The sequence below is a fragment of the Pinus tabuliformis genome, chromosome 9 (assembly GCF_031772625.1).
Source record: "Pinus tabuliformis cultivar Carrire ecotype Pingquan chromosome 9, CPIR1, whole genome shotgun sequence".
Lineage (NCBI taxonomy): Eukaryota > Viridiplantae > Streptophyta > Pinopsida > Pinales > Pinaceae > Pinus > Pinus tabuliformis.
This window is the reverse complement of record NC_142307.1, coordinates 1,510,552,324-1,510,696,502: the sequence shown is the minus strand read 5'-3', so window position 1 is coordinate 1,510,696,502 and position 144,179 is coordinate 1,510,552,324. Positions and strand designations below refer to the sequence as shown.

General features: G+C 38.3%; 2 protein-coding genes across 3 annotated transcripts; one reads left to right on the top strand and one right to left on the bottom strand.

Moving 5' to 3' along the window:
* Positions 1-49,072: 49,072 nt before the first annotated feature.
* On the bottom strand, positions 49,073-137,227 carry LOC149154335 (5'-adenylylsulfate reductase-like 7). Of its 2 annotated transcripts, none has more exons than XM_089438579.1 (4): positions 136,720-137,227; positions 50,865-51,049; positions 50,523-50,635; positions 49,073-50,040 (listed from the first exon to the last, which is right to left on the bottom strand). In XM_089438579.1, exons 1-4 carry the CDS (start codon positions 136,906-136,908, stop codon positions 49,577-49,579), a joined length of 951 nt encoding a protein of 316 aa, XP_089294705.1. In that variant the 5' UTR covers positions 136,909-137,227; the 3' UTR covers positions 49,073-49,576. The 2 variants fall into 2 exon arrangements, with proteins under 2 accessions (XP_089294705.1, XP_089294704.1); XM_089438578.1 differs by having other exon boundaries at positions 50,523-50,647; positions 136,720-137,219.
* Positions 56,643-57,393, top strand: LOC149154336 (uncharacterized). Its single transcript, XM_089446130.1, has 2 exons — positions 56,643-56,783; positions 56,907-57,393. Exons 1-2 carry the CDS (start codon positions 56,656-56,658, stop codon positions 57,391-57,393), a joined length of 615 nt encoding a protein of 204 aa, XP_089302256.1. The 5' UTR covers positions 56,643-56,655.
* Positions 137,228-144,179: the final 6,952 nt, after the last annotated feature.

Below are 144,179 nucleotides of genomic sequence, written 5' to 3'. Positions count from 1 at the left end.
CTTTCGTTCCTTTTCAGACTCCTTAACGGAAAAGGTCCATTTGAGCACTTGTCACTTCAAGCTCATTAAAAATCGAAGGCGACTAGAGTCATCTTTTGCTTTTTCTCGACTCTTAAAAATTAAAAAAACAAGTTGTGTCAAAGCGTCTAAAATTTATTTTAAACGGAATAATCATCACCTTTCCTACATTGATCTTAAGTTGAGAAAAATGGAGTCCACCAACCAAGGAGTTCCCCTTGGAGGAAATCCTAGTCCCTTCTCCTCTTGGGGAGATGTTGGTGCACCCCATATGGCCACATTGTCTCTTCCAGGATTGACAATCGGCTTGCCCATATGGCTCTTCTCGACTTCTGTCGTTCAGAACACCGTAATTCCTGAACAATCAAGTCAGCAACTAAACGATATTAGAGTTACCCCCCAACCCTCTACTTCGTCCAATTCTTCCTCTCCTCCTTCCTCTTCGCTTGATGAAGCTGGTAAAGCCCAAAATCAAGTAACTGAGAAGAAGAAGGAGAAGAAGAAGAAAGAGAAGAAGAAGAAGGAGCCAAAGGCGAAAAGGGGCAACCAAGCATCGTCTAGCGAAAATCCACACACTGCACCGACCAAGCCTAAATCGCCATGTGTCATTTGCAAAGGAGACCACTACCATCGAGATTGTCCTTGCATCCCTCGGATCTTAAGGGACTGGTCTCCTCATTTGCACAATCCGGTGTCATCAACCTCTAACGATCATGTTGAGCATACACCGTCAACTAGTGAAAGTGAAGCCCCTAGACAAAAAGGAAAGTATAAATTTCCTTGTAAATTGTGTGAAGGTGATCACGTCGTCCACCGTTGTCCCTTCTTAGACGAAGCTAAAAGAGTCTTGGACGACCGTCCGGTTTCACCGTTACGGCTTCCTCCTGGATACAAGAAACTCTTGCCGAGTCCGTCACTAGTTGAAAATCCGGCTGACACACCCTTGTGGTCGGCCGAAGCATCTATCATTGAAGATAAACCATCTGAATCCATACCAGACGAAAGTCAAAAGGTCAAGGCGGCAGTTGACCCAGTCGTGCCTTTAGACGATCAATCTTCGGATGATACAATCACCGAAGAGAACAAGAATGACACCGTTCAAATTCTCTTCGTAAACACAGACTCCGATGAACATGGGGGCAGTCTACCCGTTCCTTTACCGCAAGAAGGAAGTTCGTCAGAGTCATACCCGGCCGTCTATTCGGTCCCACCTCCAAGCAACCTGGTTGTTTCCTTTGACTGGAATCTACTAGGCAGACCCCGTTTACTAGCTAGTGTACCATTCTGAATCATCGCTCAAGTATATAGAATGGTTATGGCCGGTACCATCATAGATGAAGGGGCTTCTGTGAGTATCCTTTCCTCAACTGCTTGGAAAGCGCTTGGTTCGCCATCGCTTTTTCCTGAGATGAGAAATCTAACAGGCTTTGACAAAGGAACCAGTCGACCGTTAGGGATCCTTCCCGATGTGCCGATAACATTGAGAAGGAAAACTGTTCACATGAACGTAATGGTAGTCCAAGGACCCTGGATTATAATCTACTCCTTGGACGAGACTATATTTATTGCATGGGAGCCATTGTCTCCTCACTCTTTAGAGTAATGTGTTTTCCGCACGAAGGAAGAGTGGTCAAGCTCATAGACCAACTTTCATTCCCCGGTTCACACATAGCAAATAGTCATATACCAACCCTGAATGGTCTTTTCACGCAAGGAATGTCTCATCAATCCCCAGTCTATCCTCCTGATGAGCGTGAGTGATTCAGAGGGCATGACTGAAACCCAAGGGGCATGCACCATGGCCTGTTTCGACAGGAAAACTTCAGGTATAGGGTAGGTTTCCGCGAAGGATATCTGACTAGTCTGACACACCCGTCCGTTTAGGAAAAGGGGATTAGACTAGAATAAGATTCCCTCGTCAAAGTTATGTGAGTGGAGGCGTCTGCGCCACTCACCTTTGTCTATTTCGGTAGACATCGCCGAAGAAGTGTTTTGTTTGTGGCACAAATAGAACAATCTTTGGTAACCTGAAAAAGGTAGGCCTTTCTCGATAAAACAAATGTTTTGTCTGCAAATTGAGGGGTAACCTGAAAAGGTAGGCCTTTCCCGATAAAACAAATGTTTTGTCTGCAAATTGAGGGGTAACCTTGAAACTCTATTTCACTATACCTGGGGGCATGCAAACCTTTTGGCATGCAAGTGAAGAGCGACCATTTATTTTTTAAATTTATAGGCCCTCTAACCCTTTAAACTCGTAGGATTGGTCGTTTCCTAACTTGCATAAAGAAAGGATGTGGGCAAAGCTTTGAAATAATGTCGTTTTTATATGAGACATCCTTATTATGCGACTGGATTAATCGAGCAGTTTTAACGCGGAATTCAAGCTCGTTAAAAAATAAACATAAGCAATGAGCAAGTGTTTCCCCCAGCGTTTAAGCTCATTAAAAAATGAACCAATTTTCAGTAAATAACCATCGTGCATGTATTACTTCAGCCTTTGACACCTTGGTCGTGTTCTCATCATCACCTCCACTCTGTATTGGCCGATCATTCACCTCCACTTGATTGTTTACCCCTTTTGAGGAACAGCTGCGAAGAGTGATCTTGTTAGCCATCCTTGTGACACTGCCGTGATTGGAAAATTCCAAACCTTACCTGGAATCAGCTGCTACCCGAATCTATCACTCGTTCCTCAAAAAACGAGTCTCCTTTAAGCTCTTTTCAACTGACTCGTAAAATATGAAAAGATTGCCGAGCCATTGGCCTCTCCAACTCGTTAAAGTGACCGGAAGTGCTATCCCTCCTTTAGATTTTAATCTTTTTGGACCTGAGGGATTATTACACAAAAAGATCGAGCGCTTGTCTTGTTCGGCTCGTTAAAATTACCAAAAATTCATCCCTTTCGTATTATTTTATACTTTTTCGGACTTAAGGGATTAGATGACGAAAAAGAATTTTTGGAGTTTCCTTTACGTTCCTTTTCAAACTCTCTAAAATTGAAAAGGACCAAGTTATCTTTGTCGTTAAACTCGTTAAAACCTAATAGCGACAAACTTGTCCATAACAGACAAGAACGAGTTTCACTATCACTAGGCTCGTTAAAACATAGCGATGGGTTTGCCCGAAGGGAAAATTATAGAACAAGCATATGTTATCCTCCTCAAGCTTGACAAAAATAAAGAGGTACTGGTCAGCAATGACTGGGGAAAATTTGGGAAGAAAACTTGAAGAAACTTTGTTGGTAGCAAGTCGCTCTTGAACATGACACTTTCACTCCGCATCCGAGTCGGGTTGGGTTGTTCCATTCACTGGTCACATCACCATGGTTCCATCACACCATCCACATTTGGGGTTAATGCTACCAATCCATCATGTCAGTGTCACCGATATGTTCAAGAGAAGTCACTCAGAGAATTCACCTGTGTCTCACCCACTACAATACATTTTCGCTCCATTCTTTCATGGCTGCCACCCTGAACCGTATATCACTAGATTGTTTTCACCTCCATTAAAATCATTTGCTTCGTTCCGTGTCATTTATGTGGGATTCACTAAGGCCCTCCTATGACAGATCGCTTCTTGTCGACATCAGCTCATTATCCAAGAAGTCGATCTAGGAACAACCCTTTCAGTACTTTGAAGCTTGCATGCCTCAATGGCAAGTTTGTCACTTCCAGCAATAGGTTTACATCAATGGCCTTCGACCGAAATATTTTGCGTGGTGTTCGACGCCAAGTCCCTTATTCACACCACATGAATTGTACTGCAGTACCTTGAGGATCATTATCATTATCGGTGATTCCTCTCGCGCCTGTTAACAGCTTACATCATTGGCTGGTAATAAGGCGATGTCTTTCCATGTTCGACTCCAGAACATCTCTCACATGGATCGACTTGTACTTTGAGTGAAGATCGAACGAGATTGAAGACCCCGGATCTAGTTTCATCCATCCGGGCTACAATATATATTCAGGAAAATAAAGACATCAAATGTACATCATTGATGCATAGACAATCATCCAATCTAAGGGATGATGGCTCTACCAGAATCATCAGTCTACACTCAGACGATTGTCTGTCCTATGTACATGAAAATGAATTTATAAAGCTGAGCATGGGAATGCCTGCCTCAGCTAGATCATGAAAATAAAATGAAGATAATGTATTGTATTGTATCTTATTACAGGTCGCCTCCCAGCTCGAAAAAACTTCGGATCCTCATGATAAAGCATTTCACCCAACATCAAAAGATTAACGACCTCATGCTTTAGGGGGCAACTGTTATAGACATTTTTGGGCACTGCAACCCCAAGCATAAATTTCCATAAACCAAGGGCTCCTAAGTCCCTAAAGGTGTTGTTCCAACCCCTAGAAGAACAAGGTCAACTAATTACAGCATCTCCTAGAAGTTCTCCATGAAAAACTACTCAGAACTGGTCAAAACTGGACCATTTCACCTGCTCCATAGGCAAAGTGCGTTGCATCCCACCTAAATACACACAGTAGGTGCGATGCATGTCAAAAATCCCTTCTATGGGGTGCGATGGGCGAGAAGGGACAAATGGCAGGGTCAATCCACAAGGTGGAGAAGCATGGAATCTTCCAGAAACTTCTCCTGTGACACTTGCCTCTCTGAATTCGACCAGGGATGAGTAAGAGATCATCAATCTCCAATTGGAATCAAGAACTATCAAAGGGAAGACACTAATCAAATCTCAAAAGCTGAATCACCTCCCTTGCAGACATATATATATGGATCCCTCATCCCAGAGATCCAGAGGCTGGAATTTTATATCTTGTAAGGAAGTGTTGTTGGTTTCTTGGTGCAATATCATAGTGTTGGGTGATCTAAGCTTTTCATGAGGTGAAGAAGGGCTTACTTGCTAAGAGGATGATGTTGGGTCAGAACAATCGGTTGTAATTCTCTTTGCTCTTTCTTGATTATCAATAAAGCTATTCAAGTTTTCCTCCATATTCTTGTATGATTGATTATTTATGCATTTGTATGGTCAGTGTACATCTGATCCTATATTGTTTATGATAATAGATCTATGTTCTTGGATAGTGTTATGTTGCTTTGATTCTACAGGTACTCTTTGAAGCTGGGTAAACAAGGAAGCGAGTGGCAAAGACCTACCAGAAGAGAGAGGAATCGAGCAAGGAACCAAGCGCAAGACAGAGGTTGGTCTCCTTATTCTTCTCTTATATATTTCTCATAAAGGAAAACGAAAGTAGTTTTTAGTGTGTTTGTTTCTAAGGTAGCTACTAGCCTTAGTGGGATTAGCAGCTCTGCATAGACACTATTCCCAATAACAAGGGATGATATTGCAAGTGTAGGGGCGGTGACTGCTGATGATGATATGGTGAGTCTAGTACTCCTTAGCCTTCCAAAGAGCTATCATAGCTACTAGGACTCAGTGAATGGAAGGGACAAACTACCGGATTGGGAATGACTATGGTCGGATTTGATGTAGGAGGAGATCAGACAGAGCACCAGGGATGGAGATTCTTCATCAAAACATGATGATGAAGAGAACTTGGCTTTAGCATCCAAAGCTAAGAAAGGGAAAGGGAAGGCATCCCAATCCAAGTCTTCTCAAGGAGAGAAGAAGTTTGATAAGTCAAAGGTGAGATGCTTTCATTGTCATGAGTTGGGCCATTATGCTACTAATTTCCCAAAGAAGAAGTCCAAGAAAGGTTCCTCCAAGGAATCTGATGGTGATGCACTAGCTTCACAGTTTGAGATGGATTTCTCACTTATTGCATGCATGGTTTCATCCAGCATGGGATGTGTTTGGTACTTGGACAGTGGAGCCTCTTTCCACATGTCAGGTGACAAGAATATTTTCAGCACTTTGGAGGAGAAGGATCTCCAGATACGGATCGAGATGGGCGATGACGGAAAGTATCGTGTCTCAGGTGAAGGTATGGTTGTGTTTCAGAGGGAGCATGGTTCTCCCCTCACTCTTTCTAATGTTATGTATGTACTAGGGCTGAAAAAGAATCTTGTGTCTATTTTTATGCTTGAGGATAAAGGCTATGATGTAGTCTTTAGTTTGGGAAAGGTTTTCCTAAGGCATATCGGCACTAGACAGACCAAACAGATAGGGATTCGAATTAAGAATCTCTATAAGTTACAGGTAGAAGACTATGCTGCATTGAGTTCCAAAGTAGAGGTGGTGCATGGCCAAGATATTGGCGAGTTATGGCATAGGAGACTAGGCCACTTGCATCATGGGGCCTTGAAGATCATGCAGCAAATTTATACCGGACTACCCAAGTGCAAGCTGGAGCAAATGAGCACATGCAAAGGTTGCACTTTGGGTAAGTATGCAAAAGTTTCCTTTCATGATCAGGATAGTAGAGCAAGAGCAGTTCTGGAGTGAGTTCATTCAGATGTATGCGGGCCCTTCTCTATAGCCTCCACGGAAAAGCATAGGTACTATGTTATTTTTGTTGATGATTTTTCTCGTAGATGTTGGATCTACTTCATGCAAAAGAAGGATCAAACCTTCTTGAAGTTTTGTGAGTTCAAAGCTTTGGCAGAGAAAGAATCAGGGATGAAAATAAAGGCCTTGCAAACTGATAATGGTAGAGAGTATCTTTCCCAGCAGTTTAAGGACTTCTGTGCTTCAGAAGGAATTAAACAGGAACCCATGGCACCTCATAACCCACAACAGAATGGGGTAGCCAAAAGGAAAAACAGGTCTATTGTGGGAGCAGCTTGAGTGATGTTGCATGACCAAGGCCTACCACTTCATCTATGGGCTAAGGCATGCAATACAGCAGTATATCTTCAAAACATAAGTCCTCATCGCATGTTTGGGATGAAGACACCTATAGAGGATTTTTCGGGGAAGTGACCAGATGTGAGTCACTTCCGCATCTTTGGATCACCAGTATTCTATCATGTGACCAAATATGCGCGGAAGAAGCTAGACCCAACAGTTGAGTTGGGAATACTTGTGAGGTACACGAATACACCTCACAACTATCGTGTGTTTCTGCCTGCCAGTCAGAGGATTGTAGTGCGCAGGGATCTAAAGTTTGATGAGCAGCGAGCCATGTGAGTGTCACTTGAGAGGGAGCTCAAGTTGCATGGTGATGATGAGGAACTATTAGTTCCTAAGGAGGAGGAGCCTCCTAATGATGTGAATCAGCCGCATGCAGAGATTCTAGTAGTGGAGATCACCACTGCTGGAGAGTCTTCCAGAGATGGGTGGAAACGCTCACGGGAAGCTGACAGATTGATGTAGGATGCGAGAGAGAATGTGGGGTAGTCATCCTCTCAGCAAGACAGAGGATATCTCCCGATAGACTTATTGGCTACATGGCCCTGGTTGGGGAGTGTGTAGCGATCGAGCCTTCTTCTTTTGAGGAGGCAGTGCAGCAGCCAGTTTGGGTGGATGCAATGGTAGAGGAGTATGATTCTATCATGCAAAACAGTGTGTGGGATGTTGTCCCTAGATAGAGGGACACGTTAGTGGTTACTTCCCGATGGCTTTACAAGGTAAAGCATGCAGCTGATGGCAGTATTGAGAAACACAAGGCAAGGTTTGTTGCCTGTGGTTTCTCACAGGTGGAGGGGATTGACTATGATGAGACCTTTGCTCCTGTTGCAAGGTACTCATTGATCAGATCGATTCTAGCACTATCAACATAGATGGTTTGGAAGATCCATCAAATGGATGTGAAGACAGCTTTCCTCAATGGGGAGATTTAGGAAGAGGTATACATAGAGCAGCTTGAGGGATTTGAGACCTTTGATTGTGAGTCGCATGTGTGTCGGCTCAAGTGAGCATTGTATGGGCTGAAGCAAGCACCCCGTGCTTGGTATACCAGGATCGACAGCTATTTCACTGGGTTGGGCTTCACCAAGAGTGAAGCGGATGTGAACCTCTATCACATCATGGTAGAAGGTAAGCTATTGATTATTGTACTTTATGTCGATGATCTGATTTTGACAGGTGATGATTAGTTGATCAAGTCTTGCAAGGAGGACCTTGCAAGAGAGTTTGAGATGAAGGACATGGGCCTCATGCACTACTTTCTAGGCATGGAGGTGTGGCAGAGAGATGGGGAAGTATTTGTGTCTCAAGGCAAGTATGCCAATGAGATACTCAGGCACTTCCACATGGAGATGTGCAAGCCCATGGAGACTCCTCTAGCAGGGAACTGGAGGAAGGAGGATGCTACTTCAGGTGAGGTAGTAGCTGCTACTATTTATCAATAGCTTGTGGGTTCACTTATGCATCTAGTGAACACACAACCAGATTTGTGCTTTGTGGTGAACTCGCTGAGTCAGGCTATGGTTCAGCCAACCAAGTTATTTCGGAAGGCGGCAAAGCAAGTGCTGAGATATCTCAAAGGCACTACACAGTATGGATTATGGTACAGGCGGACAGAGGGAGTGAAGCTCCAAGGCTTCATGGATGTAGATTGGGCAGGTAGTCCATCAGACAGGAAGAGAACTTCTTGAGGAATCTTCAACCTTGGGTCAGCTACGGTTTCTTGGTATAGCAGGAAACAGAGATCAGTTTCACTTAGCTCAGCGGAGGCTGAATACATGGCTGCTAGTCAGGCTACATGTGAGGCCATCTGGATGCGGAAGATTCTAGTGGGATTGTTTGGTCAGATGATGGATCCTACTGTGATATATTGTGATAATCAGAGTTGCATTAAACTCTCTGAGAATCCAGTGTTTCATGACAGGTCCAAGCATATAGATATCCACTATCATCATCTATGGGATTGTGTGGTCAAGAGGATCATGATGTTGCTATACATTTCGACCGAGGAACAGGATGTAGATATTTTGACAAAGGCATTGTCAAAGGGCAAGTTTGAGTTCCATAGAGATAGGATCGGGGTTGCTGATAATCCCTTTCTTGTTGAGAGGGAGTGTTGAAAAGTGTGCAACAAGAAATGCTAAATTTAGAATGTGCTAAAAATAGAACTCCTAAAAATAGCACTTCTAAAAATAGCAGTTTGGCCAATGAGAATTTTGGCCACCTTGGGTGAGAGGTGAAACTGCTAAAAATATAATCTTCTAAGAATAGCATTATTGGGTCCCTTCCTATTTTTAGCAGTCCCTAGTCTAACTATAGGAAGTAAAAACGAATTTGGTCTTAACAGTAGTTTAAAATATTAATTAATTAATCTCCATGAGTTAATTAATTATGGAAAATTAAACTTGAAGTCTTTTTGAGAACATGCAATTAGTTGTCCCGCTGATTGAGGAATTTATCCTTGATTTTCTCCACTGATTGAGGAATCAAGTATGAGTTCTATAATGAGAGGATCAGTTGACTTAGTTTTACTTAGTCAAGTCCAGTTAGATTAATTTAACAAGTTGTTAAATTAATGAGTTATAGTTTGTTAATGCTTGCATGCATGTGACAACTATTATTTCAGATAACTGAGCATTCCCATATGGATAACTGATGCATGTCAGTTCAGACAAAGACCCAGTCGAGATCAGATGAGGGACAATGTACTATCAGATGCTTGGATATTTCTAGCAAGTATTCCTTGCATGGAGAAGGATTTATTTCCAAGAGAAATACGTGATATAGGAGCTTGGAGGACTTGTGGCCTATATATTGAGACCTAGGGAGTCTGTGATCTTCAACTTTTGATTGCAGAGAGTACAGGATAACTCTTGAGCTGATTCTTTTTGTAAACAGAAGAGGATTTCCACTTGATTGATAATACAGATATGGGTTTTATGTTGGTGCTTTCCCCAGTGATATATCTTGTGTTATGGTTGATTATTTCTCTTGATCAGTTATATGTGTTTATGCTTGATCTTGCTCATGAAATCAATTATGCTTCCGCTTAATGTTTTGTAGAACTAGATCAAGTATTATGCTTTAGTACATTGCATATATCAATTTGATCTACAAGTGTGAAATTTCTACATCTGATAACTAGCATACAAGTGGACTTGGCTCCCAGCCCCAAGATGGCAATAAAATTGTTGGAATGGTTGGGTTTGGATTTGTTGGCCTGGAAAAGGAACTTGATGTGATCCATATTTTTGCCTGATTGGGGTTTTCATTTCCCCCTAATATGGGTTTGATTGAGACTGTGTCAAATTTTGAAGAATTTGACCTACCGAAACTTCAGGAGTACCTTGTGAAAGTGATTGAGAAGGTAAGGAGCCTTGTATAGGTTGATGAACTAGGATCCAGGGGGAACCAGACACCATTAGGATGGGTTGTAAAGGTTGGATCACATGTATTTGAGCTTGTTGATGCATTGATAGATATCTAGGAATTTTCGAGGAAGATGGTACAGTTTGAGGATTCAACAATCGATCCCAATATGAACCAGGCTATACGGGTAAAGTAGGTTTGCAAACGCTAGAAGCCATTCCAGGATAAGGGGGACTATAATTAGGAAGATTACAATATTGAGGTATACCAACAACAAGTTGACCCCCTATCATGTTAGGAGGTGATGATGGAGGCAACTATGATCTATATGGAGGGTACCCAACATACAGAGGGTTGGGTTGTTGAGGGTATCTTTTCCCACTGATATAAGTGCCAGCCTGCTACTCTATTGTAGGTGTATATGGAGGAAGAGGAGAAAATTTTGTGGGATTTATAGGAGAAGTACCAAACATTATTCCTGCATTAGATATCATGGGAGAGGTGCAAGGATTAGAAGCCACACCAGAAAAGGTACCAGTTAACAACTGATAGCCAAGCGAGATAGACAAGCCACCATACAAATGATCATTTGGTGATGTTCAAAACATATATGAGGATGTGATGCTTGATGTCTCAACCATAGTGGTGGAAATAGACTGGGAGTTTGAATTAGTTCCAGTCATGGTTAACAATCCTAACAAAGATTTCCACGAAAGATATGAGGGTAGGCCCAAAGAATCAGGTAAAGGAGATTTTGTCTAAGGTTGAGGAGATGGAAGAGGATCAGTTTGATAAAAATGAAGTCCTTCCCAATGAACAAGAGTAGAAGGACTAGGCTCTTCCTAAGGGATCTCTTCAATACATATAAGTTTGTATGGAAAAGGCTCATCGTTAGGCCCAAGATATATTGGTTATGTCTGAGACAAAGGAAGAGAGGGGGAAGGTCCCAAAGACTCAGGTAAAGATGGTTGAGGCTCCTCAGGTTCAATAACCTCAAGAAACAAATTTTCTGACTCAGGGAGATTAGATCCAATGACCTCAGGTAACAAAGTTTCAGGGACTTTTGTTTCAATTATGTCAGTGTCACCAACAAGAATATATGTAATCTTGGGTTCAAAACTCAAATGGATAGATGATTCTGGTTGATCAATATCAGGTGGAGGGCCATAATTAGTTCTTGATGTTTTAGATTCGATTGTTTTTGTTTTCCTATGTCTAGGGCTATGGTTAGGAGTAGCCTCTAGAGGAAATGGAGGCTTATTTTTCATTATACATGAACGACGAGAAGGAGGATTTTGTTCTTCCATGTTGGGCAATAAATTTTACTAACAAAAAAAGAAATGAATCAAAAATAAGGTAATCTAGGCATAAAGGATTACCAAGAAACCATGAACTGCAATATACACCTTGGTGAACCAAGGAATTAACGTATGGAATCCAATCTCCCCGACTCTTGTCTTCGGTGTATCGGTATACAAGGTGGAAGACTCGGTTACCTATGTATGGATATCAACATATTGGGGACTCCCAAAATATATGCGGCAGTATGTGAGAGTACAGTCTGTAGTAGTTTTATCTAATGCATAATCGTTCAATGAGATTGTTCCCATATACTTTATGTGCGTGGAGTGCCACCAATATACCTGAAGGTACATGGAGTATGGTCATATACACTTACATACATGGAACGAGATTTCACCCACGGATGCAACACTGGAAAACAACAATAACTCCTACATTTAACAATGTTGGAACACGTCTCTAGCCTAGACCTCTAAATTTTTGCGTTAATGTTACAAATGCTCCTTAGGTTGATTCAATAAATTTTATTGTTTATCTTTGATTATGTTTCAGTTTTAGGGCTCACCACGAATGTCACCTAAATATCCTAAAATGAAAATCTAACATGAGAAAATAGAAAATCTTTCTCTTTCAATGAAAAACTAGCTAAGGAAGGGAAGAAACAATCAAGATGCAACACACAATATGCGGCAAACAAGAGGCAAGATGCAATTTCCTTTCCTCTGAAACTGTTCCTATGCTAATGCACATGCAAAACCCTAAATGTCGATGAATTTTTTTCCTTTTCACCACACTTAATTTTTGAAATTGATAAAACTAAGATGTAAATTTTCAATTATTTATTCAATTACACTTTTTAGAATGAGGACTAAAACAACAATTCATCCAAGCGACCAACAACCAAATGAAAATAGTTTTCAAGCAACCAAGTGATAATAACAAAGAAAAATCAAAACCAATTCTTACCAAAGGAAAATAACACAAATGCAAACCACATGGAAGCTTTAGAGAGACCACAAGACATTAAATACTCAGGGAATTTCAATTGGAAGTAAGCTTACCAAAGATAGGCCCAAGAACCAAGGAAAATTCATGCAAAAATAGGGTCCAACATTGGTGAAAAATAAGAACCAGTGCATTGCAACAATGGTGTAAAGTGGGCCAGTGATCCAGGTGGATGTTGGTGGCCACCCACCTATCCCACTCGGACCCCCACAAGTCTCTTTCATTTTTCAGTTTCCTTAATTGTAGCACAGTTTACTATTTTTAGCAGTTTTTCGAGTCTTAAACTTCCGGAGCCATTTTGAGGCCCAAAACGATGTTTCTTTGGAAATCTACCGCCAGCGATTTTATGACTAAAATTTTGTTTTTTCCGTAGTCCTTGGAGAGATCTTTCCAACGGGTTATCATGCATGTCAAACGGAGATAATATGACCAAGTCACGACCCCAGGAAGTTGGTTGTCCAACTCACCCCAACAGGGCCCATAAACTCTTGGTGTTACATCTCCTCGAGTTAGGGTTTTTGTTGTTTAGGGTTTGCTCTTATTGTTCAATAATAAAAAGGCCCTTGAGTCTCATTGTAAGGTAGTTCAGAGGCATGTAGCTGCCACATCTCTTCTCAGAGATAAGCTACCATCGCCCTAGCTGGTGTATTTCCATTTCTGTTTGTAAGCAGATTTCAGTATTTTACATTAATGAAATGAACTATTATTTCCACTGCATCTCTTTGTTTATGTGTATCTCTGTAATTTGTTGCGTTCTTGTTTAAATCCGGATCAGCCAGGGTGAGTTGCAACGCTCTGTCAAAGACACAAGGGGTGTGTTGGGCCTGGGAAAGAGGTTTCGGGCACAAAAATTGCAAAAAAAAGGCTCAATGAAATCACTTCCTAGGTCCTTTCCCAGTTGGATGATACAATGACGGTTTTTCAAGGAGGTAATAAAACACAATGGACAAAGATACCACCGAGGGAATGCTTTGTTCCCTAGTGGAGTCACCAATTTGTTATACGTGGTTTACGATTGCCAACAAAAGTATCTCCCCTAGGTCAATGCCTAACCTAGAACAACAGAGAGACAAGGAACACAATGCTTTTCCTTAAAGTAAATAGATGACAGAGTGAGGCCTACATAGAATCCTTCACACACTTCACTCCTTTAGCTTGGAAGCTCCAATTCTAGCTCCGAATGCCAAAATTAGAACTTGTACAGTCAGATAACACAAGCCAAGAAACTACAAGATCTATGTAGTATCATCTAAGTACTTCATTCAATAGATCAATATGGTATTGAAATAAATGAAATAACAACATCACATATAGGAAAACAATGAATTAGTTTCCTTAATATAAATGGAAGGAGATTACAAACATAGATAATAGATGATCTTGTAGAAGATCTCCTCAAAGTTGTTGACTTGTCCTTTCCTTATCACAATATGCACCTCCAATCACCCTAAATGCATGAGATGATGACCACTCGCTACAGCATTATAAGGAAAAAATCACTCTCCAAAATCCAACCCCCAACCACATAGAAGGTTGGGAGTATATAAAGAAGTAAGGTAAGTTTGGAGTTCTTATCCAATTACCAATCTAGGGTAAGAGATCCAGCTCTGATGGATGGATAGGATCAAAGGATAAGCGTTGAAAAATCCAATGTAGGGAAGGATGGGATCCGAATGTTTTATCCTGGGTAAGTAGTCGAAACAACTTATGCAATATCCTAGAAGGGGAAGCTTTCGGAATCCCGATCATTCTCCCATATTTCTAGAACCAACGAAGGTGCAAAGGGGAGCAACCTGTTGGTGATCAACTCAGGCTATAATGGAGCAACCTGTTGGTGAATGCACCCTAGTAGGCTTACAGGGAGTATTGGTCCCCAAACTAGCTCAAATGATGCAGTTTAGAGCGAAAACTCTAGGAAATGAAAGGTACATTCTTAGGGATTTGTTAAAGATTCTTAGCACTTTGTGAAAGATGGTGACAAGGGAGAATAGGATGTTAATTGATCCCATTAGGAGGGTAATTGATCAGATGTGAAAAAATGGCATGTAACACTTATTGATGCACCTTCGACATTTCAAGGTTTGATGAATTCCATTTTCAAACCCTTCCTTAGAAAATTTGTGTTAGTATTTTTTGATGATATACTAATCTATAGCAAGTCTTGGAAGGATGATGTTAAACATGTTGACACGGTGCTCAAACTATTGGAGGAGAAACAATTATATGCAAAAACCTCCAAATGTTTCTTTGGAGTACAGGAGGTGGAATATTTGGGTCATATTATATCTCATGAGGGTGTTAAGCTAGACCCTAACAAAATTAAATCCATTAAGGAATGGAAAATTCACACAACCATAAAGTATTTTTGAGGATTTCTTGAGTTAATAGGCTATTATCGCAATTTTGTTAAGAATTATGGGAAAATAACAACATTACTGGAGAAAGATGCATTTTATTGGACTCCAAAAGCAACTAAGGCCTTTGGACATCTTAAAGAGGCAATGTGCCAAGAACCGGTCTTAGCTACGCCTGAATTCACAAAAACCTTTATTGTGGAATATGATGCCTCACGAAATGAAATTGGTGTTGTTTTAATCCAAGAAGGAAGACCCGTTTCTTTTTAAAGTCATCCAACCAAAGGAAAGTATTTACACAAACCTATTTATGAGAAAGAAATGTTGGCAATACTACATACACTAAAGCAATGGAGACCTTAACTAGTGGGAAGACACTTCAAGGTAAAAACAAATCATGAAAGTCTTAAATACTTTTTGGAACAAAGATTATCTTCAGAAGAGCAAAAAAAATGAGTCACAAAGATGTTGGGTTATGACATTGAAATCATCTACAAAAAAAGGAGGCAAAATGTTGTTGTAGATGCACTCTTAAGAAAGGATGAGGATGTGGAAGCATTGCTTTGTGCCATTTCTATTATCCAACCTGATTGGATAACCGAAGCAAGGGATGAATGGAAGAATGACGAAGAGGTGTGGACACTCATTCAAAAGTTGCTACAAGATCCTAGTACATTTGTTACATAGCATTTTGTCACTGTCCATGTACTCCATGTTCCTTGATCCTGGAGGACCTCTACAGTGAACTCTTCATGCTTTCCCATCATGTAGAAACTCCCAATGTGTCCCTCTTCATGAGCAAAACAATTCCCCTTTTCATTTTTCCCGAAATCTTCTATTTTTCCCAGTTTACAAGAGCGACGCTAATGACCTGTGTCCTCTTTGCGTCGATATGCAGGGATTACAACTGTCCCTAGCGTCGATCAGATCGATTAAGCCTTTTCCCAGTCGCGTCGATCCTCTTTTGGAAAAAAATTTAAATATGGAGCCGAAGTTTCCAGCTCTAGAAGCTTCGTAATGGAAGTCTGGTAAGTGGTTAGGCCGGATGAAGCTAAGGAGGTCAGATTTGGCTCCTTTCCCCTATAAGGATGGAACTACCTCAAGAGATAAGACCTTCTCCCATGAGAAGAGGAACCATCTCCCATCCATTCAAGCTATATAAACCTCCACTTTTCCTAAGCACAAGCTAGTGTTGGTGTGTGTGTTCTAGTGCTAATTAAGTTTCGTTTGGAGTAACCAACAAGTTATCCATACTCTGTAGCTCTCTAGTTTGTGTTTAAGGGAGAATTGTGAGCTGGTTTGGTGTGAATCCTAAAGGGAAGACCTTTGAGACTATCATTGTTGGGGGCATCCATGGAATTCTAGAAGAAGTGTGTGGGAACCTGGATTTGTCAGAGGAGAACAAAAACGTCAAGACATCGGTTGTAATCTCTTCTTGATTTAATAAAGATGCAACCATCGATTGATTTCCTACATAAGATGTCATTTCACATGTTTATTGCTTAGTGTTTCTTGACTTGTTAAGTAGGTTGAATACAATTTGTATATTATCACGGTTTTTGTATGTTGTTGTCTACTTGTTTCAGGTGTTCGCAAAAAGAAACAGAAGATAGTTGGAGCAAGGAAGCAAGGTTATCATTAAATGGATAGCATATTGAAGTAGGCCCTCTTAATTGGTTCTAACCTAAGGAAATCTTCCATAGAATGTCTTGTTTGTGGCTAGACCCGCTCTCGGGCTAGAGGAATTGTTTGCATCTGCACTTAGAATTTTACTTCACCACAAATTGGAAACTCCGCTGGGGAACTAATCTTTCTTTTTCCATGGTTTTGTGTGAACTTTTCTAGTATCACCCTCTACCTTTAGTTCTAGTGAACTTTTCTAGTATCACCCTCTACCTTTAGTTCTATCTTCTATGCCTTGTTTAATACTCTGGGTTTGAAATTTACAGTAGCAAGTTTGGTCTCAGCCTTAGAAAAATTTTTATTTTTTCCTCGGCCAACGCGCTTATTTCGCTGACAGTCACGTCGAACAGCGCGATATGCTCAGGAAAAGTCACGTCGACCCCCTTCTGGTGCTTTTTGTCAGTTAGGAAGTCGCGTCGATGCTTGTAGGTGAAGATTAGGGTTTACCCCAGATCTCAACCAATGTGTCTTGCCCTCTTAATTTTTGCCTCTTAGCTCATTTTGCATGTGTTCTCCCTGACTGGAAAGCTTCTTTAGCTTGGTTTGTGTACTTGCTTGGTTTAGCCCACCCTCTGATGTGTTAAGTCTGGCCCTGTGTGAAGTTCTTTTTTATTTTTTCTTTGAATCCCTCGATCACCGCTACTTGTCAGTTAGGAAATCGCACCAATCATCCCATCAGCACTAGTTGTAGTCTAGCCAATCGTGTCGGTCGTGCCGATCGGCGCTAGTTGTCAGTTAGGCAGTAGTGTCGATCTCTGAGTTAAGAAAAAATCAGAATTTCTCCCATTCCAGTGCCAGTGTGTCTTGACCTTCAAACTCCCATCTTCATTGCTTCATTTTCAATTGAATGAGTCAAAGAGTGTCATTTGCTCTCTTATTTCGAGTGTCTCTTTTCTCTTTCAAAGCATAGATTACATTCCTTGGTTTGCCAATTGAAGAATTTATATGTTTGGTTTGTTTGATTCGGGGAAGAAGTTGCTTTTAGTTTCATTTATCATGCTTTGGATTTGATCGATGCTTTTTTTTTAGAATTGTGAAAATTTTCATTAATATGATTTATGTGAAAGATTCATTTTGCATTTTATGAAAATAAGAAAATCATTCTATTAAAAAAAGTCTTTCGGTAGAAATCACAAGAGAGAATTTTTTAGCCAAAAAATTCTCTCATGTGATTTCTACCAAAAGATTTTGTTTAATTCATTATGGATCACAGAAGCTTGAATACATAAACATCATTCTAGTTTACTTAAATGAAAATATTGCATTAGTAGTGTTATTGAGAAGCTAGAATTGCATCATCATAGGCATGGAAATGAAATGGAACTTATTTTGTTGTTAAGGGAAGATTAAGTGCATTTAGGACATATATTAGTGAAAGATTTCATTCTTTTATTGTTGCATTGATTTTGTGTTCCCTATCTCTCAATCAGTGTTAACTTTCATCGAAGACAAAGATCTCTTTTCTCATATAGCTGCATGTAGGAGTTTTTTCAGATGACAGCACTTGGGCCTTGTAATTGAAACCTAATTCAAGATCAACCGTTAAAATTTATCGAATTAACCTAAGGTAGCATTGAAACTTAACGCTTACATCTAGAGGGCTAGGCTAGAGACGTGTTCCGGCATCTTAAAACCTAGCAATTATCGTTCGCTCCAGCACAAGATAACGCTAGTACGGACTTGTGCTCCCTGTACCATCATGTATATAAAGGGATACCCCACTAGGTTGCAATAATTTATCTATAGGAAGCCAAGTCTGTCGCCTTGTAAACATGATACACCGAACTCAGCATTTGTGGAGATTGCCTGCCCGTACTTCTCGGTTCGCTGGGAGGTATTTTGCAGTTCACGGTTACCTGGTAATCATTTTTCCTAGATTATCCTGAGCAATCATTTTGGTCTTTTTGACTCTTTAAATTTAAAATATCACCGAGCACTTGTCCTTTCAAGCTCGTTAACTCCAAAAGTGACTAGAGTCACCTTTTTTCCTTTTATCGACTCTTAAAATATGAAAAGGGAAAGTTTTGTTTCAGTGTCTAAAAATTAACTACCCATGAAATATTCCTGGTTAAAGTTATCTTCCTCAATGATCCTTTAGGGTCGATTCCAATGGAAACATTCCCAGATTCTACCAGTCAAGGATTCCCCTCGGATGGGAATCCTGGTCCTTTTCCTTCTTTTGGAAATGCTGGTGCTTCTTATATGGTGATGTTGTCCCTCCCTGGGTTAACCATTGGTTTACCTATCTAGTTATTTTTGACCTCGGTGGTCCTGAGTGTCCCGACCCTTACTCAGCCATCTCCTTCATTTGAACCACATCATGTTGATTCTAAGGTTGACCTCTCACCTTCTTCCCCTATTTCTTCACGCTTCTCTTCTACATCACCTAGTGAAAGTTTGAAATCCAGTAACCATGAGGCTAAGAAGAAGAACAAGAAGATGAAGAAGAAAAACTCAGATAAGCAAGAGGCCAACCATGCAGCTATTACTCTAAATGCACTTCTTGTCGACAAACCTTCTGATCCTCCACGAAAGGTAAAATTCCCTTGCAGGCTATGTAAGGGTGACCATCTCCTTTGAGATTGTCCTGGTATTCCCAAAGTCTTAGAGGTATGGTCTCAAAATATGGATCGACCATCCCCATCGACCTCTAGAGATCATGTCGATGCTACGCCCTCAGCTAGTGATGGTAAGAAGAAAGGGAAGGTTAGGTTTCCCTGTAAGTTATGTGAAGGAGAGCATCTTCTTCACGTTTTTCCTCTTATGGATAAGGCTTCCAAAGTTATGGGGAACCTTACAGCTCCTCAACCCCAACTTCCTGTTGGTTATCAGAGGCTTTCTTCTGACCCTCTCCCAGTTGGTGAAGAGATTGACTTGGATTCATCTCTTGCCCATCCTGCTCTTCCTGAGTGAGACTCTCTTGTGTCTATTCCCGACCAACCATTGTTCAAAAGAGTGTCGACTTGGCTCCGTATTCAGTTGTTTGCTCTGTTCCCGAAGAGAGTAGTGATGATCACACTGCTCATGTTCTTCTCATCTCCTCATATTCTCAGGAATCGAAGAGTGATCCTCCCATCCCAGTTGTTGAGGAGAGTCCTTCTCCTTTTCCTATACAACATGGGGGAAATCATATGATACCCCCACCAAGAAGTTTTGTCGTCTCTTTCAATTAGAGTCCATTCACTTCTTTCCGCCTTCCATCTTATGTGCCTTTCCATATCATAGTACATAATATGGTAGTACATGGCACTATATTAAATGAAGGCGCGTCTGTTAGCATCATTTCTTCTACTACTTGGAAAGCTTTGGGTTCCCCACAGCTTGTGCCTGTCACCTAGAATCTGTTGGCTTTCAACGAAGGAACTAGTCAACCCTTAGGGATCCTTCGGAAGTTCCCTATTATTTTGGGAGGAAAGAACATCTATATAGGCATGATGGTAGTCCAAGGTCCCTTATATTTCAATCTTCTCCTTGGACACGACTATGTTTACGTCATGGGAGCTCTTGCCTCTTCCCTTTTCCGTGTGGTTTGTTTTCCGCACGAAGGGATAATTGTGACTATTGATCAACTATCATTCATTGGTCACCAGGTGCCTCCTATGCAACCATCATCCCCTATTGGTTCTTGTTTGCAAGAAGTACCCTTTGCGTCACAGGTCAATTATGTGGCTACCGGTTCTGTCTCCACGTCTGCTAATGATCACACATATGGTATTGTACATTATATACTGAGGGAATTAGAGCCCGATCTGTCATTGGTACCAATTGACATATATTCCTTCCAAAGCGTGGTTCTCCCATCTAGTGAGGACCTCTTGGGAGCCATGTTCTTGTATGGTCCATGAACATATTTTACGAGGATAATTCTTTTTTATGTCAACCTCGTTAAAAAATGAAACAGCAGATGAGGATAGCTCTTTCTCTTGTGTTAACCTCATTAAAAAATGAAACAAGGGGTCAGCATAGTTCCTTGTCTTGTGTCAAGCTTGTTAAAAATGAATCAAGGAATATGAGGATAGTTTATTCCTATATCTACCTCATTAAAAAATGAAATAGATGTCTAAGGATAGTTCTTTTACTGTGTCGACCTCATTAAAAAATGAAACAACTCCCTTTTCCAAATCAAGTCTTTGATTAAGATCTCGTAAAATCCCAGTCAAGTCTTTCCAAGATCTCGAAAGTGAACCTTCATTCCATCCACCTAGTTGACTAAAATGAAGCCTGAGCGGCATGTACCTCGAATTGAGTCATTACGTCAGGGGCATGCAAACTTATCTCAAGCATAGTTTTTCATTTCAAGCTTGTGTAAACATGAAACCAAATTCAAGCAGAGTTCCCCATGGTTCAAGCTTGTGTAAAATGAACCCATGCCAAATTTACATTTCGTGATTGTCATTTTAATTAGTTGATTTATGTTAGATGATCCTTGGTTGTTTTATTCCATCGCCACCATCTCTTTGGCCAATCATATGCTTTCACTTGGTTGTTTTTCCTTTCTTCAGGAACCGCAACAATAAGTGGTTCTATTAGCCAACCTCTTGACCATTACATGCTTTTAGTAGTTCCTCCATTGCTAGAATGAGTTGCTACCCTTTATGCCACTCGTTCCTCCAGGATGAGTCACCTTTAAGCTCTTTTCTGAATCGTAAAGGATGAAAATATTGCCGAGTATTTTTTTCCCTTTTTGACTCATAAAAGAGAATAAAAATGAGGGGTCCGCTTTCAAGCTCTTTTCTGACCCTTTAAACATGAAAATATTGTCGAGCTCTTGTTGTTTTGAACTCATTAAAGGCTGTGAAACATCGTGCACCCAGTATACATTTACCCCTTTTTCGGGCTGGGATTCACTATTTACGAAAAAGGTACTCCTTGACTAAAATGGTCAAGTGGTTCTCTCGAGTATGGTTTTCTACCTTTTTGGGCTCAAGAGACACAAATGTATGAAAAGGGACCATGTGGATTTTTCTTCTCCGTGTCTTTTTCAAACTCTCTAAACATGGAAAATATACTAAGTTAACCCTTTGTCAGATTCGTTAAAACATTAAACGACATTGGATTCATCGCCATGACAAACGTGAGCTTCTCCTTCCTAGGGCTCATCAAACTTACTATGTCAGATTCATCCGAAGGATGAACTTATAGTGCAAGCACATGTTATCCCCTTCAAGCTTGCAATCAAAAATAATTGGGGTACCTACTAGAAATGGTGGGGGAAAATTGGAAATTTTATCAGTTGTGTCAGCAGCTCACTCTTGAACATGACACTTTATGCTTCGTGTCTGGTTGGGATATCCTCCTTTTCATCATTGTCCTTCCTGGGTTGGGCCGCTCATTTTTTCCTTCCATTTGATCTCTTCCACATCATCATGACCACCAATCTTATGGATCCAACAGCTGCCAAATTCCGGAATAGTGTCGTCGATATGTTCAAGAGTTGTCCTTTTGTAGTTACCCTTACCTCTAATTCTTTGTATCATCCAAAATAATTTGCATCCCTTTGTCTTGATTCAATGATGTGGGATACATCATGGCCCTCCTTCAACATGGTCACTTCTTGTCAACTTCAACTCATTATCTAAGAAGTTGGTCGAGAGACTCCCTTCCAGTACCTTGGAGCTTGCATGCCCTAACGGCAAGTTCTTTGCACTCAATGATAAGTTCACATCACTGGCTTTCAATCGGGTGATTTCATGGGTGTTCGACTTCAGTTCCTTCATTCACATTCCGTGAATTATGCTTCTAGTACCTTGAGAACCATTGTCGTTATTGGTGGTTTCTCACGCACTTGTTAACAGTTTACAACATTGACTAGTAATCAAGAGATTTTCTAGCATGTTCAATGTCAACACGTCTATTCACATGTTAGAATCTGTACTTTGATCAAGTCGTGTTGGAGCGCAAGACCCTGGGCTTAGATTACAAAAGTCCAGGTTGCAAGGCAATGTGACATGATCATGTTGATATACATGTCTCTTTTAGATGGATGGTTGTGACCATACCATGAGTTGTCATATGTGATCATTCTCATTATTCGATGGTTGCGTCCATACCTTGGTTTCGATATGATCCCCTTTATCGGATGGTTGTGTCCATGCCTGGATCCATTTACATGATCATTCTCTGGATGGTTGCATCCATACCATGATTCATGTATCGTTTGATAGAGTTTTTAGTAATATGTATTTGTACTTGCTTGCAGGTTTTCTGGCGACAGACTCTGGTTCCTCGAACTGAGTTATAAATCATTTCACCCCTCACTCTAGTTCAGCCTTCACGCTTTAGGGGGCATCTGTTACACAGCATTTTGTCACTATCCTTGTACTCCCTGTTCCTTGATCCTAGAGGACCTCTACAGTGAACCCTTCATGCTTTCCCATCATGAAGAAACTCCTATTGTGTCCCTCTTCATGAGCAGAACAATTCCCCTTTGCATCATTTTCCCAAAATCTTATGTTTTCCCAGTTTACAAAACCAACGCTAATGACCTATGTCCTCCTCACGCCGATATGTAGGGATTACAACTTTCCCTAGCGTCAATCAGGTCGACTGAGCCTTTTCACAGTCACACCGATCCTCTTTTGGAAAGTTTTTTAAATATTGAGCTGAAGCTTCCAGCTCTGGAAGCGTCATAACAAAATTCTGGTAAATGGTTAGGCCGAATGGAGCTGAGGAGGTCAGATTGGGCTCCTTTCCCCTATTAGGATGGAACTACCTCAAGAGATAATACCTTCTCCCATGAGAATAGGAACCATCTCCCATCCATTCAAGCTATATAAACCTCCACTTTTCCCAAGCACAAGCTAGTGTTGGTGTGTGTGTGCTAGTGCTAATTAAGTTTCATTTGGAGTAACCAGCAAGTTATCCATACTTTGTAGCTCTCTAGTTTGTGTTTAAGGGAGAATTGTGAGTTGGTTTGGTGTGAAGCCTAAAGGGAAGAGCCTTGAGACTATCATTGTTGGGGTCATCCATGGAATGCTAGCAGAAGTGTGTGGGAACCCGGATTTGTTAGAGGAGAACAGCAACGTCAAGACGTCGTTTGTAATCTCTTCTTGATTTAATAAAGATGCAACTATCGATTGATTTCCTACATAAGATGTAATTTCGCATGTTTATCGATTAATGTTTCTTGACTTTTTAAGTAAGTTGAATACAATTTGTATATTATCACGGTTGTTGTTTGTTGTTGTCTACTTGTTTCAGGTGTTCGCAAGAAGAAACAGAAGATAGTTGGAGCAAGGAAGCAAGGTTGTCATCAAACAAATAGCGTACTAAGAGGTAGGCCCTCTTAATTGGCTCTAACCTAAGTAAATCTTCCATAAAATGTATTGTTTGTGGCTAGACCCGCTCTTGGGCTAGAGGAATTGTTTGTGTCCGCACTTAAAATTTTATTTCACCACAACATCTGATACATTTAATTGGAAAAAATATTCATTATGGTATAAATATCACTTATATATTTGTAATAATTCCCAACTCAAGCAAAAATACTATTTTGGAATTGCACACCTGCCCCTTAGGATGGCACTTAGGATTTTTAAAAATTGACCATAGGGTCAAGAAGGATTTTTTTTTTGGATGGTCTTAAATCTGATATTCATAAGATTATTGTTGAATGTTTGGTTTTCCAACAAAATAAAGTTGAGACAATTAAGACCCTGGGTCTATTACAACCTTTAGCCATTCCAAGTCAGTGTTGGGAGGAGGTATCAATGGATTTTATCACAAGTTTATCCAAGTCTTAATGAAAGAGTGTCATCATGGTGGTAGTTGATAGACTTACCAAGTATGCACACTTTTATGCATTATCTCATCCTTTTAAAGCCAGTGCAGTTGCTACTGCATTTATGGAAACTATTCAAAGGCCACATGGAAACCCAAAGACTTGTAAGTGACAGAGATCCCATTTTCACTAGAAAGTTTTTGACGGAATTATTTTCTTCTCTTGGTACTAAATTAGCTCATAGCTCATCTTATCATCCTCAATCTCATAGGAAAACTAAGATGGTGAACAAATGTCTGTAAGGATATCTTTGTTGCTTTATATTTGATAAATAAACACAATGGGTCAAGTGGTTACCTCTAGTTGAATGGTAGCATAACACTTCCTTCTATACTGCAAAAAAATGACCCCATTTATGGCACTTTATGGATATCATCCACCATCCATCATGTTAGGGTCCTATAATTATAGGAAATATGATGATTCAGATATTATTTGTTGCTCTCATGATGAATCTCTTGGCTTGCTAACTCGCCCCGCTTCCTCTCCATTTCACATCATCCTTTACTCAGCTTCCCGCTTTATCACCCACTTTCCTTGTAATTCATCTGAATAGTACCCCAACATAAGCCTAATACCTGCTTTCAAATCATTAAGAATAGGTTTGTGTGACAAAAAAGGTTATATATTGCAGAGCTTTTTGTTTTAATGCCTTGGATTTTATTGAAATTTGCATAAAAAATAAGCTCGAAAGCTTAGCTCCCACTCCATCTCCATGTGACCTGCATTCACAATACCTAAGGCTAGCCTTGGGATTATTTTTGTAACTATGGGCTTATATAAACCATCATGAAGAATGTTCCCTTGTGAATGTGGGATAAATCCCATAAAGTAATATATATATATATATATATATATATATATATAATTCCTCTTTTTACCCCTTACTTCACAAAACCCTATTAATATAAAGTTTTAAACTTAATATTAATTTCTCCCCGTAAGCCTATACTACATCTTCCCCTGCAAAGTCAACCAATGGCCCACCCCGCACTAAGAATTAAACCCCCTTCATTTTTATGTGTCTCGAGATTCATAAAAATAAATGAACGGGTAAAATTTTGTATCGCGACCTCAGCTCACCCAACACTTAACATTTCAAATTCACGCGATATGGGTGGCCCATTTTGCTACGTGGCAGCCACCAGATGGTATCGCGTTCTTTCACAATAAAACCATGTAAACCACTTTCCACTCAAGTTCACCCACCCTAAATTTCCTTGTGATTTTCACCTATCCTAAAGTTTCTCCATTATATATTTTATATCCTAAGGTATGCTAGACAGGAAAATTATCAAATATATGTTATAGGAATTAGGGTTAATTAGTGAAATACCTGAGTTATGAGAAAGCTGTAAATTACATTGCTACAGGAAAAGCCATACTTGAGGGAAAATAATACAGTGATATAAGGCTAAGTTTGTGAAATGGAATTCAAATGTAAATTTCTTTTACATTTACAGGGAGGTGTAAAATCATGTTGCAGGTGAAAGGGAAAAAAGAAACTATAGGGGCGGGTAAAATGAATTTACAGAGGAAGGTAAAGAACAAACAAGACATGGTTTTGTAAAACCATCCAGGTATTTTACAAGGGAAAAAGGAATTTACAGGTGCAGGTAAAATGAATTTACAGAGGAAGGTAAAGAACAAAGAAGCCATGGTTTTGTAAACAACACATGGTTTTTTGTTAATTAAATTATGGATTTCATTTTAAAATATTATTTATATATATATATATATATATATATATATATATATATATAGATATATATTATTTTCCAAAATATTTTGTGACACTAATGGACATAAAACAAAGGAAGCGCAGTCACAGGATCAGCCAGCAGTGAGGGAAATCTCAGAGTTTTAGTCAGAGGATCAGCAAACAATTTTGAGTCAGTTATTAGAAAAAGAGAGATACATCTGCATCTGTTAGTTTATTTGACAGCACGGCCATAATTTTGGGTCCACGTCCTAAATGTTCCCACTTCTACAACAACAGCATTTGCACAGCACTTCACCAAGTCTATAATTTTGCAGCAGTTAGATTTTTTTAGTTTAGCTATAGTCTAAAAATGTCATGTCTGTTAGAGACAGCATTTATGTAAACAGTTTATAATTTTTTATATAAATACTTCACATTTTGAAGTATTCAAGGAGATTATTTTCTAAACAGTTTGATATTTATAATTTTCTAGAACCTAAGGGTTATTGTACTAGTTTCAAGCTAAAAGATTTGATTGAGCAATAAAGCATCATATTACACGATTCCTATGTTGAGCTACTCCAGTAAAATATTTTCCAATGTCCAGTTATTTTCTGAAGTTTTCACTATCACATGTTTTCTAAATCTTAATGGTATAACAAGAAGCATATTTCAGAACATGTCTAAAAGCACTCTGTCTTAAACTGTTTTCCATTTTTATGTTTTCCTCTAATATCCAGATTAGGGAATTCTTAATTGCTCCCTAGTTTCGATTGATTCATCCATAATATGGTTTAGAGGATTCTTAATTTCCCTCTGATCTCGATTGATCTCCCTTCCATTTCGCCCATGATCTTGATTGAGGAATTCTTAGTTTCTCCTTGATTTCGACTTTTCATCATTCAACCTAAAGATCTGAAATGGCTCAGTTATTTTCCTTGTAAACATTTCCTTTAGAAACTTGATTATGCTTTGTTGCTTGACTTTTGACTCCACAACCCAATGGTAAACAGATCTGCATCTGTCCATCTAAAGCAGTAATCTCCCCACCAAACCAAAATCAATCAAAACCAATCAGTCCCACATAGCTAGCCTAAAATTTTTCCAAACAAAGTTAAATCTGAAAGAGAGAACCCTCTCTAAAGCTGGCAGGGCTAGATCCCAGCTTCCAAAGTAGGTTTGTAGTTACCTCGGTGATTTCTTTCTTCAACCTTGAGAAATTTCTGAGTGGTAACACATCACATCATCTTTAAGAGAAAATTCTAAGGTTCAAGTAGTGGAAGATCACATCGAGCATCAAAAACAAGTTCTCCAACTCTTAAAGGATAACTGCACTATGGCACAAAATCGAATGAAACATTAAGAAGATTAGAATCACAGTAAAGGAAGTTTTTATGTAGATGACTAGGTATTTTTATGGCTACAACCATACAAAGAAATGTCCCTCAAGCAAGCTAAGAAGGATAATAAATTATTACCCAAGTACTATGGTCCTTACAAGGTGTTGCAAAATATTTGTACTATGGCATATAAATTAGAGTTTCTTGCATCTTCCCAAGTACACCCATTTTTCCGTGTTTCATGCTTAAAGAAGGTTATCAGTGACAAACTCCTAGTTCAAGCAGTTTTTCCAGAACTTGACAAAGAATGAAAAATCATATTTGAGCCTAAATCAATCACAGAAACAAGAACCCGACATCTACAAAATTGATTAATTTTAGAGTATCTCATTAAATGGAAGAACTTACCCGTTGAAGATTCCACATGGGAGGATGAGAAGTTTATACAGAATCCTTAGAAACTACTCAAGCGTTGATGACGAAACTTTTTTGGGCAGGGGCATGTTAGTTCCCTATAATACTAGGGCATTCGCCTTATTGTTATTTTTACTGTAGCCCCCTATTTTTATTGTTATGCCCATGTATCCCTCGTGTTATTATTGTCGTGCCCCATAGAATCCCACTATTGTTATTGTTGTGCCCTTAAATTATTATTGTTATGTAGGCTCTAATTAGATTGTGACCCCTTAGACTCCTATATATACCAAGGAGGTCTTATCATTTGCATCATTCAAGAATTTTTCATTTATGTAATGTAAATAAGGTTTCCCCCTCAAAGATGACAATTTTTAAGTCATTGATCTATCTTTTCTTTTTTTCTTTGAGTTGGTTGCATAACACATTATGGCTAATGTGTTGTCTTTGATGGAAACCTACTACATAAATATGTCAACGTTGTCATAACTTGATGATTATCCAGATTAATATAGATGTTGTAGATGGTATGAACACAGAAATGACAGTTCAGAGATAGATGGATGTTTAAGGTGAATTTTCAAGAAATTATACGCAGATCATATGAAGAAGGGATGCGTACATCCGTAGATATTGTTAATGAAATTCGCGTACATAATCTGAACCATGATAATCTAGATATTGGGGTTCTTTACCAGGGTATTGTCCCATATTAAAAGGAGCAACAACAGTTATTTTATCATGTCAAAGAATACTAATGACGTTACCAAGGGATTTGCCTAAGGTATTGGCTAAGGCTAATTCTATACAAGGATATGGGGATCAAGGTGTTAGGTGTGCAACAAATGGATTGCTTATGAATTATTTGATTTGAAAAAAGGCGTGCACTAGGGATTAAGGAGAAGAATCGGATCTAAAATATCTGTAATGAAATTTGTGGAGAGTGAAGTTGTGTTTGCAGCAAAAGTTTTCATATGTATAACTAGGTTTTTCTTTGGATAGTCGTGTACATATGCGAATCTGGTTTGGTATAGTCGCGTATAAATTCTACGAATTTATTCTATATGTTGAGATATGTACACGGGTGTTATGCATGGTAGTCATGTACATACAATCATATGATTCATGGAAGTTGTGTATATATTCTAGGGTTTTGCAATATGTCTTGAAGATGACATTTGATGAGTTATGTTATGTTTGTTGTTGTTTGTCAATGATGTCTCTATCTTGATGATCTATGTCTAACAGTATTGATTGGGTTGAATATGGAATGGTATATTGATTGGTAATGATATTGTAGTGTGGTGATTTGTGATTGGTTTAGTAATATGTGATTGGTTCAGTGATCTATGGTTGCTGCAATGATCTATGTATGGTCCAGTGATTGATGATTTAGTGTCCAGTATTCTAAGATCTATACACAGGTGTAATACAGAGGAAGTACATACATACGCGGGTCTACTTTATAGAAGTAGTGTATACATTCTAAAGTATATTTGATCATGGTTTGCAAGAACAACACAATGTTTTTGTGATGATTAATAGTATATGGTTTGGTATATTGATGAATGGTTGTGCATTGGTATGATTTGATGGTTTATATTTGATATGCATTGGTTTGATCTAATTACAATGGTTGATTGAGATTCAGTTCAATGATTGATGTTATAGTGATTCAATTGGTTTAGTGATTGTCTTTCAAATTTAGTATTCAGTTTGATATTGAGCTTAATGATGGGTGTGGGTCTAGTGTGAAAATATGATGAAAGGTGGCCTACAGGTTTTGATTTTTTCATTTAGGTGGATCCAGTATGAAATATTATGAAAAGTAGTCCACAAGAGGTGTTGAGGCTTAGAGCCTTCAGTGAGGGAGTTGGAGCTTCCTTCCAAAGGTAGCTGATAAAAATTTACATGGGGTAGGTGCTCCCTTCCGGTAGGATCCGTAAATGATATCAGGGGGTTGGAACTCCCTTCTAATGGGTGTTGGAAAATGGGAGGAGTTTGTATCCTTCTGCAGGTGGATGCCTGCGTACTGGTAAGAGACCGCACCATTACAAGATGTAATGAAGTTTTCTTAATAATAAAATAATAAGACAGAGACGATGACAGTGGTGGTTTTCTCCCACATTGGGTTTCCACCTAAAAAATCCTAGTATTTTTATGTGTTGTTGTGTTTCTTATGTGTGATGGTTTATTTTTCTCTTATTGCTCATGGTCACTATTTAATTAATGAATATTGAAATAATAAAGTACTAATTGAAGATGAATATCTGATGAAACATATAAAAAATATTTTTCTGGATATACATGGTTTGCATTTACCATAGTCTCGTACATACGCATGTTTCATGAATGAAAGTAGCATACATAAATTAGAATATGAAATGAAAAGTTAAAGTGAGTTTAAAATGTTGATGTCCCCCCAGTGTTTTTCCAACAATTGGAATCAAAGTAGATCACTCCAGCAGAATCTTAACCATTTGAGAGTGGATCAGAGACAATGGGAAAGAAGAAAAAGAAGGCAACTCAAAGGAAGAAGGAAGTCCAAGAAAATCGTGAAAGTGAGACGTCAGATGCAGTTATGATTATAGATGTCAACAAATATTCAGCTACAAGAGCACCCCACTTTCCATTGATCAAGAATGAAGAAGAAAATAACAAAGAATTATCAAGTACTAGTTTTTGTTCTACTTGTGATCCATTTCCCTTTTCATGTAATATTGATGATAGTGAAGATGACAATGAATCAACTGAAATTGCTCTCATGGGTAGAAGTGAAAGGGATAATCTGCATGCAATCCATGAAGGATAAACAAAGGAAGATTGCTCATCAAGTAACCTTGTCTCTAAAGGAACTAATGATATGTCAAAAGATGAGTATTATAATCAAATAACCTCTATTATGTTAGATGGAGTTACTAACTCAAAAGGAAATAGGTTAGAAAGAGCTCTTAATCTTAGAAGAAAACTTGTTTTTTCTTTGAAAAGGATTAATTATCTTAAGAACAAGTTGTAGGCATATGAAAATAGGGATCACGATAAATCGGTAAATATTGTAGCAAAATCTAATTAGTATTGTGAAAGACTTGAAGCTGATATCACCTCTCTATATTCAAATCTTGAAAATTCAAACAAACGTAATGAAGATATAATCCAAGTATTTAAAGAATAATAGAATGGGTTGAAGGAAGAGATTATCAAATTAAAATAACAAGTGGAAAAAGGAAGAAAGGTTGAAGAAGGAATGAGGAAGCAGTATCTAGAAAAGAAAAATAGTGTCAAAAACTCGAGGTTGAGGTAAACATTCTAAAAGGTAAATTAGAAGAAAAAGATAAGCAATTGATATTTCAAGATAGCTCAAATATATTGGACAATATTCTTAGCAATCAAAGGTCTCCCTCCATTAAATATAGTCTTGGCTTTCATGAAAATGTAAAAGGAGAATCTAGCTCACAAGCTTGTGCAAGCAATCATAAGGTTATCAAAGCAAATTCTAAAAAACTAGATAAAGAAGTGAGAAGTCAACCAATCCAACAACCAAAGAAAGAAAATATTCAAAGGAAATCATTTTCTCCTAATTATAAAAGTAACAATCGATTCTCTCCTCTACACAATAATGTTGAATGTTTTATCTATTGTAAATTTTAACACTTTGCAGCTAATTGTAGAAGCAGATTCATAGGAAGATCATCATCCCCCTGGTACTCAAGTTTCTTTAAAGGATATTGTTTTTATTGCAACATCTTTGGTCACAAATCTATTGATTGCAATAAGAGGAATATGAAACCGAAATATTATGATTCCTTTGCTCCCTTTTCTGGTCATATAAGATGTTATACTTGTAATAATTTTGGGCATGTAGCAAAAGAATGTAGTAACAAGTCAATGAATCCACACAGATGACAAGTTGGTTTCCTCCAAGGTAAACAACCAGACAATAATATTTTTACCAAAAGACCTGAGAAAGATGAATCCTCTAGAAATTCTCATATTAAGAAAAGGAAGAATAACAAATAAGGTTTGGCCTTTCTCTTTGCTCATTTGAATACAAAGATGAATGGTGTGACTGTAGAAGTGAATTTGAGGTACATAACCTCATGGAGAACAGGTGATGATTATTAGGTCCACGGAATCAGTAGTGTATGATCTCAGGGGGGGAGCATTGTATGCATATCTTATGAAGGACAGCCACATGTATATGTTGTTTTGGTTGAGACAGTTACGTGAAAATTTCTCAGTGATGAATAAGCAGTGGCACAGATTCAAGGAGAGCCTCTCATATGTTTTTATCAGTTGGTTATTGGCATTCTAGCCCTAACCTTGGTTTACTTCATACTGTTAATAATGCCCATATGATGCTTAGGAATGATGTTGTTTCATGATGAGTTTATGATTAGTTACAAAATCCTATATTGATGTTGTTAAAAATCTTCTTGATGCATTTGTTGATTAATGAGATGGATATAATATCATATTTGATGATGAAGAGTTGGAACAAGTTCAGTGGGAGCATCTACTATGCTTCTAATAGTGCATTGTTGGCATTATGGTTTCTTGAGAATTTCTTGTTGCATGTGTCTTATGATGACTACATATCATTGTTGGCGTTTAGTTGTTGTTGTTGTTATTGATGAAGATACATATGATGTTTACATTCTATCATTAGTGATGATGAAGTTATGGGTGATTCTTATATATTGATCAAGTTTCACTTAGTGAAGTTGATCCTATTTGATTCACTTGATGAAGAGGATGTGTATGGTATGGTCATTGTTGACATTGGTTGTTGATGATGAGTTCATGATTTACTCCCCATTGTTGGCATATATGTTGTTTTCATTATGGCATGGGTTATCAATGATGCATGGATTGCATGTTGTGAATATATAGATGTTGTTTGAGGAAAAGTTGTTGTTGTCAAACACTGATAAGGAAGATACATATGTTATATTCATTGAATATGTTGGTTGATGATGTTGTTGATCAGTTCTATGTCTTGTGATGCTAAAGGTATTATTGGTTCTCACATATGTTGTTGGTGCATGGAAAGAATATGCATATGTTTCCAATGGTGTTGTGATACAATAGATTGATATGTCTTTGGTACTTGAGGATTGTGGCTCTTCCTACAAATGGAAAGAGCATGTTGACCTTGATGATATGAGGTCAAGGGGATGAGTTGATGATAGATCTCTACGGAACAATCTTATGCTTCTGCTACAGTTGGTTGGTAATGCTTGGAAGCATTACATATTTGGACACATGTTCATGATTGATGCTACATTTCCTTATCTTATATTACTTCTTGATGAAGAGGATGTTCATGTTGCTATCATTATGACATATATATTGCTTATATCATATGTTTTATGTTGCATATTCCTATATAGTGCATGGTGGTTGCTGATGGCGATCATGGTCTTTCTAGCTCACTTGAGGTCTATGGTTTTGGTTATAAATGTCATATATGTCTCTTGATGTAAAGGTCATGAAAATATCCAAGTTATAAATAATTGTAAAATTCAGTCATGTCTGGACTATTAGGATCAAGTCATGTCATGTATGTAATCCCATTATGTTGGGACATTGATGGAAAATTTTGGTCCAATATGTAAACCCCACAAGTTGGGTAATTGATGTAATCATGGGAGCATAGATTCATTGGTCATAGGAAAGGTCATATTTGGTTAAGTCATAAAGTCTTGTACTCTATTGAATACTTATAATATGCTCAGGGGGAGCATGGTCAGTATGCGGTCTTCATACTTAGTAGATCAAACCTATAGTGATCCTCTCTACAAAGGGGGAGAGAAGCCTTCATTCAACATTGTTCAATTATTTTCCCTTGGTTTCAAAGGGAGAGAGAATCTTGGTGTTTGCATAAGAATGCTTGGAGAGAAGCTTGGTGTGTTTGAGAGAAGACTTGGTGTTTGCAAGTGGCGTCCAAACACCAAAGTGGTTGCCATCAAGTCCAAAGGGGGATATTGTTGGCATTATGGCTAATGTATTGTCCTTGATGGAAACCTACTTGATAAAGATGTCAACATTGTGATAACAGGATGATTATGCAGATTGATACAGATTCTACAAATGGTATGAATAAAGAAATGACAGTTCAAAGACAGATGGATGTTAAAGGTGAAGTTTGAGAAAGTATATTTGGATCCTATGAATAAGGGTCATGTATATATGCGGGTCTTGTTAATAAAAGACGCGTACAGAATCCAATCCATGGTATTCTAAATACCAGGGGTCTTTACCATGGTATTGGACCATAGTAATGGGAGTGACAATGGTTATTTGATCTTGTACAATAATACTAACGACATTACCAAGGAATTTTCCTAAGGTATGGGCTAAGGATAAATCTATATAAGGAGATGGAGATCAAGGTGTTATGTGTGCAAGTAATGGATTGTTTATGAATGATTTGATCTGAGACAGGTGTGCACCAAGAAGTAAGGAAAAGACTTAGATCTAAAATATCTTAAATGAAAGTTGTGGAGAGTGAAGTTGTGTTTGCAGCGAAAGTTCTCAGATCTGCACGCAAGTTTGTTTTTGGATATCCGCGTACATACGTGAATCTGGTTCTATATAGTCACGTATAAATTATGCATCTTTATTCTGTATGTTGAGATATGTATGTGGGTTTTATGCATAGTAGTTGTGTACATATGTTGATATGCTTCATGGAAGTTGCATATATATTCTAGGGTTTTGCATTGTAACTTTATGATGACATTTGATGAGTTTTGTTCTATTTGTTGTTTTTTCAATGATGTCTCTATCTTGATGATATGTGTCTAACAATATTGATTGAGTTAAATATGGAATGGTATATTGATTGGTAATGATATTTTAGTGTGGTGATCTGTGATTGGTTCAGTAATATGTGATTAGTTCAGAGATATGTGATTAATGCAATGATCTATGTATGGTCCAGTGGTTAATCATTCAATGTTGAGTATTCTGATATTTGTATGCATGTGTAATACAGAGGAAGTGCATACATATGCAGGTCTACTTCAAAGAAGTAGCATAGACATTCTAAAGTATATCTGATCAGGCTTTGTAGGAACATCACTATGTTTATGTGATGATTAACAGTATATGGTTTGGTATATTTATGAATGGTTGTGCATTGGTGTGATCTGATGATTTATATCTGATATGGTTTGGTTTGATCTAATTGCAATGGTTTATTGAGATTTAGTTCAGTGATTGATGTTACAGTGATTCAATTGGTTCAGAAATTGTCTTTCAGATTCAATATTCAGTTTGGTATTGAGCTTAATGATGGGTGTAGGTCTAGTATGAAAATATGATGAAAGGTGGCGTAAAGGTTTTGATTTTTTGAGTCAGGTGGATCTAGTATGAAATATTATGAAATGTGGTCCATAAGAGGTGTTGAGGGTTGTAGCCTTTAGTGAGGGATTCAGAGATTCCTTCCAGTGGTAGTTGGTAAATTTGTTCAGGGGGTTGGAGCTCCCTTCTAGTGGGTGCTATAAAACGAGAGGTTGTAACCTTCTTCTGGTGGGTGCTTGCGTACTCATAAGATTTTGTGCCAGTACAAGATGTAATGAAGTTTTCTTAATAATAAAAGAAGAAGACAAAGACAACAACAGCGATGGTTTTCTCCCACATTGGATTTCCACCTAAAACATCATGGTATTCTCATGTGTTGTTGTGTTGCTTATGTGTGATGTTTTATTCTTCTCTTACTGCTCATGGTTATTGTTTAATTAATGAATACTGAAATAATAAAGTACTGGTTGAACGTTAATATCTTATGAAACATATAAAAAGTAGTTATTTGGATATACACGGTTTGCATTTACCACATTCGCATACATATCCAGGTTTCATGAATGACAGTGGAGTACAGAAATCGGAATATGAAATGACGAGTTCTCAGTATTTTTACCAACAGTTATTAAATATTAAATAGTTAAAAATAAAAAAATAAAAATAGTTAAATAGTTTAAAAAATGTATTTGGGAAAGGACAAATTATTACTGGATTCTGACAAAAAAATATAAAATTATAGTTAAATATTAAATAGTTAAATAAAAAATAGTTAAAAAATGTATTCCAAAAAGGACAAATTACTGGATTTTGCCCAAAAATATAGAATAGATAGTTAAAAATAAAATAGTTTTAAAAATGTATTCCAAAAAGGACAAATTATTTGATAATAAAATATAGAATATTTAGTTGAATATAAAATAGTTAAATAGTTAAAAAATGTATTCCATAAAGGACAAATAACTGGATTTTGGCCAAAATATATATTTCGGGCGAAATTGTGGCTTTAGTAGACAATGGCATCAAAAAACTCCAAGAAAACAATTAAATATAAAGTATATATACACAATTAAATATATATATATAAATATAGGCAATATATATATATATATATATATATATATATATATATATCGACAATTTTTTAATAAAAGTCTCATATATTGAGGGAATAAAAGTCTCATATATTGAGGGATTTCAATAAACGTAAAGTAAAAAATTAGAAATAATATATTTAAAAAAATTTACTAAATCTCGTGCTAATAAATATTGTGGAACATAGATAAAAGTAAAACAATATTAAAAAATTTTCCACATGGCATTTTTTATGAATTTCTTGATTTTTCCTTAGGAGGCCACTTTAACACTGAAATTTCGTCTAATATGTGAAGAATCATTGAAGGCTTTCTCATTGCCTTGGTTGAAGATATTCTTGGAGATATGTGAAGATGATGTTCAGGACTTATTGAAGATATTTTTGAAGCCTTGAGGAATCACTAAATTATCTTGAAGTTGTGGGTTGGAGCCCTAGAGGTTAGATCCTTGGAAAGATCAGGTTGGTACTTGTATTGTAGAGAGGATTGGAATCCTCAAGAAGACCATGTTGGAGCTTGATGGAGCACAAGGTTAGAGCCTTGGTAAAGTACAAGTTGGAGCCTGGTTTGATTGAAAATTGGAGTCTTCATCTAGAATTGGACCTCTGAAGAAATCATAGGTGTTATTGTACTAATTTGAACTTGAAATATTGTAAAAGAGGATTCAATAAATTATTTATTTGTTGTACATTTTTTGTGTTCTGATTTATTAAGTGATCTTAACAGGCATAAAATTAATAATTGTGAAAGAAATATCGATTCACTCTACCTCTTAGTATTTCCAACATGTCATGCTTCCAAAATCGAAGGAAGGATTACTTGGAGCCCCAAATGTAATCACACTTGCCTAGCCAACAAAATTGAGTCACTTATTCCTCTATTCCAATCCCAGTGGAGACTTCGAATATGTCACGACAACATTAGTAGTAAAAATCACCTAAATGAGTACAAGCACATTATGCTTACCTCACTATCATTTTGGGGTATCCATCAATAACAACCCAGTTGTAGATCTGTTATAGTCAATTTATTTTATTCAGAAAGAAAAATAGAATAATATATATAAAAGGAAAAAGAGAAAATATAGATAAAGGGACATTTGTATATATGTTTTGGAGTTTGAGATTTTTATCTAAGAAATGGTGCAGGCCCAACGGTTCAAATTATAAAAACATATATATTAAACATATTTTATTTAGAATTGGGCCAACCTCGCCAATGAAAATCGAAGGAAGATTTAAAGGGAGTGTGACTTTTGTGGCCTGGTGTCATTGGCCAAAGTTGGGTCGCGCGCATATTGAACTCGACATCACAATTAGCTTAGAGGTTATGCCATAGGGTGCCCCTGAGGGCAGTCTTGGAAATTCAATCATCGAGGTGATCGACGGTTATGATCAACCCCGATGGCACTCCCCAATGAAACGAATTACCGCCCAAGGTGCCACCAATGGCAATAAGCGATTTCCACTGATACAACTATGCTACGGAAAGTGAGAGTGATCAGGCGAACGCGCTTCTATATCAATAGTTCCATGCCATCTCCACGTCACCCCTCCACACTCCACTTCATCCACCCTTTTTCCACATCACCTGCCACGCTGGCCTACACATCATTCATATGTACTCCTTTGTCTTCATTGTCATAACTATGTTTCTTTCCCGCTCTTTCATTTATAAAAACCTTGTGTTTTCCCAATTCACCTATTTTATTTGTCATTTTCATACGGATCATTGTTTTCTTCAACAATTGTAACTTCGTCACCAATTTCCTCTAAAATTACCAAGTATTTAAACGACTTTAACTACTCTGTGTTTTTTAAACGAAAATCTAAATGACTAAAAAAGTTGCCTTATCTGGTTCTTTGACCCATATACCTCTCATGGACATGGAGCATGACATTTTTTACCCTATCTATCCAATAAACTTAATGGAAATCCATCATAATATACTTGTCGGTCAAGTTGAGTCAAAACCATCCCTAAGAATGGCTAAGTCGGGTTTAGTCTCTACAATTATCCCACAAATTTATTTTTTCCCAAAATTTGTTAGTTGGTTGACTTCATCTTTATACTAATATAAATGTTATTTAATTAATTCCCTAGGATAAAAAAAGTTTGCAATTCTCTTCATTTTTAATTCGAAAATCCCTAGATTTTCCTCAATCAGATAACTATACAACATTCTCTGATGAAACCCTACTATCTGTTTATCAGAATCTGTTAGCAGAGGATAGAAAAAAATTGCACAGCCTCGTCTTGCCTCCAAATGCAATTCTTCTTTCAAATTCAACTCAATTTCCTATAATTTGTTTTTCTGAGAGTGGCAGGCCAATTTTACAAGTAATTGTAAGAATTTTGGGAAAATATGAAACCTCAGTAGTCTATTGTCAAGCTTTAGGATTGTTTCATTTAATGATGCAACTTGATGTTGTACTGGACATTCCTACCTTTTCGGAACATTCAATTAACTCATAGCTCTTCAATTTTGTAAGTTTTAACCCCGTACAGAAATTACCTACATACAAATTCTAAAACACATAAAATAAACAATGCGAGAGCATAACACATATACACTGAGATTTTCCCCTCGATCCCAAAACCGGGACTACTAGATTGATTTTTCATTGTTTCTTTCAATGTTACAATACACATTTATACATGTCGAAACATCCAATACCATGGACCGAAAACCATCGCGTCTAAAACCATGTGCGAAAACCATGCACAAAACCATAGGTAAGTCCACCCAAACTAATATAGGGTCCAAAAAAAAATTCCCCGACGCGCTGCCCTGGATCCTGTAGAGGGGGCTACCCGCCTCCCATGTGACCCCCCCCCACTGCACAATCAGCGCAACGAAGAGGGGGCTCCGCCCCCCCTCTAACCCCCCGGTTGACTAGGGTAGATAGTCATGGAAAGAATATAACACAACCCAACATTCCCCCACTTCTTGTTTTCTTTCCACAGGAAAGCTTAGTCATTTATCCAGCCATGCAATGCCCATTCTTTCTTTACAACAAAAGAACTTCTTAGAGCTCACGAATTTTGTCAATGCATCTGGAGTATTCTTCAAAATGTCCACCTTTACCAGCAACACCTTTTTGTCTTCTATCATATTCCTCACAAAGTGATATTGAACATCAATGTGCTTTGTCTTTGAATGGTAAGCAGGGTTCTAGCCCATACTGGAACACAATCTCTGCAGCCAAACTGCTTCCTTGCTTGCATGAGTGGCTGTCATGTATTTTTCCTCTGTAGTTGATATTGCCACTACAAATTGTTTCTTGCTCATCTAACTAACTACACCTCCAAATAGGTTAAACACATACCCACTTGTAGATCTTCTCTGATCCAGATCTCCAGCCCAGTCTTCATCAACAAATCCATGAATATCTAAAACTCTGTCAAATCCTAGTCTTCCTTGGTAGCACAAACCATAATCACTAGTGCCACGGAAATACCTGAAAACCCGCTTCTCTGTTGTCCAATGCTCCTTCCCTAGTTTCGACATAAAGCTTCTCAATACTCCCACTGCATGTGAAATGTCTGGTCTAGTACAAACCATCGCATACATCAGGCTACCGACTTCACTTGCATATAAAACACGGGATATGTCCTCTTCCTCTTCTTGTGTCTTGGGACACTATTCAGCAGATAACTTTACACCTACAGGAATAGGAACCTTCACTGGTTTATTATCCTACATATTAAACCTCTGCAATATTGTCTCAACATACTTCCTCTGGTTTAACCAAAGCTTCCTCTTTACCCAATCTCTTTTAATTTCCATGCCCAAAATACAGTTTGCAGCACCAAGATCTTTCATGTCAAATTAGAAAGACAATTAGGTCTTCAAATCCTGAATAATTTCTTTGTCATTTCCAACTAACAACTTGTCATCCACAGCTGCAGGGGGAAGCCTCTTTACTTCTAGATATGCTCCAAGGAAAATCTCCTTCAAAGGCCACTGCCAAAGACAAAAGAGGCTGGGGGTTCATCTCTGGCCAATATACTGTTTCTGAAGGTTATAAAAGAATTACGGTTGTTCCTCATGTTCCTCCAAATCCGGCCCAATGGAAATTTATATGGGACTTTCCAGCTCTCCCAAAAATAGACTTCTTCTGTTGGACCGTGGCACACCAAAGCATCCTCACCAGAGATAACTTGAGAAGAAGAGGAATGGAAGGACCTTCCAGATGTCCCCTTTGTAGGTCTGATGAAGAAACTACCAATCACCTGTTGCTGCTATGCCCCTTTGCTCAAGAAGTCTGGAGGGGAGTGCTGCTGTTAGAGCCCTCTATCCTTGCTCTTCCAGACAACATCCCTGCCCTGTTCAGAACTTGGGCCAGCTTATCTCCCTTCTGCCTTAAAAATAAAAGTCTCCTTAAAACCAGCTGGATGTGGATCCCTAAGTTTATTTGCTGGAAATTATGGTTGGAAAGAAACAACAGAATTTTTCGAGAAGAAAGTTGCACTACAATAAGAGTTATCTCTAAAATAAAAGCATTGTTGGGCGAGGCACTGGAAGCCAACACTTCATCAAGGAACGAAACGAGACTGCTCATAGAAGAAGAGAATTGGTTCAAAGAATTAGTTCCAAAGTTGAAGGAAAGGCCCCCTCAATCTGTTCCCGTTCATTCCAGTTGGGAGATTAGGCTGGAAGAACAAGAGTTTATCAAGTGGAGATCGGCCTTGGAAGATCACTGTTTATTCTTCGATGGGGCTTCTAAAGGAAACCCTGGGGTTGCTGGCAGCGGGGGAGTTCTATTGAGCCCTGGAGGCTTTCCGGAACTGAGATTCCATTGGGGTCTAGGAACTGAAACTAACAATAGAGCGGAGGCTCTGGCATTGTGGCAAGGGCTGACACAGGCGATCAAAAGAAATATCCTTTCTCTCTCAGTCTTCGGGGACTCAAGACTCATCATCCAGGCCATGCTTCGTCCTAAGAACTCTCACCAGGTTCAGTTAGCCTCCATCATCAGGAAAATCAGACTTCTGCTGCCCAAATTTAACAAAATATCCTTCTTTCATATCTTAAGGAACCTCAACTCCCAAGCTGATACTGAGGCCAACCTTGGTGTCCTCTGTTCCCGAAGATCCCTGGTAATTAACTCAACAGAATCTTCTTGCTCCATTCCTTAAATCTCCAGCTCGATCCTCCTTTCCTATCTGAAATAAGGGCTCCCTGTTCAATCAATTTTGTAATCCGACAATCCAAGACTGATTCCAGATTCTAGGCTCAGCCCAAAGCCAAAGAACCCTTTCAGTCATCTCGGTTGATTCTCTCTGTTTCATCCCTCAATAGGCTTTCCTAGGAAATTGATATTTGATGTTTACGGGATCAGCTTCTGAGACAACAATCTTGGATTCCCATCAGGTTTTGCTGTTCTAGCTTCCAGGTTTCAACTATACCAAGCTCCAAGGGCAGGAATTCATGATAAGTTTGTTACTTTGGAATCTCTGTATCTAGCAGACTCTTATGCTCTGTTTCCAGCAGAATCCTGCTCTGTCTTGGACGTTGTGTGTCTGTTTGGTTGAATGCACGGTACAGGTGAGCTTCTGGAAGAACTAAAAGAGTCTTTTCTGGTTCCCCATCCACTTGTCGGAAGAAAGCCAAGAATGGCAGCAAAATTCGGATCCTTCCTCTGCCTGTCAACTCTCAAGCTTGTTGAGTCTGTTAGCAACGCATTCCTTTCCAGAACTTAGATTAACTCCAGAAAGAGGATCTTGTGACTGTTTGTTCCATCTCCATCGGCTCCACCGTCCGGTCTTCTGCAAAGGGAATTTTGATTCAAGTATTAGAGCAAGCTGATCTAAACATCGAGACTCATAAAGCATCGGATTAAATAGTCAGAGACCGCAAGTTGTTTGCCCAAGGAAATTGCATTACAATTCTTCAAAAATGTCCTGAGGAATACATGTGATTGATGATTAGAGAGGGAAATCGACATTTCATTTGCCAGATTGAAGAAACTCAGTTCCGAACTGTCTCACTGGCAGCCGAGTTAGAGGTCAGCATCTCAAATTTCTGCAATCTCCCAGGGGCAACAGGTAACAGCCATTGATTGTGTGGAAAATCGCTCCTTTATTGATGTCCAGAACTTTCAGGCAGAGACTCGGCGTTTTTTCCCTAAAAGACGTTTAAGAAACAAAGCAGGTCCATGGATTCACCAGGTAACAAGAATTCTGAGGGTCAAGAATTTTGAGGATCCTTTTCAATGTAACTAGCACGCGGTAGCTGTTTTGCCGCCATTCAATAAAAAACATAACCGTTAAAGTCAAAAAAAAAACAACTTGTCATCCACATACAAGACCAGATAAATAACACGGTCACCAATTAATTTAAAATACACAGTGATTTGCGTTGCTTCTGGTGAAGCCAAGTCCCCGTATAAATGTATCAAATTTCTGATACCACATCCTTGGTCATTGTTTTAGCCCATACAGAGACTTTTTTAACTTGCATACCAGTTCTTTCTTACCCTTCACCACAAAGCCTTCAGGTTGCTTTATGTAGATCTCTTCCTCTAGATCCCTTTGGAGAAATGTTGTCTTCACATCCATCTGTTCTACCTCAAAATCAAAAGTAGCAGCAACAAATAAAATTAATCTGATAGAAGCTACCTTGGCAACATGAGAAAAAATATCACCAAAATCAATTCTCGGCACCTAGGAATAACATTTTTCTACTAACTGAGATTTGTATTTCTCCACCTTTCCTTTTGCATTTGTCTTCTTCTTGAACACCCATTTGTTGCCAATGGGTTTCCTTCCAGTCGAAAACTCCACCAAATTCCAAGCCTCATTTTTGTGCAAAGATGCCATTTCATCAACCATGGCCTCTTTCCAGAGTTTTCCATCCTCTAAATCTATTGATTCCTTCACAGTTATGAGATCATCATCAGTAATAGATAAAGCAAAATTTGAACGGAAAGCAGATGGAGTATACCTTTCTGGTTGCCTTCTTTCTCGAACTGGTCTTCTCACAACCGGAGTTTGTGGCTCTTCATCTTCTGATTCCTCTTATGTTTTAGAGTCTGATTCTTCCTCCTTTAGCTCAAACTCTATCTACCCAGGTTCCTTTTATGGGACTTCATATTTAATAACATTTTTCACCTCTATGAACACCACATCTCCGTTGTACACAACCTTCTTTGTTACTGGGTTCCAAAGCTTATAACCCTTAAACCATCCTTATACCCAATAAAGATGCACTTTTCAGATTTACTATCCAACTTTGTTCTTTTCTCCTTTGGAACATGTACATATGCATCACATCCAAATACCCTCAGATGTGAAAGAGATGGTTTCTTACCAGTCCATACCTCTTGTGGAGTCTTATCCTCCAACACTGATGAAGGTGATCTATTGACCAGGTAACATGTTGTTTCCACCACCTCTGCCCATAATTCTTGTCCTAACCCGGCACCACTGAGCATGCTTCTTGCCCTTTCCATCAACGTCTTATTTATTCTTTTTGCAAGTCCATTTTGCTCAGGTGTGTATAGAGTAGTCTTCTTTAATGTTATACCACACTTCTTACAGAATTCTCCAAATTCCTTGCTGCAAAACTCTCCATTGTTATCTATCTTCAGCACCTTTATCTTCTTCTTTGTCTAGTTTTCCACCAGAGCCTTAAATTATTTAAACCTATCAAAGACTTCAGATTTATTCTTGAGGAAATATATCCATGTATTCCTTGAGAAGTCATCTATAAATGATACATAGTACACAGACTTACCCATTGATGGAACCTTCACAGGTCCAAACACATCATTGTGCACAAGTTCTAATATCTGTTTCGCCCTCTTATCACCAGAGGGAAAACTCATCCAATTTTGCTTCCCATATACACAATTTTCACAGAAATCAAAATCCAGAGAGTTATTAGTCATACATTCTACCATACCTTTACCATGAAGTATTCGAAGGCCCTTCTCTCCAATATGTCTAAGCCTTTGATGCCATAACATGGTCTTTTCTCCAGAGACCACTAGATTTTCTGCGCCACTTTCAGGAACCACAGAACTGTATAGACTTCCAATCCGAACTCCCCACATCAATATCAATGCTCCTCGAACCATCTTACAGGTATCTTTCTCGAACACTGCTTTTACACCTGCATCATTCAGCTTGGTTACAAAAATCAAATTTGTATCCAATGCAGGAATATGCAGAACACCCAGAAGTGTTCTAACCCTTACACCTTGCAACTTCAACTTTACTTTTCCGCGACCAACGATTCTGGCCTTCCTATCATCCCCTAAGAATACATCACCACCATCATATTTCTCATACTCGCAGAACCACTCTTTATCAGGAGTGAAGTGAAAGCATGCACTTGAGTCAATCAACCATGCCTCATGATCTACATTTGTACTTGAAGAAGCCAAGTATACATCCCCACCTTCATCTGAAGTGGCTTTTGCCTCTGCAAAAGGAGCATCATCAGATCCCTTTCCTTTGTGAGGAGCTTTAGATTTACAGTCTCTTTTATAGTTCCCTTCTTTTCCGCATTTCCAACACACCTTTAAAGGTTTTCCTAGAGATTTAGATCTCCCTCCAGATTTAGATCTCTCACTCAATGACTTATTTTTGTTTCTGTTCTTGGACCATCCTCGTACAGACAAAGCATCACCATTTTGTCTCTCCATATTTTTTCGTCTCATCTCCTTCGTCAACAAGGATGAGACTATCTCATCAAACTGCAAGGCAGTTGCATTGCTACCTATTGCAATACCCAGAATATCCCACAAATCTGGTAGATAACACAACAAACGGATGCACTTATCTTCATCTGAAATTTTAATATCAACAGATAATAACTGACTTACCACAATATTAAATGCGTTTAGATGCTCTGTCACCAAGTCTCCATCTTTCATCCTCATGTTATACAACTTTTTCAGTAGGAACAGTTTATTCACTAGAGACTTAGATTAGTACAAAGTCCCTAACTTGACCCACAAATCCCTAGTAGCTTTCTCTAATACATTCAGTAATACTGAATCTGAAACATACAATCGTATTGTGCTCTTTGCCTTCTGATCCAACTTCTCTCATTCTTCATAGGACACTCTCGTTGGTTTAATACCTGGATCTATTGCGATCCACTGATCTTTATCTACCAACAAATCCTCCATCTTGAGTTTCTATTACTCAAAACTCTGACCATTAAATTTATTGATAACTATCTTTCCACTGCTCGCCATCTTCTTTCACCACCAGAATTGGTCCCGCAAATCTCCCACTGAACAGGGTCTACCACAGGCCTGAGCGAAACCCCTCAGCAACAAAGGCGTCCCCTTGAAGCCAAAACAGCTCTGATACCAAATGTAGGTTTTAACCCCGTACAGAAATTATCTGCATACGAATTCTAAAACACAAAAAATAAACAATGCGAGAGCATAACACATAAAACACATATACACAGAGATTTTCCCCTGGATCTCAAAACCGGGACTACCAGATTGATTTTTCATTATGTTCCTTTCAATGTTATAATACATATTTATACATGTCGAAGCATCCAATACCATGGACCAAAAACCATCATGTCCAAAACCATGTGCCAAAACCATGCACAAACCATAGGTAGGTCCGCCCAACCTAATATAAAGTCCAAAAAAAGTTTCCCCGGGGCCTTAGAGGAGGGTTGTCCGCCCCCCTCAAACCCCCTATGACCCCCCCGCTACACAAGCGACGCAACGAAAGGGTGGCTCCGACCCCCCTCTAACCCCCCAGTGGACTAAGGTAGATAGTCGTGGAAAGAATATAACACAACCCAATAAATTTCAGTATTGTTGGGTGTTTTAGGTTTCCTTCCTTGTTAATATACCTTTTCATGTATGTTCATGTTGATCAATTTATGGACCTGGGTCTAAATGTTATAGATGTAAATAAGCAAAAAAAAAATAGTGGTTAATTGGACTGACTTAGTCAAGATCAAACAAAACAATGAGGGACTTTCTTATTATAATGCCTCCATGTCAATTGTGTATAGAATTATTAATAATTCTTCCCCTCCCATAATTTTACCAAAGGCTCAATCTCTTTTACAAATGGGGGGTAGTTCAGTGGGTGATCATTGTGCTATGCAGTTTTAAACCATGAGATTCAAGGTTCATATTCCCGATGAGTCAAACCAACAATAAATAAATATAATTAGAAATAACCTTGATTTTATGTTCCAAAAGGACTAAATTACTCTTCTTGTCAACCTATAACTCCTCACATTTCTTTTAAATTAATATTTATAAAAATATTTGCAATTTCCCATAATCCCAAAAATTATGTATCTAAAATTAAAACCATTAACAAATCTATATTTTGTTTCTTGTTTACACATTGATCCATATGCTATAGAACCATTTTGTTCCTAGTGTGTGTAACACAGATAAATATGCTTATAGCAAATCCAAGTGTATAAATATGCTTATAGCAAATCCAAGTGTTAAAAATTATGCATCTTTAAAAAATCACTAGTTGATTGGTTTTGAACCACATCTATGGTTGATTGGTTTTGAACCACACATTGTTGATTAGTTTTGAACCACATCTATCGCTTGATGAGTTACCCTTTATTAATTTTGAACCACACATTGCTGATTAGTTTTGAACCACATCAATCGCTTGATGATTTACCCTTTATTAATTTTGAACCACATATTGCTAACCACATCTATTGCTAAATAATTTAGCTTTATTAATTTTGAACCACATATTGCTAATTAGTTTTGAACCACGTCTATTGCTGGATGATTTACCCTCAACGATTGCCAAAGAGCTAAAAATGCCCATCAAGAAATGCTTTTATTTTAATTTATTCAAAAATTAATAATTTCAAATTTAGTTTCGATATGATAATGAAGAACCTTCCATTAATGATTGAAGCAAAATTCCTCACCACATAAAACTTATCAGCCAAGTAATGAAAATGTCGGATTTGTTACTGTCGTATTCTCCTTTTGAAATATCCCTGAAAAGTGTGAAATATCCCTGAAAAGTGTGGTCCAACTTTCAATACTTATTTGCATATATGGATTTATTTCTACTTTATTCGTTACATTCATAATATTTAATATCCTCATATTTTCCCGTCCGAATATCCCTTAGAAATTTGGTCCAACTTTCACTACTTAATTTGCATATATGTGTTTATTTCTCACTTTTCTCTATCCAGTGGACACACGTCCTTAATGACAAAGACCACTACATATTAATGAGGTCTGGTTTCTTGTTTTAAAATTTCACTCTGATTTGGACAGTTCTTTCAATTACCATGACACCTACAAAGACATTTCCATCTTGAGTCCTGACTAAAAGGTAATAATGCCAACAGAAACCTTGTGGAGCAGGTTTCGTTAAACCTAGGAAACATTACAAGTAATATTATCATAAGAATTACCAGGTCAAGTTCACCAATGAACCTAGCGAAATGTATTAGTGAAAATAATTAACAGACAAGACCTTCAAGGCAGAACCTAGAGAATCAACGAGAGGTCAGGCTGCTCCTTTGCATAGATGAATCAATTTAATTTGTTACTTTGTTGAGTTCATCATCCAGCACTGTGAAACCTACCAACACTCTGCCGCATAAGAGTAATATGACCGAGCAGTAATACTTCTTTGGTTACAAGTTAGACGAATTACTCTCCTACTTGGCCGTAGGTGAAACCTGAATCCAGGATTCATTAAAGGTCAATCTTAAAAACATCACCCATAATGAAACCACACCCCTTCCCCCACCCTGCCCAACAGCATTCTAAAATTGTGTATTTATTCTCTTCCGTAGTTTACCAATTTAGTGAATCATAACCCAAAACCCCCAGTTTAACACAATTTACATGAATAATGACGTAGAAAGGTCTTATCACAGTTTTGGAGTATTCTATTGGCAAACCTCCCAATGAAGTCTATATCTGTTGTTTGTTCTGTAAAACAATTCTAGGATGAGTATTATTTTCAGAAAAGACTTTAGGAGAATTTAACTACCTCAGTAAACTGCGTCTAGGTTGATGCTGGTCCATGATAGTCTATGAAAATGTTGAATTTAGGGCAGGATTGCACTAGTATCAAATATTTGTGTTTTTCATTCAATGTATTTCAGTTTTTTAAACACAGCACCTCAAAGTGATCATATAAACACAAAGTGATCATATAAACACAAACTAAAATTTTACATATTTCCTAGGACCAGGGACGTTAATTGAAATAAAACCAGCTCTAATCTTTTACTTCTGTTACTGTTACTGTTGTATAAACAACCCCCTCAATATATTAAATCCCTACTACATTATGGTATAAGGTTAATTGGATGCCAGGCATCTGCCTAACACACTGAGTCTAGTCGCTCCCAGAAACTTTGTGATCAACGCAAGCCTACATGCTAAGAGATAGAATAAACCGGTATATCTAGATTTTCTCAAATGCAAGCCAAACACCACCACCATCAAAATCACTGAAGGTCCATTTCAATACGAGGAACCTTGTAATACAACTGCATATTGATAGCTTTTGTTCTCCATGGGCTTAAGAACCTTCCAACTCTATGAAATATCAGCCCCCAATCCACGAGCTTTACTAGAGGAATTCACAAAGCAATGAGCATTCAACTTCAAAATGAGGATCATAAGCAGTTAGTTGTCACTAACAGAGAAGATTATGATATAGAGAAATAATAAGTGGAAAATCTGATAAACGTCCAAGTGAGCAAGACTTTATGTCAACACCAATTTTGCAAAGATAAAATAAACTGGAATTATAGCAAAACAATATTGACACGGATAAACCAGAGTACCCAGTAACCAGAAGAAATGTAATAATATTCTTGAGATACATGACAACCTCAACCCAAAGATGCCATGTGGATATCGTGTTGATACCCAATAAGATCAGAAGAACAGAGATACATAATAATTGAAATCATTCGAACTTGGACTGAAGTTGTGGCATTACTGTACTTTTCCGAGAATAGTTTACAAATCGTTTTAGAAAGAAAACTGGAAAATGCAAATAGGATTCTATGGTAAAAAATGTGCATGTATCCTGAGAAGGAAAAATATTTTTGAATGCAAGCACAGCATTCAAAAGTTTCTTGAAAACAATCCAACAATCTGCAATTAGAGAAGGAAAGCAATAGTAATTCTTGGCATAGGATCTTATTAAACATCCATGATGGAAGAAAAATCAAATCTTCAACGCCCATCTTTGACCTGCCAAATTCTACTTCAAAACAGGCAGCTAATCTACAGACACAGATGAGTCTTATACACTGTCCAAAAAGTACAAACTCTCATGCTAAGTGCAATAGCTATTTGATTCAATGAACATTGTTCTAGTGTTGAAATAAAGCTACCTCTTCTGTCCCTCTTGATTTTGTATATAAAATCTGTAACCTCTGACCGTTCACCTCCAGAGATCTTAGTGGTTTTCACAGCTGGACCCTGGTCTATGTACTGGGCCTTTACCAAGAGAAACAGAGGCCAGAGATGCCCATACTCTTGCATTCTTAGCACCTTCTTGAAAGTTTCTTGTCTTTGAAAACTTTAAACGACACCAAATTCTATTCAAGTTGAGCATGTGCAGTGCATGCTTCAAAATAAGTGGTGTATTTTCACTCAGGAGTGCCAAATTTACATGCCAAATACGCCTTAACCGACACCGTTTGACCTGTAATAAGACCTTTGGAAAAAGATAAACCAGCATTCTCAAAATGAGAAAAAAAATTGCAAATGCCAGGTATGGCTCCCGCTGCAGAACATTCTTCGGAAACATTTCCCATGGATATGGAGTGTCCTCCATGCTTTGAGGACCTTCATTACTGGAAGGTCTTCTGAAACCATTGAATTCCTTTACCAAAGGATCTAGAGAGATGGGCTCAATACCTGCACATCAAGAAACTGAGGGTCGGTAAACCAGCGAACATAAAAAAAGTGACACCATAATGTGAATCTGTTGGGCTGTGGCTTAGAAGGTTGGGACAGGGTGCCACCATGTAAACAGCCCAGGTTCAAACCCTGGCAAATGTAGAACACTGTGTATGTGAGAGAGAGAGAGAGAGAAGGAAGGTGTCTGACCTCCATGAGTTAGTTTCCCTCCATCAAAGAGACTTAACACATTTCCAATAAGCCAAATTGGTTTAAGTGGACATAATAGGATACTTTTTAAATCAAGAGGGATGGAGTGCCACCATGTAAACAGCCCAGATACAAACTCCGGTGGGTGTAAAGCCTTTTGTGTCTGTGAGGGAAGATGCTTGACCTCCCAAAGTTGGTCTCCCTCCATAATCAAAGGGACTTAACACAAGTCCAACAAGCCAAATTGGTTTAAGTGGGTGATAAAAGGATACTTTTTTATAGTGAGGTACCTGTAATCTCCTTATAGAAATGTACAAGTGAATCAAGGTCTCTTGATCCACGATAGCGCACCCTTGATGTCTGGTTCTGTAGAAAGAGAGATGGAAAACTATGAACTCCATTCCTTGAAAGAACACTACAAAAACCCAATAGTTAGTTAATGGAGATCTCAAGAATAATCGCCAAATGGAAAGCAATAAAGGCCTTGAATACTGCTTTTCCATCTTATGGATAACAGAACAAATGATTATTTGCAGCTTTAACAAGCACCACTAGCAATAGGAGAATAGTGAATACATAAAATGATTGAAAGGATTATATAACTAAAACCAGAACATAAAGCCAATCCTTACCTGGGCATTAGAACAGACTCCTCAACAGCTACATGGTAAATCTTTGGAAACATTGAAGATAGGTCATCAAATAAAGATCGACATAACTTTGAAAATGGACACCATGAAGCATGAAACAGCACTGCCATGTGGGCATCACGATAACGTAGCATATCCAAGGCTCTTTCAAATGATACATCATCAAGCTTCACAAAAGAAGGGAAAAACAATATTAGCTCATGACTAAACTATCTTGTTGTGAACCATATTGGTCAATAGCTGAATAGGCAGAGAATGAAGAAAATTTCCAAAAGCAAGAAATGGAGAAGATATGAAAAACAACTCAGATCACTTTAGCAGGGAATTTCACTAGAAATTTGTCCACATAAAATATTATTTATGTAGAAAATTAGGGTGCATGCATATGTGGATAACAATGGTGGACCAAAAAATAGGATTTCCCCAATTACTTATTGTTGATTTTTGAGTAGCTTGGGAGGTGCTCCAAGCCCTAGGTTTAGGGTTTGGAGGGTGAAGCTTCACAAAAGTCATCTGTGGACTTGGAAACCAAGGTTGGAGTTTTGCACCCATCGATGTTTGGGCCAAAACCATGGAGCATTTTGGACATGTGATGGATGGAGATGATAGAGGATGGCGAGGAGAATCCAACACTTCTAGAATCATCGAAATCTGAGATGTCCTTGATGAGTTATGAATTTTTGAAGGTTGATGATGGGTTTTTGGCACATAAGTCATGTAGGCTTGGTGTGAATGTGCCAAAAGACATGTCTATTTGTGGAGCCCTTGTATGGATATAAATACAATGTGAGAGGATTCATTCTAATATCATCCAAGAGTCTGAGTAACATCTCATAGAGAATCATGACCTGTGGTAGCCGGGTCCAAAGAAGGAAAAGGCCGAGTAGCCAAGGGCAATTTTTGAAGACTATTTTGTGGGTTAAAGAAGGCCGAGGTACAGCAGAGGCAGGGCGAATTATTTCTGGGCTGTTTGGTGCTAGTATAGGGGTGGTTTATCCCTGTGATAGTAGGCCGCAGGCCCTGTAGTCACAACAAAGGCACCACAGGCCTGTTCTGGACATATTAGGAAGGCCGTAAGGCTTATTTCCAAGGGCAGATGCAAGGGAACAGGCAGTGCGGAAAGCAGCTGAACAAGTAAGGGAAGCCACACTGTTTTTGATCTGTTGCAGTGATTTGAGAGGGCTGTTAGGGTATGCATTGATACCCTAACCAGATTGCAGGACTGCAACAGTGCACCAGCTCTCAAATACAAGTATGTGGATGATTTTGTGTTGATTTTGTTAATAGGAGGATCAGATTTATTGCAGCCTGTGGGAGCGAATTGTTGAGGTTGACTTGGGTGGTTAGAAACCTCAACTAGGAGCAGATTCTACAGTGGTTGGATTGGGTGCCATTGGACTGGAGGAGGGCAGCGTGTTGGTAGCCCAAAGTAACCCTTGACAAACTGTCCTAAAGGGAGCCTGACACCTGAAGTTTGGGTGAAGTTGATGAGCCTAATGTGCAGTACATTGATGGACTAGTGGACTGCTAAAAGGCAGATTGGAGCTCAGGTATTGGCGAGCCTAGAAGAGCAAGATTGGATCAGGCCATGTTCATTGAAGCAGAAGTGACTTGCAGCAATGATAGGAGGCAGCCCTCCTGGAGACTCTGTGTTGTCCTTTGATGGACTAAGGGGCAGCAAGAGAGCAGAACGGAAACGAAAGACCGGCAGGACGAGATACAACATAGAGACTGCAGAGAGATTGTCATTGTATCTTGTATTCTTGTACTTGTGCATAATTGAGGTCCATTATTCCTTGTACGGGAGCCCTAGACAGTTGTATCATATGTTGATAATTAGTTGGGTTGAAAAAATTGTAAAAAGTTGTCTATACTTGTGCATGTGTGATTTACTGCTATTTATATTCCGCTGTGCAAGGTAGCTTTGTTGAGATTCTTGGTTTGGTAGCGTCATGGAAATTCAACACTTATCACCAAGCTTCACAAACTCTCTTATTGTGCACGATACAGGTCAATTAACAGAATAAGCAGAATGAAGAATATTTCCAAATGCAAGAAGTCGAGTAGATATGAAAGACAACTGAATTTACCTTAGTAGGAAATTTCACTAAAAAATTGTCAACATAGAAGTTCACTTATGTAGGAAATTAGAGAGAGAACATTTATGGATGACAATGGTAGAGAGAAAATTAGGGAAGGTAGCTCGAGAGGAGGCAAGATCCTTTGTTTCTATCGGTTACCCAAACCTTTGTTAGCTTTGTTGAGATTCTTGGTTTGGTAGCGTCATGGAAATTCAACACTTATCACCAAGCTTCACAAAATCTCTTATTGTGCACGATACAGGTCAATTAACAGAATAAGCAGAACGAAGAATATTTCCAAATGCAAGAAGTGGAGTAGATATGAAAGACAACTGAATTTACCTTAGTAGGAAATTTCACTAAAAAATTGTCAACATAAAAGTTCAGTTATGTAGGAAATTAGAGAGAGTACATTTACGGATGACAATGGTAGAGAGAAAATTAGGGAAGGTAGCTCGAGGGGAGGCAAGATCCTTTGTTTCTATCAGTTACCCGAACCTTTGTTCCTTCGCGAACGGGCCGGACTTTTCACAGGAAACGTAAACCCTCCCTTTCTCTTTCTTATGCGCTGCTTGACTACTTCATTTTCATAGACAGAGGGAGGAAAATGAGAGAAAATTAAGCCTTTATTATTATTGTTGCAATGACACATCTCTTACACACCTCATAAATCATATGTCACATATTTATAACACCTCTAACTACTAGTAACATTATATCGGTCAAATATGTATTACCAGCTGATAACACCACTTTATTGAGTGCTGTCACACTTAACAGTCCCCTTAAAACGAAATAACACTTCTATTTTACCCTCCTTAATACAACAAAAACACCTAACCACTAACTATGACTTTCAAAAGTACATCGATTACATATTTAACATATTATGTGACATAAATATCAGTAACATATTTAACATATTGACATAACTATGATTGTGGATATAGCCTGACATCATCATTTTCTTGCATCTTGCATCAAGTTTGTTTTTCTTCAGATATCAATGCATAAACAACAGAATCAAAACCTTTTAGATGATTTACATTGGGTTGTCATACAAACCACGCTTCTTCTAAAGTTTTATTCTCTACACTTTTGTTGGACGTTGATAGAGAAGATACATTTATGTGTGTACTACATCCACCCAATATTTGTTGGGGTGGACTCTTTCTCCAAGTACTGTTTCATCCCTTTATCACTCCATTTTGTTGTGAGCCGATTTTTTCCCCAACCCGACCAAATCGCGATTTTTATCCATAAAAATCGCCACTTTTTTTTTATACCGATTTTTTCCAAAAAATCGCAATTTTTAACCAAAAAATCGTGAATGGCGCGGGCAGCGGCTTTTTATATGCAAAATCGATTTTTTTTTTAATTCATTGTGCTGTCCGCGCGGAGGAGGAGGAGAAGAGGTGAGGGAGAGGAGCTGAAGGGTTTCCGTCGGATTTGGGAGCGAATCCAAGCGTTTTTAGGACGAATCCAAGCCAAGATCACCAATTTGTCCATAAAAAAGGTATGTAGATTATTTTTTTTTTTGTTTTGCTTCTATAAAAACTTTGTTTTTCATTGTTTTTAAAGAATTTTTTGAAATTTTTCATTGATTTGGGATGGGTAATTTGTTATGACTATGAGAACCAATTTTTTATTTTTATTTTCTCATTTTTTTAAACATTGTTTATTTTTTTTGAATTTTCATTGTTTTTTGGCATTTGCCATTGGCATTTGGTTGGGTAACTTGGGTTTGGAAATTGGGATTTTGGAAATAATTAACTTGTAATTTTGTAAATGCTAAATTGTAATTTGTATTATGTAATCCTAAATTCCTATTTTCTAATCCTTATTTTTCCATAGGTTTGCAAATTCAAAATTCAAAAACAAACATGCCAAGGAAATTGGATCCTTTCTGGGAATATGGTGAACCTAAAACTCCGAATGATAGACAAAACTTGTATTGCAAGTTGTGTGGAAAGGAGATATTCGGGGGGGTGTACAGGTTGAAGTTCCACCTTGCACAAATCCCTGGGCGTGATGTGGTGCCCTATCAAAATACAAATGCTGAAATTATCCGAAAAGCCATGAGAGCATTGGGAGAATTAGAGCACACTAAAGAGGCCAAAGAAGAACTCAAAAGGCAACTAAAAAGGTCAGCTGAAGGAAGTGGGCCAAGTGGCACTGGTTCTACTGCAGCGTCAGTCAATCCGGTAGCTGCATCATCATTTTTTGTTCCTCGAACCACACCTGGTGCACAACCAACTATCGGTTCAATGCTAAAAAGAAATGAAAAACAACAAGCTGACAAGTTGATGACAAAATTTCTCCTCTGGAGTGATATTCCTTTCAGCATTGTAAGGAATAATCCATTTTTCCAACCTACTGTTGATGCTATTGCCAGTGTTGGCTCGGGGTACAAAATCCCTTCTCTTCATGATTTCAGAGGCCGGCTTCTTCAAGATGAAAAGCGTGACTGCACCCAAAGATTGGAGGATTTTAGGGAATCATGGGCACAAACAGGATGCACTGTTATGTCAGATGGTTGGACTGACCAAAAGGGAGAACCCTTATAAACTTCTTGGTTAGTTGTCCCAAGGGGACTATGTTTATCAAATCTATTGATGCAACTCATCAAATCAAAGATGCAAAAACTTTATGTGATTTGCTGGATGTGTTTATTTTGGAGGTGGGTGCAGAAAATGTTGTCCAAGTCATAACGGACAATGCTGCAAATTATGTTGCTACTGGTAGAATGCTTATGGACAGGCATCCTACTTTATTTTGGACACCTTGTGCTGCCCATTGTATTGATTTGATGTTAGAGGACATAGGGAAAATTCCCTTTGTCAAAGAGACTGTTGACTCATCAAAAAGCATCACAAAATTTATTTACAATCACACATCTGTGCTTAGCTTGATGAGAAAATGCACCAACAACAAAGAGTTGGTGCGCCCCGCATTACGGTTTGCGACGAGTTTCATATCTCTTCAATCCCTCTTGAAATCTATGTGGGATTTGAAGAGAATGTTTCTTTCAGAGGAGTGGCGTTCTTTGCCAATGAGCCGCAAACCAGAAAGAGTGGCCGTGTGCAGACTTGTTTCATACCAAGAAGACTTCTGGGCGGGAGTGCAGGAGGTGTGCGCTGTCACTTCACTGAACCTTTGGTAAAGGTTCTTCGGTTGGTAGATGGTGAGAAGCCTGCAATGGGCTATTTGTATGAAGCCATGGACAGGGCCAAAGAAGCCATTCGGTCCTACTATGATGACAAGGGAGATGATGGGTTCCAGAGACAACTCCTTCTATGGAACGTCATTGATGAGCGATGGAACAACACACTCCATCGTCCCATTCATGCTGCTGGGCTTTTCCTGAACCCTACATTTTCTTATGCATGTGGGTTTGATTTTGATGCTGAGATCATGGATGGATTATTAACCTGTGTCCAGAAGATGGTGAGATCTCCAGAACAACTTATAGAGATCTCTAAACAAATTGAGACGTATAAGATGTCAGGTGGCACATTTGGCTTTGAGATGGCTATCATTGATAGGACGATCAAAATGCCAGGTATTTTTTAATTTGTAACTTTGTACTTTGTAACTTTGTTTCAAATTTCATTGTCTCTTCAAATTCCATTTTTTTCTTATGTTTATTTAAAATTTTTATTTGTAATTTTGTTGTAGACGCATGGTGGAAGATGTATGGTGGCAGAGTACCCCTTTTGCAAAAGCTTGCCGTACGCATCCTCAGCCAAACATGCAGCTCCTCGGGATGTGAGCGCAATTGGAGTGTATTTGAAAAAATACACAACAAGAAGCGCAATAGGTTAACAACTTAACACTTAAACATTTAAAATATTGCAAATTTCCAAATAAATTTTTGAATTCATTAAACAATATTTTTTTTATAATATTAATTATTAATTATTATTTCATGAACTTTGTACAGGTTGGAGTCCCGTAGACTTAATGACATGGTCTATGTCTACTACAATCTTCGATTGTGGGTGAGGCAACTAGACAAGACACCTGATATGGATGCCATCTCATTGGATGGGATTGACACCACTGCTGAATGGAGGGTTGAGACCGAGAGGCCTCTCATGGATCCCACTGAGGATTGGTTAGTGCAGGATGAGGGGGAGGAGGAGGGGGAGGAGGAGGAGGAGCAGGAGCAGGAGCAGGAGCAGGAGGAGGAGGAGTTGGAGGAGCAGGAGGAGGAGGTGACACCGCCTACCCGGGCTACCACTACCACCAGTAGAGGACGTGGTCTCCGTCTACCTACAGTAGCTGCTACTTCTACAGCTACTCCTTCAGCTTCTAGAGCACGTCAGACTCCACTGCCATTTCCACCACCACAGGCACCAGCATCTTCATCTAGGGGGAAAGAGAAAGCAGTGACATTTTCTCGCAAGAGGGGCAGAGGAAATCAATAGGATTAGAGTCTTAGACTTTCATTTATTGTATATGACATTATGACATGATGAGATACATTATCATATTTTTTGTTGATATTTTGAGGCTGAGTTGGGACTCAGGACTTACTATTTAGTATTCAGGACATGATTCAATGTTATGTGTGATTTTAGCGCTAGAAATGATATTAAACATCTTATATATTAGTTTTTTTATCATATTTATGTGTCAATGTATTTATTTTATGTTGTAGATGGTTTAGATATTAAAAAAATTGAAAAAAAATGAAAAAAAATGAATATTTTTGTGCCAAACGATTTTTTCCCGATTTTTTCCGCTTTTTTCCCGATTTTTACGATTTTTTCCGCTTTTTTCCCGGCGCCGATTAAATCCCGATCGCGCTTTTAACAACATTGGTTGTGAGTGTAGGTTGTGATGTATTGCTTCTTAATTCCTTATTAAGTACAAAAATCAAGAAAACCCTTGCAACAAAATTCCCTACCAATATCTAATCTGAGAATCTTAATGCTCTTCTCAATTGGTTTTCTACCACAGCCTTGAACATTTTGAACTTTGAAGTCATCAAAAACATCTTATTTTAACTTTAGAAAGTACACCCACATTTCCCTTGAAAAGTCATTATTCTCTACACTTTTGTTGGACGTTGATAGAGAAGATACATTTATGTGTGTAGCACATCCACCCAATATTTGTTGGGGTGGACTCTTTCTCCAAGTACAGTTTCATCCCTTTATCACTCCATTTTGTTGTGAGTGTAGGTTGTGATGTATCGCTTCTTAATTCCTTACTAAGTACAAAAATCAAGAAAACCCTTGCAACAAAATTCCCTACCAATGTCTAATCTGAGAATCTTAATGCTCTTCTCAATTGGTTTTCTACCACAGCCTTGAACATTTTGAACTTTGAAGTCATCAAAAACATCTTATTTTAACTTCAGAATGTACACCCACATTTGCCTTGAAAAGTCATTGACAAATAGCAAAAATACTTGGCACCAAAGACACATGTCTTCTTCATAGGCCTTGTTGCCACAAAATCTAGCAGACCCAGTGCAAAGCCTCAATAGGCAGGGCCAGACCTTGTGGAAACAAGAGAAATGGTTGCCACTGTCACCTCAGCAACCTTTCTCCTACCCTTTAGTGGTATTTGACCACAAGGGAGGCTTCCTTAGATCACCTAAAGGATATTCTAATGCTATGGCTCAAGGTGATGGATAAGAGGTCTATCAAACGAGATAAAGTATCAGCAAAGCCTAGAAAGGCCTAGATATTCTATGCCAAGGTTCAAGTACTCTACACCTAGACCAAAGATATGGCTGTTATAAGTTAAGGTTTGATTGATTTGCAGTGATAGGGTGCACAATGTCATATAACAGCCAAAGAAAAAGCCTTTCAAGGATAATCAACAAAAAGGAACAAAAGTCTTCCAATAAACACCTAGGGTTAGGGTCACTTAATGGGAGATTATTGCTGAAAACCATGCAAAAACAGCAAACAAGGATGACATCAGCCTTGACAATGAAGGATAACTATGCACAATGCTAGATTTGCTTTAACGTCATTTATTGATGCAATTCCTAATTTATTAGCCACAAACATCCAACACAAATTCACTTTTATTCAGAAATTTACCCTAGAATCCCTAGCAGCTAACCCTAGACGTCTAGGAACAAGGAAAAAAAAAGAAAATTCAATAGATTTTATGGATGATCAACACAATAATGATTAGTAGCCTGTCCTAAATGCCCTTAATGGAGTCTTCTAAGGCTAAGATTTTATGAAAAGGTTTTGATGGAATAAGGGGGGATGACTAGGGCTTCATATTTTAAAACCTTAACTATTTTCCTTGTCAAGGGAGAAAATAAATGTAAGGAATGCACAATCTGAGTTTTTGTAATGACCCACTTCAAATTATCAAGAACATGGAAATATTAGCATGCATATGAAACATGCATATGATAGCTACATATGCATGTATCGCATACACGGCATTAGTATATGTACTAACTAATTATGGGAAATACCCAAGTATTAGGTAATGATTTAATTTTTTAAGTGGTAAGTAGATACCAATGTATGTATGAAACACTTTTACACCACCATATTAATATTGCTAGTATATTATTCAAAATATATATAATTACAAGGGATTTTAGTAACTAAAAGAAAAGTATATACATATATATATATTGTCTATTATATATCAAATAAAATGTTAAGGAAATAAGAAAAATGATAATGAGGAAGATGAATTATAAGGAGAATAGCAAGTAGAAAATGTAATGTATAACAAAATATATATGCATATAGAATAAGTAAAATAGGTTAGAAGAGAATAAAGATTAAATAAGAAAAGTATAAAGATAAAGCAATAAGACTAAAATAAAAAATTATATAAATCTATAAAGTTCTAAAAATTAGATTATTAATATAAAGGAACTAACTATGAAAGAACTACAAAGAAATTAATTTAATAAATTTTAAATTTAATATAAAAAGAAGAAAAGAAAATCATTCAAGCGTGAAGGAAGTATTAAATAAACAATCCTATCTACCTAACATTTGACCGCCTCTAACATAAAAGGTGGAGCACCCTGGACGCAAGAGTACGCTCCACCTGTGATCGACTCAAAACCCTTTTGTGAAAGGCAGTGAATGGGAAGTATTATAAGAGAAGAGAGAGGGACAGAAGGGGGCTAACCAGAAGGCAGAGAGAAGGGAACGGGAAGACAGAGAGAAGAGAATGGGAAGAATGGGATAGAGAGTAAGGAAAATTGAGTAGTTGTTGTTGGGACTTTTGGGCACAAGGGACAAATTACTTCAAATTGAAAGTAATTTGGAGTTGGGTACAAAGATTGTGCCCAATTTGGTTGGGAGGTTTTGGCCATTTGGTAACGGGAGCAGATTGGATCTACAGCAGTCTGTGTATCAAATTGATGAGTTCCTATCTACCTAACATTTGACCGCCTCTAACATAAAAGGTGGAGCAAGTATGCTCCACCTGTGACCAACTCAAAACCCTTTTGTGAAAGGCGGTGAATGGGAAATATTATAAGAAGGGAGGAGGACAAAAGGGGGCTAACCAAAAGATAGAGAGAAGGGAACGGGAAGACAGAGATAAGAGAATGGGAAGAACGAGATAGATAGTAAGGAAAATTGAGTAGTTATTGTTGGGACTTTTGGGCACAAGGGACAAATTACTTCAAATTGAAAGTAATTTGGAGTTGGGTACATAAATTGTGTCCAATTTGGTTGGGAGGTTTTGGCCATTTGGTAACAGGAGTAGATTGGATCTTGTAACAAATAAAATATATATAAATAATGTAAAATAATGTAAATAATAATAAGCATAAATAATTATTAGTTAATTAGTAATTAGGTTGAAGAGGCATGTCTAAATGAGACATGACTCTTCATGAAGAGACACTTGCCTGGTATATAAGCAAGCCTCTCGTTCTCATTGTAAATCATTCATCTTATTATCATTCTTATTCATATATTTAATATAATATTTGTATCCTCATGGATATCTTGGTATTCCAAGTCTTTTGGAGTAATTAATTTGTAGAAGGAACTTTGATTCGCTTCATTTGGTATCAGAGTAGTTCAGTCCTCTAGGTTGCTTAACCGGTGCACAAAGCTTGTTCTCCAATCCAAGTCTTTCGCTATCGACTCTTCGTCAAATTTATTGCTGTTGCGGTTCAAGCGTTTCGCTAAATATTTGGGAATTCTCTGTCTCGCTACCGGGCCTTTGGCTATATATATAACAAAAATAATCATAAAGATTATTAATTTTAAAAAAAGTCATATAAAAAAAGAGATTAAAAAAAATATAGAAAAAAATCAAATTCAAAAAAAAAAAATAAAAAAAAAAATAAAATAAGTGCATAATAAAGATAAGAGGGAATCTTTCCCAAGTATATTTAAAACTTTTTATGTGGAAGCTCGTGGTTTTAAAAGCAACCCATGGTAATTGCCCATGGTATTTTAAAAAGTTAAAAAAAAAAAAAACAAAAACCAAAGGAATACGTTTTACTTTTTACGTGGAGAACATTTTAACGAAGGTTTTAAAAACAACCCATGGTAATAGCCCATGGTATTTTAACATCATGACCTTTATATTTATTAAGTGGGGTGACATTAAAAATTTATCAAGGGAGTAATTAAGTATATAAAAAAGGGGACCAATCTATTATTAAAAAAAAAAAAGTGAAACTATTATTATTATAAGATAATAAAGTTATTTTGAAAAGGGGTCTTAATATAAAGAAATACATACATATATACAGGGCAACAATATAAAGGAGTATTTTTTTAATAAAATAGTATTCAAGTTTTTAACAATCCACATTAAAGGAGAATATTTGAAAAAGATATATAAAAAATAAAGGAATTACTTAATTATTAAAAAAAGAAAAAAAAACATTAAATATATTTAATATTCAAGAAGCAAAAATGGAGTCTAATACAAAAATGAAGGCCATAAGATTCCCAGAAACCTTACCCAGAAACGGTAAAGCTTACCTAGAACAGTAAAGCGTTATTTAACATTAAAGGACAGGAAAAGATGCTATTATTTCTATTTCTCCGGCAGAAGATGCAAATTATATAACACCTAAAATCGCAAACCAACTAGTGATTCCAGAGTCAAATATAACTGAAAAATTAGATTTTTTTCGCAATAAAATATATGACATAGCCAATTTACAGTTAAACATTGAAGATTATACATTTGTATCACAATTCTCAGTTCATACCCTATGGAACTATCAAGGTGACATTATTTTGGGTTTACCTTGGATGGAAACTCTAGGTTCCTTTATTCTAAATACAAAGAAGTTTTTAACATTTTCTTACAAGAAGAAGAAAATAACGCTCCAAGATTTTACACTAAAACCATATTCAATAACACCAAAAGATATCTCAGGTATTTCAAAAGTAATGTCTCAAGAAGGTAAAAAGGTATTACAAAATATGCAAAAAGAAATTGACAAAATCAATGTTGACAAAAATGAAGAAGTTTCTCGATTTAAAAACCATAGCAAAAAATTATTGTCGCAAATTAGGAATCTTAAGAAGGATAAGAAGTCATTAGAAAACAAGGTACAACAACTTATCGAGAAAGAAGCATCAAATGTAGGAATTCAAGTTGATGACAAAACAACAAATACCGATCAAGTGAATATGACAACTCAAGAAGACAAGTCAGTTAAAGAAACGACACACTTAGATGTTGCAGTTCAGACAATGGACATCCCAAGTGAATGTTCCATAACCAATTCAACATCTTCGCCAGAAGAAAATCTAAAAACTCCATATCGACATCTGAATCACGAGAGTAGACCAATCAACCATGCTACGTATCGGTACCATTCAACCAGAAACAACAAACTGGTGTTCCATATAATAGTGATGCAACCTCAATCCAGTCTTATGTTGACAAGTCGTTACAAAATTCCAGTGATCAGAATACTATACAGAAGATTAATCTAGGATGGTATGATCCCTTCTCAGTGTGACAATTATGTTTGTCACTAAGAAGATCATATCAGCTTGTATCGACGAAGATGACTGTTCCAAGACAGAAAGACGTTTGAAGCCGAAAAAGAGATCAAGCCTTTTGTCATCGACAAGCTTTGAGGACAAAGCTTTTTGAGGAAGGAGGCAATGTAACGAATAAAATATATATAAATAATGTAAAATAATGTAAATGTAATAAGCATAAATAATTATTAGTTAATTAGTAATTAGGTTGAAGAGGCATGTCTAAATGAGACATAACTCTTCATGAAGAGACACTTGCCTGGTATATAAGCAAGCCTCTCGTTCTCATTGTAAATCATTCATCTTATTATCATTCTTATTCATATATTTAATATAATATTTGTATCAGGAATTCAAGTTGATGACAAAACAACAAATACCGATCAAGTGAATATGACAACTCAAGAAGACAAGTCAGTTAAAGAAACGACACACTTAGATGTTGCAGTTCAGACAATGGACATCCCAAGTGAATGTTCCATAACCAATTCAACATCTTCGCCAGAAGAAAATCTAAAAACTCCATATCAACCTCTGAATCACGAGAGTAGACCAATCAACCATGCTACGTATCGGTACCATTCAAACCAGAAACAACAAACTGGTGTTCCATATAATAGTGATGTAACCTCAATCCAGTCTTACGCTGACAAGTCGTTACAAAATTCCAGTGATCAGAATACTATACAGAAGATTAATCTAGGATGGTATGATCCCTTCTCAGTGTGACAATTATGTTTGTCACTAAGAAGATCATATCAGCTTGTATCGACGAAGATGACTGTTCCAAGACAGAAAGACGTTTGAAGCCGAAAAAGAGATCAGGCCTTTTGTCATCGACAAGCTTTGAGGACAAAGCTTTTTGAGGAAGGAGGCAATGTAACGAATAAAATATATATAAATAATGTAAAATAATGTAAATGTAATAAGCATAAATAATTATTAGTTAATTAGTAATTAGGTTGAAGAGGCATGTCTAAATGAGACATAACTCTTCATGAAGAGACACTTGCCTGGTATATAAGCAAGCCTCTCATCCTCATTGTAAATCATTCATCTTATTATCATTCTTATTCATATATTTAATATAATATTTGTATCCTCATGGATATCTTGATATTCCAAGTCTTTTGAAGTAATTAATTTGTAGAAGGAACTTTGTTCGCTTCAGATCTACAACAGTCTGTGTATCAAATTGATGAGTTCCTATTTAAAATTACAGTTGGCAGATTTAAGTTGTGATTAGGGCAAAAAAATCATTTAAGTTGTAATGAGAGTGTTACAAGAGTTTTACAGTTTCCTTATAGGCTTGAAAGAGAACAATTTTGCATGCAATAATGGAGCAAGATTTCAATATAAATTTAACACTTAGTCATAACTCATGACATAAATAGAAACCAAGCTTCACAAATACAATATGCAAAACGTCAAAGATAAAGCATGAAACTTACACAGTTCTCCAAAGAAGCACTTCTTTCCATCCCAAAAAAAATATCTCCATGCAAATTACCATCTCCACAAGAATTCACACCATAGAAAAGTCACATTATGCCAAGTAGTGAAAAAGAGACAAATTCACTCCTTTTTAGAGATGAGTGATGAAACGTGTGATGATGAAATGAAATGAGGGGGAACCTCTATTTATATGAGACTTAACACCCTCATTTTTACAATAATACAAGTAAAATCCCTAATTACAAGTTTACTTTGAGTGTTCAACAAGAGTGAGGTTACAAGCCAACCTCATAGCTCAAAAACATAACAAATAATGCCAAAAAATGCACACGCATGTGGGAAAAAAGCCTCCTCCACTATGACATCATCCTCCAAAAGAACTCAAAATGCCATAAGTGTCAAATGGGCTAATGAGTGCTCCATACTCTAAAAGGTAGCTTTATGTCCATGGGCATGCCTCTAAAGTGCCTCCAAACCAAGATATTATCACCAAAGTGCCCTATGTCACCCTCTAAACGGCAAGAGGGGTGACATGGCACCAATATACTCAAGCGTTGGGATCAAATAGTGATGTGCAAGCCCTCCCCTATCATCTCAAAGATAACCATTATCATCCAAGCTCCAGAACAAGCAACACCCATCAAACAGTGTCAAGGCCAGCCTAGGCATTCTGGGTCGATCTAGTGCAATGTCCCTTTCCAATCCATAGCAGCAAGGAGTTTGACTTAATAATCCATCATGACCCCCATAGGTTATAGTCAGGAAAAAGGAGGTCAACCAACTAATTATTAGATATTAATTTAATAATTAAATAAAAGGTGGTAAGTTACTTTAGAAAATAAAGTGACCCATGGTATTGATAACCACCCATGATATTTTGAGAAAAAAAACGAAGCGGCTTGAGGAAAGGTGTGTATGAGATTTGGTTTACAAATTTACTTGGAGTTCAAGCAGCTTATTGAGCAAGGGGAAATCCTTGTGCAATGCCCAACTTCGATGTTGAAACTATACACCCTAGCTAGTGGCGATTAGCGTCGGTAATGAAATATCCACCCTAGCTAGTCTACAGAAATATCATCTTTAGAAGGTTGAATTGCTTGTTCAAAGAAGTTGAATTATCATCTTAAAGAGGATCTTGAATATATTTAGGGAGGTTGAATTATCATCTCCAAGAGGAGGTCGAATTGCATATTCAGGGAGGTTGAATTATCATCTTCAAGAGGAGGAAGAATGTTCTCTAGGTTAGGCCAAATTATCAAATCCGGGAGGCCAAATTGTTATCTTTCCATAAGAGGCCAAATTGACAAATCAAGGAGGTCGATAAAATTCATAATTTCAGGGGGGCAAATTGATATTTCCCAGAGGAGGCCAAATTGTTAGCTTATAATGTCCCTTTTTTAGATATGTGCCAAAATTCCCAAAATTCCCGCTTATACATTCAAACACTTTAAATGCAATCAAGAGAAACAGACATTTCATCAAACATGTGGTGTGAAAATTAAGTAGTAAACCCTCATACAATAAAATGCACAATGAAAATCCAAATGAGCACCAAATAATAACTCAACCAACTCTTCATTTCTATCAATTATGAAATTACATGCCAATGCTTAAGATTTAGAACCTGTAAATACTCTTGCAAAATGGCATTCTCGGCTAAATAATAATCTCCAATGTTGAGCACTAATGAGAAACTTGATGGCTCCTCCTCTAGACTACCTAGGGTGGTTGAATCTCCCCACCAAAACTAGCTTTGGTCGGCTAGGGTGGACATCACACAACCGAAACTATCTTCTTTAAATAGGTTCACACCCTCACACTCAAGCTCCAAGAGCTATTGAATCAATAAGAAGAAAAATAACCAATGCATGTTCATGAGAGAGCTCTAGTCTTACCTTTAAGGTCATGAGCTATCAAAAGACCATGGGTGAATACCATGGTTCATTCGAATACCATGGACGATTACCATGGATCATCCGAATACTATGGGTGATTACCATGTGTCCCCTTTTTTCCCCTTCGGTGATCTCTTGGAAAGGGATATGACAATCCTCCCTTCAAGAGATTGCTTGTCCTCAAGCAATTCCAGATTTTGCACATCAATACCAAGATCCCAAATGAATATGAAGAATTCGTGTTGCATCAATAAAATGAAATCCAAAAACTGTATGCCAAGACCAATCCCTGGATCCCAAACCTTGATATCATCATATATCCTAAAGGTGGTGGCATATTTGAGTAAGCCAACCAGGGAAGGATGTCAAATTCTTCCTCCCATGGGTGTACTCCACCTGGATCCCATTTCCAACTTGGGAGTCCATTATGCTTCCACTGCACTACTTTGATGACATCTGGAATACCAATATGTTGGAGCTCTATCTCTTTTCCATGCATCCCCACAAAATAGCCATCTTGTAGAAACAACCTGAGAAACCTGTAAGACTCTGCTCTTTTCTCCATAGAAGGAAACATCTTATAACCATCCATCCCATTCTTATGTGTCATCAATTCATCTATATGTGGGTTGGAAAACTGCTCATGTGGACTTATGGTAGTGCAAGGCCTGTCTATGTAACGTTGAAGAGGGTTGCTCCACAATTCTAAAGTGGATTTTTGTTGCTGCCTCCTTAGCACTTCTAATTGTCCCTCAACATTAGCAAGGATAACAGTTGTCCTTGCATTCTTAGCTCCTAAGGCCTCAAGCTCACGATCTTGTTGTAATATCAAGTCCTTAACCATCTTGATTTTCCCCTTTGTTGCATCAAGCAATTCCAGATTTTGCACATCAATACCAAGATCCCAAATGAATATGAAGAATTCGTGTTGCATCAATAAAATGAAATCCAAAAACTATATGCCAAGACCAATTCCTGGATCCCAAACCTTGATATCATCATATATCCTAAAGGTGGTGGCATATTTAAGTAAGCCAACTAGGGAAGGATGTCAAATTCTTCCTCCCATGGGTGTACTCCACCTGGATCCCATTTCCAACTTGGAAGTCCATTATGCTTCCACTGCACTACTTTGATGACATCTGGAATACCAATATGTTGGAGCTCTATCTCTTTTCCATGCATCCCCACAAAATAGCCATCTTGTAGAAACAACCTGAGAGACCTATAAGACTCTGCTCTTTTCTCCATAGAAGGAAACATCTTATAACAACCATCCATCCCATTCTTATGTGTCATCAATTCATCTATATGTGGGTTGGAAAACCGCTCATGTGGACTTATGGTAGTGCAAGCCCTGTCTATGTAATGTTGAAGAGGGTTGCTCCACAACTCAAAAGTGGATTTTTGTTGCTGCCTCCTTAGCACTTCTAACTGTCCCTCAACATTGGCAAGGTTAACAGTTGTCCTCGCATTCTTAGCTCCTAAGGCCTCAAGCTCACAATCTTGTTGTAATATCAAGTCCTTAACCATCTTGATTTTCTCCTTTGTTGCAAAAAGGCCTTCTGTAAGATATTCGATTTTTTCGTCAGTCTCTCCAGAAATAGAGTTGGGAATCTTTTCCTCAAGACTTTAACACTTCTCCTCTGAGTATTCCCTTCTAGGAACTATTGCAAATGCCTCCTAGGCTGCTTCAATTTCATGTGTACAAGGAATGCCCCTTTTACGAACCTTAGAAGGTGACACCTCAATTTCCTTCAAAAGGATGGGCTTCAGCCATGGCTCTATCACCTTTAGATCTAAAATCTCTGTTGTCCTTCATGGCTTCTAATAATGCCCATGCTCCACCCTGCTTTATCACCTTCGTGAAATTTTTATTATAGCCTTTGAACACCTTTGTCAAGTTCTTATTATAATCCCCAAGGATCTGAAAAATTCGACAAGCACTCCTGCAAGTTTAACTGTGTTTTTCTTTTCTTCTGGCTTTAACGATTTTCCCAAGGAACCCATCAACATATCGTTGAACTGATATCAAAACTAACCTTTAATCTATCTTCCACTGACAAACAACACCAAGCTAGCAGGATCCACAACTCTGATACCACTGTAATGTCCCTTTTTTAGATATGTGCCAAAAATTCTCAAAATTCTCAAACCTATGTTGCAGGAAACACTGGTCCCAAGGGCGTTTCAGGCCTGAAACAAAACTGAAACGTGGAAACGCGTTTGGTATGGCCTGGAAACACGTTTTCGGCCATATTGGTACGTTTCATGTTGGGGAAACGTGGCCCAATATGGCCGTAAACGACTTTCCAAGTCAAACGGTGGTGTTTCCACTTTTAGTTATGTTTTTTTCCAATTTTTTTATTTAGTTTTTTTGCTTTTATTATTTTATTGGGCGAATAAAATATATTTTGGATGCTTCTAGATGGCTCTCTCAAGTTATAAAAAGACTCGCCTCATTCCCTCATCACACGAATTGAGCAAGTCGTTTCACTTGGAGACAGACGATTTTAGCAAGGAGAAAAGAGGAAGAGAGCAGTGGTTTCAGCTAGGGCGTTTTCAACAGTGAGCAAAGGAGATTTCAGCAGCAAGAGAAAGAGATTTCAGCAGCAGATTTGGAGTGCAGAGTTCCCGGCTACGACATTCCTCTTGTCTTTTCTGGCATTTTGGGGTAGCTTCAGCTACAAAAAATTAATTTGGGTAAGAAGCATTCATTTTCTTAGTTTTTTCCTACTATTTCTTCTATTTTTCGAGGGTTTATGCTTCCAAATATATGAAAAACGTTTTTTCTTTACAGATTTGTTTTTTTTATTATTTTTTTTTTGCAGTAATGGCTTCCAACCAAGGCGCAAGTTCAAGCCCTAGGTCCAACCCAATGGTTGAATATTATCTTCTTTGGAGGCATGTTCAGAAGCTTCAAAAATGTGGAGGTGGTGGCTCATGGGAATAGCGATGTAATCTTTGCAGTAATTCGTACAAGGGCTCCTACCCAAGAGTGAAGGCATATCTTTTGCATGGAGGAGGGCGTGGGATTGCAGTTTGCACAAAAACAACAGACCCATTGGCAAGGAGGGCATATCAAAGAGAGCAAGAGGAGGCAAATGGAATTAAAAGAAGGCATGAAGAGCTTAGTCAAGTTACTTCTGAAACTCCACCAAACATTGAGCCAAGGATTATAGTTGAAGCAAGGAAAAGGAGAGCCAGTGCCACTCAACAACATGAGCAACCACCATCCAAAAATATCAGAGGGGCATCCGCTTCAGTGCAAGATAGCAAAATTGCTAAATTGGTGAATGTGCAAACGAGAGAAGAAACTGATTCCAGAGTGGCTAGGTGCATCTGTGCATGTGGTATCCCATTCAATGTTGTTCGCTCTCCTTACTGGAAAGATATGATAAGGGCAATTAACAAAGCTCTGCAAGGGTACAAGGGGCCCAACTATGAGAACGTCAGAACTCAGCTTTTCAAAAATTAGAAGGTACTTGTGGAGGATATCTTATCACCAATTCATTCTTCCTAGAGTAGCTCTAGGGTTACCATAGTCTCAGATGCATGGACAGATACACCATTGATAAATATCATTGTCACTTCCCCCAAAGGAGCAATGTTTTTAAAGGTGGAAGACTGCTCAGGAGAGGTAAAAGATGCACAGTTCATTGCTGATGTTATTATAAAACCTATTGAACAAATAGGGCCTAACAGGGTGGTGCAAGTTATCACGGATAATGCACCAGTTTGCAAAGTTGCAGATTTAATTATTGAAGAGAGGTATGACCACATACTTTGGACACCCTGCATTGTCCATAATCTGAATCTGATCTTAGAGGAGATCGACATCAAAGTTCCATGGATAAAGGAAATCACAGGGGAAGCAAGGGAGATCGTTAAATTCATCACTAACCACCACCAATCTCAGGCAATATTTCGAGAGTACTCCAAATTGGAGTTGTTAAAAGTTGTTGAGACAAGATATGCCTCATACTTCCTGATGTTGTGCCACCTTGTTGAGGTTAAGCAAGCATTAGTTTCTATGGTAGTGAGTCAACTTTGGGCTGAGTGGAGACAAGCAGATTCAAAGCGGAGATATATGTTGTGTAGATTGTGCCTTGATGAAGACTGGTGGAGCAAGATAGATTTCTTGCTAAAGTTCACAACCCCTACATTTGAGCTTTTTGAATGCTGACACTAACCAACCTTTCTTAGGAGAGGTATATGATGGCATGGATTCCATGGTTGAGAAAACTATGGAAATCATTTCACAAGAGTCTCCACAGCTTTTGTTTATTGATGATCATTTCGCTAATTTAGTCAAGAAAATCATTGTTGATAGGTGGAACAATTTCAACTACATGGTTGAGAAAACCATGGGAATCATTTCACAAGAGTCTCCACAGCTTTTGTTTGTTGATGATCATTTTACTGATTTAGTCAAGAAAATCATTGTTGATAGGTGGAACAATTTCAACACTCCATTGCACACTTTAGCACATGCCTTGAACCCCAAATTTTATGATGAAGAGATTATTGCTCAAAGAAATGGGAAGAGGAAGGCACCCCATAAGGATAGAGAGGTGGTCAATTGGGTGAAAAAAGCCCTTATGAGAATATTTCCCTCTCATCTACACAGGGAGGTGAAGGAAGAATTTGCCAGTTTTGTTGCAGAATTAAATGATTATTCAGATATATCAACTTTAGAGGAGAGAAGCACCATGAATCCAATTAGGTGGTGGACTTGTCATGGAGCAAATGGTGTACATTTGCAAAACCTTGCCATTCATGTTCTTTCAAAAGTGGCAAGCTCTTTATCAGCAAAAATGAATTCGTGCACCTATGGTTTTATTCATTCTGTGAAGAGCAACAGGGTACGCTCACAAAAGGCAGAGGATCTTGTTTATGCACATGCACTCCAACCTTCACCTTACATCTCGTAGGGGTCCAAAATATAACAGTGGTCCTTCTATAGAATGGGATGTGGATTCAGAAAGTCCTTATTTGGAGCTCTCTCTTGTTGCCCTGAATATTGAGGTCCAACCTGGAAGTGGAATTGGCACATCATCTTCTTCAGCACCACCATCCATTGTTGAGCATGCTTCTGCTTCTATTTTCTATGAGGATTATGATAATGAGGATTAGTCTTCTATCTTTATAGTACATGCAGCCTCATAGTCATTATTGTACTTGCGGCCTCATATATATAATAAACGCTGATTTTGAGATTTGGATATGTTATCACTCAGATTTTCCTAGAAGTTGTTGGGAAGAGGAAAGGGGTCCGAGATAACCACAAACCAACTTTTAAGTACAGATTCTAGCCAATCTGTACTTAGAGAGGGCTCTCTCTTTATGATTTAGCTTGGTTTTTAAAATGATATCAGGCTAGTTGTGAAGTTTGGGGGTTTTGTTTGAGTTTGGATGGTGAGATTCAATAGCAAAGGGGTAAGACTGAGTAGCTTACTCCATTGGGCTGATGGAGTCAAAAAAAATGCCTTAACTGGACTTGGTTTCTTCACAAAAGATGGTTTAACAAAGCAAGGTAGTCAAACAGGGAACAATTAGAGATTGAAAGATGGAATGGGCTTAAAGGGTTAAAGGGCAACTAAGAATCCTTTAACATACTTTAAAAGAGCAGAATATGACTAATCACCAATAAAGAGCAATTAAAAATTCTTTATTAAATGATTAAGATGAATAAACTAGGAAACATGAGCAATCAAAAATCATTGTTTATACTAGTTCAGAAGAAAACATTGAGAATAATAATGATTGAAAACAAAGTGCAATTAAGCAAATTCTGAGTTATTCTTTTTCATTTATCATTCAGAGGTGAAACATAGATGATAATTTAAACAAGGAAAACTTTAAAACACAAGGTATAGATGAACTTATTGATCCAATGTTTGATTCAAGAATTCTGAGAAAAGTCCTTATCTCCAATTCTTCATCCAGCAAGCTACAAAGTTGGTCCAAACAACACTTTTATTCCAAAATAGCCAATATTACAGCGATGTCTAAGAATCCACACAAAATACTTCAAATGAAGAAGTATTTATACTAATTGTAAACTGAAATATCTTGAAAAAATATCAAGATTAGTTTCACAAATATCTCCATCTGTTTACATTAATAGAACTTAAATAAAGAACATTCAAAACTAATGAATCTATTTGGCACTATGTTTATGGATTTATGGTGACAAAGAAGAGAAAGTCGAATTTGATAGTAACTCTTAGTTGATGATGAGGCATCCTAGTCACTAACTGCATCCTTCCTTTGTGCATTCTACCCCAGAAATTCTGCAAACTTAGGGTCCAATGATACACTTGTATATCTCAATCCGTGATAGATATGTAAAAAGTGAAAGAAGTTTTTGTAGATAAGAATGTTTTTGAAATAAACCTCTCTCAGTTTCCCAAATTCATCTCCAGAGATTCACAATATTTTCTGCAAAAAGATGTCAAAAACAGGACTTTGCACAAACTGAAAAATAGGCTGTGAAGACATGCACTTATCTCCCTCTTGGTAATACCTGTGTAAAAAGTGAGATAGGTTTTTGTAGATTGGCCTGTTAGGAACAAAAACCTCCTCCAGTTTCTCGAAATACTTCTTGGATTGGCCACAATAGTTTCTGCAAAACTATGACTTAAACAGGAAATTTCTAAAGAATGTACCATTTTTGCTCTAATTTCATCTTTTAACCTTAAACTTCTTTTCACTGTTTTTCACTTTTACTTTGGATAAACTTCATTGTAGCTGGTGAAAGTGTTTTCATCTTTGTTTAACCCTCAATGTCTTCATGTTTACTTTTACTCTTTACTGTTTACTTTTTACTTTTACTGCTCTGTTTTTTCATCTGTCTTCACTTTGACAGGGATTTGTATGCTATGCTTTGTAACTATATTTCCTGCTGTTTATTTTTATGCTAGCTGATTTACTTGACTTGGTCTTCAATTTGATACTCTTTAATCTTGATACACTTTGACTGTTCTTTACTGTGTCATTTTACCTTCAATGTGTAGTTTAGGTTTTTACTGTCTGTTTCAACCGTAAATCGTTTAATCTCCTGTTTCCTTTGCTTGTCTTTCAACTGTATGTTTTATCTTCCATCTTTGTTTGAATAGATTTAATAACACTCTTGGAGTAAACAAGTCTTATAACTAGTATTAAGACTGTTTATCCAAGGATGTGGTCTTCTGATCACCTGTAAAACAAAACAAATTGTTAAGAAAACATTGGTTTGCAGGGGAGGTCGAAAAGGTTTCATTTGAGCTTGAGAGGTCTGTGGAGTGAGTCTAGAATGATTTTTGGGAGGTAAACCATGCTCGAATTGGTTAACGGAAGCTTCAGGTGGCGCAGCTGGGTTACAAAGGGTTTTACTGCACAATCAGGTGAAAATGAGCAACACTAGGGTGTTTGTGTTTAAACGAGTAAACGGTTGATATTGGCGGGTAAGCTTTGAATGAACAGTGGACAGATGGTGCCGACTTGATGATGTGAAGTTTTGTCATTAGTGGGAGGCGGTAAGCGGTACGCTATCGCATCGCTTTTGGAGTTAAGTGGTATCGGGCGGAGGGCGAGCGATCACATCCACTGCGTGATGCGTGGCGGGAGTACGAAGGCAAACCCGCCTGGTGATCGCGAGTTAAAGCACGATCACCAGGGGGGGCGCGATATTGATGTAGACCGTCGAATGATGGGGGGACGATCGGGCGGTGGACGAGAAGTGAACTAGGGCGAGAGTTTATGTATGCGGACCCAATATAATTAACAACTAATCAATCATATCCGATGGACTGCGAGTGGTTAAGAAGGTTATTAATTAACCAAGAGGGTTAATTAATCCCATTGGTGCAGCGGGGAATTAAGGTTCTTAATGAATTACGGATTAACTCATTAATCCTTTTTTTAAATGCTAATTATGGTTGTATTCAACCGGGGCGGGATATATAACATTTTGGGGATTTTTTAATATATTTACATATTACGGGAAGGGTAAATGTTTATTTGGGATTTATATAATAAATATGTTAATAGTTAATATGACTATGAAGTGTAAAAACGCCAAGTTAAATCATTTCATTTCACGTATATATTCAAACTTAGGCTAAAGATAAAAAAGGGGTTTTTTAAGTAATATTGTGTATTTTCCTAAGTAAAATAGGATTTTACTTAGGAAAAACTTTATGAAATGAATGAATGGTTTCTGGATGATTCTAAGTACTTTAGGTTTTTTAAATCATTGGACCGAGGGTCCGGTCCCTCCAAAAGTCAGAGAAATGCTCTGAGCCCCTTTAATTTTCAAAGACCTTAATACTTTAGGGGAAATTAGTGAAATCTTTAGGGAAAAATGTGAATGGAAGTTAGTTATTTGACTTTGTCTTGCTTGAAGTGCATCAAGTATAATGTCTGGCTTGCACTTGTGATAAAAGTAAAAGTTAACACATTTAGAGACATGATTTATCACAAGTATTATTTGCACTTGTGATAAAAGTAAAAGTTAACACATTTAGAGACATGATCTATCACAAGTATCATTCTGCAACACCATCTGCCTACCCTACCTACTTTAACCTAGTATTTTCACTTCTTTATTTGGGTGCACTTAGACTGGCAAACCCTTATCAATCTTCTTTTTCTTTACATAACAAGCCTACCTAAGTCTACACTTATTACATCCAAGGGCTTAGATTACACTGTTGAGCTCCTTATTTGTTCATTCTACCTATCTACTTATCTGCCAAGATTACACTGTTTGGTCAGATATTTATTCTCTATTTCTACGACATGAAATTGAAAAATGAATGAGCCAAGTTTAAGCTGTTTGACTCTTCATAAATTGTGGCAAAAGTTTAATAAGCTGCACACAATTGCTTATTACAAAAAATAAAATAGTAGTGGCATTTAGACTTGCACACTTTCCTGGTCTATTTTTGTTTGGGGTTCATTTCTTTTGCTTTTTTGACCATTTTATTCTTTTTACCCTTTGATTTTTTTTCTAGAGCATACCCTCTTTACATTTTTTTATTTTTTTGATTTCTTGAAAATATGGAAAACCTTTGTAACAAGGAAGGTATGAACATATTTCAGAGCTCATCAAGTCAATCATGAAATATGACACCTATTGGTATAGGAGCATAACAAGATATATAATAAAGGTTGATTTTGGATATTCCGATATTGTTATTTTCATTATGTGATCATTCATGAGTAAATGTGATTAATAAATTATAATGTATCATGTATGCTTTATGATTGCACATAACATTTCTTAAATGTCCTAAGATATATATATATATATATCGTGTTTCCCCGTTTCCAAAATTTGGGGCGATCACATTTCATACCCGTGCCCGTTTCGAAAACTCGTACGCTTTTCCCCGTATCGTGCAACCTAGATTCAAACACTTTAAATGCAATCAAGAGAAACCTTTTCTATTGGGACATTTCATCAAACGTGTGCAAATTAAGGATTAAATCCTCATATAATAAAATGCACAATGAAAATCCAAATGAGCAACAAAAAATAACTCAACCAACTCTTTATTTTTATTAGTTATGGAAATACTGGCCAATGCTTCAAATTTAGAACCTCTAAATACTCTTGCAAAATGGCACGTTCAGATTAATAATAATATGCAACGTTGAGCACTAATGAGAAACCTAGATGGCTCCTCCTCTAGACTAGCTAGTGTGGTTGAATCTCCCCACCAAATTAGTTTTGATCAGCTAAGGTGTATGATCTCATTGTCTCAATGCCAAAACCAATCTAGCCAGTTCAACTACAGTGGATCTCACACCACCAAAACTATCCTCCTTACACAGATTCACATCCTCACACTCAAGCTCCAAGATCTCTCAAATCAATAAGAAGACAAATAACCAACGCATGTTCATGAGAGAGCTCTAGTCTTCACTTTAAAGTCATGAGCTATCAGAATACCAAGTGCAAATACCATGGGCCATTCGAATACCAAGGATGAATACCATGGGAGAATGCCATGGGTCATGCGAATACCATGGGTGATTACCATGGGTCTCCTTTTTCCCCTTTGATGATCACTTGGAAAGGGATATGATAGTCCTCACTTCCTGAGATTGCTTGTCTAGGAGGATTACAAAATTCTGGGAAAAAGTTAGGTGAAAATATTGTGAGGATTACAAAATAATTTAAAAGGGGATATTACAGTGGTATCACAACTGATTTTTCCTACCATCCTAACGGGTTTTATTTGAGAAATGTTGCAACAGGAATTATTTCTCTCAGTGGAAAGGGCAAACGTAGAACTCTTACGCATTTTTTAAGACCATAACATAAACCTCACAAAGGCGATAGAGCAGGTTGGAGAATGGGCATTATGAAAGGCGAGGAAGGGGAAAAGAAATTGGTTTGAAGATGATAAAGACGCAGTGGAGGACAAAGAAATCAACACAACAGTTGAATAAAATCCTAACAATAAAGAAGTTCCTCCATGCAAAACAAATGGCATGCCAACAATATCAACTACCCTAAGCAACAAAATAGTAGCCCATGTTGCAAATGCAGGCAAGACAAAGGTTGAAGGTGAAGTCTATGTTCAAGGACAAAGTAGGAGAAGTTGCATCTATGGAAAATAAACAAGGTGCAAGTAGAATGTTTGCGCCCTGAGACACTGATCACAGAAACTTAATGCAACTTGGGGAAATTGATAGCAAGTCTAATTATAAAGTGGCACCTAGTTCTTACTAGGGTCAAGGTGTTGTCCAAGAGGTGTTCAATTCAAGAAAAGTATGGCATAAAAATATAGTCCAATTTATTAGTGCTTGCACAAGGCCACCAGATTTGTGCATAGTAACAAAGTTTATGTCTAGTGGTGATTTAGCTGCATATATTCAACGTTATGGAAGGTTTTCAGAAGCTGTTGCAAGACAAATAATGATCCAACGGTCGTTGGACTAAAAGTTCTACGTGAAAACAATCTTATACATAGGGACTACAAAACCACAGAATTCTCCTTTTAACAAATGACAAGAATAGGATTGACCATTAAGCACCCCTACCAAGGGAGAAAACACCTTTGCGAGGACTTGGTCCTAATTTTGGAAGGGGATCTTTGTTTGAAGTATTAATATCACATTAACATTCAAGTTTGGTTCACATAGATGTATTATTGGTCTTAGTCTCTGATGGATGGTTGCTTTCTGTAGAATCCATGTTATTTTTGTCAGGTGCATCACTGCAACCTAGGCCTTAGGCACCCACTCCATAGGTACCCAAGCCTTACTGAGAAGTACATGGCCTAAGCAGGTGCAACGTTAAAAGACTAGAGCCTCCTAACAACACCAGCAAATGACACTACACCCAATATGCCCCCGAGCTTGCCTTGACACAACCTGATGGGCAGGAGCTAATTCAAAGCCTAGATGAGGATGGTCTCCCATTGAGAGACTAGGGAGGGCTTGTTGCACCATAGGAAGCCCTCAAGTTGGAGAGGAGGAGGCCTTATATGACAGTTGGAGACCACTTGATGGCACCGCAGCTGGAACTTGGAACCCCACAAGATATTGAGGTGGATTCGAGGGTCATCCCCCAAATTTTGGATCATACAAGCATCTACATACATTTAGAAGCCTCAGCACATTTTGGCATGGCATTCTAAGCCCTATAGGGCATGACATCAGCATTTTGAGAGGCTATGACTCACACGTGTGGGCTAATTTGGCTTGTTTTGTTGTTAGCTAATGGGTTGGCTTGTAAGTTTGTAACCCAAGGTCATCTAATGTCAAATTTGATTTTAGGGTTTCATTAGGCTAAAATAGGAGAGCTAAACCTCATATAAGTAGACATTAGCATCATTTCATTCCCATCATCACTTGTGATCTAATTCGACCCTCTTAGACAATTCAACCTATTGTGGAGATGTGACTTGTTGAGGATTTTTGCTTATGGAGCTATTCTTTGGCTTTTGAGACGTCATTTTGGAGCAATAAAGATTGATTCGTGCATTCTATCTTGTAAGGATACCTTGTATTTGATAAATCTTTGTATTTTGTGGCTATTGTATGGAATGGTTAATTATCTAGGGTTTCTATGTGCTAGTTATTGTTGAAAATTACTCTATCGAATCTTAGTGGTAGTATTGCATGCATTACCCAATTTGTATGACAATCCCATGGGTGAATCTTTCAACTAGCTCTCTCAATTGACTTTTCTCCCTCACAAAAATGATAGCTAGGGTTTGAAACCTAAGGTTTCATATTTCCCTTACTCCTTGCCAGGGTTTAGTTTTTTTCTCCCAAGTTAATTATCCCATAGACTCCATCACCCAAGGTCAAGGCACTAGCCTTGGTCACTTTGTTTATCACCCCAAAAACTAACTTCAAAACATATTTTTCTTCCCTAAAACCTAATTTCAACCTCTAAAGGAAAGTTGCTAGCTAGAGTTAGGACTTTTATTTCAACTAGGGTTGATCATGTTGCCTTGTGGAGGGATTCAACACTTGGTTGTGAGGTATTTGCCTCAAAATCAACCTTATCGTGTGGCTAACTTCTCCAAGAGGAGGATGCCCTAGCATCTGAGGGAAAGCAGGAGAAACAGAAGAAGAAGGACCTCTCCAAGGTCAAATGCTTCCACTGTGGGGAGCTGGGTCATTATGCAACCCAGTGTCCAAGGAAGAAGAGTAAGGGAGAGGCCTTCGAGACTAAGGGAGCACTAGCAAGGGCAGAGAAAGAAGTGGAGACAGACGATGACTGTGCCATGAGTGCACACACACCACTTAAGCGGAAGTGGGGAGACATCTAGTTGTGGTCAAGAAGACTACAGGCGATGAGGGGTAGGATCCTCGAGGTACCCAGCCTCTTGGATTAGACCTTGCTACGGGAGCCCCGAAGAGGAGTAGCAGTACTGGCAATGTTAGTAGAGACGGATGCGAATGAAGCGACCGAAGAGAGCTACAGTGCAGGATTCCCAAGACAGCGCGAGGCTAGCAGGCTGCAACAGTCCGAGAGGCACGGGAGTGTTGCACCAGTGCAGGATGGCACAAAGAGGTGTGCAACGGTGCGAGATGCATGGAGTTGTTGCAACAACGCAGAGGTAAGAGAGGGAGCACTTGTCAGTGACAGAGGGAGCTTCAGCATCAAGAGTGTTTCTAGCCTAACAGAGATGTCAGAGTTGGGAGATCAATTACTTACTTCTCAGTAACTGAGTTGCCGTGTAGCAGTTAGCAGTGGTAGTGTTATGGGCAACACGATGCAGCATGATGAGAGGGGTTGCAATGCAAATGCAGCAGTGGCAGTGGCAGGGCCATGGGTAGCAGTATAGGATGCAGCAATGCAGATGATGGGCAGCAGTCCTAGCATCAACATAGGGACCGATGCCAGATGATCAAGGTGATACTTAGTGAGGAGTATTACTAGAGCACAATCCTCACTAAGAGGGAGTGTTGATTTGGCGTAGCATCGGATGTGATCTAGCCACGAAAATTGGTGGAGAGGCTAAGGCACATGAGATCTCCAATACCCAGAAAGGGTTTGGGCAGATTCTAAACAGTTTGGGAGATATTAAAATAATTAATATTTTTAATGGAGTCCCTAAGTCTAAACTTAGGGAAAATAAAATATTAATGTGAATTAATATAAAATTGTGTTAGAATGGTCCAAAAGTCATGGATTAAAGCCAGATCTAATCTTAGTCGTTGATTAGGGACTTAATCTTGGCCATTGATTTGTCAACGAGAAAAGCAGAAGAGGAGGCTTGAGGGTCACTTGGAGAACACACCAAGAGATCAACATTTCAACTTTCTGGGGTTGGGTTTGCTGAGAAAGTTGAGAGAGTGATCAGAGTTGCAGCTAAGGGGCAGTGAATACAGAAGCAGAGAGGCAGAGATAGCACCAGGAGGATCAGCGCAGTAATCGGAGAGAGGGATGCAGAAGCAGTCAAGGGTTCACGCAGAGGTAGCCAGGAGCTGCGCAGTGCCTCAGAGGGCCAGCGTGAGTGACACAGAGGGCCAGAGGGCTGACGCAGTGCCTCCAAACGTTGATGCAAGCCAAGCAAGAGTGACATTGGGCTAACGCTAGGCCAGAGAGAGGCTGACGCAGTTCCTAGAGGCTGATGTTGGGGTTTCGTGGGGCAGAACAGAGTGTTTATCCGGGGTTTCAACCGGAATATCTGCTTCCGAGTAGAGAGGTACTCCTGCTGAGGTTTTTCTCTGTTGGGTGAGCCAGATTTGGCACCAAGATTGTATTCTGAAACTGCTTAATAAATTAAACCCTCGGATAGTTGCACCGATTTTCCCGCATTGGGTTTTTCCGGGGACATTAGTCCAAAAACAACGGTGTCACTTGTGTGCTTGTTTCTATTTCCTTCAGTTGATGATCTGTAATGTGTTGAGCATGTACTTGTATTTATTTCCAATATTTACATGGTAAATAACTTGTTAATTAACAAAACAAGTAGGTAGGAATAAATCAGTAAAGTGCATGAAGGGTTTCTAACGTGTCAGACTTAGAAATTCCAACAGTATAAGGTGGTCAGGGTGTCCCACGTCTTCTTTGTTGTTTTCTTCTTAGCAATATGTGGTATGACATGATCCTTGACCCCGTCTAAGGTCATGCATTTCGCCTTTGCCTGGGCCTCCTCATACTTCTCAGCTACATTAGCGTCAACTGGGACAGGTACTACTTTCAAGGCATAGTCCTTAATGCAATGTTTATCCAAGATTGCCAAGATCCTGGCCTTCCAAATGAAAAAATTGGAAAGCCGCATCCAATCTGTCCTGATCCCTCGATCCGTTCACTACCATCTCTGCTCCTCTTCTCTAGACTCCCTCTGAGTCCTGATTTCCCTCTCGAAAATCCTTCGACCAACTGTCGAATCACTCCTCTCCAATCCTCCTTTGCCGCTGCAACACGGATCTAGATTTCTTGCTAGAAATTTGTCGAGGTAGTGCTTCCCTCTACCTCTACCTTGGTTCAATCTCCTTAGATACCTTTGCACCGACAAAAACAACATCCCACCAGCTCCTCAAATCAAAGTCTGCACAACTCCCTTATGTTGATTTGGGGTAGCATCAGATGTGCTCTAGCCACGAAATTTGGTGGAGTGGTTGGGGCACATGAGATCTCCAATACCCAGAAAGGGTTTGGGCAGATTATAAACAATTCAGGAGATATTAAAATAATTAATATTTTTAATGGAGTCCCTAAGTCTAAACTTAGGGAAAACAAAATATTAATGGGAATTAATATGAAATTGTGTTAGAATGGTCCAAAAGACATGGATCAAGCCAGATCTAATCTTGGCCGTTGATTAGGGACTTAATCTCGGTTGTTGATATGTCAATAGGAAAAATATAAGAGGGTTGAGGGTCACTTGGAGAACACACCAGAGTGATCAGTCATTCTATTCTCTAGAGCGCGGTTTGCTAAGAGAGATTAGTGATCGGGAGATGCAGCTGAAGGGCATTTGAGTACAGAGAGACAGAGAGGCAGAGATAGTGCCAGGAGAGCAGCGCAATAGCCAAGGAGAGTGACGCAAAGCCAGCCAAGGCTCACACAAGGCCACACAGAGGCAGTCGAGCGTTGCGCAAAGCCTCAGAGAGGCCAGCGTTGCTGACGCAAAGGGCCAAAGGGCTAACGCAGGGCCTCCCAGGGCTGACGCAGACCCATCCGAGGTGACACAGGGCCAGCATGAGGTAGAGAGGGGCTGACGCAGTCCAGAGAGAGGCTGACGTTGGGGTTTCTCAGGCGGATTTGTGCTGAGTAGCTACTAGAAGGATTATCCGAGCTTTTAGCTAGAATATTTGTCAGAAACTGAGGTATTACTGCCAAGGAAATTCTCTGTTGGGTAGGCAAATTTCGGCACCCAGATTGTACTCTGATATTGCTTAATAAGAAAACCCTCAGACAACTGCACCGGTTTTCCCACATTGGGTTTTTCCGGGGACATTAGTCCAAAAATAATGGTGTCATATGGTGTGATTGTTTATGTTTCCTTTAGTTGTTGATCTGTAAGATGTTGAGCATGCACTAGTGTTTATTTTCAGCATTTACATTGTAAATAACTTGTAAAGTTAAATAACAAGTAAGTAGGAATAAATCAGATAAAGTTCATGGAGGGTTTCTAACTAAGTAAACTTAGAAACTTCAACACCTTAGCCCTGGCAACTCGAAGAATCTGAGCCCTTCAGGCTCTGCGCAAACTCTGCGTGGGTTGAATCTGCTCCTCCCGACCAACTGCGTCAATCCTTCCTGACTCAAAAAGATGACGTGGCTCTGCATGGGCCTAATCTGCCCTTCTCTGCCTCTGTGCTGGCCCTGATGGTTGACGCAGCTACTGCGTGGGCTCCTCCCAGCGATTGTGTCTTCCTCTCCCGACTCAGAATGTTGACTCAAGCACTACGTGAGCCTCTGTGTCACCTCTTTTGCACTGCGTCACTCCTCCTTCTGCCTCTCCAACTCTGGAACAGCGTTGTCTCTCGAAACAGTTGCTTCTCTGTTGCAAACTCTCAGATTTCTTGGTTGGTGTCTTCAGTCGCCTATGATCTGCAATCGCTCTAATACCATGTGAAAATTCCTAAATCTAACACATCAGAAACCCCTACTGCAATTACTGGTTTACAATCTCCTACTTGTTCTTTACATTAACAAGTTATTTAATTGCATAAACATTGAAGTAAACACTATTGTAGCCTTCACAAATATACAAATCATGCACTGAAATAAACAGAGACAATAACACAAGGGACACTGTTATTTTTGGAGAATCGTCCCCAAAAAACCCAATCGAAGAAAATCGGTGCAGCATATAGAGGGTTTGTATTATTAAGAAGATTTTGCGAACACAACTAGGGTGCTAGAAATGGCTCACCTAATAGAGAATATCCTTGTCAGTAATACCTCTATTCGAAGACAGAGATTCCGGCAAATCAGCAATTGAATGATCAAACCCCACAGCGACTCCGGTTGTATGCTGGACAGCGAAAGCTGTTCCAAGCACTGCTCTGGAACTGTGTCACCCTTTCTCGGCTCAGAATCAGCTGATCTTCTCCCTGTCTGCCCCACAGAATCTCCTCAGCGCTGCCTCTGAGGCCCAGTGTCAACCTCTGCGGCTTCTGCGTCTCACTGCGTCAGCTTTACGGCCTCTACGTCAACCCTTCTAGGCCCTGCGTTGTCTCTCCCAACACCATGATGCCTCTCTGCTATGTATTCTTCAGCCTCGAATGAAAATCCCTTACTGAACTACCCCTCGCTGCAACTCTGATCACTAACTCGATTTCCTCAGCAAACCTCGCCCTAGAAAATCAAATTCTTTGATCACTTGGTGTATATCCAACTGACCCTCAAGCCTCCTCTTATACTTTTCTTGTTGACGAATCAACAGCCAAGATTAAGTCCCTAATCAACAACTAAGATTAGAACTAGCTTGATCCTCGTCACTTAGAACTTTCTCACCCATATTTTATTAATACACATTAATGTTTTTATTTTCTTAATTTTAGACTTAGGAACCCATTAAAAATATTAATTATTTTAATAACTCTTCATCCGGGTGGAATTTCTCCAAACGATTTCTGGGTCTTGGAGATCTCATGTACCTTAGCCTCTCCACCAATTTTCAAGGCTAGAGCACATCCGATGCTACCCAAAATCAACAAAATCCAGAGGTGAGGGTTGCATATAAGAGAGAGCAAGATGATGCTCACAGGTTGAAGGATCAAAGAACCAAGATCAGTTCATGTACCAATGGCATTAGCACTCCCCGCTTGGGTGCTAGCAATGAGCACCCAACAAATTCTTCTTCTTATAGAGATTCCAACTGACGAATGCCAAGACCACGACCCTTGACCTATTTGCCACTCCAAGACCAAGACACAAGTTCTCTTGATGAGATCCTTTGACAACGACAGTCAACCTTCTACTCCTTTCCTTTTCTCGGCTCCTCTTCCACTTTGACCTTCTTTCAACTTCAAACCTTCAGCCTCCCTTCTAGACTTGATCTTCTTCTTATCTAGGCCTTCTTCTAGACTTTGCCTTCTTCTAATTCTTGTCTCGGCCTCCCTTCTAGATTCGACCTTCTCTCCAACTCAGCTAGGAGGAGTGCTACTCTTTCTCGGCTCCTTTTGCTGCAACTAAGCCTCAAACTTCGCACTTTCTCAACTACTCCTTTTGCTGCAACTCAGCTTTAGACTTTGCACTTTCTCAACTACTCTTTCTCAGCTCCTTCTGCTGCAACTCAATTTTAGACTTCACACTTTCTTGATTGTTCTTTCTCTGATCCTTCTTCTACTATACTTCGCACTTTCTGTTTCAGACTTGATCACCAAAAATCTGTGTCTAAATGAAATTTCGAATAGCCCTATTTATAGTGGTTTGCCTCTATATTAAGCCGACTTGAATAGTGTAAGCCGACGTGACTGTTTGGAGGAGTTAATTAATTCCATTTGAAGCCGACTTGAAGAGGGATGCCTTGTGCTTGTCTTGGAGGGCTACTTGACATTTCTATTGACTCTTACATAAGTGTAATATGCCCAAGAAGGGTCCTTCATACATGACATAGACTCAAATTAACTTTTATGACTAGATGACAAATCCTAAAGGCTCACAATGGGAACCATCACTAAAATAAAATTCCTTGCTCATGAAACCCATGAGACAAGCACTACAATAATAATTTTACTTTTCTTCTTTTCATCAGATACAAAAAATCATAATTACACGTCATTCTGAAGACCGAACCTAGTTACATTTTTCCACATGATATAAGGTGTAGGCCATTGGTTAATGTCATTGCATCGTCACCAAAAGGAGCCATGTTCATAAAAGCATAAAAGACAACAAATTCATTACAAAAAATTTAAAATCTGTTGTTGAATAGGTGGGGCCAGAAAATGTGGTGCAAGTTATCATAGATAATGCACCTGTCTACAAAGTTGCGGGCTTGATTGTTGAAAGAAGATACAATCATATATTGCAGACTCCTAGCATTGTACACAATTTGAATTTGATTTTAGAAGATATTGAAGCTAAGACAAAATGGATTAAGGAGGTCACCGGGCAAATAAGGGAGATTATAAAATTCATCACCATTCACCACCAGTGACAAGTAATATATAGAGAATACTCCAAATTGGAGTTGCTCAAAGTCATTGAGACAAGATAAGCCTCTAACTTCATCATGTTGTGCTGCCTTCTTGAAGTGAAACCTACATTAATGAGCATGGTGGCGGGTGCAAGGTGGGCCGAGTGGAGACAATCAAATTCAAAGAGGGAAGTATGGTGAGGAGGGTGTTGATTGATGAAGAATGGTGGATGACGATTGATTTCTTGCTTAAGTTCACAAAACCTACATTTGATCTTCTCTGAGATGCAAACACAAATAATCCTTTCTTGGGAGAGGTTTATGATGGCATGGATACCATGGTTGAGAAAACCGTGGAAATTATTTCACAAGAGGCTCCCACTCTTCATTTTGTTGATCTTCATTTTGCAGAGCAAGTGAGGTCCATCATTGTTTTGAGGTGGAATGGCTTTAACACTCCATTCCGCACTTTGGCACACACTCTAAATCTGAAATTTTATGATGAAGAATTCATTGCTCAAAGCAAAGGAAAGAGGAATGCGCCACATAAGGACAAGGAGGTGCTCGTTGGAGTGAAGAAATTCTTCCAGAGGTTGTTTTCATCTTCTTTACAAACTAATGTGGGAGGAATTTACATGTTTTTCTGCTAGATTAGAAGATTTTGCAGACATATTAGCTTTGGAAGAGAGAAGGACCATGAACTTCGTTAAATGGTGGACTAGTCATGGGGCAAGTGGTGTTTATTTGCAAACTCTTGCCACTCATATTCTATCACAAGTGACAAGCTCTTCATCAGCAGAATGGAAATGGAGCACCTATAGTTTCATTCAGAATGTGAAGCACAACAGGTTGGGATCATAGAAGGCAGAGGGCCTTGTATATGTGCATTCAAACCTACGCCTTGTGTCTCGCAAGGGTGAAGAATATACATGTGGACCTCATAAAGAATCGGATGTGGACGCAGAATGGCCAAAATTGGAGATCTCTCTTGTTGCTCTTGATGTTGGTGGCAGTGGTGATGCAATTCAAAGTGGAATTGCCTCTTCTTCTAATCCACGGAGTGGTTATGTTGAACAAGCATCTTCTATTTTCTATAATAGGATGAGGATTATCATGATTACTAGATTAGTGATATGTAATTTTATTCACCTTTAGCTCATGTTTTATTCCAGTTTTAGCACATATAGCCTCATGTATAAAGGTTGGTTTTGGAATCTTAGATGCATAGCCTCATCTATAAAGGTTAATTTTGGATTTTGCATCATGTAATCATCGATGAGAGTTAATATACACTTAGTTTTCCTTCTAAATTGTCATCTATGGCTCTTAGTCCTTCACTTCTTGCAAGATAATATGTTATTCACTTATATATATATGATGTTCCAGCCGACATTTCCATTTTTGGTGAGTGGTGTTTCTAAACATATCCATTTCAGAAACTCCAAATCATTTCAGCATTTCGTGCAACATAGTTTTTGCCCACACACTAATCAAATGTCCCAATCATCTTTTGCGTTCATTGTGGCTTTCTTATGCTTTTATCTTTCTTTTAGTTGCATCAACCTCTAAGGAAAGGATTTTCGAGCCCAGACTTAAGGATTAGGATGAAAGGGTGCCAATTCCAATGATCAATGACCACTAGCCTGAAGAAAGGAGATGAATAAAGGGAAAGATCGAATATGGTAAGTATGGAATATCTTGGACATGCTACTTCAATTAAAGCCTTCCCATTAGTGCCCTCCCTAAAACCTTAAGGCCTCAAAGGAGGTCCCTATTGCCGCAAAATCTAGCAGGCCTTAGAGAGGGGCACCCTACAAGTCTAACACTAGACCAAGTGACAACAATGGGGTGATGGCCCACTATTACCACAACCAAAAGCCCCTACTCTTCACAAATTTTCACAGATGGGAGGAGTATTGGTATGTGAGAAGGTCACCTAATGAGTATTCTAAGGTTAGGGTACAAGGTAACACAATGAGACCTTCTACAAGAAAGTCACTATTTAGGCTTAAGGCTCCAATAGGAGGCAATTCGCTTTCTTGATAGAGGCCTATTAGATGGGGCACGAGACCTAAGGCTTGATTAGTAAGTTGAATATTGGGATGGCCAAAGGTCAAGGCAAGGGGAAAGGATTTCCAACAATGTTTATCAATGAGATCAGGGAACAAGAAACCCTCAAACAAGCCCCTAAGTTGAAGCTAAATCCAAACTAGATTAGCTTAGAGCTAGTAATTAGGGCAAAGAAATTTATGGACGAAATTGCAATGAATGCCTACCAAAAGAAGGGATTATGTGGCAACCACTCTCCTCTTGCATTTAGACTCTCCAACTCTAGTAGTTCCTCTTCCCGAGGAATTTGCACCAAGCCCTAGCTTGGTCATTGGCCTTAAAAGGGTCAAATTAGGGCAAGGAGAGGAGAGAGAAAATTTATGGATTAAAGTTAAAGTGATCATCAACAAAGGAGGGCCAGTGCCTTATCCTTGGGTGGATGGAGTCTATGAGTTGATTAAATGACCAAAAAGTTGCTAAGGAGGAAGGATAAATGATGCCCTAGCATCAAAAACCCTAGCAATTACCTATGCAATGGATCAAGAAAGTTTCACGAGAGGCTAATCAAAGTTCACCACTAGGATTATCATTCACATGTTATTTAATGAGTAATGCATGCAATAATGATGTCTAGATTCTACCAAATAGATTTTCAACAAATTAGGACATAATAGCAAACCCTAGATTCAATATATTCCATACATTAGACATAAAAAAAAGTTATTCAACAATGAGCTCACTTACAAGATAACATGCACGAAATTCCATTCATTGATCCAAGACAATAGCTCCAAAGACAAATAGTTTGCTCCAAATATCAAAGTACCACAAGAAAAGAGGGTCGAAATTCTCTAAAGAGAGGTTGAAATCTCCAAGTTGTGATGATCCTTTACAACAAATGATCTCTTCTCTACTTATATGAGGAGTCACAAAGTTAATTTTAGCCTAATGCCCCCTAAAACAAAAAAAATAATGATGCAACAAGAAGTTAGGTCGCAAGTCGACCCAATAGCAAATAACAAAATACAAATGATTGCCACATATGTGAGTCATAGGGAAGAATGTGTCAATGTCATCCATGCATAGGCGATTTAGGGTATGCATTGAGGGATAAGGTTGCCATGTAAAGTGTAGAAGCCCTCTAAAATTGGGATGCAAAGGTTGGCCTTCACATTTCTCTCAATGTCTCTCTATGGGGCCCCAAATTACATCTTGGGGTCAAAATGTGATCTAATGGGTCTCCAAGTGGCCAAAATGCTCGTCTCTACTCCAACATTAGGGGCTTTCAAGGTGGTGCTAGCCCTCCCATGTCTTGAGGTGTGAGATCATCCTCCTCTAGGCGTTGGATCAACTGCCATCCCTCTAATAGTGTTAAGCCGGCTGGGGGCATGTTGGGTCCAGGTGCATCATCCCATAAAAGTCGACAGTGTAGGGCAAAGTGATAGAACATTGTGGGTGTTGGAGGTGCCCACTGTTATGTATGATGCTTTGTTGCTGCTTGGAGTCCCATGGCTCTCAATGTTTCACCTGTGGGTGTCAAATTGTCAATATGCTCCTCTGGAAGACCTGAGGCCGAAGACCTGAGCCCCACGTAAGTTGCTCAAGCCATGGCTGTGGAACCAACTGGCAATTACACACAATATCCAGTGCTTGCAACTACATCATTAGGTACATTTAAACATTTTTTGCATCTAAGTGGACCAAAATTGAAACTAATGGGCAATTTGACATTTCAAATAAGGCTACCCTTCCACTATTAAGGCTTCGAACTCACAATGGTGTTGACTCCCTAGCTAGGAGTGGTTAATAGACCACCCTATTAGGTGTTTCCAACAACCAAGGGGAAGTGGCATGTCCTTGCTCTAGCCTTCAATTGATAGGTGTCATGTGAATCACGATGGAATGGAGGGGAGCAAACTTCATGGCCAAGTGCCATGGTCAAAGGGACCAACAATGATGGGCTCCTCATCTTAGGTGCACAGATATGGGGAGGGAGCAATCGTGGATGAATGAGTTACCAACTTGGCCTTTGTTTTTCCACCCCTCTTGTGCGCCTTTTACTTTTTCTTGATTTTTCTTTGTACTACTTCCCATAGCTCAAAGGATTAGAGCTTGCTTTGTATGATGTATAGAAATTATTGCCCCCTTAATGATGAGGCAGCTCATGCCCATCAGGGGTTGGGACATGCAAGGTTTCCTTCTCATAATATGAAAAACAACATGTGCTCAAGAACCTAGTGATAGCCATAATGAGTGAGGTGGAGCTCATGCTAGGCTTTTGCCCACATGCTAATGTGTATGTCCTAGCCATCTTTTGCATTTTGATCTTCTTCTTTTTTGCCTGCAGCCATCATATAATTTTTCTTCTTGTTTTAACTACATCAACCTCCCAGGGCAAAGTTTCGAGCGCTACCCAGGGATGATGATTTATGGCGCCAAATCCTAAAGAATCAATGGTTAGTTGAACCTAAAGAAGGGAGGTGGAATATAGGGTTTATAATGTAAGATGGAAAGTGGTAAGTATGGAATAGGGAGAGATGGGACTATGCTATCTCAATCGAGGTTTTCCAAGTAGTGCCCCTCCTATACCCATTGGGCCACTAAGAGAGATCCCAATGGACTAAGATGAAAGATTAACCCCCACATTTAAGGTGAGGGAACAACATCACAGTCAAAACCCCTCTTTCTTCCAAGTCACCCCATAATCCATGTCAAATACCCAAATACAAACAAGCATAAGCACCCAATTGCAAAATGAATAAAGTACCTTTTGATCAAAAGCCCACCTTCCAAACATTTTCTCTTGCCAAATGGGAGAGGAAACATATGACTGATGTAGGTGGTAGAGAAATGAATGGGGCATCGCCATTGGCTAGTAGTGGTTGTCAGGAGTTGTTGGTTGACCGGCTAGAATAGATGATGGGAGAAAAAATTTGCCTACATGGTCACCTACTTTTGGTAGGTAACAATCCCACTAGACTAGAGTCAAAGGCTAACCTCCCAGGGAAGTGAGGCAACAAGAATAAAGTCAAGATCGGCCAATCATCTAGTTTTCCCCTTGATTCATATAGTATTCCCATAACATTAAGTGAAAGCACATGATTGCAAAATGGTTAAAGTACCTGTCATTGGATGATGCACCTTCCTTTAAGAAGGAATGTCAGATGGGAGAGAGAAATCTAACCGCAGCAAGAACTAAAGGATCCTGCCATCATGTTATGTGTTGATCAAATAGGGTTATTGGTTGGCTAGTTGTTCAAGAAAGAGAAAATTTCTCTCCTATGAGTTACCCACTTTTTGGTGGGTGACAAGGGTACAAATGTTTAACATGGATCAATTGAAGGACCTCCAAGCTTGTCCTTCTTCGAATGGATCCCTTGTGATTTTCCAACATAACATGCTCCACAAACTCGCGGATTCTATATTTCTAGAATACCATTCACCAAACTTTCTTTAGGAAAATAAGAAAGATATCTCAAATTTAGATGCCCATCGCTTTAATGCCAAAATGAATTGTAATCTTGACCACTCTTGGCCATCAAAACAAGCTATTTGAATTTCATTGATAAAGCCATCTATGAAGCCTCATTTCCACTACCATTGTCAAACTACTTTTTCCAACTATCTCAAATCAAGCAAGCAATACCTCCTAAACTATGATACTCTAGGTAGTCCGAAATTACTTTGAGATTACTCCAAGTTGCTTGAAATGGTCCCAATGAGGCTTGCATAAATCTCATCAAAAATAAAATATTAAATGGTCTGAGCGCAATGTAAAATCAAGCCTTGTGAAGACCAAAATATTCCATTGCAACTCTAGCATCCAATGAGACCCCACTCTCACCCTAGTGGGGAAGTCATTTTGTGGACCTTAATCAAGTCCACCCTTAGGGGTGATCTCTAATGACCACCCAAAGTTCTCTAATAACAACCGCTTTTCCGATCTTCCTACAAGGGAGGGAAAAGAGATTCTACTTAGCCCAAAGGATGTGCATTGCCAATCTATCTACCAATGTTCAAAAACCATGGAAGAGTGTGGAGTCAAAGCCAAACAACATGTTCTCTAGTGTCAATTCCAATAGACCTAACATGTCTCAAAGAAAAGAAATCTTTGTATACATGGGACCTAGAGGTAGAGATGAAGGTGTTGGGAGTCCCTTCACTTAGTTCTTAAGCTCATTGGGTATGTTCCTCAATAATTTGGCCTTACCAACGTCTTCGAACTCCATATGGGGAGGTCCCTTGTTCCTCCCTAAAACCACCTAAACCTAAGAATTGAGAGTTCCCTCATCCTATTGACTCTTGGCCTTTTGGTTGAACAAGGATTGTTGGGAATAGATTTCATCTTTTGTTCTGAAGATTCATAATTTTTGCACTTTATCTAGAACTAAGTGATATCCTCATGCTAATATAACTATATAAAGTTGGCACCCTAATCTTCAAGATATATGGATGCATGAGCTCTAAACTTAGACTTGTTGTTGTAACAAAATTGCCCAAATCTATTGTGTGCATTATTGTTGTAATAGAAGTGCACAAATCTAATGTGTGCGCTACTATTGTTATAGAAGACTATTTGAGGTACACATTCTAACACCCCCCCTTAGCAAAGCAAAGTGTTATCCACCACACCAAGCTACTCTCTGAACACCCTAAAAATCCCCTTCTGCAAGGGGATTAGTCAAGATATATGTGATGTGTTATCTATTGGAATGTATTGTAGAACCACAGCACCCTTTTCAACCTTGTCTCTAATGAAGTGGTATCTAATCTCAATATGCTTGGATAAATCATGAAATAATGGATTTTAAAAGACTTTGATACAACTCTAGTTGTCACAAAAAATCAAGGTAGTGTCAAATGTTTTATCTATCTTTACTAGTAACTTAGAGAAGCCAAATGGCTTCACAGCTAGTGAAATTGGTCGCCATATAATCTACCTCTACTAATCAAAGTACTACAAAAGTATATTTCCTATTCAAACAGGAAACCATACCAAAACCTAAAGTGAAACAACACCCTGAAGTGCTCTTCCTATTCCTAGCACTACTTACCTAATCAAAATCTGAAATATTTTGCACCACCACTTCTCCATCACCAACAAAACTCATTCAAAATGCATTGTGCCCTTCAAAATGTTGTCTTTAAACCCATTTGATATAAATTCCAATAAAAGGTTGTTACTACAGTGATAATGAATATAATAGAGGTATAATGGGCAACAAGAGGAAAAGCCTTCTCATAAATAACTCACTCTTTATGGGAGAACACTCATGCCACAAACCAAGCTTTGAATTTTCTACGCTACCATCTATTACACGCTAGACCTTATACAACCACCTAGATAAGAAAAGATAATTTTATTAATGTCCAACAAATGACCACAAAAAGTAGTAATAAGCTTCATTGGTTTCCACGTAGTAATAAGCTAAACCCCTTTTTTGATGGATAATTTATTGTTTCATTCAGACTAGGATGTTCATAGAGAGTTCCTTTTACTTTAATGGCATGATATGCATGGATAATTTCAAAGACAAGTGGCAACATAAGACACAGTAGAGCTCGAGCTATAATTTCGCTTTTACTTGCTTTACATCCCTTGTTATTATTTCGCATTTTAACATTTGTCTCATGCTCTATTGAGAAACCAAGATACTTGTAGATTAGGGTAGATTTCTCTTAACTTGATCATTACTTGTTAATGTTTGTTGGCTTCTTATTAAATTTGTATTCTCTTCATCAAGCAATTATCAAAATGTACAAAACATGAAGATCACAAGAGACAAAACACCAAAAATTAGGCTCAAAGCCAAGGCAAAACCCCACAAGGGGAAAACCCAAGCAAATCCTCTTCTTATAAAATCAAATCAAAATGAGATATCCAAGATTCAATACCAAGACTACCACAAAGACCTGAGTCAACCCTCCTCCAAGCCACATACAACAAGTCAAAGTCAACATTGGTCAAATATCTGAAATTTGGTCATCTCCTGAAACTTCGGCCCCTAAAATTTCAGGCTTGCAATACCACAAAAATTGCCTTAGAAAACTCGCACGTGTGAACAGAACTAGGACATAAATCAGCTCATCTTCTCTCTCCTTTGACTGTCCTCTCTCTCTTTTGACATCGATTGGTTACCTTCTTCTTCTTGGCACAGAATTCGATATGATAGATGGATGATCAAATGAGGTTGAATTGCCTTGTATATATACATGTCCAGGAGGTCGAAAAGTTGCCTCTTTAGGTCGACTTATCCAGGCGGGGACAGACATGGTTTGTGGAAGATATTTTGACTCTTTTGACATCCTCCTACTTGTGCCCCTCATAGAAAATGAAGGAAAGGCCTCAAAGAAGGTCACACTAAACTAGGGGCAAGTGGTAATCACCAAGGTCAAAGAAGGGAACAAGAGTACAACCAATAGAGGCCTATCATCTAACTCAACTTGTATTCCACACTAGAATTCCCTTTAAGACATTAAATAAAAGCACTTGAATACAAAAATGGTTAATGTACCTCAGAAGATATGACCCACCTTCATCAAAGAAGGCTAGATGAATTGATCCACTAACCAATGAGTGGAAGAGAGGCATCTGAGGTTGGTTATCTTTGGATCACGATAGGGTTGTTGGCTGACCAAGTAAAACAATAGGAGAAAAAATCTCTCCTATGAGTTACCCACATTGGTGGGTAACATCGGGCTCCAACTCAAGGACATGCTCATCATAAAGTGCATGATCCATGTTCTCAAACAAAGAGCGCATGAGAATACCAGCAATTCCTCATGCTTGCAGACCTATTACCTATATCACTCTAAAGAAACTATTAGTAATGGAAGGCACACGGTGCTTATTGTCACCCAAAAATTGGGAAAATCAAAATTTGACACTAGAGTATCTAAAATGAAATGATCTAGTAGAAAATTATTCAATAAAATCAGCATGATAGAAAGCAAAGAAGAATTCAAAATCAAAATTCAAGAAACACAACCCTACCTACTCTATGTTAATCTAACAATCAAGGATTAAGTATAATCATATAGCTAATGAAGCCATACAAACATATCATTGAAAACATTAACCCTACCCTTGTGCATGATCATGAGATAAAATAATGATATTTCAAAGACAAAATGATCACAAGTTTTTATAGATACATAATAACCAAAGGTAGGATGGAAAAGAGTGCCATAATCGTGCCCAGATTAACAGGCTCACTCTATCCACCTTTGAATAGGGTTGTAGTAAGGTAAAAATAGATCATCCTTGCCCCAAGCAAGATCTTCATGATGCCACCCTTGCATTCTAGAAGGTTGATCCATAACTTTCAAGAAATGACCACCTTGGCTTCCATCAACATCATCTCCCAACGATTAAGATGAGATCATAAGAAATTTGGAAATTCCTTTCTGGTTTCCCCACTATGATGATGATGAAAGGGGAAGGATGTATCCAAATCTTGAAAAAGAAATTTTCCCCAATTTTGGGGCTTGTTGCACCTTCTCATGGGATTGGAAACATTCCTATCCCATAGATAATACAACACCACAAATACAATTTTTGGCTATATGTTCAATGATAGGTTAAGAATGATGCACAAAAGGAGATGGTTGGAAGGAATCATAGCAAAGAGATATTAAGTCATCCTTTGATGGTTGAAACAAATATGTGAATATATCCTCTTCATATTGCTTGAAATCCTTACCATCATTACATATGTATCGTTGGAAAAGGTCACAAAAATCCCTCCACGCATGTTCTTATAAAGGATGGATGCTCCAAAGGCAATGATTCCATACCCTCAATTATAGAATCATCATCAATGTCATAAACTGGACCCCCATCAAAACGATAACAATGTATATATGTTGAAAATGGTGGTTATCGATGTCAAAGGTTGTCCAAAAGAAAGAGAAAAGTGATAGTCAAATAGCATATTTCGAGATCTTTGCAATGGTATATGGAACTCCGTCTAATTCGATAGAAATGAGGAGATATGAAGTATTTTGTCAAGATGACCTAACCAAAGTACAAGTAGGCCCCATTTGGAAACCCTATCTTTGAAGGTATTTTTAGTCCAATTACCTATCTCAAATGGGAGCATAGGATATATGGTTGGAAAGCTTATTCCAACCATAATTAGAATGATTTCTCTTATACTTGATAACTACTTGTGATATCTTTCTACTTTTTCTTACTTATTAGGTTCTTATCTTGATATTATGTTGTTATTATCATCAAATAGCTACCAAAACAAGAAGATCAACAGTACACAAGAACACGAGATATAGGCTGCAAGCCAAGGCCAAAACCTCTCCACTTGAGAGGAAAACCCACAAATCTCTTCTCTCCTTAAAGATTCTTCAATTGACGAATTCCAAGACCTCTAGGCCAAGACCAATACCCTTCCAAGACTAAGTCTAGCCTTCTTGATGATGTGCTTCCTTTGTCCAAGTCGAGCCCAGAGAAATCTCTTCCAGCAGCACAACTTCAATCCCCAGCAACAGAATTTCGGCCTCTACTACAGGTCTGAAATTTCCGACCCTGCCAGCAACAGTTGCTTCCACACGTGTGAGCTTATTTCGGCCTTCTAAGACTTTTTGAGACCTTCGCTTGACTTTCTTAGGGCTTTAGGATGAGCTAATGAACCTTCCTTTGACCTTCTTTTTGCACTTTCTTCAAGTTCAATCCTGCAGCAACAAAACCCTAACCCAACAGCAAAAACCCTAGTCTCCTTCTTTTGCACGTGTGAAGAGAGAGAGAGAAATAACCCAATCACTTGATCTCCATCCTTCGTCTTTCGCTAGCCTCTTTCTTCTTCTCCTTCGCTTACTTGATGGGAGAATGAATTGTGTCCATAGGAGGTCGAGTTCCCTTGTATATATAGGCTTCCAAGGTGGACGAAGTACCCCAAATTGGGTCGACTTCTTCGCTGGCATGCCTACTTGATCTTGGAGGGTATTTTAATACTTTTCAAATACATAAATAAATGTTTTTACAAGTTACAATGTCCCCGATCGAGTCTTCATTATATGACAATGACTCTCTTTTGAATTCTTAACCTAGGGCAAACCCTACAAGCACTCAATGGGTGCTTGACCTCTAAAATAAATGACCTTGAGCATGAAACCCATGCTACAAAAATAACAATAATGATTTTTCTTTCATTTTACAATATACAAGACTCAAAAGTACATTTCATATTTATGAAGACCGAACCTAGTTACACATTTTTCAACATATGGCATGCCTTCTAACTCCTTACGATTGAGGAGTAATGAATTTTTGAATATTCACTATACATTCTGCCAGTTGCACCAGTCGGCCCCACCAATGGACAAGCTGGACCAGTGAAAATTTTAAGGATGGAAATTTATCTTAAAGTTTAGAAACCTTGGCGAATCCCACTAGTCCATAATATGAAATCTATAAAATGTTTGGAGATATTTTCGTAAAAATACTCAAATTTATAATATTTTTATATAGTCTATATATAATTTTTTGGTGATTTTTAGGGTAAAATAATTTCATTCTATAAAATTTGGGCGAATCATTTTTACAAAAAAATGGAAATTAGCGAATCTTTTTTTTGGAAAAAGTATAGGAAATTAGCCCATGGGCGAATATTAGCCCCTAAAATTTTCCCTGAGTTGGACCTAACCCAACATCCAAACGCACTATAAATAGGCATGAGAAGGAGCATTTATAACCACTTGACTCAAGCATTTGGTTTTGTGTTTAGGAGAGCGAAGGAGCAAGTCTGAAGTTCATACCTCATGAACCAAGAAGAAGTGAAGTGAAGTCGAGTTGAAGCAGCTTTCTGTGGAAGGGTTTTGGCACATCTTTTGAAGGGTTTTTGGCATTGTTCTTGGGAAGGGTTTCTGGTTTATTTGAGGTCTATTTTTTAGGGTCGAGTATAGGTGTCTTTGGAGGCCAAGTTGCAGTTATGATTTGAGGGTCGAGTTCTGTACCTGTGAAGGACAAGTTTCAAGGCTGAGTATTGCTATTTGAAGGATGCGTCTTAGGGGAAAAATCTTTTGTTTGAAGGTAGAGTTTCAAGGTTGAGTTTTGTTATTTGAACATCTAGTTCAGACCTAGTTTGAAGGCCAAGTCTTGGTGTCTTGAAGGTCAAGTTCAAGCTTGATTTGAAGTCCAAGTTCTGGTGTATTGAAGGCAAAGTTCAAGTTGGAGCCTACAATTATTATAAGTTGGTGTTTACTGAGGATTGGTGTCCTCATCTTCTTGATAGGTTGGAGCCTGCAATTTTTGTAAATTGGTGCTTACAAAGGATTGGTGTCCTCACAAGAGATTGTAATATATTAAAGATTGTTTTCAATTATTTTTTCTTCAAATTTTGATTTGCACTTTAATCTCTAGGTTCATACATTGTGGATGACTAGTTATGTGATGTGAATTCAGTTTCAAGATTAACTAAGTGAAAATTTGTCAAAAGTAATGAAATAATGATTCACCCCCCCTCTCAAATATTTCCAACAATATCCCATTTTTCTTTCCCCACATGTAGAAACTCATAAAGGTTATTCTCAATCTCCAAAGATTAATAAGATCTTCCCTTCCAAAGCTTTCAAAAGATGTGTCATAAAACTTGAAAGCATCTAAAGAAAAAGAGCTTACCTCATTCTCATCTTCATAGGAAAAAGCATCATCCTTAATAGGATTCTATTCATAGACATGAGTTTCAATATGATCTTCATCAATATGTTCCTCTTGATCTTTAATTTGATCAAGAAGGACTTCTTGTTATAGGTAACTTTCTTCAACAGCTTCCTCTTTTGTTTTTTGAGCAAGGCTATGGGGGAGTGCCCTCCCACCCTCGCTCCGGCTCTCGAAGCGTGCCCTTGTTTGGGAGTGATTTTCAATAGCACGCTCCCACAAAAAAAATTGGCTCCCTAGTAGATTTCGTTTCTTTTCTTCAGAAAAAAATTACCGCTCTACTATTCAACACCGGTGTAAAAGTATGCAAGAAAGCTAGTGAGAAGGAAAAGGGTTAGAATCCGATTGTAAAACAACCTACACTAGTTCATATACTTGTGTAAGAAAGCATCTCTACAAGATTATGCCATGTGATGAAAATAAGATTGTATGAGTCAAAACTTATGATCAAGTGCTAGCTAAAGATAGTAATAGATGCAGAATAATACCCAGCCGCAATAAAATTCCCTCATACAAACCGAGGGTTGTCTTCTAGGGCAAAAAACCCTAAAATAACATAACTTCTACCATCAAATATTCTGCATAATGAACAGTCCATATTGACTACAAAATTACATTATTTTACAAACCAATTTTCTCAAAAATTTCCTTTTGGGGGGACGGCAACAATAGTGGCGGGGCAAGCCCCACCACACCTCCCCATTAGGGATTTCCATCCAAACGCACCCAAAATAAGACCTCTAAATCACGAAGATAATCAGGCTCCACACCCAACATGATGAGAATCACCTGTGGTTGATAAAAATTATTACTAGATGATTGATGTTATATGGTTTAATCCATTTTTTATGCTTTTTATAACTAATTCATCATTCTACATGCTTTTGTTGTGATATATGCATCAAAATATATAAAAAGATATATTATATAAAAAACACTCCCAAAGCTTCTGAAAATTGTCATTCCCGCTCCTGCTTCCAAGCAATTGGTCTTGAGAAAAATCTAGAAGATCTTATTCTTAAAAGGACTTGGACAATTTTTGAAGGGTATCTTCATACCTTTGGAATCATGGACCCCAATGCTTGAGAAATTTTTCAATAAACACTGCAATAGAAGATAAGTGTTTTGAATCACAAGAACACTTAATACATTCCCTTTGTTTTTCTTCAAAAGAATCAATGAACAATCTCATAAGTGCATCTTCATGAACCATATCAACTTCTTAGGTATATTTTAGGAATCTTAGAACATGATCAATAGTTGAAGAAGGATCACCATCGAATTTCGAACAATCTATAGCAATTTGGATTAACATAATTTGGATATTCAAGAACATCCTAAACATCCAATGCAAGTACATTCATGCAAATCCCAAGGAGCCATTTTATATCCCATGCAATTTTCACAATACAAATCTATGGAATAGCCAATATGAAACTTAAATTCCCCTTTAAAAGATGCTTGCTTCACCCTGCAAGCATAAATTCCTTGAACATTTATGAGGAACAAGGACTTCATTCCTCCAATAGAGTTGTCAAATAAGCACACTAGATAAGGCTTTGAGATATACTTATCTAAGAAAAAGGTTGGACCATAAACTTCAAATCTTGAGGAGGACTCAACTCTTCCCCGACAATGGCACCAAAATGTTATTGCAATATCTAACACCCTACTGCAAAGCCTCACTAAGCAATCTAGATTGAGAGCAACAATGGGAGAGTTACCACTATCACCTCAACAACTACTCCCCTTGTTTTTGTGGTTGGATACAATCCCCACAAGGGAGGCTTCCACAATAGATCTTAGGGATCAAAAAACCCAAATGGACTTACATTAAATGCCCCCTAAGTGTTCCACAACAAGCTTTGCACAAGGATAGGTAAACAATGATTAGGGTTTTGGGTGATTTAAGGTATAATTTCAAGAAAGCGAGTTCAAAGGTCCTTATGGCTAAATTTAGAGGGCTTAGTTTGACAAATAGAGGCTCAAATAGGTTTCCAAACACATGCAATCAAGAAATTACACTTTGTTGTTATAAACTAGGGTTTCAATCAGCAATTTACAGCATCCAAATATCTCATAACAGCAAAAAGAAAATAGCCCCAAAATCTATAATAAACAATTGAACAATTAGGGCTAATTAATGAGTAGACAAGAGAATAAATTATGGCACTTTTCCTTGGTGGAAAACACATATAACAGCAATATAAACCCTAGACGTCAACCCTAATTTATGGCTGAAAATGCATGTAAAATGATATTTTTTTTACTTTTCCAATAAATGCATTCAATTTCTAACCCTGGGACAATAAGGTCCAAGAAAAATAACACTGAAATAAATTATTATGTTGTAACCTAACCCTAATTTACCCTAGAAAACATAAAACAAAGATATTTAGAGTTCTATTTAAATTGATTGGCACAAGAGATAAGAATAGTGCCTTTCTCAATCAAGGGCTAATGGAGTCTACGAGCAAAAGTCTATGGAAGAAAAGAGATGGATATGGATTCAAAGGGAATGAGGAAGACAAGCCTATTTTCCTTACACCTTTAGCCCTAACATCCTTATATCTTCTTTGGAAATTCAAAAAAAGGAAGCTAAACCAAGGTTCATCAATAAAACTTGATGAAAATCTTGCGCAACGATATTTTAGAGAGATAAAACATCAACAAAATTTTGGTGGAATTTTCATTAAACCCTAAATCATCAGCAAGAACAAGATGGAAGAAGATAGCTTACATGAAAATGGTACACATTAGTAGAGAATCGCCAATAATCATCCTAGAGACAAAACCATCCAACAAACATCCTCCAAGAGAAATTTGCTAAACTAGTGAGCTCCACAACGCAGAAGAGACAAGTATCTAGTGTGTGTTGGTCTCCAAGTGTCACAATGAACCAAGAGAAATTCACTTTCCTCTATTTAAATGAGGGCAACCAAGTTGATTTTCTCTAACTTTAGCTTATAGCCCTAAAATAATGTTAAATTATGATTACAAATTTACAAGTTGGATAGGTCACAACCAAAACCCCAAAGTAACTAAATCAATGATAAAACATAAAACTTATGCCTCAATTAACCCACATGTGTGAGTTAAATTCCCTCATAAAGGTGACATCATTCTCTAAAAATGTGCATCTCTCCACAAAAGTGCAATGGATGGCTCCAAGGGTACATCTCATCAAATAGTCATGTGACCTCAAATGGGTGCCTAATCATCAAGCAAGGCCTCATCAACTCCAACGTCATCCACAAGGGTACCCACATCATCCACAAGGGTACCACATCATCAATCCAAGCATCATGAGCCCACGTCATAGTGCTAGGTCATGACATCATCATAAAGAAAAATGCACCATCCTCATCAATCCAAGCATCATGAAGGTGACACCATAGTGTTAGGGCATGATGTCATCATAGAGAAGAGTATACCATCCCCTTCGAGGGGTCCCATGTCATCATCATCATCAATACCCTCAAAAACAAGGCAATGTCCATCAAGTACGCGTAATTCCAACCAGATGGCATCCTGTCAACTCAAGGATACATCAACTCTCAATGCAATGTCCTAGATTTGGAGGACATCGTACAAGGTCCTAGAGGTAGGTGAGGGTGTCATCAACTATGCTAAGGCATCCCAAGGTCAATGCTTCTCAACAAGTATCAAGAGTCTTCTGTCAAAGTAGCATGTGCAATCATCAAAAAGGGCTAGATTTACTCTCTAAAGTGTTGGAGAAGCATCATACAATCCTCAAGGGATGGTAGCTACACCTAAGAGCAGCATGTCTACACATACTCATAGGAACAAGTGAGATCAATATCATGGGTGCAAGAACCATAAGAGTATCAAATTGGACCATCTTTAATGTTAAAAGGCATCAAAATACTCCATCCAAGCATCATTTTCAAATGTCTTCCTAGAGGTATGAGAGAGTTATTACAAAACCCTATTAGGTGCTTCCAACCCTAAGGGGTGGAATAGTTTCTAGGCCAACCCTTTCAACATATAGGTGTGTAACTGATGGGTGAAATGTACTAGGGTGTACTTCATGAATGGATTCATATAGTCTTGCACTAGGCTATATCAAACTAGTCCATGAGTGCCTTTGTAGAGGAAGCACTTTAGTAATGCCTGAGTTATCTTCATTGCCTTTGTAAAAATAATAAGATAACCCCCTTTTGTGATGGGCAGTCTATTGCTTCATCGAGCTAAAATGTTTATAGAGAGCTCCTTTTACTTTGATAGGCATGATATGTATGGATACTCTCGGGGACGGCAATATAAGAGGGGGTAGAGCTCAAGCTATAGGTTGGGTTTTTTTTTTGCTTTACATCCCATGCCATTCTTTTACATTTTAACATTTGGCTCATGCTCTTTTTTTTCCTTTTTCAATAGTGTTGATTTGGGGTAGCATCGGATGTGCTCTAGCCACGAAATTTGGTGGAGAGGTTGGGGCACATGAGATCTCCAATACCCGAAAAGGGTTTGGGAAGATTCTAAACAGATCGGGAGATATTAAAATAATTAATATTTTTAATGGAGTCGCTAAGTTTAAACTTAGGGAAAATAAAATATTAATGAGTATTAATATGAATTTGTGTTAGAGTGGTCCAAAAGACATGGATCAAGCCAGATCTAATCTTAGCCATTGATTAGGGACTTAATCTCGACCGTTGAATCGTCAACAGGAAAAGTATAAGAGGAGGCTTGAGGGTCACTTGGAGATTACACCAGATGATTAGTGATTCTATTCTCTAGAGCGAGGTTTGCTAAGAGAGATAGAATCAGTGATCGGGAGAGTAGCTGAGGGGCATTGAGTACAGCGAAACAGAGAAGGCAAAGATTGTGCCGGGAGAGCAGTGCAACAGCCAAAGAGGGTGACACAGAGCTAGCAAGGGCTCATGCAAGGCCATGCAGAGCACCAGAGGGGCCAACGTGGCTGACGCAGAGGCTCCCAAAGCTGATGTAGGGCTGACGCAGGGCCAGCGTTGGGCTAGGAGTGGCTGACGCAGTCCAGATTGGGCAAACGCTGGGATTGCAGAGTAGTTTTGTGCTGAGGAACTGCCGGAAGGGTTTTCTGGGATTTTAGCTAGGAGATTTCTCTCAAACTATGAGATATAGCTGCTAAAAAAATTCTCTGTTGGGTAGGCCAGTTTCGGCACCTAGATTGTACTCTGATATTGCTTAATAAGAAAACCCTCAGATAGTTGCACCGGTTTTCACGCATTAGGTTTTTCCAGGACATTGGTCCAAAAATAATGGTGTCATGTGGTGTGTTTGTTCTTGTTTCTTTTAGTTGTTGATCTGTAATATGTTGAGCATGCACTAGTGTTTATTTTCAGTATTTACTTTGTAAATAGCTTGTTAAAGGAAAAATAACTAGGTAGGAATAAATCAGAAAAAGTGCATGAAGGGTTTCTAAACTACGTAAAATTAGAAACTTCAACATGGTATCAGAGCGTGATTGCAGATTGCAGGACTAAAAGACATCAGCCGAGTGAAGCAATAGCAGCAGAAAACAGTTGTCCCAAGGTGACGGACGTTGTTTCTAGCAGCGCAGAAGCCAAGAAGTGTGACGCAAAGCTAGCCAAAGCCACACAAAAGAAGTCGGGAGTTGTGCAGAGCCTCCGAGAGGCCAGCGTTGCTGACGCAAAGGGCCGGAGGGCTGACGCAAGGCATCCCAGGGCTGACGCAAACCCATCTGGAGTGACGCAAAGCCAGCGTGAGGCAGGGAGGGGCTGACGCAGCTCACAGAGAGGCAGTTGTTGGAGTCCAGAAGGCTGCAGAACTATTGCAGAGTGGAGCTGGTGAGGTACTGTAATCAAAACAGTACCTGACAGAGCAAGGCTAGAGGAGTTGTTACCGAGGGCTTCTAACCGAGGAACCTGGATCAGCAATGGAGTTGCACAAGACGATTAGAGTAGGGGACATCTCGACAAGCGGCAGAAGAATTTCCAGGAGGGATATCAAGACTCAAAGGGAGTCTAGAAGAGAACTTCCAGACGAGAAATAGAGACTTAGAGGAGTCGAATAGAGAACTTCCAGGAGGGAAGTAGAGGAGCGTCATGGCACTGCACGGGGTAAGAGACCAAGATAGGCTGGACGGAGCATCGAACTTCGTAGTCTTGAAGACTAGAATCTTATCAGTGCTTAACAAGAATCGTGTCAAGAATTTCGCCTTAAAGGTTATAGCTATCCCAGTCGACCCAAATGATAACAACAAGTACAAAGAGGCGATGGCGAGGGCCAAGTGCATTATCCTTGACAGGGTCAAGGATCATGTGGTACCACATATAACCGAGAAGGAAACGGCAGTTGAGATGTGGGAGGCTCTCAAGAACTTGTACCAGCATACTTCTGTGTAGAGAAGAATGTTGCTCGAGAACCAGATGAGGTCGTATCAGATGAAGAAGGGTCAATCGATTGACACCTTCCTCAGAGGACTGAATGAGATCCGAGACCAGTTCACTGTTATAGGAGCGACACCAGATTAGGAGCTTATGGTGAGGACAGCTCTGAATGTTGTCTCAAAATATTGGGAAGTGTTTGTCCAAAGTATCCTAGCAGAGGAACTCTCCTACCTTGGGACGAGATGTGGGCAGCTCTTCGCCAAGAAAAGATCAAACGACAATCAAAGACAGGTAGCAGCAGCAAAGGGATCAAAGTTCAGCAGGAGGAGGAGGATGTGGCCCTAGCATCGAGGGAAAGCAGGAGAAGCGAAAGAAGAAAGATCTCTCCAAGATCAAGTGCTTCCACTGTGGGGAGATGGGTCATTATGCGACCCAGTGCCCAAGGAAGAAGAGTAAGGGAGAGTCTTCTAATACTAAGGCAGCGCCAGCACAGGCAGAGAAAGAAGTTTTGACAGACAATGACTGTGACATGAGTGCACACGCACCACTTGAGCGAAAATGGGGAGACATCGAGCTGTAGTCAGGCAGACTACAGGCGATGAGGGGCAGGATCCTTAAGGTACCTAGCATCTTGGATTAGACCTTGCTACAGGAGTCCTGACGACGACTAGCAGGACTGGCTGAGTGGGTAGAGATAGATGCAGATGGAGCAGCAGAGAGAGCTATAATGCGGGAGTCCCGAGACAGCGCAAAGCTAGCAAGCTGCAACAATGCAAGAGGCACAGGGGTGTTGCACCAGTGCAGGATGGCACAGAGAGATGTGCAATGGTGCGAGATGCATGAGATGAAGAAGAGTTGTTGCAGCAGCACAGAGGTCAGAGAGGGAGCACTTGTCAGCAACAGAGGGAGCTTCAGCATTAGAGGGTGTCTTTATCCCAACAGGGAGGTCAGTTGGGAGATCAGTTACTTACCTCTCAGTAACTGAGTTGCAGTGCAACAGTGGGCAGCATGATGCAACATGATGAGAGGAGGTGCAGTGTAGATGCAGTGCTGGGAGGAAGGACCAGCAGCAGCACGGATGCAGAGGGAGTTGTCATACAGATGCAGCAGTGGCAGTGGCAGAACCATGGGCAGCAGTACAGGAGGCAGCAATGCAGAGGATGTTGGGCAGGAAGGCCTAGCATCAGCACAGGTACCGATGCTGGATGATTAGAGTAATACTCAGTGAGGAGTATTGCTAGAGCACAGTCCTTGCTAAGAGGGAGTGTTGATTTGGGGTAGCATCGAATGTGCTCTAGCCACGAAATTTGGTGGAGAGGTTGGGGCACATGAGATCTCCAATACCCAGAAAGGGTTTGGGCAGATTCTAAATAGATCAGGAGATATTAAAATAATTAATATTTTTAATGAAGTCCCTAAGTTTAAACTTAGGGAAAATAAAATATTAATGAGTATTAATATGAATCTATGTTAGAGTGGTCCAAAAGACATGGATCAAGCCAGATCTAATCTTAGCCATTGATTAGGGACTTAATCTCGACAATTGAATCGTGAACAGGAAAAGTACAAGAGAAGGCTTGAGGGTCACTTAGAGATTACACCAGATGATCAGTGATTCTATTCTCTAGAGCAGGGTTTGCTAAGAGAGAGAATCAGTGATCGGGAGAGCAGCTGAGAGGCATTGAGTACAGAGAAACAGAGAAGGCAGAGATTGTGCCGAAAGAGCAGCGCAGCAGCCAAAGAAGGTGATGCAGAGCCACACAGAGCACCAAAGGGGCCAGCATGGCTGACACAGAGGCTCCCAGAGCTAACGCAGGCCAGCGCTGGGCTAGGAGTGGCTAACGCAATCCAGATTGGGCAGACACTGGGATTACAGAGTAGTTTGTGCTGAGGAACTATCGGAAGGGTTTTCCGAGGTTTCAGCCAGGAGATTTCTCTCAAACTGTGAGGTCTAGCTACTAAGGAAATTCTCTGTTGGGTAGGCCAGTTTCAGCACCCAAATTGTACTCTGATATTGCTTAATAAGAAAACCCTAAGATAGTTGCACCATTTTTCCTGCATTGGGTTTTTCCGGGGACATTGGTCCAAAAATAATGGTGTCGTGGTGTGTTTGTTCTTGTTTCTTTTAGTTGTTGATCTGTAATATGTTGAGCATGCACTGGTGTTTATTTTCAGTATTTACTTTGTAAATAACTTGTTAAAGGAAAAATAACAAGTAGGTAGGAATAAATCAGAAAAAGTGCATGAAGGGTTTCTAAACTAAGTAAAATTAGAAACTTCAACAAATAGTTGCATCAACCTCGGGTATATACAACCCCTTCTCATAGGACAAGGTCAATAGTGAACTAGCATGAGCGATTAACTACAACCAATCAAAAGATGGGACAACAAAGTAGGGGAGAGATGACAAAGGTTAAGTACGGATAACATGGAATGCTACCACCATCAAAGCCTCCTATTTGTGCCCCCTTCCTATACAAAGACAGTGAAAGAAAGGCCTCCAAGAAGGTCACACCAGAATAGGGGCAAGTGATAGCCACCAAGGTGAACAAGTGTACAACCAATAGCGATCTATCATCCAACTCAACCTGTAATCCATACTAGAATGCCCCTTAAAACATTAAATGAAAGCACTTGAATACAAAAATGGTTAATGTACTTCATAATAGATGACTCACCTTCATCATGAGCAAGTTGAATGAACGAATGCATTGACCACAAAGTGGATGACAGGCATCTAAGGCTCACTATCTTTGGATCATGATAGAACTACTAGCTAACAAATTGAAACAATAGGAGAAAAAAATCTCCTAGTGGGTAACACCTCATTCATGTCATCTTGCCAAACCTATTGACCCACTGCCTCCTCAAAATTAGAAGGTTGTGCATTAATGGTGGAAGGCATTAGGTGCCACATAATTTGGAGATTCCTCAAAAGGAATGACTTACTTAAAATGAGGTCATAGGACCTCAAACTTACTCTTTTGCCTCCTACAGTGTCTAGGTGAACCACCCAAGCTTCTTAGCTCAACTAAATGGTAAAGATACACCCCCAGCACCTGTGGACGCTTACTAATTTCAATCTGGTTCATGAGACTTGGAGGATGCATCCTTATCAAGCTTGATATCTCTACTCACAACTACATTTGATTGAGATGGAATGTAAGCTTTCAAGGTCTCACTGTAACTCACAAAGAAACCCTTCAAATAAGAAGGTCCCAACTTGGTTTTTTTCTCATCAAGGATATTAATGCAAAAAAAGTCACTGAAAACATGAAGATGTGTCGATTGAGGCTTCTCACCTATGAATGCCTCCTTTGGTGTCTTGTCCTTCAACACTCTAGGAGGACACCTATTAAGAATATAGACAGTTGTAAGACATGCTTTTGCGTAGAGACACATGGCTAAATATAAATCATGGATCATAGATTTGGCTCTCTATGATAGACCTATTCTTCCTCTCAACAACCCCATTTCGTTGAGGGTTGTTGGGACCCGTTAGTTGCTTCTTGATTCATGCTTCCCTACAAAAAGTGTCAAATGTTTTGGAGGTATACTCCCCTCCATTATCAAACCTTAATTCCTTAATCTTCTTTCTCATTAATTTTCTACAAGAATCTTAAACTCTTGAAACTGCCCAAATACCTCTTCCTTGGTTTTCATTAAGTAAATCCAGGACATCCTGGAGGAAACATCATGAAAAGATACTTGGTAAATATTATCTAATAAGGAGGTTTAAAACATGGCTCCACATACAACTAAGAGGATTAAGTCAAGATTTTCTCTTGACTATGCTCACTGCTAGCAAAAACAACATTCACATGCTTATTGAGTGCGCAACCCTTGCACACTTCTTTCTTCTCAAGCTTGAAGTCTCACAATCCTTGTACCATGACCTTCAAAAGATCAATAATACTTCATAGCGCAAGCGACCTAGTCTTTTGTCCCAAAGCTCACACAACTTGTCACTATCATGCAGTATAACTCACATGATCCCCCTACAACCTGTATACACCACCCTCTCAAATGCCTCTGGCCAACAATCAATCCTACTCCTAAAGTTTGCCAAAGGCCCTCCATATGTTTGGAGGCTCCACTATCACATACCAGTCAAAACCAAACACAACATTCGATGATGAGCATGAGTCGATAGAGAAGTGTGTCTCAAGCTTGGATGAAAGCTCATCCACCCTAGTTGATGCTTCTACACTCCCTATAAATTATTTCTGCTACTGTTTCTTTCCCTTCTTTCCTTGGTTATAGGAACCTAAATCCCCTTTCTTTCCTCCCTAACCCTTCCCAGGTCCTCCTTTCTTGTTGCTCTTCTTCATCTTGCTAATAAGGACAAGATTCTGCTCCTCCTTCTCCATACCTGCAACAATGTCTGGTCTCCTCCCTTCCTGGAAGAAGTCATCCCATAGCTTCTCAAAAATGGGAAGCTTTTTCCAAAGCAGAAACTCTGCCGACAAAAGGTGCCATGAAGAAGGGAATCCATTTAATGCAATGGGTACTAGCTCTTCACCCTTGACCTCCTCTCCAACTGTTACACATTGATCAGGGAGTTTAGCCTCTTCATCAACCAAGTAGCAATGATATCTATCTTGCTCATCGGCATAGCTCTAAGCTGATTCCTTAACAACACCTTCCGACTAATATTCTCACTCTAATATAGACAGAATAGAGCATCAAACATATCGTTTCTTGTGGAATTCTCAACAATGTGAGGGATCAAATGATCCTTCACAAATTCAACAATGACTCGCTTGGTCTTGGCGATCTTCTTCTTATGATCTTCTCAGTGCCAACAACACATGATCAGTAAGCACAACTATTTTCTTAACAAATTATGCTCCTCAAACAACATTTGTACCTAAAACTTCCACCAAACAAAATTAGAGGGGCCTTCCAATCTATCTTCATGTCTGAGATTGAATGTAATCATCCTGCTGCACAAGAATATCCTTCTACACAAAACATATCAGCAACCTAAAAGAACAATCTATCAAAGGTCCACTACGCTTTTCTCATGCATAGATCACTGGCATCTCACCCCTGAAAGCTCTCGACAACTCCCTCTCACAAGCGATAGCCCACTATCCATTCATGGATTCCTAGAAGGTTTCAAGAATTATGCTCTGATAACAATTAAGAATATCGTACTACACAAAACATATCAGCAACCTAAAAGAACAATCTATCACAGGTCCGCTATGCTTTTCTCATGCATAAATCACTGGCATCTCACCGCTGAAGCCTCTCAACAACTCCCTCTCATAAGCGATAGCCCTACTACCCATTCATGGATTCCTAGAAGGTTTCAAGAACTATGCTCTGATAACAATTAAATTTTTCAGTATCATGGTAAACAGATTCTACAATGTAATATAATTCCTACAAGAAACTAAAAACAAAAAAAACAAAAAGCCTATCAAAACTGATCTAAGTACTGGATGCAAGAATCTATAGAGACATACTATAGAAGAAAACAAATAAAACTCCGAAGATAACTATCAAAACCTGTCACTGCTTTCATTAAATTCTGAACATGAAAAATCTGCTACAGAAAAAATAAACTGCTAGCTGTTAGACTCAAAACTCAGTAATGAATCCCTACCTTTGCCCTTTCTCTTATAGATTCAAGGAGTTCATGCTTTAGGGTTTACAAAAATAGATTTCACACTTTGCTTTAGAGCTGCATGAAAGGATAAACTAGTGCGCTCCAAGACACAGTTAAGCTTCCCTTGGAATCCATGCCCTAGCCAACAGTCAAACTCAAAAATAGAAAGCCAACTAAGAATAATCACTAAACTTGGTGCTTTATCTAGAGCTGAGAGATAACCTTATCCTAATCGATCTATCTAAAGTTGGCATCCTAATCTTAGAGATATATACATGCATGCGCTCTAAACTTAAATACGTACCCCAGTCTTCTTTAACTGCTACTGCACCCTGATTATGACGCTATACAGATCTACTGCTACTGTGACAAAGGTGCCTAGATCTGATGTGTGTGCTACTGCTACTATAGAACACTATCCAAGGTACACAGTCTAAAAGAATTTCCTGTGCGTCGGATGCACTGATTTGTTATTTCAGAATTGAGTTCTAGGATTCTATTTCAGATACACACTATTGGGGAATTTACAGAGTTTATGGACCTCTGTGTGCAAATTAGACAGCTCCACTTGTTTGATTCATTTAATCAGCTCCAAAAATTCTTGTCTCTGAAACTATCCCCAAAAAATTTCTATTTTTGCCTGCTAATGCTATCACCATCTCTTACTGAGTCATGGTCATAAACTCTTGTTTCTGGGAATATGAATACCCCCAAAGTTTCCTATTTGTTGTTGTTGTTCCTAGCATTTACTAAATCAAGGCCTTCAATGGCTAGCACAAAACAATCCACAGACTATAATTGTATTGGGAGAGAAGATTGCTAGTGGGGAAGATGATCCCACAGTTAGAAAGGGGAAGGGCAATATGACCCTCATGGTGTCACACAAATAGATAGAAAAGCCTTGGGTGGGGCAGGGGGTGCTGTAGAGAGGGATGGGGTGCGAGCTCTGGGGAGGAGAATAGGGACATGAAGGAAGAGAAGGGAGTTAAGGGAGAGAATTGTGAAGGAGGTGAGGTCACAAAGTAAGGGAAGAATGGCCATGAGGCTACACCATGAAAGACGATGAGGACACATGCTAAGGAGACCAATAGTAGGCAGGGAAGTAGTAATGGAGTTGGGCAGTAACTCCTGGTAAGTATATTTATTTACATCTTGTTCCTTATCCCATCCTTTATGCAAATACTTGCTTAAATTATGGTGGGTAGTAACTTACATGAGTATGAGCCATTTTCAAAGATCTTAGGTGGTTTTGTTGATTTCCTTTCTTTTAATTTTTTTTCTTCTATTTAAAATTTAATTTTCTTTCGTGTTTTTACATAGTATTATAAATACATCAAAAATTATGAAGACCAACCATAGAGCTACATTATTCAACAAGGCACATTATCTATGTCAGTGAGTATAGGCGAGTAAAAAAAATATATCGCAAGAAAAACTAGACATGTAAAATGGAGGTAGCAATTTACGAGAAGAGATGTCAAGCTACTCTCATTTAGCAAGCGTATTACAAAAGTTTGTTACCACTATATATCACTATATACCATAAAAGTAATAGACTAGAATATGAACTCCATAAGTCATGTGTTCCAAGTTGGACATGCAGTTTTCAACTTTCAAGAACATAACTTCTCTCCAAAATAAAAATTAAGCACTCAATTGCTCACTGGAAACCTGTAAGGAGAACAACATGAAGCGGATTGAAACTTTGTTCAAAGAGTTTTGGGGACAAAAACCTCTTCCAAAAGCCCAAAAACTGTGATTTTTAATCTTTGACCCAAAAACATAAAATTCATGATTCATCTAGATCAATGTTCCCCGCCATGGAGAGCAATGGTCCCCATTGTGTCAACCTCTTGAACCAAATGGGAAAACTTCTACCAGATCCTGGTGAACCAGTTGCCTAATGAAAAAATAGTCTTACCTTGACAATCCAGTAGAGTGGTATGTCCTACTTTCCAATGCCTTTCATCCTTGTATCCACTATTTGACATCTTGTAATCAAGAATCAATTATGTGGGTTCAAGTTGTTTTGTCATCTGATGTGTCCAATAGAGATGGAAGTATGGTTAGTGCAACTCCTCATTGAAGATGGGATGCAAACCAAAGGTAAAGTGGCAGATTGAGCTCAAAGGCGATCATTCCCACCTGCTTGGTGATGGCATATGGCACATAACAAAGTGGTATAATTTTCTTGTTTGTCCCTTTGAGTTTTTCTTTTTGAAAGTGCAACCACATCTTGCCACCAACCTTGCACTTGTGCAGTACATAATGATGATCATGCCAATGCATGTTCTTAGCACTAGTCTTCTACAAAATGTCATGTACATGCTCCTAAATGTTTTGGATCCAATCCACAAACTTGGTTGCTTTGTGTGCTTCTTTCTGAGCATGGGAAGACCAATGTTATGAAGACCAAATTGGAACTAGTGAAGTCAGCCGGTCCGATCAGTTTGAGGCCCTAATTGGTCCAACTGGTGGTATAGAACCGGAAAAGGCCAATTCAGTATGGAACCAGGTAGTTTGGTACCAAAACGGTCATTTTTCACCGAGCCAGTCAGTTCCATACAATGCGACTAAGGATTCTCAAAACAGATTTTTTGTTCAAAAACAATAATTTATAAGTAGTGCATACTAAGAAATAACCCTAGGGCCCACTTTTACTAAAATTTGTAATATTACCATTAATTGTTTCAGGATGTTTGAGAGTGGTTCCAACCTCATTGGATCTAATATGGAGAAAGTAGAATTTTAGATCACACTCAAAATACATCAGACTTAACAATTTTTAGGATATCAAGATTGGGGGGATTGCAACATTTCCATTAGATTATGTCATGTATGAGGGTTTCGAACTAGTATTTAATCAAGAGCAGTGTTGATAAAATCACCGATATTTCAGCAATGTGTCGAAAAATTGTGATATTTTCGGCCTGTCGATTTTTTCCTTTACAGATTTTTGCCGATTGTCCCTAATTTTTTCCAATTTTTGTCATTTCTTCCTGACTTATTCTGATTTTCAAAAAATTAATATGTTTTGCATTTTTTAATGTTTGTTGCAGTTTGTCAATTTTTGCCGCTTTTTTCACCAATGTTTCTAAAAGATGTTTTCTAGACCCTCACTGATTTTTTGTCGATGTCGATTTTTTCAACATTGATCAAAAGCACCAAGCCCTCCATGTACCACAATATTGGAGGCATTGGTTTTTGAACTCCTATGTCATGACCCTAGTAAAAATGTGCCCATCACTCAAACAAAATCTCAATTTGACATGTTAAGCTTTTTCTATCTTATTTTAATGCCTAGAGGGTGGATATTAATGTTGAGAATCCTAATATAGGCTATGTATTTTATGACATGTAAGTATTTGTTGTAGCATGAATTTCTTTGGTCTCTAGTGGCCATCTAGAGCCTCTTTGTTGATGTATCTTTCGCTCAAAGATGGATTGCACTCGTTGCTATTTCAATTATATGCACCCTTGCTATATATATGTGAAACTTTGTATATTTGTGTATAATGGTTTGGATTCATATGGATTCACACACACACACACATGTATATATATATATATATATTTGTGTGTGTGTATTTTTTGGTCAACTAGTTTTTTTCTTTATTTTTTTTTTATTCCTGGTTATGGGGTTGACCAATTCAATGATCGGTCTGATTCTAATAACATTGGGGAATACTGCTCTAACGGTGCATTGATTTGAGCTACATCAATTGGGGCCAATGGTTGGAAACCAAGACACACTTAGAATGTATGTAGAACTATTGTTGTAGCTATGTTGAACATATGGAAAACTCTTAAAGAACATATCAACAATCACAAAAGTGTGACCATTACCATGCTTAGCAATGGACCTGCCACAAAGTCCATGGACACAAACTCCCAAAGGCTTGACAAAAGTTAGCAGTAAGAGGGGAATCCATGCTTCTTGATCGCTGGCTTGGAAACAACACAAGTGATGCAAGATCTATTGTATCTACAAGAAGCATGGTGAAGTTGTGGCCAGTAGTACTTATGCAATAATGTCATTGTCTTTTCCACTCTAAAGTGCCTTACCACTCAACTATAATGCACCTCCCAACTCGTCTTCTAACATGCACTTATCAAAACATAGAAATTGTTGAAGACTGTAGTAGCTTCGAAAGGTCCTTTGGACAGGCTTGGTGTCCTAGCATGTAGGAGATGATTTATTGCCTCTTTAGGTGCTCTTGATGAAGTAAGTGATTTATGTCTTCTTTCCTAAGTCCAACTTAAGAAAAGTACAATAATTAAAGTCAATTAATTAATGTGGATTATTAAGTCAATTTCTAAGGATAAATAATGAAATTATTTAAGTGACTTAGAAATTATCTCAACCATTGATCTCCTAGATCTTGTAGAAGGGAGATTACGGTTACGGATTTGGGCTTGATAAAGATTATAAATGAATGCCTAAGGGAGAGTTGAAGACACAACAAAAAGATAGAGACAACTACCACATTTTTGGGAAAGCAATTTTCTCAAAGGAGAGTGTTTTCTCTAGAGTGAGAGGCTCATCTAAATTGAGAAGAGGAAGATTTCAAATTGATTCAAGAGCATTTCCAGGAGGCCAAATTGTTGGAGATTGCAAGGCCAAACTATTGAAGCGAGAAAGAGGTTGAATTATTACAGAGGCTTGTTGCCGCAAAATCTAGCAGGCCTTGGAGAGGGAAACCCTACAAAGTATAAACTAGACCAAGAAGCAACAATGGGGTAGTGGCCCACTGTCACCATAGCCAAAACCCTGATGGGAGGAGTCCTGGTAAGAGAAAGAGTTCATTTATAATAGATATTCTAGGGTTAATGTGTGAAATGATCTCACTAGGAAGTCTTCAAGAAAGACACAATTTAGATTCAAGGCTTCACAAAGAAGCAATTCGCTTTCTATGAAGAAACCTAGAAACAAGGGCACAAGACCTAGGGTTTGATAGATTTGACGAGTGTTGGACCTGTTGTCGCACAAATTGTCTAGGCAGTGCGACAACGCTCAGACCGAGCGCTGTCACCCTGATCCCTGATCTCTCTATTTAAGTTGTCTCCCGAGGCTAAGGGGGGTAGACCCTATGGGATAAAAGAAGACCAACTGTGGACCAATTGGGTTGGGAGACATAGCAAGGCAATCTAGCACCTGATTGATTTTAGAAATTAATGTACTAGTTCCTTATGGTTCCTTATGGAGTTAATGATTAAATGATTATTTATGCAGAAATATTAACCTTGTAAAACAATCATTTATCATCAGATCACCCAAGCAAAGATTATTTTTACCAAATGCGAGATAATCAATAAATGCACAATGCCTTAATAACATTCCAGCAATTAAAATTTAAAAGATTAAATGCTTTAAATAACCATGCAATTTTAAATGCTAACCAGTTACCACTTTCATATAGCTAACTTTAAATAAACATTTAAGCACATTTAACTATAGAGAAGTGGAACAAAAGACACCAAAAATGAATTTTTCATTAGTCTTTTTCAAAAAAAATTAATTTTTATATATATTTGTATTTTTTATGATTTTTGATTTATTAAAAAAAAAACAAAACAAAACTAAATTTGAAACTAACAGCTAATCTAAAAAATGAAAATCGATTTTTTTTTTAATTTTCAAACTATTATTTTTAAAATTAAAATTTAAACAAAACAAAACTAAATAAATCTAAAAATAAAAAATAAAAAGTGAAACCAAAAAATTAAAAGCTAAAACTTAAACCTTTTATGGTACTCTAAACTAAATGAAACTTAAAATAAATATATACAATTGAAATGAAATTTAAAATCTAATTCTAAAAAAACTAAACTAACACAACACATTTATGCAAAAATGAAAGTCGGATTCTTTTTACTTTTAAGTATTTTTATTTTTTATGACTTTTTGATTTACTAAAATAAAACTAAACTTTAAAAATTTCTGAAGCTTGAGAAATATCTAAAACTAACACTTAGAAATATCAAACACACGTCTCATAAAAATATATACGCTAACCTAAAAATCAAAGCGCTCTAACTATACTAACCCTAAGCCTGAAAATCAAAACATATAAAAAAAATCAGAGTGTATTGCGTGTGCAGGTCCAGGCGACGGACAGAACTTTGAGCTCGAGCAAGGGGCTACGGATATGTTTACGCAGGCAGAGAGGACATGTAGACAACGCTAATTTGATGGTGATAGCTGCGTGAGGAGCTGTGACAACCAGCGTGCAGTTGATGCGTGGATGAGGGCGTGAAAGGAACACGCAGATGTTTGCTGGTGGAGAATGGACAGCGATGTAAGCAAGGGTTTTGAAAAGAGCAGTGTGGAAGGATGGCTGAGGGTTTTTTTATTGCAAGTTGAAAGATAGCTGCAGGAATGAAATGAGCAACACGTTGAAGGGTAGAGAAGCGTGAAATGGCAGCAGGGAAAGGTAACGCATGGAGGAAATCCGCAGGACGTAATGCTGGAGGGGGAAGAGAAATGCAGAAACGGAGCTGTGGGTAGCACGCAGGGATGTGAGAGCAAATAGCCAACAGCGTGGAAAGTGGTGGAGATGCGTGGCCTCTTTTGCAGGTTTTGCATGAATGGATCGCTGAGGCTGATAGCTGACTGTGCGTGAATGGGCAGCTGATTGAGATTTATGTGGTGGCTGAAACAAATTTAAAAATCCTTCTGCGAAAAAGAAACCCTCCAGGCAGCAGCAGAAAACCCTTGAATTTCCTCAGAAATTACAAAAAAATTTAAATCAATCCGCTTCAGATTGCCTAATGGAAAACCCTAAAAAAAATTCAAAATTTGTACCTGCAACCTGCAAAAACCGAACACCCAGAAATAAAATGTGCAAGGAAAAAACCTAAAACCCTAATAAAAACCAGCGAAATAATTACAGTGTTTACAAACTGAAGGCTCTAGGTAGCCAAATTTATCGTTATGCCACAAAAATATTTTCAGAATTTTAAACTTAATGTGAGGTGCTTCAGAAAACCCTTCATGCATCTGCAACAAAAATTCTAATGATAAGCCTGGGATTAAAACTAGCTGGGCTTTTTCAGAAAACACAATCCGGGAGTTGGCTTGTTCAGCCGAGAACTTCCCCTAACGCCCGGTAAACTTAAAAGATATCCTGCACAGCTTAAATCAACCATTAACATAGAGGGAGAAAACAACAGCGAAATTCAGATCAAATGGAGATACCTGCCATTATATTCAGAAATTAAACTATCATTCAAACCCCAGAGATCAGACAAGATACCTATGCCTAAATCAATCTTCATCAAGCTATCATCAATGGCTGAAACTAAATTTATGCAGAGAAATAAAACATCTTACAGCATTTCCAGAAGAGTAACACCACCAAGATTTTCAACCCCAAAGTCTTTCTTTATTGCACAAAAAATGCCTACAAGAGAGATTTCTTTAACACCAAACTCTCAGCTCGAATCCGATCTCAAATGACCCTTGACACCCTATTTAAAGGAAAATTTCTTAACGGCTAGTTCGAGTGATCCATGTCAAAATGATCTCGACCATCAATGAGGATCAAAATCCCTTTTAATCTCATCCATCGAAATTTTTAAATGCATTTTAATATATTAAAAAATTAAAATCTTGCATTTATTTTCTCAAAACTATGACTTATTATTATTTTATTATTCTATTTCATTTTTCAAATTTTTATTTATTTTTTAATTTTATTTTTTTTTTTTAATTTTTTTTTTAGTTATTTTTTAATTTTATTATTTTATTATTTTTTTCTATTATTCCTATATTTTTTATTTTATTTTTTTTTATTATTTATTTTTGGATCCTCGAACTTAGCCTTTGGAAAAATCACCTAGGACCTAGGATTTATGAGGAGATAAAACATTTTCTAACCCTCAAGACACTTTACATCATGACTTTTACAATTTTACATCTCAAGGGGGAAAACCCATTTGACATAGACCACCCAGTCTTGCGACACAAATATAATCAAGCAGATCAAGCAATTTGTAATAACCTAACCAAATAGTTAGAATTATTTCCAAATCACTTTTACATGGACTCGACCTAGCACACTAGGACTCCCCTAAGATTCTAATGACAAAATCCATTTCGGCTTTGGGGTTAGGCTGAAGGAAAATTCTGCCGATAATGGATCAGTGAGACAAAAAACCTTCCGAAACGTAGATTATCACTAGAAAATTAGGTTTGCCTAGGCAATTTACATACATGACTCAGATCCACTAAGATTATTTACAATTTACACATGGAGACTGGGTTTACAACATAACATGATCGGGTTGATGATGATAGTCGAATGGCACAGACATATCGATCAAGCGCTATCCCTTTTGCGAAAAAAGGGGTGTACTGCTCTGGGTAGTTGACACGTAGTGATCAACAAGACCAACTCAAGGTCAAGGCTATTGAAGGAAATGTAACTAGGTTCGGTCTTCATAAATGTACTTTTGATATTTGTATTTATTCAAGAAAAGAAATATTATTTTTATAATATATGTCAATGAGTTTATTGAAATAGGTCTAGCACATGTTAAAGTGTTATAGGTGAGTCAAATGGTCAAAAGAAAATATTGAAGACCTTAAGGGCAGGTTGCACCATGTATATATCTGTATAAGAGTCAAAGAATACTCCTCCAAGCAAATTCAAGTCTCCTCCAAAGCAAAGGCACAATCAAAGAGTCTCCTCCAAGCATGTGACACCACCAAAGAAGCCATCCGAACAGTCTTCAATTCGGCCTAAAAGGAGGGACAGTCCTCTATATATAGAGGTTGTCCACTCCATTATAACGTCAAGCATTCCTCTCTGAAATCTGCGAAGGTAGAAGGCAAGTAAAGGGTAACAAGAGGACAAGAAAAGGGTCTCCAAGGCAGCGAAGAAAGGAAAAAGAAAACCAGAGTGTTAAAGGGCTAGTTACAGCCACACATGTGAGGAAAGGAGAGTTGTCTCTGCGGTTATGACAACAGTAACTTACAATCTACCATATCTCATTGTTTAGGGTTAAAACTAGGCCTACAAGGCCTCTCACTCAAGCGTGGAAGAAGGGTATACAAGCAAAGGGAGTAAGAGAAGTGTAACATAGTTCTTGTGAGGAGATTCCCTCACACGTGCAAAGAACTAGGGTTGCATTATTGTTGCTCTAAGTCTACAATATTTGTGAAAGAAAAGAAGGCTCGGTTGGGAGGCAACAAGGTCATCTCTTGAAGTTAGAAAGGCTCCATCACAAGCGAAGGAATAAAAGGTCAAGGAGCATTCTAGAGTGTACAATAGAAGGTCTCTACAATTACTAGAAGAAGTGCCAAAGGAAGCAAGACAAAGTACTGGAAGGAGGAAGTCGAAGTCCTGCAAAAAGAAGTAATCTTGAAACGGCTTGACTTGTGCTTGGAAGATATTCTTGTCAAGGGTCTAGGGTTTGGCATTGATCAATAAGAAGCTTCAATAAGAGAAACTTACTAAAGGGTTTTCCTCTCAAGAGAAGAGAGGTTTTGGCCCTGGCCGAGAGCCAACATCTTGTGTTCTTGTTTTATGTTTTGATAGCAGTTTGATGAAGCATACACACATGCATTAATAAGAGAAGAAGAAGATTAAGCTAACAAAGACAAATTGTTATCTAGTCCCTAGATTCTTCAACACAGGTAAGGAAAAAAGGTTTCTTGTAATGTATATTAACTAAGCCAAGGCTCATGAACCTAAGTCCTTAAGTTGAGGGACAAAGGACTAGGGCTTCCCTCTTAGGGCAAACACCTAGGGAAAAAAATTTACGGATGAAATTGGAGTGGACGCCCACCAAAATGATAGGTTTTGTGGTAAACCCTATCCTCTTGATGTTTAGGCTCTCCAACCACCAAAATAGCTCTTCCTTAGAATTCTGCCCTAGGCCCTAGTTCTCTACCCTAGCCTTGAAAGGACCGAAATTTAAAGGGAAGAAAAACAGATTGAGGTAAGAGATGATCACCAAACAACTTGACTAGTGCCTTGTACCATGGGAGAAAGGAGTCAAAGATGATTTAGGATAATCAAACTTATTCCTAAGGAGGCCTAAATCTGATGCCCTAGGAAGCAAATTTCAAGCATTTACCCACTCAATGGAAAAATGCGTTTTTATGGGAGAGCTTCAATGAGTTCACCACTAGGACTATTTAATACATGTTATACATGAGTAATGCATGCAACATCCATCTAGGTAGCAACATTAATTAATTTTCAACAAATTAGGGCACAACTTTGCATAACCTAGAATCAACAATTCCATACATTATACATGGAAAAATAAATGTTCAAAAAATTAAGGCATTTACAAGACATCATGCAAGAATTTCGTCCATTATGCCAAAGAGTAGCTCCAAAGAATATGCCAGATCAACTCCAAATATCAAAATGCATCCAAGGATTCCAATTCATCCACAAGAGAGAAGTGTGAGTTCCTCTATGAGGCCAAAATTCCAAGTGTGATGATGATGAGAGATCAAATGAGACCTCTAATATATATGTGCTCTAACATGTCCTATTTTAGCCTACAAGACCCTATAATAATAAAATAATGTGCAAGTAATGGCCTAGGTCACAAGTTGACCTAGTAGCTTTTGCCAATTCAACTTTATCTCCACAAATGCTAAACGAAATGTTGACGCCATGCTTGTGTGAGCATCTAGAGTGCTAACGTTGAGGCCTTTTGGTGCCATGACAAGTATAGAAGGCCTCTAAAATCAATATCTAGGGGTTGGCCTCTATATCTTTGTGCAAATCATCTTGTCGACCCCAAATGTGGGTTTGGGGCATAAAACTGGATCTCATGGGTCTCCAAGTGATAAAATCTGTCTTTACTCCAACGTTGAGGGTTACTGAAGATGGTGCTAGCCCTCCCATGCCTCAAGGCATGAGACAAACCTCATATGGGCCTTGGATCAACTGCCACGTATATATTGCAAAGTCGTGGGGGCAAACTAGTATAGGTGCATCGTCCCGTGAATAATAAGGCAAATGCAGGAATGCTATGGGTACTGAAGGTGCCCATGGCTGTGAATGATGCTCTATAATGCTCTAGAATCACATGGCTCTCAACGCATCACTTGTGGGTGTCAATATGTCCCTCTAGAGGACCTGGACCCCATTTGAGTTACCCAAACCTGCCAAATACACACAATATCCAGTGCTGCAACTTTCATCATCAAGTACAATAATCCAATGTTTTACAACTCGGACTCGGACTCGGACTCGGCCGAGGATCGACTCCGACTCGGACTCGGACTCGGTAATGACTCAGCCGGCTCAATTTCAATGACTCGGTCGTTGTAAAAAATACATTAAATATTTATTTTTTTTATAAAAAAACATAATTTCTCTAAAAAATACATTAAAAAATACATTAATTTCTATAATTTTTATAAAAATACATTAAATAAGCATCATTTCTCTATGTATAACTAAAATCAATAAATTTACTGTTATCTGACCAGTTAGATGACCCTAGAAAGTAGTACAGCAACTTCAGTTGTAAGGAAGGAAGAGAAGTTTCAGTCTCATTAATGCTTGGGCTTCTGCTAACCAGGAAGTCAAATTCCAATCTCCTTTTGTGGAAGCTTTCAAAAACAACTGATCAACCACACTACCATGAAGGAATATTCATCAACTAAATGGTGTCTCTAGTTCATGAAAATTGAATGAAAGGCAGGAATTCTGTTTCAATGAACTTTATAAAGTACACTATCAAGAAACATCCAATCAAATGAATTTGATGGTTCATAATTTTAAAATGCATCCATTCTTTACTTGTATACACTATTTCCCTTGTACCATATGTTAATCTGAAGCATCTCTTAGCATGTTCAAAGAATGAGTGTATTTAACAGATAAGCTGCTTTTGTCTCAGCGAGTCAGCATTTAGGCTATCAATGGATTTGCTGGCATATGTTACCTCCCAGTACTAGCCATAATTATGGGTCAACCTTATGTAATTTAAGGCTCCAGGAACTCATTACTATGACAGAATATTCATGGGGCCTCCATTCTCAGCATTACCTCTATTTGTGCTCTCTCTGAGTTGCGAGAAATGTATCAAATCTTTAATTTCATCCAATGAAGCTAAGACTTTAAAGTTTAAAGTTTATATATATCTCTGGAAAGGCTTTAAGCAACGACAATAAAGCTATACAACCTCCATGTTTTTCAAGCACTAAAATGGATTGAGAATAGAGGATGATCCCCACCTCAACTGGCATTTCCTCAGCTAAACACAATACCGTTTATAGTTGACTCGGACTCGGACCCGGCCGGGTTGACCGAGTCAGCTATGACTCGGCCGAGTCATTGGCTGACTCGGCCGAGTCATTGGCTGACTCGGCCGAGTCATAGCTGACTCGGCCAGCCGAACCGGGTCATGGGCCGGGTCAAAAAAATTTGCAATGAAACGGATTGAAACGGCCGTTTCCGTTTCGGTTCGGCCGTTTCGTAAAACACTGCAATAATCATTATTACATCTAAGTGAACCAAGCTTGAAAGAAATGGGCATAGTAACATTTCATATGTGGCTTCTCTTCCAAAATTGGGGCCTTAGACACATAATAGTATTACTTCCCTAGGTAGGAGTGGTTAATAGACAACCCTATTAGGTATTCCCAACCCCAAAAGGGACGTGACATGTCCTCACTCCAATCTTCAATCAATAGGTGCCATGTGAATAATGATGGAATAGAAGGGGAAAGAACTCCATGGCCAAGTGTCATGGTCAAAGGGACCAACTATGATGGAATACCTCATTCTAGGTGTATAGATGTGAGGAGGGAGTAATCGTGGATGCATGAGTTACCTCGGTGTTTATTTTTGCACCCTTCTATATTGCCTTTTACTTTTTCTTGAATTTTCTTTGTATTATTGCTCGTAGCTCGAGGAATGAGAGCTTGCTTTGTATGATGTATAGCAGTTATCAGTGTTGTTAAAATCGCGATAAAATCGCGATTTTTTCAAAAAATCGCGATTTTTTCCCCAACCCGACCAAATCGCGATTTTTATCCATAAAAATCGCCACTTTTTTTTTATACCGATTTTTTCCAAAAAATCGCGATTTTTAACCAAAAAATCGTGAATGGCGCGGGCAGCGGGCTTTTTATATGCAAAATCGATTTTTTTTTTAATTCATTGTGCTGTCCGCGCGGAGGAGGAGGAGAAGAGGTGAGGGAGAGGAGCTGAAGGGTTTCCGTCGGATTTGGGAGCGAATCCAAGCGTTTTTAGGACGAATCCAAGCCAAGATCACCAATTTGTCCATAAAAAAGGTATGTAGATTATTTTTTTTTTGTTTTGCTTCTATAAAAACTTTGTTTTTCATTGTTTTTAAAGAATTTTTTGAAATTTTTCATTGATTTGGGATGGGTAATTTGTTATGACTATGAGAACCAATTTTTTATTTTTATTTTCTCATTTTTTTTAAACATTGTTTATTTTTTTTGAATTTTCATTGTTTTTTGGCATTTGCCATTGGCATTTGGTTGGGTAACTTGGGTTTGGAAATTGGGATTTTGGAAATAATTAACTTGTAATTTTGTAAATGCTAAATTGTAATTTGTATTATGTAATCCTAAATTCCTATTTCCTAATCCTTATTTTTCCATAGGTTTGCAAATTCAAAATTCAAAAACAAACATGCCAAGGAAATTGGATCCTTTCTGGGAATATGGTGAACCTAAAACTCCGAATGATAGACAAAACTTGTATTGCAAGTTGTGTGGAAAGGAGATATTCGGGGGGGTGTACAGGTTGAAGTTCCACCTTGCACAAATCCCTGGGCGTGATGTGGTGCCCTATCAAAATACAAATGCTGAAATTATCCGAAAAGCCATGAGAGCATTGGGAGAATTAGAGCACACTAAAGAGGCCAAAGAAGAACTCAAAAGGCAACTAAAAAGGTCAGCTGAAGGAAGTGGGCCAAGTGGCACTGGTTCTACTGCAGCGTCAGTCAATCCGGTAGCTGCATCATCATTTTTTGTTCCTCGAACCACACCTGGTGCACAACCAACTATCGGTTCAATGCTAAAAAGAAATGAAAAACAACAAGCTGACAAGTTGATGACAAAATTTCTCCTCTGGAGTGATATTCCTTTCAGCATTGTAAGGAATAATCCATTTTTCCAACCTACTGTTGATGCTATTGCCAGTGTTGGCTCGGGGTACAAAATCCCTTCTCTTCATTATTTCAGAGGCCGGCTTCTTCAAGATGAAAAGCGTGACTGCACCCAAAGATTGGAGGATTTTAGGGAATCATGGGCACAAACAGGATGCACTGTTATGTCAGATGGTTGGACTGACCAAAAGGGGAGAACCCTTATAAACTTCTTGGTTAGTTGTCCCAAGGGGACTATGTTTATCAAATCTATTGATGCAACTCATCAAATCAAAGATGCAAAAACTTTATGTGATTTGCTGGATGTGTTTATTTTGGAGGTGGGTGCAGAAAATGTTGTCCAAGTCATAACGGACAATGCTGCAAATTATGTTGCTGCTGGTAGAATGCTTATGGACAGGCATCCTACTTTATTTTGGACACCTTGTGCTGCCCATTGTATTGATTTGATGTTAGAGGACATAGGGAAAATTCCCTTTGTCAAAGAGACTGTTGACTCATCAAAAAGCATCACAAAATTTATTTACAATCACACATCTGTGCTTAGCTTGATGAGAAAATGCACCAACAACAAAGAGTTGGTGCGCCCCGCCATTACACGGTTTGCGACGAGTTTCATATCTCTTCAATCCCTCTTGAAATCTATGTGGGATTTGAAGAGAATGTTTCTTTCAGAGGAGTGGCGTTCTTCGCCAATGAGCCGCAAACCAGAAGGAGAGGCCGTGTGCAGACTTGTTTCATACCAAGAAGACTTCTGGGCGGGAGTGCAGGAGGTGTGCGCTGTCACTGAACCTTTGGTAAAGGTTCTTCGGTTGGTAGATGGTGAGAAGCCCGCAATGGGCTATTTGTATGAAGCCATGGACAGGGCCAAAGAAGCCATTCGGTCCTACTATGATGACAAGGGAGATGATGGGTTCCAGAGACAACTCCTTCTATGGAACGTCATTGATGAGCGATGGAACAACACACTCCATCGTCCCATTCATGCTGCTAGGCTTTTCCTGAACCCTACATTTTCTTATGCATGTGGGTTTGATTTTGATGCTGAGATCATGGATGGATTATTAACCTGTGTCCAGAAGATGGTGAGATCTCCAGAACAACTTATAGAGATCTCTAAACAAATTGAGACGTATAAGATGTCAGGTGGCACATTTGGCTTTGAGATGGCTATCATTGATAGGACGATCAAAATGCCAGGTATTTTTTAGTTTGTAACTTTGTACTTTGTAACTTTGTTTCAAATTTCATTGTCTCTTCAAATTCCATTTTTTTCTTATGTTTATTTAAAATTTTATTTGTAATTTTGTTGTAGACGCATGGTGGAAGATGTATGGTGGCAGAGTACCCCTTTTGCAAAAGCTTGCCGTACGCATCCTCAGCCAAACATGCAGCTCCTCGGGATGTGAGCGCAATTAGAGTGTATTTGAAAAAATACACAACAAGAAGCGCAATAGGTTAACAACTTAACACTTAAACATTTAAAATATTGCAAATTTCCAAATAAATTTTTGAATTCATTAAACAATATTTTTTTTTATAATATTAATTATTAATTATTATTTCATGAACTTTGTACAGGTTGGAGTCCCGTAGACTTAATGACATGGTCTATGTCTACTACAATCTTCGATTGTGGGTGAGGCAACTAGACAAGACACCTGATATGGATGCCATCTCATTGGATGGGATTGACACCACTGCTGAATGGAGGGTTGAGACCGAGAGGCCTCTCATGGATCCCACTGAGGATTGGTTAGTGCAGGATGAGGGGGAGGAGGAGGGGGAGGAGGAGCAGGAGCAGGAGCAGGAGCAGGAGGAGGAGGAGTTGGAGGAGCAGGAGGAGGAGGTGACACCGCCTACCCGGGCTACCACTACCTACAGTAGCTGCTACTTCTACAGCTACTCCTTCAGCTTCTAGAGCACGTCAGACTCCACTGCCATTTCCACCACCACAGGCACCAGCATCTTCATCTAGGGGGAAAGAGAAAGCAGTGACATTTTCTCGCAAGAGGGGCAGAGGAAATCAATAGGATTAGAGTCTTAGACTTTCATTTTATTGTATATGACATTATGACATGATGAGATACATTATCATATTTTTTGTTGATATTTTGAGGCTGAGTTGGGACTCAGGACTTACTATTTAGTATTCAGGACATGATTCAATGTTATGTGTGATTTTAGCGCTAGAAATGATATTAAACATCTTATATATTAGTTTTTTTATCATATTTATGTGTCAATGTATTTATTTTATGTTGTAGATGGTTTAGATATTAAAAAAAATGAAAAAAAATGAATATTTTTGTGCCAAACGATTTTTTCCCGATTTTTTCCGCTTTTTTCCCGATTTTTACGATTTTTTCCGCTTTTTTCCCGGCGCCGATTAAATCCTGATCGCGCTTTTAACAACATTGGCAGTTATTACCCCCTTTAAGATGGGGCAGTGCGTCGCCCATCAGGGGTTGGGACATGCAAGGGTCCCTTGTCTTCTATGATATAGGGCAACATTGGCCCAAGAACTACGTGATGGCCATATGATAGAGGTAGAGCTCATTCTTAGCTTTTGCCCACGTGCCAATTTGTAAGTCCTGGCCATCTTTTAGATTTTGATTTTTCTTATATTTTTCTTGTGGCCATCATATGATCTTTTCTTTTCTTTTAGTTGCAAAAACCTCCCAAGGTGCATTTCCAAGCCCTACACAATGTATGAGGATGTATGTGTGTCAAATCCCAATGAACTGATGGTCAGTTAACCCAAAGAAGGTAGGTGGAATAGGGGCTCATAATGTATGATGGAAAGTGGTAAGTATGGAATGGGGATAGATGGGGCTACGCTATCTCAATCATGTTCTCCCTAGTGTCCCTTCCTAAAACCATAGGCCATTAGGGGAGGTCCCACTAGACTAGGACTAAAAATTAACCCCCATTTTAAGGTCAGGAAACAACACTATGGCCAAGACCTTTCTTTCTTCCAAGTTACCGCATAATCCATGTCAGAATGCCCAAATATAAACAAGCATAAGTACCTGATTACATAATGAATAAAGAAACTTTTGATCAGAAGCCCACCTTCCAACATATGCTCTTAACAAATGGGTGAGGAAACATATGACAAATGCAGATGGTGAAGATATGAATGGCACATCACATTGGTTACAAAGTGGCTCTCAGGGGTTGTTGGCTATCGGCTGGAAGAGATGAATAGGAGAAAAGCTTCTCCTAGGGGTCACCCACTTTTGGTGGGTAACAAGGCCGATTTGCCAAGGCCGAAATTCCTAAGGCGCAAAGGCTGTTCGAAACTTCGAGGGGAAGGCACAAGATCGAGTTGCTGGTGAGAGGTGGGACAAATTTCTTCATAGGCTAATTTCTAGTGAGCCAAAATCTTCCAGTGCGGTTGAGTTACAAGTTCCAATCAATGTATATTTCCTTGTAAATTTCTCTATTGGTTGAAACAATGATTTTCCTAAGATTAATTGATGAAGGAGAACTATTGTTGGTATTTATCTGTTGTAATGTGTGATTGATCTCTCTAATTTTATTTTTGTTGCATATGAATTTCTAGAAGTTAAAATATCGGTGATTTTATTTTTCAACAATTCAAAATTTATTTGATTAACAAAATAAATTTCTAGAAACAAATAATTGTTGCGATAAAATAAATTTGAGCTATAGTATTAAGAGATTTAACAAAGATTCCCTAGATGACGTAGAAGTTCACATGCAGACAAAAGTCAAAAACCCATTTTCTAGCGATCAACACCTAATATGTGTTAATAAAATTTAGGTCATTTCCATAAAACTAGCATCAATCTAAAGTCTCATCTCCACAAGAGACAAGAATTGCAATCAATGCTACAATTAGAGATTGACTCCAATAATTTGCAACTCAATTAACACTTTCCTTCTTGTACTTGATGTTCATCCCTGAATTAGGGGTTAGGGGCCATGCAATGCAGGGGAATCCCAACTTAAACCTACAATAGAAACTAGCAATATTGAAGATTGTAAGTGTCTTTAGAGTGTTTGAAACTCACATCACTTGGATCTTTGTTAGAACCATACGTACTCCATCTTCATCCACATTATATCACAAATATTAGTTGGCATATAATTGGTGTCAATGCAATGTGCCCAATGCTTGTTGAATGCGCTCTAAGTGCTCCTCCCATGTTTTGTTGAAGATGAGGATGTTGTCCAAATATATGACCACAAAGGAATCAATGAATGGCAGCAAAATGTCATCCACCATCCTTGTGAATATTGCAATATTAATTATGCAAAACCACTTGACTAATCATTCAAACAATCCTTCCTTTGACTTGAACATTGCTCTCCACTAAACAACTAGCTCAAACAACACCTAGTGGTAGCCTAACTTGAGGATAATCAAATTGAAGTATTTGGCATATTTGAGCTAGTCTAGCAAGTCACTCATATAAGGAACAAGGTACTTGTTTTTGACAATGATCTTGTTCAAGCCTCTAATGTCAATACAAAGTTTCCATGTCTTGTCCTTTGAACCAACATAGTCAAACTCCTTCAAGGTGAAGCATTTGGACAGGTGTGACCCATCTTTCTTAACTTTTCAATTGGTTGCTTGATCTCATAATTATCAAAATAAAGTGCCTATACACAAGGCCACTAGGTACAAGGTGCTCGGTGTTAGATCTACTAAATGATTCACCTAACAATGCAAGGCTAACCAGTGGGTGTAGTGAGATGTCTCTTTACTCCACTACCACTTGATCTAACTTTCTCTATAGCGTTGCGAGAACTCTTGCAGTAGTCTTAGTGACAAAATTGTCTTTGTGCCTCCTTGGGAATTAACCATGGATAGCAAAAACCCCCAGTTTGAGCAACCAATTTTTTGCACTAGTTGGCACTGATCAAATAAAAAGTGGTAATAAAGGCTACCTCTAGTATCCTACAAATTTGACATCCTAACGTGATGATGACACTACATACACTATGGGGTCTTGATTAACAGACAATGTGTCACTCCCACATGTAGGGTTGAGCAAGAAAAATATCACAAACTTCAAGTGGTGCCACATCACAAGTATTATCTTTGACAAACTTGAAGTTGTATGACATGTGGCACTACTGGCTAGGGCATATGTTTCGCCTTTGATTCAATGAATTGGTCATGTATGGTTTAGGGTGAGGTGTTGTTGGCAACTTCATCCTTCTAGAAAAAACGACAAAGATCAAATTCCTCTCTCTGACATTATTAATGATGAAATGTAGAGTTGTCCCCTTCCACCACATCTATGAATGGAAGAGGCACTCCCCCTCCTCTAGCTCCTGTAGATGTACTTGTGTAGTAGCAAATTATGGCATCTAGATCTATGTCAATTATTTGCTTTACTTTGTCCATGGTCTATATTGGTGTTGATGTTAGTCTAGAGGTTTCCAATGTGACTAACAATACTTGTTGAGCACAACACTTCTCCTTTGAGTGCCACTTACCTTTGTGGATGTCACACCACTTGCTTGAGTCCTTTTGTAATTTCTTTCTAAAGCAAACTCCTTTGTAAGAAACTTCAACTAATGATTCTAATGTTAGGTATCATTGCCTTGCCCTTTTATTGAAAATCAAGGCCACCTTTATCCTTCATTAGATATGACTTATTTCCTGCACCAAACTCGTTCTTACCCTTATACTTGACTTTCTCCTCAATCTTAACAATATAACAATAAGTCACTCCTACTGATGCAATGTCCAAGAATATTATTTCGATTTAAATGTACATGCGCAAATCATCATTGTAATCAAGGACTTTGTGCCTTTTGATGTCCCCAATGCCATGTTTTATGGATAAGACATGGAATGTGTTGATGTACTCCACAAACTCGTCCCGACCTTTGAAATATCGTGTCCACTTAGCATCCTACTTGTTGCCTAAAAATCTAGTAGGTCTTGTGAGGGGAGCTCACAAGGCAAGAACTAGACCTAATGATAACATTATGAGGTGTGGCCCACTGTCACCACAGCCACTACTTCCTACCCTTTACTAAGCTTCACCATAAGGAAGGCTTCCCTATTTTATGTCACCTAAATGATATATCAAGTCCAAGGGTTAGAGGTGATAAGGATAGCCTTGGGAGAGATACTCTTCTTAAGAACAAGGTTCAACTAGCTCAAACAAGGTAATGTGTACCCTCCAAAAGACCTATATAGGGCACAAAGTGACCCAAGTTTATGAGTAGGCAAGGTCAACAGGTTTACCTAGGTGCACAAAGGCCAAGAAGAGGCTTAAATATATAGATATGATCAACATTAGGAACCACAAGCCTTCAACAAGCCCCAAGTTGAATCCTACAACAAGACTAGGGTTTAGATAGGTCAAAAATTACCTAGGGCAAAGGACCTCAAACCTAAAAGGGAGAAATTAGCCACTAGAAAGAAGTGATTTTGAGGCAATGACTTCACAACCACGTGTTTAATCCTTCCATAATGCAACACACCAACCCTAGTTGAATCTAACCCTAAACCTAGCCGAGCAGCTTTCCTTAAGAGGCCGAAAATCAGAAAATGAGGAGAAGAATGTGATTTGAAGGTGTGAATTTTGGTGTGATCAACAATGTGAATGAGGCCAATGCCTTGACCTTGGGTGATGATGTCTAAGTGGGATCTACTTATGAGAAAAGACTAAATCCTAGAATGGAGTAAGGGAATAAGAAACCTTAGTTTCAAACCCTAGCTATCATTTTATGAGGGAGTAAAGTCAATGAGGAGAGCTTAACATGAAGAACCACAAGCCCCAAGTTGAATCCTACAACAAGACTAGGGTTTAGATAGGTCAAAAATTACCTAGGGCAAAAGACCTCAAGCCTAAAAGGGAGAAATTAGCCACTAGAAAGAAGTGATTTTGAGGCAATGACTTCACAACCACGTGTTGAATCCTTCCATAATGCAACACACCAACCCTAGTTGAATTCTAACCCTAACCCTAGTCGAGCAGCGTTCCTTAAGACGCTGAAAATCAGAAAATGGGGAGAAGAATGTGATTTGAAGGTGTGATTTTTGGTGTGATCGACAATGTGAATGAGGCCAATGCCTTAACCTTGGGTGATGAAGTCTAAGTGGGATCTACTTATGAGAAAAGACAAAACCCTAGAATGGAATAAGGGAATGCGAAACCTTAGTTTCAAACCCTAGCTATCATTTTATGAGGGAGAAAAGTCAATGAGGAGAGCTTAACATGAAGAATCACTCATGGGATTGTCACACAAATTCTACAAGGGTAATGTATACAATACCATTGCCAAGATTTAATATAAAAAAATTCAAAAATTACTAGCACATACAAACCCTAACAATATCCATTTCATGCAATAGCCATAATGATATTCCATACAAATAATACTTACAAGAAAAATGCATGAACCAATCCTTTATTGCTCCAAAATGACATCTCCAAAACAAGAGAATAGCTCCATAAGCAAAAACTCCACAATAGATCACATCTCCACAAGATACAAGACAAATTTCAGCTAGACTGAAATCTCTAAGAGGGTCGAATTGATCCACAAGTGATGATGAAAATGAAATGAAGGTGACCTCTATTTATATGAGGTCTACCTCAAGTTATTTTAGCCTAATGAAGCCCCTAATAACAAGTTTGACATAAAATGAACTTAGATTACAAGCCAACCCACTAGCTAATAATAAATTAGACCATAGATGCCCACACGTGTGAGCCAAAGCCTCTCAAAAAGTTGATGTCATGCCCTTTAAGGGCTCCAAATGTCATGCCAAGGTGTGTTGAGTGTCCAAATGTGTCAAAGTGTTTGGATCATCCAAAATTTGAGGGGATGTCCTCAAATCCACCTCAAAGTTTCCTTTGGGGTCCCAAGTGCAGCTGAGGTGCCATCATGTCGTCTCCATGGGTCTCCAATTGTCAAATAAGGCCTCCTTCTCTCCAACATTAAGGACTCTTTAGTTGCAACTAGCCCTCCTTGGTCTCTCAATGGGAAACCATCCTCATCTGGGCTCTGAGTCAAGTCCTGCCTATCAAGTTGTGTCAAGGTCAGCCTAGGAGCACACTGGGTCTAGTGTTATCATCATGAAGAATCCTTAAAGCTAGGTCAAAGTTGACCAATGTCTTGGGTCCTGAAGGTAGTCTGGGACATGTAACATCTGCTCATGCTATCAAGAAGCTCCAGTCTCTCAACACTGCATCTGCTCATGCTATCAAGAAGCTCCAGTCTCTCAACACTGCATCTGCTAAGGCCATATACTTCTCTGAAAGGTTTGGGTACTTGTGGAGTGGGTGCCCTCAAGGCATGGGCTGTTGTGGACCACCTGACAAAAACAACATGAATTCAAGTGAAAGCAACCATTCATCAAAGACTAAGACCAATAATGCATCTTAGTGAACCAAACTTGAATGTTAAGAGCATGTTAATACTTCAAATAAGGATCACCTTTCAATATCTAACTAGACCAAGTTCTTAAAGGTGTTCCCTACCTTGGTAGAGGTGACTAATAGCCAACCCTATTAGGTGCTTCCAACCCTCAAGGGGAAGTGACAATTCCAAGGTCAACCCCTCAATCAACAAGTGTTAGTGTAAATAATGTGGTAATGAAGGGAAAGAGGCTTCATGGTCAAGGGTACCAGCTAATGGGGAGTCCACATCCTGAGTGTATGGATGTAAAGGAGGGAACAATTGTGGAGGCTTGAGTTACCCTCTCAGCCTAATTTTTCCACCCCTCTTGTGTGTCTTTTACTTCTTCTTGATTATTCCTTGTATTACCACATATAGCTCAAGTGTTAGAGCTTGCTCTTTATGATATAGCAGTTTTATTGCCCCTTAAGATGAGTAAGTTGATCGCTCATCAAGGTTGGGACATGCAAGGGTTTTTGTTTAATGTAATGGGGCATCATGTGCTCAGAAACCGGGTAACACCCATATGAAGAAGGTAGAACTCATGCTAGGCCTTTGGCCACATGCTAATGTTATGTCCTGGCCATCTTTTGCATTTTTATTTTCTGCTTTTTCTTTCATTGTGGCAATCATATGTTTTTTTATTCTTTTAGTTGCATCAACCTCCAGGGCAAAGTTTTCTGGCCCTACTCAAGGAGTGTGAACATATGGGTGCCAAATCCCAAAGAACCAATGACAAGTTAGACCTGAAGAATAGAGGTGCGATATGGGGCATGTAATGTGTGATGGAAAGTGTCAAGTATAGTATAGGGAATAATGAACATACCATCTCAATCATGGTTTTCCAAGTAGTGCCCCTCCTATAACGCTAAGGGCGTCAAGGGAGGTCCCACTAGACTATGGCTAAAGATTAACCCCCTGGTAAGGTGAGAGAACATAATTATAGTCAAGATCGGTCAATCTTCTAAATCACCCCTTTATCCATACTAAATTCCCAAAACAAACAAGTATAAGCACTCAATTGCAAAATGGTCGAAGTAACTTTTAAAAAGCAGCGCACCTTCATCCAAGTGTAAATGTCGAATGTGAGAGGCACATGGTTGATGCAAATGGCAGAGGCACATGGCATATCACCATCAAATAGTGGTTGTTAGGGGCTATTGCCTGGTTGGTTGTTCAATTGGCTATCAAATGAAGGAGAAAAGTTCTCCGATGGAGTTACCCATTTTGGTGGTAACACTACCCATCATAATTTCCCACATGAAAACATTCTTTCCTATGGATGTTCACAAAATCCTCCTAAGCAGGTCCTTCAAGACCTTCAAATGATTCATCTTCTTCCTCTTTAGCTTGCATATAGTGGGCATCCCACCAATGTTTGACATAGGGAACTGCTTTCAAGAATGCAAATGTGATCTTTCTTAGTTGAAAAGTTTACTAACCAAGAAATGCCCTTCTAATTGATCTAGTCATTTTTCTAATGCATACCCTTCTAATTGATCTGGCCATTTTGCTAATGCATACCCTTTTGATTGATCTAGCCATTCTTTTAATGCTTACCCTTCTAATTTTTCCTTCAAATAGGGGGATATCAAAATTGACTTGTACGTTGAAAGGTGTTTGTCCATTACAAGGTTGGCTTATTGAAGTTGCATCCATCGTGGTTGGAACTCCTCAAAGAATCTAGATAAATCAGTTCATCATCTTGCTCCTCTACTTCTAGAGGGCTTCATTGAGCAATAACTTTATAGTATATCCTACTCCATCCTCTTCCGCTATCTAAGGATGTTTGGACCAGTACGGAAGGTCACATATCTCAAGCCCTACTTTCATGTATCCTAACTTCATTCAATGGGTTATGGGATGCATAACACACTACTATGATACCATTGATCCGGATTTAACTTCAATTAAGAGCAACCCAGGACACAACAGATTAAATTGTAGAATTTTATGGAGTTTAATATGATGTAGCAAATAAGATAAACTACAAAAGGAAATCAGAATGAATACAAACAATATTGCAGAAGAAAACAACTTTATTCATAAAAGTTGTGCACACTAGTGGTAGCAACTCCAAGAATAGATGTGAAGCTGCTCTCTTTTGCCAAGCCTATTACAAGATGTTGCTGCCACTATTTATCACTAAGTACATCAGAAATGAAAGACTAAACATTGGAAGGCCATGAGCAAGGTGCACCAAGTTGGACATGTGACAGCCAACTTTTCAGCACCACAACTTTTCTCTCTGTACTTTAAATTGAGTGCTGGGTGCTGGATAGCTCTTTGGAAAGCTTTGAATAAGGAGAACAACATGAAGGGGATCAGAACGCTATTTGAAATTTGAAGAGTTTTGTCAGCAAAAAGCTTCTGAAAATCACAATTTTTATGTTTTTTTTGACACAAAAGTGCAAAGTTTAGGATCAACCACTTAAACTTCCTACCAAAGCAAAATAACATGCAGAATATACCATAAGTAAATTTTGCACTAAGTTTTGTTAAGAAGTCAGTTAGCTTGAACTTAAACTTAACAGGAATTGTGTACATACTACATAGCAAACCACTCTAAGAATATCCTTGGGTTTTTCATACTAATTAAGCTGCTCGTGATTTCCATTTGTATGGGAGAAATGAATGTTTCAGATTACATACTTTATGTTTTTAACCCTTTAAACCTATCTCTATTTTCACAGCACATTTTTACTTAGTGGACTAGATAAGCACGAAATAATGACAATAAAGCTCAGGCTCTACCACGTGTCAGATTTCACTCTGTTAAGAAGTCAGTCATCCTGAATTTACTAGGAATTTTTTAATTTAGCTAAAAAGAAACTCAACATGTATATCAAGCCACTGTAATTAATTTTCTTGGGGTTATAAGGTATGCTGTGTTTGCCCTCTGCTGGTTCTAAATGTCATCCCTTTAACGGTCAATGACAATTCCATTTTACTTTTTCTAATTATTCCTCTCTTCTAGCTAGTTTAAAGAAAATAACTTTACCTGATTTATATTGTACTTAGTAAGGGGTGGCTTACCACATCCAGCAGATTAAGATATTAAGTTCAATTAGAATTTGTCCAAATTATTATGTGAACAACTCTTTTATGATAATAAGTCCATAAAGTTTGATTCAGTCCAACTAATTTTAACCTAAAAAAAGGAGTAACAAAGTATACTTTTAAAAACCATATTATTGCAGCAACATTAAATCCTTGGCAAATCTGTATTGCCTTCGAAATATTATACACTGTAAATAATAATAATAATTTTATGGAAAATGTTTGACCTTTTTATGTTTTATCTATTTTATGGAGTATACGCAATATTTTTAATTTAACTGATTAATTTTGCAACCATAAGGCATGTCTTCCTTTTCAATTAATGAATCTTTCTCTAGAAGTCTGCCAAATGGAGTACTTTAATTTAGCAAGGTAGAAATTTATTAAGCATGTCAAATTGATACAAGGCTAACAGACCTCAATCTTAACAAAATCACCTGTTTAAAAAGGTTGTCCAAAATGACCCTGAACCAGGTGAATTAATTTTCCAGGAGACTAAAAATAGACCCGCAGTAGCTAGTTCACCATGTCCTTCAATACACTTATAAGTCTGCAAATTCAGTCTAAATATAGTTCAAACCACACTTACAGAATGCAATGTGAAGCTACAAATAACCCAGACAAAAGATGGTAAAATGTGGATGTACCCACTGAGAAATTACAGAAACATAGGTGAATCAAGAAGAGATAGCTATTACCTCATACTATCTGTATCTTTCAATATGATAAGACATAGGAACAAGGGAACAACTAAAATGAACCCCTTATATTGCTCTATGAGAATGAAGATGACTAATTTGAAGCATGTATCTCTAGATACAACAGAATCATGTGTCAATAACCATCGCTATGTCACAACGGTGCCACCCTTTATGACAGGGAAATCATTGTCGATGAAATACAACATTCATTAATAAAACTAACACGATCTAAAATCTATAGACTATGAGTGCATCAATCCACAATAAAACCAGTATTTGCAGGGAATAGAAGAGTACATATGGTTAATGTCTAGAATTCAGAAACGAACAGTGTGCTCTAACCAATGTTTCTCAGTAAAGACTAGTATAAATTATGCCCACAAGGCAAATGAAAATGCACGAATACATACCTCACTAACCCTGGAAGGGTAAAAGACGGGAGTTTCAGATGACCCAAAGTCAGCAGCCATGCATTTTTCCGGCCATACAAAGGCCACTTCAGGCAGAGAAGGGCACGGGCAAAAGGTCAGTGTGGATTCTCCGAGAACGATACCAGGAGCCAGACCAAGGACGAAGAAGATAAGGCAAGCAGCAGCCATGTCAGTCCAAAACAATCAACTGTAAAAATTATAAAGATGAAGACCCCACTTAAATTCGATCCGGAGCCCTGTGTTTGAGGATGGAGGTGTTCGCCATATGAAGTTGCCCGTTATGGATTGTGCGACCACTCTGTATTTGGAAAGAAATGCATCAATTTCTGTGCAAGCTGCCCCCGCCTCCTTCGCTATGGTTGAATAAAAGTTGGGTATACACCAAATAAATGTAATTATAGTTGTTGTGTTGGTTGGTGTGTGCGAGACCGAGTTGCATTGCATTGGGGGTGTTACGGTTTTGTAAACTTTGAATTCATGGCTGCAATTTTATCCCCTTGCATCTATTGACTTGGCCGTTTGGACCGCGTTTTCGGTTTGATTTGACTTGTTTGCAGTTAGCAATTCGATTCGGGGGCGGTTACATCGTAAACTGTTTCGGTGAATCGGTGGTATTGCTCGTGTCATTTTCTCCTCTTTAAGCGTAACAAATCCGGGTTTTATGTTTAAATTTCCGCTTGTAGGGTTGTGAGTAGACCATGGCCTTGTTTTGCTTGAGGAGCTCCTTTGTTGCCTGGAAAAATATTTCAAACATACTTTACTTGCATCTCACATCATTGGAAATTGAATTAAGGTTTGACATTGTAGCATGTCGATGTAAGTTTGAAATGATGGCAATAAAATATTGTGGCGAAATGGACGTAAAGTATAAGTAATCCATTGGCGTTAACTCTAAGATTCTTTCATATGAATTTTATGTTAGATAATCTAAAGATACGAAAAAGTCTATTGTTTACCTTTTCTAACTTTAAGTTTTTATTACTTTTTCGTGTAAGATTACGGGGTGGTTGTTTTACTGGGAAAGATGAAAGAAGAAAGAAATTATTTTAATGTCCATGAGGCTAAAGATAGCCTATGGGACAGATTGTTTCTTCATTTGGTTGATGTATTTGGCCCTTTTTCTGTGAAGCTTCAAAATAAATGCTCCTAGCTTCTTGACAACCCCTTGCTAAATAAATTATCCCAAGAGCTAGCTGCTAGCATATCTGCGTAACTTTCCCTGCTGTCTTTGAAGGCCTCACATTCTAAAATGAAATGTTTTTTTGTTTCCACTTTTCCAAAAGAACAAAAAATGCATACTCTTTCCTCCCACACTTCCTTTGGCCTTTTCCAGCGCTAAGTTTCACAACAGAGTTGATGAGAATTAGTCCTTAACTGAGCAATAAGAATTTTGGCTCTCCAAGAGATATTACCTCTATGTATGCTTTTGGTTGATGACTATGAGTGGGATTAAACACTTCAATATAGTAATTTTTCTTTCTTCCTAGCTCCTCATCCCAAGTACGCTTGTGGAACTTTTCCATAACAAAAGCTTTTGTCCCTTTGATGTTTATGGGACACGCATTCAAGCAAATACGCCATTTACTAAACCATTTGTTATTTTGTTACATCCAAATTTTTTTGCTCTTGCATAATCTATCATTAAGGACAACCTTAGGCCATCTACCCTCTTCCATTTGCTCAAATTTTTTTAAATACCTTATGACTCGCACCATAGCAATTGCTTCAATAGGAGCAGTCCCTGTTTCACTTAACAAGATATCATAAGGAACTGCACTTTTAATCTTAAATTTTCTTGTAATCAAACGCTTCTAAATTTTCTCAATTTGTCTCCACTACATGTTGGATGTACTGTTGGCCCATAGTTCACAACCATAGAGAATCACCAGAATTACTAGAAGCCCAAAAAGTGTTTGAGTGGTTTTCCAATCCCATAACTTGGCCTCTCTACACCTATTTTGAAAAGCATAAAATGCTTTCCAACCCCCCAAAGTTCTTTTCTTTCTACAACCATTTCAGCTTAGATATTTGTTGAAGTCAATTACGAGGTATTTGTAATCCGCAACTTCTTCCAAAATGCTGCCTTCAAATTAGAACTTATGTTGGTTATGTTTTCTTGTCTTAGAGAAGACCACTACTTTTGTTTTGCTGATATTGACTTGCATCCCCACACTTCTACAAAAATGCTCAAGGGATAGTAAGTGCTCTTGCAAACCAAGAGTCAATTTAGCAATCAGAATAAGGTCATCTGCATACAAAAGAAGCCTTATAACAAACTTGCCCAAATAGATACCATCACCCCCTTGTAAATTTAACCACTCCTCAAGCTTGTCGACATATAAACCAAAAAGGATAGGAGACAGTGGGCAACCTTGCTTGACCCCAATATCACTTCTAAAACTTTCAGAAATGCCTACTGAAGTTTTAATTTTGACTTTCACCTCTTCATACAACCTATGCATAACTACTCTCAAGTGTTTAGGAACCCCAAGTTCCTCCATTCTGTGCCAAAGTTTATCCCTAGGAACCGAATAAAACGCTTTTCTGAAATCAACAAAGCAACAAAAGGCTTGTTCCATTTACTCAGTGTCAAATCTCATAAAGGGACATTATGGCTCGTCATAGCAAGGCTAGAAGGATATGGGTCATGTTAGAGTCTGGGATCTCGGCTCTTTTGTTGGACTCTGGACATCTCAGTCATAAGTTGAACTATGAGTTTTTAATTTCTGATATATGTGGTTTACGAGTTGTTGCATATATATGAGGGGAGGTTGCTAGTTCTCTATCAACCATTTCACCCCTAAAAAAAATATTAAAATTTTAATTACAATGTTATTTATATTGTGTGTTTTTTTTTAAGACTTAACAAGGCCGCATAACTAGTGTTCCTTGCCGCTTAGTTTAATTTAGCTACTAATTGATTTTGTATTGCTATGGTGTAATTAGTTTTGGTTAAATATAATTAGTCAAAAAATTGGTCAAAAGTAATGTTGTTGTCATATTGCTTTTTCTTTCAAGATGTTATATAACAATTTCTTTTTTCTTTTAATGTGTCATCTACAGAGCCAATTGTTCAAGAACTTTAGTGTTTTTCATGGGTGGCATTGGGAAAGATACAATGTAAGCCTTTTCTCTTTTTACAACTTTTTGTATGGTGGTGTTCATCACGGTTGGAATTTGGATTTCTCTTTACCCATTTAATTTTGACGTTTTAGGTCTTTATGTTACCAGTCACCAAACATTATGTTTAAAATTTTGCCCTTCAAGATTGATGTGTTGAAAATAAATTAACCCTTCAACAATAAGTGTTTGATTAAAAAATTGTCTTCCAATAACATAGTTATATTAAGAAATTTAATTTATCGTAATGGAAAAAACAAAATGACCATAAAAGACAAATGATATATGTATATATATATATATGTATGAGTAACATTGAACTCAAAATCATATTAAACTCACTAATAGGAGTCATATTCCACTTAATTAGCTTATGTTTTAGACAAAAAGATTTACTTAAAAATTCATATATATATGAGTAACATTGAACTCAAAATCATATTAAACTCACTCTAATAGGAATCCATATTCCATTTAATTAGCTTATTTTTTAGACAAAAGGATTTACTTAAAAATTCATATCAATATCCCATTTAACTTTTTAAGCAAAAATTTTATTGAAATATTCACAAATAAATGTTTTGGATGCAGACTTTTATACCTTTTATACATTTTAAAGTAGCTATTCGGCCTTGTTTATCATAATTTAATTGTTAAATTTGGATAATTATTACTGGCTATTATTTGTGAATGCATATTGACTCATCACCCTTATTCAAGGAAAGTTAGGCTACCACCTTTATTTAAGGAAAGTTAGGCCACTTGCTCGTGGTCTGTAGAGGTAAGTCTCTAGGTCTTTCGCAGTGAACCACTTTCCTTATGTCCGTGGAAGACAAACTCTTATGTAAAAACAATTTTAAAACATACTTGAACCCATTTCTATTTCTAATTATTCATATGAATAATTAAAATTATATCTATAATTATTTGAAATTAATATAATTAAAAATTAACCTAATTTGTTATATTTTTTAATAGAGTTAAATATTATTAATTTAGAAATCTAAAATTTAAGTTTATTAATTTTGAAAAGAGTTAATGGACATTTTAAAAATATAATATAATATAATATTAAAATATATCCAAAGATATATATATATATATATATATATAACATAATAATAAAAATATAATACAATATCATATCGAAAGTTAAAAATATCATTAAATATCTTTTACTAACTTCGAAATTACATTAAGTTATATTTATTTATGCCATAAAACTGCTTCTGCTTGGCTAAGAGCTCGTCTTCCTCGGACGTAAGGAAACAGGTTAACGGCCCAAGACCCAGAGGCATCTGGCAGGAGTGAAAGCCTGCTCCCTTACGGACCACCAGCGGGTTATTACAGGGGGCGTGGTTTTCCTTGATAACGGTGATGAGTCAAACCGACATTCGCGGATAGCAGCCAGAGATGGCTGTCCTCACTGTTGGTTTGACACCTGAGTTTGATAGGTTTTGCCACCTTCGGAAAAAAAAGTTATATTTATTTATTGATTTATAATTGTTTCAAAGTAATTGTTTAAATTTAAATTTAATAATTATATTAAATTTTAATAAAATAAGAAATAATTTAAATTCAAAATTCGCATTGGACTAAGTGATTTTAAAACTGGTTATAGTTGTTAATCTCACAAACTTTTAATGTATGCCGTATGCGAAAGAAAAAGCGTATGCCAGCCTTAACTAAACCTCTGAATCTGCAGGGAAAAGATCTTAATTTACCTTATACATAAAAGTACACATTACTCTCCGAACAATTTAATCTCTTAACGACATAATTTTTCAATCGTACACATCACACCAAACCTAGTTTTACAAAATTTAGACAAATATACGTGAACTTTTTTTTTTCAGAGAAAAAAACCATTATAAATTTATATTAAGAAAATATAAAGATCTTCAATACATATCATGATTTGGTTTGAGGGCAAATAAAATGCCCAGAAACCTATGCTAACAATAGATACAGATAGTCTGAATCATCCAGATCTAAAATAGATACAGATAGGTGAACTTTACATTACCATAATTTAAAGAAATGTGTGCAATTATTGACATGCTCAGAGTTTTAATATGTATTGCTCTCCACGTATGAGTGCAATACATACCCAGATCTTGCTACAAAATCCAGAGGCTCGATGCTACAATTACGCGAAGAATCCAAGTTTAACTTGTGGGCCATTTTACATGATTTGACAACACCGTCTCTAGCCAATGAACGTTGGTTGAATATTTTAATGTGGACAAGTAATTTATTGCAGGAAAAAGGCACAACAATTGTACGATCTTGTTGAATTGAGGCTTCTGCGATCCATATAAAGTTTAGGAGAGATTTTTCAGCGTAAATCACATGATATTTCATTTGTCGACGCGTTTCGAACCAACCAGTGTGGTTCATTGTCAAGACAAGTTGAAGAATCAGATCCAGCTTTGCATGTTAAATAGTCAGAGCGGAGCCTTCAACGACTAAATTTGACAGGGGATTAGAGCAGAGCCTTCATTTTTATGACCCTGGTCCTTCATTTTTATGACCCAGAGCCTTCATTTTTATGACCCTGGTCCTTCATTTTTATGACCCTGGTCCAACTAACTGATCCCCTGTCAAATTTAGTCGTTGAAGGCTCTGCTCTGACTATTTAACATGCAAAGCTGGATCTGATTCTTCAACTTGTCCTAACGATGAACCACACTGGTTGGTTCGAAACGCGTCGACAAATGAAATATCATGTGATTTACGCCGAAATATCTCTCCTAAACTTTATATGGATCGCCGAAAAATCTCTCGTAAAATTGTACGATTTGTCAGCGAAACCATCATCACACAATAAGAGTGAAACCTACTCACCCAATTAGAATTGAGAAAAAATAAATTTAAAAATTAAAAAAAAAATAATAATAATAATTTTTTTCTAATGTTTACATTGGAAAACTTATTTTAATTTTTAGTCCATTTAAATTTAATGTCACAATCAAAGGCATTGGCATTGTGAATACATTATTACCGTGTTGCGGCAGGGAATAATAATAAAGGTCATGGTTTTCATTTCATAGTAAAGTATTTGTTTAGATTAAAGTCCTTGTTTTTAATGACATGTCTAACTTTTCCTTTTCTTTTTAGGATTTGATTAATGTTTATGTTTTTTTTTTTTATATTTAATTTATTTTACGTGGTTGATTTATATGTTTCATCATGGTGAATTTTTATTATGTTATTGTTGTTTGTGTTTTGTTAATTCAATTTTTTTTTCATTTTTTATTAAGTTATTGTTGCTTGTGTTTCATCATGTTGAATTTTTTTTACACAAATAGTGGTAGTTTTTTATTATGTTATAGCTCTCTTTGGAAACCAAAGTGTCATGTTGTTCATCCTTTAATGAGACCAAAACTCTTTGACGGTAGCTTAATGGCCAACTCCCCATACCACCTTGGTGACAACTCAACATGTTATGTCACAACCTAGAGGGACTATACATATGACATTATAGGTGATCAAACTAGACTATGTGTTAACTTGTGTTATTCATTGAGGGTCAATTTTGACCAATTTAATGCACAAGATGATTAACATAATTTGATATTGGAACAAGGTAATGATCATCGTCATTCACTAGGAGCAATATTAATCATTAGGAACCACCATGATCATTTGAACATTCATTTCTTGTATAAAAATGTAATTATAACTACTTGAAAATGGCTTAGCTAATAGAGTTTGAGTGCTCTAGTTTCTTCTTTGAGCTTTACAATACATGTAGATCCCATCTTCATACATGACTCAAGTATATAATGCTTCTTCACAAAGTTACAATAACTACTCTAATTTTGTACTAAATTGTATAAATAGTATGCTATATAAATTGAGCAATTCTAGTATTATACATTTAAATCTTATGTGATTGCATAATCTCTTGCTTAGAGAGGTCATTATTTGTGTGAAGGAATAGTTTCAAAGTCTTACTTAAGCATGAAACTCCCTAGAGCATTCAACTTTCTTCAACATGCCCAATCTTTTTTTATGTGAGAGGTGCTTGTGCTTCATCATGCCAAATCTTTTATGCATGATCTATGCTAGTGTTTCGTCATGTTAGATATTTTTTGTGCAACCAACACCAAATGCTTGTCATTCTAGACATCATATGACAATGCTAAAGCTCTTTGGCACCAACCCCATGCCACATCATAGTTTAAAGGAACAACTATGTGTACAACATCATATATGAACAAATTAGGTCATTTGTTGGCCTAAGTTGTGTGCTAATGAACAATTTTAACCAATTCAACACATGACATGACCAACATAATTTGATAATGGAACAA

Bases quoted from the DNA above. Each gene is read 5' to 3' on its own strand.
- LOC149154335 (XM_089438578.1), bottom strand. From the start codon at position 136,908: ATGGCTGCTGCTTGCCTTATCTTCTTCGTCCTTGGTCTGGCTCCTGGT. The intron at 50,648-50,864 runs GTAAGGATTGGC...GGGTTTTTGTAG, and splicing joins GAGTCTGTTCTAATGCCCAG to TGTTCTTTCAAGGAATGGAG. The intron at 50,041-50,522 runs GTACCTCACTAT...CTTGATGTGCAG, and splicing joins TTTCTATAAGGAGATTACAG to GTATTGAGCCCATCTCTCTA.
- LOC149154336 (XM_089446130.1), top strand. From the start codon at position 56,656: ATGTATGGTGGCAGAGTACCCCTTTTGCAAAAGCTTGCCGTACGCATC. The intron at 56,784-56,906 runs GTTAACAACTTA...AACTTTGTACAG, and splicing joins CACAACAAGAAGCGCAATAG to GTTGGAGTCCCGTAGACTTA.